The 130,017-nt window shown below is 42.5% G+C and overlaps 2 protein-coding genes across 6 annotated transcripts; both read left to right on the top strand.

Moving 5' to 3' along the window:
• The first annotated feature begins 12,542 nt into the window (after positions 1-12,542).
• Positions 12,543-39,253, top strand: pdia5.S (protein disulfide isomerase family A member 5 S homeolog). Its single transcript, XM_018238663.2, has 17 exons — positions 12,543-12,697; positions 18,483-18,609; positions 19,226-19,313; positions 19,545-19,628; positions 20,905-20,950; positions 21,276-21,368; positions 21,623-21,683; positions 24,805-24,872; positions 26,157-26,248; positions 27,074-27,145; positions 28,374-28,510; positions 29,340-29,407; positions 30,883-31,046; positions 31,300-31,430; positions 35,290-35,360; positions 36,516-36,650; positions 37,010-39,253. The coding sequence occupies exons 1-17, from the start codon at positions 12,596-12,598 to the stop codon at positions 37,088-37,090; spliced, it is 1,620 nt and encodes a 539-aa protein (XP_018094152.1). The 5' UTR covers positions 12,543-12,595; the 3' UTR covers positions 37,091-39,253.
• Positions 39,254-41,933: 2,680 nt separating this feature from the next.
• Positions 41,934-58,140, top strand: sec22a.S (SEC22 homolog A, vesicle trafficking protein S homeolog). 5 transcript variants are annotated; one of them, XM_018237524.2, is made up of 8 exons: positions 41,936-42,161; positions 44,432-44,537; positions 48,813-49,010; positions 51,746-51,909; positions 52,655-52,834; positions 53,972-54,090; positions 55,780-55,842; positions 57,709-58,139. In XM_018237524.2, the coding sequence occupies exons 3-8, from the start codon at positions 48,829-48,831 to the stop codon at positions 57,907-57,909; spliced, it is 909 nt and encodes a 302-aa protein (XP_018093013.1). In that variant the 5' UTR covers positions 41,936-42,161; positions 44,432-44,537; positions 48,813-48,828; the 3' UTR covers positions 57,910-58,139. The 5 variants fall into 5 exon arrangements, with proteins under 5 accessions (XP_018093009.1, XP_018093013.1, XP_018093012.1 ...); XM_018237523.2 differs by having other exon boundaries at positions 48,810-49,010; XM_018237520.2 differs by lacking the exon at positions 44,432-44,537 and having other exon boundaries at positions 41,934-42,161; positions 48,810-49,010; positions 52,655-52,828.
• Positions 58,141-130,017: the final 71,877 nt, after the last annotated feature.

Genomic DNA, 130,017 nt, shown 5'->3' with positions numbered 1-130,017 from the left:
TAAATACGACCCTGCATACACAGTCTTGTTTATTGTGCTCTGGGTGGGGATTGTTTATGCTTCTGTGTACTTGAAATATCAGGGCTTTTTTAAAATCTTTATCTAAAGCTGCTCTCTGCCACTACCTGGCATTGCAGATAAAGAGCCCATGGAGATGCTGTACTGCAGTTTTACCTGTGGATAGAATTCTGTGAGATACAGCCAAATTCTTTCCCCTCTGTGCTGTATTGAAAGGATTTATCTCACTGACCCTGACTAATCAGTATTAGATATTTAATGGCAGCACTAATTGGGCCGGATGCTAATTGCTCCCACATGCTCGTTGCTTTGCTATTAAATATAACCAGTTCCTCCTTTGATTTCTCGTGTCCATCTGGCTCCTTCACACAAGCATTTCTTGCTGCATTCAGCGCTTACTACTAGTGCCTTTGTGAGTACAAGCTCATTGAAAACAATAGAATGCTTTTCTTGCAAATGCGATTAAACTGACCACAGGGGAATGGAGCAAGAACCTCTTGTGTGTAAGAGCCCCAAGAAGGAATTTATTTTCACTTTATTCCCATGTTGCCAGGTTACTGTGTTCCATATGTCAAAGAATTCTGGGAATTGTAGTTTCACCTTGTTGGCCAGTGTGTAGCTGTACCTGCAAGAGAAAGCAGAGACAATTTATATCCCTACTGGATTTGTACAGAGAGAGTGTCACATACACACACACACACACACACACATATACTGTATATATTGTACTTATTCCCTTCCTAAAACCAGGTAACCTACAAGAGACAGCATATTATTTTATTATTACTGTAGAGAATGGTGAGAGCTCTGTACCTGGGTAAGGATCTGGGGGAGATTGGATTCTATTACCCAGGAGGTAACCATGGGTAAGAGAGCAGCCCACAAGCAGGAAGTACAGAGAATCAGAGCTCTGTCTCTGGGTGAGTACTAGGGGAGACTGAATTCATTACCTAGCCAAAAAAAAACAAATAAAATGTGGATTTTTATGAACCAGAGTCGGATCACGATCTCCAATATGTAAATAAGACAACTGCCAAGTAATTTGTACTCTCCTCCTTAGCAAGGAAATAAAACCTCCAGCAGCACTTCCATCACGGGGAAGAAAAATTATTTTAAATGTTATTTTTTTTACCATGTTTTACATATTCATGATCTCACTACACTTGGATGTTAAAGGAACAGTAAAACCAAAAAGTGAAAGTGTTTTAAAGTAATGAATGCATAATGTAGTGTTGCCCTGCTCTTGTACAGCTAGTGTGTTTACTTCAGAAATTCTACTATAGTTTATAATATGAACAAGCCATGCTCCATGGCTACACAGCAGTTTGTTTAAATTAACTAGACGTGTTTCTGAAATAAACACACCAGTTTTACCAGTGCAGGTTAGAAGTACATTATATCGTCCTTCCTTATTTTTCAAATATCAACAGCACCAGTCATGGATTCCTTTGCTTAAAACGCCTTTATTTAGACATGGGTTCAGACCCCAATACAGTTGGCCACTGTTCCTTTAAAAAATAAATTGTATTTGCTGCTGATGAACAGTGCTAAATCAGAACTCTGAGGCAGGAATTCAAATTTAAGTGTAGCTTAACAAGGATTCTACATCCAATGCTATTCTTGGCCCATTTTCCATAGTAGCCTTTGGCTTCTATGCTGCTCTCCTTCCAATGTTCAGATGGGGAATGCAGGACTTTAGGCTAACTCATTGGCTTGTTCAGGTTCCCACATTGCAGTTACTGCTATGGATTGTTTGTCCGAGCAAGAGCTCTTTCTAGTGGCCACAACAGAAAGTGCTGCAATCAACATGATGCCCTGGTCCATTGGTTCTAGCAGAATGGAGTCTGTAGGAACTATTCCAGCAGATAAATATTAATTGTATCAGGTTTTATTTCTCCTTTATGTCTGGAGACAGGGAATGACGTGTACACCCACATTCTGGGTCAATATTACATCCTACTCCTTTAATTAGTAAAATGATACAGGAAATGAAGTGCAGGGAAAATGGATTCCCCAGTCAGCTGGACAATTGCACTTGTTTAATGATTGTACAATATCTGAGCTCAAAAGGCACTGAGTTATTCTGACTTACTGCCCCTAAATTAGCTTAAAGGTAATCAAGGCCCCTGGGCAGAACTCTCACATATTCCTCTATTGAGATGAAAGTGTCTTCCAGGGCTGTTGCCATTTCTGTCCTGCACTAAAACCAGATAACTGATGGGAGCTTGAACCAAACTGCACCAATTTCTGCTTTCTTCTTCCACTCCGCCGCCCGAGGCAGCAGCAGTTGCTGCCGCCCCCCCCTCCCCCATACGCTTACCTTTTTGCGCCTGAGGGGGTCTGGGGGGGGTCCACCAGGGCAGCAGAGAGGGCCAGTGCACTAGCGCAGGGAGCCTAACTGCGCTCTCTGCGCTAGAAGAGCCGAATTTACGGTTTGAAAACGTGTATATTCAGCTCTTAAAGTACCAGGAGCGTTACTCAAGAGTTACTTGAGGTGGGCGACGCAGGGGCCTGAGAAAGCAGCAGAAGAGGTACATACCTGGTGCCGCTTTGCACCCTAGACACATGCTTCTTCTGCCTACCCCTAGTTCTGGCCCTGGCAGAGGTTGCTATTCGAACATTTTTCCCCAATATGCTCACCTTGAGGGGGGCGATATCAAGCTAATTTGATCGATCTGTCTCAGGGCCCCTCCTGTCGCAAAACCCATTCTGGGCCCCCCTCCAGTCTCCAGCAGGCCTGCCCCCTCCCTCACGTGTGCATACATTTCTTCTTTTGGCGACCGGGGCAGGAAAGGGGTTTTGGGTGCAGGAGTGGCAGATTTGGGCAAGGAGCAGGTCTGGACTGGCGGCCCAGTCCGACCCTGTGCAACATGGATTTCTGACTGAAGTTTGAACAGATATTGGTCAGATAGTCAGAAAGGCCTGTCGACTGGCATCACACAAGGACCAATAAAAGCTGCAAACTCCAGTAACGTAACTAGAGCACCCAGGTGCAGGCTGGATGAAATTTTGGAGGCGGATTCCCGTCAGCACAAGTATCCAGTGGCCCCTGAGGGGGTGCGGACCGGCTGCGAGACACCCCCGGTAGTTTCACCACTGGCTGACTATGTCCTTGAGGGACAAGTCAGCATCTTCATGACCTGTGTATGGCCACCTTTTCTATGTCTCTCTCCATTTCTCTTGTTTCCTTTAACTTGTTCTCTTTTTCTGCCCCACTCTCTCTCTCTCTCGCTGATCTCAACCAATAAATAAAGAGCCTGGTGAGACAGAGTAACTAATTCACTGATTTTAATTTGTTTCCAATTTCCTTACTTAGTGCAATTACCTGTAATCACCTTTTAACAACCCCCATTTAGTCCAGAGTAAAATTCACTATGATTCTCCACTAGAAACCCTGAGAATATCAGAACCTAATATTTTCTGTCTGTCAGAGGCTCCACTTCCAATAATATTAATACTGCAATGGGACTAATAAATTGCACATAAACTTCTAAAAATCAGAAGAGAATAAACCTCAGGGAATAGAAATTTGTTTTGGCTCAATTAATATGAAATAATTCCCCGCTGGAAACGCATGTTTATTTTATTTCCCTGTTCACTGAACATGCCTCTGTATTCACATCTTTATACATATGGGTAAGAGGCGGCCATATTGTTTCCCTTAGACCGTACAGAATGCAAGTATAGCTTATTGTATGCTAAGAACATTCCTTCACTGTATATCTAGGTGGAAGCTGCCATATTGCATGGAATAAACAGCCAGCACAGTTATCAAAGGGCATACTATTTTGAGGCTCCTGCTTGACAGCCCTCTTTCACCCCTTATAATAGGATTTACAATGACAGTAGAAACACTGCACCATTTTGCCAGGCTGTTGATTGGTTTCTGGGCCGGAGAGTAGAAACCTGAGGCCTCAATCACTTCTAATAAATAAAGAGAGAATCTCAGAGAAAACATCTCAGAGACTGCAGTGGCAATTGGATGGGGCTGATTCAGGATGGAAGGAGTTAAAGGTGGGCTATTTCTTATTTTTGCCAGTAGGAAATTGTAAGTGAAGAAACACTTCAACTTCTATAAATAACCCCCCAAAGAATCCACAGTACATGCTAGTTGATTAGCCACAATACAAACATACAGAGGTTGGGAGGTTAAGCTTAGGGATCGTCATAAATGATCAAAACACCACAAGTCAAATAATATCTGCCATAGAAGCTGATACAGCAAGACTGATTAATAATCAGAATATACAGACTGCAACTGGGTCTGTGGATACAAATCTACACAGTTGTTACAGGGAAACAAACAAAGCTGCCCGAGATCTGGGAACTAAGGTGGGGGGCTTTGTTCAGGTTCCCCCTGTATGATCATTTCCCTGCAGAGCAGTTAGGGACTGTTTCCTAAATGCAGCTGTCAGAGCAAGTAAAACAACGGTGGAATTTCACTGCATACAGTCAGGGTTCCTATAAAAACGGTACATATTTTTTAATTAAAGTATATTGGAGATAGGTTTATTTTTCATTAAAGAAAGTAAAAAAGGAATTTTATTTTTTTGGCTTTACATCCCCTTTAAGAGTGTCTGCCCGAGACTGAGCCCCTATGGAGATGCACTTGTACATAAAAAAGAGCATATAGTTGGGCAAGATAAAGATAGTATGGCAACAAAGAGACAATAGGACAAGATGGAAACAACAGGTCAACATAGAGACATTGAGGTGAGACAGAGAAAGTTGGGCAAAATGGAGAGCGTGGCGCACATTGATGGCAGTGGAGCAAGATGGAAATAGTAGGGCAGTAGGTCACATTAATGAACAGGACATAGTAGGGCAAGATAGAGAAAATAGAGAGAACATTTCAGGGAGAAAACAGAGTAAGATGTAGAGAGCAAGAAAGAGTCAGTAGAGTAAAATTAAGGCAGTAGAGCAAGATGTAGAGAGCAAGCAGAAGACAGTAGAGCAAGATGGAGACAGTAGCTGAGACAGTTCAGCAAAAAGGTATAGGCAATGGGAGGAAGATGGAAACAGAGCACATTAAATCTTTGCCCCCTGCCCCCTCAGTCTGTAAGCATTAGGGGCCATAAGGTTAGAGTTAAGGCCAATTTTGTATACACTACAATTTCAGAGCAGTGTCATTGTTTATTGGTCTCAGCTTTTTGTCTCTCTGGGTTTTGCCACATTTTAATTGCAGTCCCCAGTTTCTGACCCCTGACCTTGTCATGTGTGGTAACTTCCTTTGGAGTTTAAACCCCCTTCCTGTTCAGTTACAGCGGGTACAGTCTGAGCACACTACTGGCAGTTCACTGTATTAGGAATAAATGCATTAATACTTTTAATACTTTCACAAATCAATGCATTTATTTCTCTTTTCTTCCAGTCTTTTTGGATTTTTAGAACAGATAATTGGGCACAATCACTGGTCCTGGGGTACATCACTTTTTATTATTGCTTTACTGGCAGGAGAAATAAGTGTTAAAGGGAAACTATAATAGATTATAGTTTTGTCTCTTGCCCACCCCAAATACCTTATGCAAACATATCGCTAGGGCTGTAAATTAAATTAAATCAAATGGTTTCAAAACTAATGGATTTTGCTAAAAAGTATACAATATTTTGTGGATGTTAGTGCACCTTTAATAAGAGAACATCATCCTTTATGGAAATATTTCCCTGCCGGTCCCTGACACAGGGGTTTCCAACACTTCCCATCACACAGGCTGTGAGTGGCCGGAAGGCTGTACCATGAATAGGAACCATATGCTGAGCGCCACAAGCCCTTTATCCCATTGGCTAGGTGAGAGACTAACCTGTGAGGCACTAGTGACACCTAGTGGCTATTTTGTGTACTATATGGCACATTTCCCTTTAACATTGGATGAAGATGCTCCTAATATGGGGGTATACATTATTATTATCATCATTATTGTTACATTTTCCATTAAACAGATTATTGTTGAATTATGTGCAACACACTGTGAATATTCTGTAGCACTGCCAGGGCAACATAAAGAGAGATGTAGAAATCTCTAGAAACAATAGCACTCTAATTAAAAAAGCTTACAGCCAGTTACTCATAATCCAATACATGAGGCTGCAAAGCATTTTAGTGAATAGTTAAGTATACTCTGATGTTGCTAAGGGGATGGGGCAGAGCAGATCAAGTATGCACCTTGAATTACTTCTAGCTGGGGGCAGAAGCACAGGCACTTTAACATGGCAGGTGAGGTGGGCAGAATGATAAATTTGTCCCAAAACCATCCACAACCTGCAAAAGAACAAACTGTTCATCCAATACATATACTGCATATAGTACATGCAGAACGTATGGTACATGCAGCACAATGCATACGGAACATACAGTACATACACTACATACAGTACACACATGGCATACTGTACATAAGACACATTCACTATATACAGTACATAAGGCACATATAGTACATACTGTATATAAAGTTCATACAGAACATACTGTACATAAAGTATATACAGAGTATATAGTACATACAAAACATACCATACATAAACTACATACAGATCATGCAGTACATTCAGGGTATGGTAATAAAGGGAAAGACTGATTTATCTGATGGTGCAAATCTCCACCAGACTCTGGCAAGTCACTAGTATTTATAGACCCACTCCCGGCCCGGACATCTCTGATGATGGGGTGGGCAAAGCAGTTGCGTGTCTAAAAATACAGGTTGCTCGATGCAGAACTGTGGGCATTGTAATTTTGCACATGGAGTGATCAGAAGAAAAAATTCAGCCCCAAATTGTCCACCACCTGCAAAGTATATATGGTACATCCAGTATATAAACTACATATAATATATACAGCATGTAGGAACTTACAGTACATAAAGTACAGACACCACATATGGTGCATAGAGTACACACATTCCATACAGTACATAAGGCACATTCACTACATACAGAACATACCATACATAAAGTACAAATACTACATGCAGTACATACAGGGTATGATGATAAAGTAACAGATTGATTTACCTGATTATGCAAATCTCTATCAAACCCTGAAAGGGGTGGTTCACCTTTAAGTTAACTTTTAGTATGTTTTAGTATGTATGGCCAATTCTAAGCAATTTTTCAATTGCTCTTCATTATCTATTTTTTATAGTTTTTTAATGATTTGCCTTCTTCTTCTGACTCTTTCCAGCTTTCAAATGGGGGGCACTGACCCCATCTAAAAACAAATGCTCTGTAAGGCCACAAGTGTATTGTTATTGGTACTTTTTATTACTCATCTTTCTACCCAGTCCCTCTTCTATTCATATTAAAGTCTCTTATTCAAATCAATGCATGGTTGCTAGGGTAATTTGGACCCTTGCATCCGGATTGCTGAAATTGCAAGCTTGAGAGCTGGTAAATATAAAGCTAAATAACTCAAAAAACACAGAAAACCAATTGCAAATTCTGCTGATTTGTTTTTGCAGTGGGTGTCTGTAATGAATAGTATACAAGGTATATATTTTTTTGTTGCTTCCTTAATTTCATAGTTCTGAAAGTTCCTCTGAAAGCAAAGAATCAATCCATGGGCTGACAGTTCGAGGCACATTTATCAAGGATCGAATTTCGAATTAATGTGAGTTTTTTTTTAACTCCCTTAAATTCAATTTAATTGGAAATTCGATTGGGGGAAATTTATTTAAAAAATCAAATTGTTAAAATCTGACAAATTTTATTTAACCTGAAAACAAATCAAATTTGATTTCAAATATACAAAACTCGATTTGAGTTTTTTCTCTGAAAGGAAGGCTACGAACATTCAAAGCCATCACTCCTCTGCTCCTCACTACATTTCTTCTCTTGTCTCACTATACATTCCTGGTCATCTTCTCCTTCACCTTCTCTTCACACCATCCACATCCACTGCCACCTCTTGTCTCAAACACTTCTATCTTGCTGCTCCGTACCTCTGGAAATCCATCCCTGAATTCCTCCGTAAGAAATCCTCTCTTAATCTCTTCAAGAAAAAAGAGTCTACCTTTTGGACCACTAGAACATTAGCCTAGTCCTGTCCTTACTGACTATGCCTTACCTTGTGCACTTTTTTATCTCCAATTTGTACCTGTATGTTTGCCTCCCATCCACTTAGACTGTAAGCTCTACGGAACAGGGACCTCCTTCCCACTATGTCTCTTTCTACATAGCACTTAAGCGCTTTGTCCTATGATTCTGTATATATTTATTATATGATTTGTCTCCCCATGTATACTTTTATATATATTCTACTTTTATGCACTGTACAGTGCTGTGGCTCATTAACAGCGCTTTACAAAAAAAGTTATACATACATACATACAAATAAACATCACCAAATTGATCTATGGACATCCCCCATTGATTTATACTGTAATTCGACAGGTTTTAGGTGGTGAATAATCTAATCTGAATTCTTAAAGGGCCAGAGTATGATAAATCTCGAAAATCTGTTTTTTTTAAAAAAAAACTTGAATTGAGCTTGGATAATTCCCTAATCGAATTTGACAGTTTTGACCATTAAAAAAATCGAAAATTCAATTTTCAATTCGACCCTTAATAAATCTGCTCCTTCATAAATAGTACACAGTGGTAAACAGTGCAAAAAGTGGAACAATATGGCAACTCCACAGAGAACAAGTGCTGTCCTGCAAGCACTGTATATTGATTGTATTATTAGTACAAAGCCAGCTTTAGGAAAATGTCCTTAGTTAGAATCTGTGTGGGAGAATGGAGAACATACACGAGAAACAGTGGCCCCACAACTGGGGCCCTCCCAGCATGGTTTGGAGTTGCAGTTTCCTTTGCTCCACAGGCTGGATATATCATTAGATGCTTAATTATAAGAAAGATGATGCAATAAAAATATGAAAAGAATTAATCAGACTCTACTCCCCCCAGGCTCAGTGAGGGGTACAATAAATATCCTCTAAATTAATCAGTTCACAAGAAAAAAAATTAGTCTTTGGGATTATTAAATAATATTAACGCTTTCGCTTCTGATATTAGCGGTGAGAAAAATTATAACAATAAATCCAGGGGCCAAACCTTTTGGATACGTCTACCTGCGCTGCCAGCGAATATTTTGTTGGATGCAAACCTTTTGTTAAGCCTGTGTCCCTTTGTGTGGTCTGTACCCGCTACCTGTCAGCATGTGGTTTGTTCTCTGCATGTGCTGGGGCAGTAGCTGGAGACAGTAGATGGAGGGCAGGAGCTGGGGACAGTAAATGTTGGGAAGGAGCTTGGGATAGAAGATGGAGGGCAGCAAGGACAGATTGATGCACAGGCTACCCTAAGCTATAGCCTAAGGCGCCAGTGGGATCAGGGGCCAATCTAGCTTTTTTCCCCAATTATTATTTCTGTTTTCTTTTAATAATTATTTTTATTTGTGCTGTTTGGTCTAGACGGACACACCTGATGGGAAAAGAAGGCAGGCAAGGTCCACTGGTGTGTGCCAAATCCGACAAGGCGTAGAGAGCTTGGGTGCATGAGTGCCTGGATCTGCATGTATCTGGACCCAGCAGTAGCCCAGAAGGGGGGCCTATGTGGGTGTAGCCTTGGGGCCCCACATGTCAATAATCTGTCACTAGAGGGCAGTAGCTAGGAGCTGCAGGTTGGACGTGACTATTCATGCAATATATGTGTGGGACCTGTTACACAGAATGCTCGGGACCTGGGGTTTTCTGGATAACATATCTTTCTGTAATTTGGATCTTCAAACCTTAATTCTACTAGAAAATTCTACTAGAAAATCATTTAAACATTAAATAAACCCAATAAGCTGGTTTTACTTCCAATAAGGATTAATTCTATCTTAGTTGGGATCAAGTACAAGTCACTGCTTTATTATTACAGAGAAAAAGGAAATAATTTTTAAAAATTTGGATTATTTGATTATAATGGTGTCTATGTTCAGTTCTTTAATTATTCTCAATTAAATGGGTTGTTCACCTTTAAATTAACTTTTAGTATGATGTAGAGAGTGATATTCTGAGACAATTTGCAATCGGTTTTTATTTTTTATTATTTGTGGTTCTTGAGTTATTTGGCTTTTTATTCAGCAGATCTCCAGTTTGCTAGGGTCCAAATTACCCTAGCAACCATGCACTGATTTGAATAAGAGACTGGACTATGAGTAAGAGAGGCCTGAATAGAAAGATGAGTAATAAAAAGTAGCAAAACCAATACATGTGTAGTCTTATGAACTGTTTGTTTTTAGGTGGGGTCAGTGACCCCCATTTGAAAGCTGGAAAGTGTCAGAAGAAGACAGGGCCGGAACTAGGGGTAGGCAGAAGAGGCACGTGCCTAGGACGCAAAGGCAGAGGGGCGCAAAGCACGTACCTCTTCTGAGCCCTTCCCCTAGTGTCCTTAAGCTGCGGGTGCAGCTTAGTTGTTTTTTAATGCGTGTGCGCCCTTCCACACATGCGCACTGGCTGGCATGCATGCGCACTGGCATGTGCACTTGTGCGGCTTTGCCGCTTCCGCTCATCTGCGCATGTGTCGATCAATGAGGGGCGATGTAGTCGGCCGGGTTGTCTAGGGCGCCCAGCCAAATTGGCCCGGCACTGGAAGAAGAAGGCAAATAATTAAGAAAAACTAAATAAAAAAAATAAAAAAAGCTTAGCATTAGCCATTCTGTAACATACTAATTCACCTGTTTAAAGGCCAGACATATCAACTCACTTACACAGTCATCCTGATTTAGCCCTCTCTCACGGTCACGGTTCATTGTACCAGTGTCAGAATTTGCACCCAGATTTTTACTTACCCACTGCCAGGAAGCAGTGAAAATGTAGTCTCCTAAAATGAAATCCCATGAAACATACAGCAAAGGAATCCCAAACCGCCCAAATGTCCCCTTTTTAGAGGGAAAGTCCCTCTTTTGACAGCTCAACCTACAGTCCCTCATTTGAACTCAAAAGTCCCGTTTCTCTCTGCACTGAACAGACAGAAAAAGAAACAACATTTCTAACTTAATTGGCTTTTCAACAGCCACAGCAGCTGATAAGATAATTTTGTAACAATTTCAAGACAAGCAAATAAGTAATTGTAACAATATAAGATAACAGGTCCTTTGGGACATGTTAGACTTACAGCTTAAAGGGCAATTCACCTTCATTTGCAAAACTGTAATAACTGAAAAAAAACACAGAAATATGTTCAAACTTTCATAACCTGCCAAATTTTGTAAAATGAACATGGTAATTAGGGGGTGTGACCACAAAAAATGGGCGTGGTCCCAAAAAATTATGCGCACCAACTTTTTTGTCCATCTTTTTTAGGGATGCACCGAATCCAGGATTCTGTTCGGGATTCGGCCAGGATTCTGCCTTTTTCAGCAGGATTCGGATTTGCCCGAATCCTTCTGCCTGGCTGAACCGAATTCTAATTTGCATATGCAAATTAGGGGCGGGATGGAAATCGCATAACTTTTTGTCACAAAACAAGGAATTAAAAAATGTTTTCCCCTTCTCATCCCTAATTGCATATGCCAATTAGGATTCGGATCGGTATTTGGCCGAATCTTTCAAGAAGGATTTGGGGGTTCGGCCGAATCCAAAATAGTGAATTCAGTGCATCCCTACTCTTTTTTTTATTTCCAAAATGTTGGGAGGTATGGAATCATGGTCGGGGGCGGGAACCAGGGGCAATCTGTGGGCTGCTGCCGCCTGAGGCAGCAACCACGATTCCGCCCCCTCTCCTGCTCCGCGCTTAAAAGTTTAGCGCCGGAGCAGGTCAAAAGGTGCGGCATCGCTAGTGTAATGAGCGCATACTGCGCTTTCTGCACTAGCAGAGCCGAATTTCCGGTTTAAAAACCAGAAATTCGGCTCTTAAAGTTACAGGAGGCGGCTTTTTGCCGCCCCTTGTAACTGGCCGTTCCCTGCCGCCTGAGGCAAGGTGCTCACCATCCCTCATGGCAGGAACGGCCCTGGCGAGATCCTGGGGGAAATGGGGCAGGTTTGGCAGAATGGGGTTGGCGCCAGGCCCTGACTGGCAATCTGTGGGTTCTGGCAAATGCCAGAGGGGCTGCTGTATGGTTCCATAGAAAGTTACCATTTAGTGGGCTGGTCAGGGGCTGTTTGGTCCTCTGCCTACTTGGAATGGCAGGGCCTATTTTGACTCCCAGTTCAGGCCTGGTTGGCACCTTGAATTTCCAGAGGGCAATGCCCTAACAGGCAGGTCGGCGTTAGAATTCATAACCTGAAAGTCACAGAACAAATCGTGTACACTGAAAAGAGGGATAAAAATGAAGAGCAGTTGCAAATGACTTTAGGTTACCACTGTCTGTATCACACACTCACACTCAGTTAACTGAATCCTGTTTAATAGCAGTAGCCTGGGAGAATAAAGACGAATCAGCTGGGCACATGGATGGTCTTGTCTATAGCAGGTAAGTAGTTTCATAGGAGAAGCTCTTTATAGAAAGATGCGCGGGGGCTGGTACTTCTCATAGCAATGTGCTATTATGGGATGGGGTTTCTCATGCTGTTACCAGAGAAGCAGGTTTTATTCAGTTTAGTGTTAGAAGTTCCGGCGCGAGCTAAGAAGACTACATTTCCCAGCAAGCCGCACGATGGGTCCCAGTGCGCAGGCGCAGACAGACGTGGCAGCCGAAGAGATGGTTCCTGCCGGGCGCTTCTGGGGAAGGAAGATGCTGCTTTCGCTGTTGCTGCTGGTGAGTATATAGGGGCCCAGGGACGAGGGTATCCCAAACTTCCTGCAACTTGTATAGCCAGGACGTGTCATAATACCTTTGCCACCTCTGTTTACTTACCCTTTCCAACTTACATTCTGCTACCCGGTGCCCCTTGAGCTGCCCCAGGTTCCCTCTCCATCTCCTTATACACAGTATTGGGCTCCACCCTATAAAGTAAGCTATCTACCCTAAGCTATCCACCCCTTACTATACTAGTTTTGCCCCCCATACCTTCAACCCAACTGAGCAGGACATACAGACTATCCCAATTTAAACTGATTAGCAGGGGTGTATGTCTCTACTCCTTCTGGAGCATTGGCCAAAAATCAATGTATATTCCAAAAAACTCTTATTCCATTAAACCAAAGTCATTCACAGTTGTCTAATCCCAGGCAGGCCCCCATTTAATGTAATTTAATGTAATCAAGCAAAAAAAAACAGCGGGATAGACTTCCTGCTAGTTGAAAAAGGAGCCCAGATTATATAAAAATTAGAAGCTCCAAGAATGGGCTGAGCCTATGAGTAAATTCTTATCCTTTGCATGAAACTCGTTAGGTTTCAATATGTCCTAATAAAGATTTTCTACTTTTTATATCATCTGGGCTCCTTTTTCAACAGTAAGTCATCTGTCATCTTTTTCAAGTCTATCCCACTTATATTTGCTCTGAAATGTACCCCTGCCCAGTCCAACAACGTGTCCCTGCTGCAAACAACGTAACCTCTTAACCAAACGTACCCACTCCTGTCAGACTGTACCTGGGGCCCCATGTTTCTGCCCCATAGACTTATTGGGGTGCCATGTGTCTCCTTTCAGGGCTCAGAAGCTTCTCTTATTGTTATAAATTGTGGCCCCAACATTTTGCATGATTCTGTTAGTGCCCCTTGTGCTATAGTTATACCCGCCCCCTGTTGGGTAACTGTGGCCGTCACTGATTTTTACCCACTGAGTGTGGCCCTTTGTGTTATGCTTGATCTGTACACACAGTCATCACCTCCTTTTAGCATTACTCCCTATCAAGGGAAGGCTGAAATCAATTGGCAGCTCTCTTCTTCAACACACCTTGTGCCAGTCATGGCTCTTTGGCTGTGGGCACAGGGGTTCATTTCATTGGTTGGTTTCCATGCTGGTTCTGTGGCTGGAAAGATTTTCAGTCCACCAGAATCAAGGGGAAAGTTGAATGTTTCCATTCCTGTTTGATCAGTTGGATAGGTGAGTTGGTTCTTTGTTGGTCGGTGCATTCATAGGTTGGCCATGTGTACCTGTGAGTGCAGAGTTGCAGTAACTGTCATTTTGCTTTTTGAGTGCTAGTGATAGTACCCCTAGCAACCAAAAACTGTGTGCATTTGGGATTGGGGGGCTTGGGGTCTATCATATTTTAATTAATAATTTCTGGTTTCTTTTGTTTCCTATATAAACCTGACACTCAGACTGCTGCTTGGTTGCTAGCGTTTGTGCACCCAGCAACCATACAGTTGCCGTTTGCAGCTTCCCGTTGAATGGCTGTTGCTCTTTAGACTGTGTATATCCTTATTGGCTTACAATGCACTTGGGTTTATGTGTAGAAATAAGTCAAATCAACTGGACTTGCTGTGTTTTTTTCCTTGTAGACGTTTCACCATTCATCCTACTGGCTTTCTCCAGTTGATTTGACTTATTTCTACAGATATACCATGACCTGGATGAATGAGCATCTTCACAAACACATGGGTTTAGTGTTACACTTAATGCCCCAAAATTGATCTTTAAACCGCTCTGCCCAAAGAGCTTGCGGCTGCTAGAGATGAGTTTTGAGCCAGTGGTGTCGCCTGTAGGAAGGAAATCCTGTTTCCTGTCCAGTGTTACCAGGCAACTGTGTGTATGAAGTCTAATCTCTATTGCCCACCCCTCGATATTAATAACCAACCAATCTCCAGCCCCCCCCCCCACTGATCACAGCATAAGGAAATTATATGATATGGCCAACCTGTTGTTAGACTGCAACTCCCAGAAACTTCTGAAATCCTTTGTCTGCTTTAATCGATTATATTTATTGGATAAGTTTGGTCTGATGCTGCATAGCAGGGCTGTCCAACTGGCAGCTCGTGGCCCCCCACATGAAAGTCCGCCTGCTGTGATTCCTTTCTTTGTGTAAAATTTAAAAGGTATCAAAACTGAGATTAACTGGCCCCTGCATTATTTACTCCTCAATTTCAGACATCAAGCTCCTGCATTGTTCGCACCTGTAACACCTCTAAAACCCTGTACTGTTCACACATCAGACCCACATTGTTCACCTGTTCACACATTAAACTGCTGGAGGGGCTCGAGCATTGTGTCACTGTATGTAGCACAGTATGAACTGTCTATCTTAGAGTCCTGATAGGTTTCCCCGTCTCTTGCTATATTCTGTCTTCCCTATGCTCCCTGTGTGTGCCATACTCTGCCTTCCCTATGCTCCCTGTGTGTGCCATATTCTGTCTGCCCTATGCCCTCTGTGTGTGCGCCATACTCTGCCTGCCCTATGCTCCCTGTGTGTGCCATATCTGCCCTATGCTCCCTATGTTTCCCATATCTGCCCTATGCTTCCTGTGTATGCCATACTCTGCCTGCCTTATGCTACCTGTGTGTGCTATACTCTGCCTTCCCTATGCTCCCTGTGTGTGCCATATCTGCCCTATGCTCCCTGTGTGCCATACTCTGCTTGCCATACTCTACTCTGTGGAAATCGAGCCTGGTAGGGTTTGTTCCAGGGACGTAACTACTAGGGGTGTAGGAGGAGCGATCACGCCTGGTCCCAGACCTCCCTTGGGGCCCACCGGATGCTCGCGCTGATGAGAAAGCGCACAGAAAACTGCTTCTGGAGGTGGGTGGGGGGGCACCAACCAATTGTTTTGTTTTTTTGGTGCGTTACCACCATTAATGGGGACATGGTCTTAAAAAGTTCTTGAGATAACATGGATGTGGTTTAAAGGAAAATTCAACCCTGTAATAAAAAAAACCCTTTTTTATTACAGTGTTGAATCCTCCTTTAAATGGGGGCATAGCCAACACTGGCTTCCATTATTGCCCCTCCATGACGTAGGCCTGTAAAAAAATCCTTGGTGCCACAGAAGTTGGATAGCACTGCTCGATAGTGATGAGATGGGGATATAATCACATTAAAGGGATATGGCCATTAGAGGCTCAGACTACTTTTAGGCCTATGACATTCTGTCAGATCTGCAGTGTTGCAAAACTACACCCATGGGGAGGGGGTTAATCAGAGGCAGAGCAACAAGAACTTGCCCCCTCCCCCCAACACTTTATCCATCCCTGTTCATTCTCTGGGAGGTTTATTGCCATAAATCTGGGTTAGGCCCAGTAATGCACTGGGATATTACCCAGCTCCTCTGCTGCCCCCTCCCTTGTCAGCCTGCTGCCTGCAGCTTCTCTCTAGAAATATCAGCAGCCATAAATCTTACTGTGCTTTCCAGTGATTTCTCTTAACACTTTAATTGCTGGTCTGTGGAAATACAAGTTTGAGTGCCAATTTAAACCCCAGAGGTGGCCATTGGCTAAAAAGTGTCTCCTGCTAAAAATACAACAGACACCTGGAGAGTGATAGGTGGAAAGTCAGGACTTGTGACGTAAATTACACAGATGTAAGCCTTTACCCTGGTTATTCGGTAAGGCATTCTGGGAGTTGTAGTCCTGCAAAAGGCGGAGCTCAGCCTAGTGTAAATAGGGGATGTTGGTAAATGAGGCTGTCAAGGACCCCCCCCCCTCATTTTTTCAGCTGGCATGGATAGTGTGGGTTCTAGTGTGACAAACTGACCAGTTGCATTAGTGGTTACAGTGGCTGAATGTGTAGGGGGAACAGAGCTACTGTACACAGTAAATGAAACTGTGGCTACACACATGTTGGGAAAGTCTTTGTGGCTTTATTTCATTGGTCACCGTGTAAACAGCGTCAGGGTTGGTGGAATTAGCCAATGATTTGCATGCACAGTAAGAGCTGATTTCATTTCTCATACATGAAGAAGACACTAACAGTCTGTTCCTATTCAGTCCCTTAGAAATGTCACCCCAACTCCTTGCTCCTCTTATCGTGCTGAGAGCTTTCAATTAACTCCCAGACCCTTTACCTGCAACTCCCAGCACCCTTGAAAGGCAATGACCCACTGCAAATTCTCTTCTGCACCAAAATGCAATTTTATATACTCCTGCTATCCCTGCCTTTTATTGGAAGTATCCTGCCCTCATGTCATTGGTCTCAACATTAGCCCTATGTCTCTAGTTCTCTTTAAAGGGGTAGTACTCCTTCATTTACATATTATGCGGTTTGTTGCAGATTGCAGATGGGACTAAGCAGTTGATCCTTATATAATTGCAACTGAACGCTGTATCTTGTTGGCCCTGACTAATCAGACCTTTGAAACAATGTAGAAGCATTCAGCTGGCCTCCAGTTGGACTCAGAGCTATAAAGAAGGAGGATCATAGGGGTGCAGGTTGCTGCTACTTTGTTTTAGTCATAGACCATTCATAATTAATGGACATTAGGATGTCTCTTAAATTTACTTTTTCTTTCATTATGCAGGATTTTTTTATTTGACTTTGCATTTCCTTTAACCTTTCCACTGTGACTAACTCTATGCAAACGGGTGGGAGAGCAAATATTGCTTTGGGGGTTTAACTTGAAACAGGATGTGTGACGCTTACCGCTCGGAGCTGAACAAACTGGTGCATCAGGATTAGGCCAGAGTTCCTGGGTAACATGTGGCCCCTGGGGTTGAACTGTAATATTAATGGAAACTATTTCCCAAAATCATTAAGCCATGCAGCGGTTCCCCTTAGGGTGAAAATTCATGCTCCTTGTGTGCACAACAAAGCACAGAAACATTTGTGAAATTTTTTCAGACATGTGTGTCAACATTCCTGTGTGGTATAACCCTTAATTTGCTGATTTTGGCTACCTTGTTCCAGGAGTTAAACCCAGTGTGAATGAGGAATGAATGCATATTGGGGGGTTGCTAGTAGTTGTATTTTCTTTAAAATAAACTGTGTGGATGGAGTTCCCCTTTAACAATGGCATATAAGATCCCACTATTCAGTTGTTCTTTTTTCCTACTCAGTGGGGCCCAAGTTATTGTCTTTGTTTAGACATTCAGAGTTTCCATGCAAGCGTCAGATTCTCCGCATGGAGCGACAGTCTTGTAATTTCCAATAAATAGTTTTTTTTTAATCCTAAATGTGTTACTCAGATTGGATTTTCCCTCAGTGTGTGCCATGTAGGTACAGCTGCAGTACCTGTAGGCTGGGATACTCTGGATGTAGCTATATGGAGTACAGCTTTTCATGACACAGGAATTAGTCTCACTGTGGGCTTTACTGTAAGCACCAGATGCAGTTTTAATGGAGCACCCACTGGACCAATCTAGCCAATCAGCAGCTGACTTTATTCCCACTGCACCCCTAGAGGGAAGCGGATCACTGATTGCTCATCCCCTGAGTTTTCTCTTTTCCTCCCTAATCAGCTCAGTGTTGCATTGTGATTTTGTTTCTTTCAGGCAAAGACAATGATTTAAAATAAAGGGGACGTTTACCCTAAAATTAATCTTTAGTCTTTGCACACATAAGTAATGCAAGTAATGGCTAACCTCCCTGACTTTTTTCTAGGAAGAGTGATAGAATGTATGGTGTTGCAGATAGGAGGGTGATGGTATGGCAATAGGGTGACAGTACATGAAGGAATACTACACTACCAGTATCCATCACCTGAACGTCTTTTCATTCCTCCCTTTCAGATCATCTGCCCGTCCAGCTTTTTATCCATCAAGGTTTCTCCTCTTATTGAAAGAATCAGTGACCATAAAGACTTCAAGAAGCTTTTGCGTACAAGGAACAATGTTTTGGTTTTATACTCAAAGTCAGGTGAGTGGGGAAACAGGGTCTGGCGTTTTAGTGGAGGGAACTGTCCCCTTCCTCTGTTTAATTGTGATGGATTTGAGGGTCGTCAGTTTCTAATTATACTTCAAGTATTTTCTGAATGTGTTAATATTCTAGGAACAGCAGAAGAGCTTGCAGCTCCTAACACATCACCTTTACAGAGATTTGGGGGACATGAATAGGTTTTGGGGTGTTGGCAATGAGTAATTACTCCTAGCAAGGGAATAAATAGGCTTAGGATGAGAAGACATGGGGCTTGCTGTATGTGAGGCACAGGTGCTGGTGTTTTCCCCCGAAATTCATTATTTTCTGTTCTGAAACATAAACAGACTGAAAGTGAGAATTGGTAGTTTCTTTTCCAACTTTATATTTCAGTACTACCAGGTGTGACTCAAGTTGGTGCATCAGCAGCCTGAGTGTGTCAGCAATCATTAGTGCAACATGGTAGGGAAGAGTGAATTTGAAGAGTGACTCAAAAAGTGTCTAGAACTGTATTTATAAAGAGCTGGTGATTATGGGAGATTGATAGCTGGGCCACAGAGGGCTGAGGTGGGACACAGAGCATCATCTAATGGGATTTCAATCTGATTTACATTTGTAGCCTCAGTGGCAGAACAGCAGCTCAAACTCCTGTCCAACATTGCTCAGGATGTTAAAGGAAGGGCAACTTTATCATGGATCGACTGTGGGTAAGTGACCATGCAAACCCAGTGATAATACCAGCAATATTATTCAAGGGCTCCCCTACTACAGATAATGGGGGGGGGGGGCGGGGTGAGCTTCATTCTAAGAAATGTATTTCCTAATTTTATAGCTGTGCAGTGTAGTGTCTCTGTCCTCTGTATTGCTCTGGTTGCTTTGCTTACATCGGTCTGTTTGGTGTGCCTGTGTCTCTGTAATCCTGTGTGATCTCCTTATAGTGATGGAGAAAGCAGAAAGCTGTGCAAGAAGGTGAAGGTGGATCCCAGCAAGAAGCCCAACGGGCTGGAGCTGCTTCATTACAAGTGAGTGACTGACCCCATGACTATTAGCGATCTCAAAAAGCACACACTTTGACAGCAGATTTACCTCTTCCCAGGTGTCTAGCTGCGGAATAGCACCCACTTGCCCCATTGTTAGACTAGCCCTAGTGCAGTCCGGCTAATGCTTTGTTATCTCTAGAGTCATAAACTGGTATATTTATATCCCTACAAAGTTTATTCTAAGATGAAATTTCTCTTTAAATATGTTTCTGTTATACAGTGGTGTTTGAAAGTTTGTGAACCCTTTAAAATCTTCTATATTTTATATGATTGTGACCTAAAACATCATCTGATTTTTTGAAGAAAACCTAGTTGAACTAACGAAACAAAAATTATTATATTTGGTCATGATCCTATAACATTTGTGCATGTGGCAAAAGTAAGTGACTACTTAGGATTATCATATAATTTTAAGGTGAAAGCACCTCTTTTTCTTAATCAGTTGTGAGTGGGAGACCCTGTTTTATTTAATGAACTGGGACCCAGCAAGGATTGGCACAAAATCCAACATGGGAAACTCCTGTGACAACTTGAAGGCCTGAACCATTACTACTGTAGAGATGCTGAACCTTTAGGCTGGTTCAGTACATAAAATATGGCAGTTCTAGCCAATTCAACTTTAAAGAAGAATAAAGTGAATGTTCTGTAATGGCCGAGATAAAGTCCTGAACTTAATCTGAAATGTTGTGGAAAGACAGAGAACGAGCAGTTTATGTGAGGAATCCCACCAATATTCAGGAGCTGAAGCTGTTCTGTATGGAGGAATGGGCTAAATGTTATCCAAGTCGATGTGTAGGACTGATCAATAGTTACTGCAAGCTTTTAGTTAGTTATTGTTGCAGAAGGCGATCTCACTAAATACTGAGCAAAAGTGAGTAAGTAGCGGTTCACTTCATTTTGCCACACGCAGAAATGTTATTGGATAATAACCAAATATAATGTTTTTTCTTTCATTTTTTTAACTAGGTTTTCTTCATCTTCTTTTAGAACTTGTTTAAGATGCAGATGATGTTTTACGTCACATTCATAACAATATAGAAAATTTTAAAGGACAAACTTTCAAGCGCTGCTGTAATTATCAATAGTCAGATGGAGCCAACTTGTCCCATGTCAGATCCGTGCCCAGTCAGGGTTGGGCTGTCAAATTTCCCACTTTTGTGGCAGTGTACACAGGGACGGCCCATTCAGCCCTCCCCTTATCTTCAATTGCAATCTAATTGACAATCCGTATATATTCTCATTTGATCTCTGTTTGTAGGGATGGAACCTTCCATACAGAATATAACAGGCCAAACACATATAAGGTAATTATCAGGTTCATGCAAACTAACTGAGGGCACATATACAGGTGGGTACCCTGCAAGATGGAGGGTGGGTGGATCGGAGCTTATTCAAGTTCTGATGTTGTGGAGGGTTGGGTTGGGACTCATCTTGTTATTATGGCATATGATCCATTGGAACAATGCTTCTTAAATTTGTGTCCCAGTTGTTGCTGGACTGCAACTCCCAGCATATTCAAACATAATCAGTTTTAGAAACAGAGCTGTAGTTCAGCTTCACTTATATAATGTCAATAACTGGCCACTCCTCCTAATTTCAATCTCACTTTCTTTTTGTGCCACAATTTAGTCACTCGTGGCTTTCTTGAGAGATCCAGAAGGGGCCCCATTGTGGGAAGAGAATCCTGAAGCAAAAGATGTTGTACATATTGATAATGAGAAGGTAAGTCATTTGTGTATTAAACTTTATCTGAATTAGACTAGACTTGCAGAACATTATCTGGATGGAATGGTAGTGAGCGTCCTCCAGAGATATCCAACCCAGATTGATGCTGCTCTTTCTGAACTGCCATTTCCAGCAACCCCTAAGAGCCCTTGAAACCTTAGATCTTTGTTCGGTTAGATTTCTATCCCACCCAGTTACATTAATCTCTATGTATAATCTATTTATTATTCTAAGATGATTTGTTATTACAGGAATTACGGAAGCTTCTGAAGAAGGAAGATCGCCCACTGCTAATGATGTTTTACGCGCCATGTGAGTTCCTTCACTTTTGTTTGGTCATTCATGTGGGATGTGCAGGATATTGGGGTTAGGATTTTATGTACTTAGAGGAATTCTGTCATTCAGTTGGGGTCTGTGGGACATCGCTGTTATGAGTCGTTGAGCGTTCAGAGGTGCAACGATATTGGGGGAGCTGAAAGCCATAGAATGAGTTAGAAACCCCAAACAGGGAACAGCTGTAAGTTTAAGGGCATCTTGTACTGTACTAAAGACCTGATGCAGTTGTTGAGTGTGATGCTATGCCAGGTAAGGCTATGGTCCTGAATATGACGTCTCTATCTATATTTAGCTACTAAGCACAAAAGCTATGGGCAGAGAGCACTGCTGGCTTTAGATATAGCTAAAGTGGTTGATACAGTTGAACGTCAGCCCCATCTATTTCAATTTTTACTCATCAAAGTCCTCCATAATAACCAATGGTACCAAACAATTCTCATTTAAACGGGGCACAAGGCAGGAGTGTCCCATATCCCTGCTTTTATTTGCGCTTACCATAGAGCCATTTGCCCAAGCAACTCTCTGGGTTAGTGGGATGGTGTTTAAAGGGGAGGGGTCAGGGAGAAACGCATACAATTGTATGCAGATGACACCCTAATATATTTGGGTGACCAAGGTCCTCCCCCACAATGCTTGGTAGACAGGACTACTAGATTTTACTAGATGACGACTACTAGACTCAACTCTCAGGACTGGTAACAAGTTCAGCCAAATCAGTGATTTTAATTGTAGACACTCCACCTATTTGCTGAACGCCTGAATCTTTCATTTCCAGTTGTAGATCGATATACTTACCTGGAAGCGGTGGTCTAATTGCCTATATCCACATTTTATAACTTAACACACAATGTGCTGTTGTGCTGCACTGGTATAACTGGGGTGTTTGCTTTAGATACTCTACTATAGTTTATATAAACAAGCTGCTGTGTAGCCAAGAGGGCAGCCATTTAATCCTGAAAAAAATTGAAATTTCACAGGATACACAACATATAACAACTAAACTCTGTAGTCTTATCTGTTCTCAACTGTGTACCCTGTGCTTGAATGGCTGTCCCATGGCTACACAGCAGCTTGTTTATATAAACTATAGTAGAGTTTCTGAAGAAAACAAGCCAGGTTTACCAATTAAAACACTTTAATTTTTGGTGTTACTGTTCCTGTTACTGTTAAATGTTCTTCCACTCTCAGCAGCTGTTGTTGCCAAGATGAAAACTTGGGAGGTTATATTGCTAAGTTTGATGGCCAGAATACAGCTAGTAAGGATGACTTCTTCCTAAATAGACATACTGTATGTTCTTTTACAATCTTTCCTGTTAATAAAGAAAGCATTCTTCACTAAATTAGATACAACCTTTAGACAGTTGATCTGGGCCAGTTCCTGTCCCCATTTGAGTTTAATATCCTTGACTAGAGGTTAAGTTCAGGGAGGGGTTGCTTTCCTCAATATAGTCTTATGGTATCTTGCTATTCCATCACCTGGCTTCTTGGGTGGAAGAAGAGAGAAACCAAATATTATATCAACTACATAAAATTATCATAGGTGGTAACAACACCCCTCTCAAACGGTTATTTATAAGAAACCTCAAGCATTTGTGTATGATTCGTTTATAATACACAAAAGGCATGAATATCTTGTAAATTATATCCTTATAAACAGTGACTAGTGATGTCATCAGTTATTAACGGTGAGTAGTGATGTAATTTTTGTCACATGACTCACTAAAACTTGTGTATTATAATAAAAAAAGTACCCCTTGTTGGAAAATATGAGGATATTAGAAGTAACCTCGGAGTTCCATGACCTGTATAAAAGCACTCCGCCTTCGGCCTTATGCTTTTATATGGTTATGGGACCCTCGGTGACTTATAATATCCTTATATTTTACACTAGGGGGTACTTCATTCACTATATATTCCTTATGCGATTAGTCTGGTAAAAAAAACTGTACAGGTTTTGCAATATACTGGCATACCCCATCAAACTTGTGGAAAAACTTTTGCTTCCCCAGTGTAGCCCGACAAGGTCATAATCCTATGTTAAACGGTGCGGCTATGTATGGCCAGGGGCCTCTTTTGATAGACTTTACTCAATACAAACATTTCACTTACCTGCACATCAATGGTTATAATATTCTCAGATCAAAAGGAGCCCAACTAAACAGAATAGCAAACAAGCTATTCAAGTTGCCTAATACTCTCTAATTGATTGACAGTGTGAAAAATAAAAAATGAAAGTGATGAAAATATAATCTACTGGTAAAACTGGTGTGTTTGCTTCAGTAACTTTACTACAAATTATATAAACAAGCTGCAATATAGTTATGGGAGTAGCCATTCAAAGCTAAAAAAAAAGGATAAAAGGACACATGGCATATAATAGATAAGCTTTGTAGTATACAATGGGATTCAGAAGGAATCCGTTATCTACTGTGTATCCGGTGCTTGAAAGACTGCCCCCATGGTTATACATCATCTTGATTATATAAGCAATACTAGAGTTTCTGAAGCAAACACAGCAGTTTTACCAGCACAGGGCAACAGGACATTATATTTTTATTACTTTAGGACATTTTAATTTTTTGGTGTTACTGTATCCCTCTGTCATTAACTGTAATCATTGTTGGTGAACTTCTTTTGTTCCTTCTTTCTTCGTATGTGACAATTGTCCTTGGTGATACTGTTAGGGTGGTGGCACATGGGGAGATTAGTCGCCCTCAGTAGCGAAGATTTGCCACCACCCTTATAAGCAATTGTCATACAATGTATGCATTAAACTGACTTTAATAAAACTGCCTAAATTAACAACAAAGACCTGATACAGACAGCCCCGTTCGGCTCCCAGAGCTGTGGCTGTAAAAAGAGCTTCATTATATTAATACCCCATTTATCATGCCATCCACTGCCCCCAAGTGTTCCATGTGGAAGCATTATACTGGTTGCAGACAATTTATTGATGTTTTACTTAACAAACCTGACGTGCTGTTTGTTTATTCTTGTAATTTTTTTTCTCTTGGGTCACTGCTCATTGTCTCTCTTTTTTTTCTCCTCCACTCCATGCTATTGCCCTTCCTTCACCCCTCCCCATTTCTCCTCGCAGGGTGTGGTGTTTGCAAGCGACTGATGCCATCGTACCAGCAGGCTGCCACCAATCTGAAGGGCTCTTATGTGAGTTATTTAAGGAGATGAGAAATGTTATCTGTTTTATACAGCAGGAATGTGAATGCCGTTGGAAACCGTTCAAATGGGTCTCTCTGATGCTATAAATTTCCTTTTATGGAAGCTTTTATGTTGCTTTCTACAGATGTGGGTAGGAAGGATATCAAAACCAGAGATCTAAAAGGATCACTAATAAGGTGTGGGGCATGTACAGATCCAGCTGTATAACCATATACTAATTAAAGGACAAATGAACCTGTACGTAGATGCACTACAACTCCCATCATTCTTATCTAAGTGAAGTTTAGCTTTACATTTGCCCTTTATTCTTGTCTGTAGTACTGTAGTCTAAGACAATATGACAGGACTCTATTAGCAGTCTGACCTTTTCCATAAAGCAGTTTCTGTGTGTCGCCCACTAAGGAAGTAATTTGCCCCAGAGTTATTTCAGGGGGAACAGGAGACCAGTAACAGCAAAGAATAACACTTGTTTCAATACAGTAATATGTGTTTGTGCACAAACACCCACCCACTCGGTCTAATTATAATAGCAGAACAGACACGTTTCATAACAGAATATAAATAATATTTTTATGATTGTGTTAAGAAGGAAGTCCCTGTTTTGTCACAATACAAATGGCCTAGAAAATCACTAGCATATCACCATATCAAAAATCACCAGCATATACGCGGCTCACTCCGTGCCACAGGTTGGATCACACGCCCACCTGACACATACATTCAATGCAGAAAAAAATGGTTAATGTTGGTTCCATCCACTTTTGTGATTGTATTTAAAAGGTAAATAAGAACTGTGTTTTTCAGTATACATTCTGGTGCTCCATTAACCATTTTTTCTGAATCTAAATGGGCCTATCTGCTCTCTATAATATGCAAGGTAGTTCATTTCAAGCATTTATTAGTGCAAAGTATTCACCGCAAACAGCATCAAAAGCATTATTTCAGATTGATGCATTTCGAGCAATTCGTCTTTTCATCACAGGACATCAAATAAGTTTATAACATACTAAACAATAACCACGTAACAAATTGTAACCTTTGCCTTCATTTAACTGTTCAGCCTTTAAAACATTTAAAGTGATTTTACCAAGATTGTGCTCTTGGCGCAGCTTTTTATTGGTGTATAAGCAGAATTAAAGGTGATTACAGATCTTCTGACAGTTAGTAAACTCTGAACCTGTCTGATGGAGGGGCAAAGAAAGGCCCTAAAAGCCCATTATCCCCAGGGGGTCTCCGCACTTAATATAGCTACTTGCTGATATTTTTTGACAGGTGCTTGCAGGGATGAATATTCACCCCCCGGAGTTCGACCGGCTGAAGGAAGAGTACAATGTGAAGGGTTACCCAACCGTACTTTATTTCGAGTAAGTCTCAGCAATTCTGGGGAACCCCAAAATACAGGCATTTCTGTCACTGTGATAGTTTCACCACATCATCTCTAAATGATTTGATAGTTGAGGCATTTCAGCTCATGTTATTATTTTTTTTTTTTTTTTATGAAAAAAGTGTATGAGCCTGTAGTCATTACCATTCTTGGAATAAACTGGACTAGACTTTCTCATTAAAACATAATAACACTTTATATCTGTGCCTGGAAACAACGTTGAACATTAAACTTATTAATGCAGAAGAAATGTAATTTGGTTACGTTTGAAAAAACTTTTTCCTAACCTTGGTCCCCCACTGTTTCTGGATTACAGCTCACAGCAATGTGATGCATAAGCCCATGAATAAAATGATAGGGAAATGAGGGTAATACAAATGGGGATCTGTAGCAAAAAGCTGAACTTCACTTTTGTTGAGGACAGCATCTTTCATTTCAGTTTGTAGTGGCTCCACAGGGACACAGAGCAGTTATACATCTGACCCACTAACAATGATATATCCTGGTGGAGCAGCCATACAGACACTGTCTCCATGACTGAGCTTTTCAAGTCCAATCCCAGGGATATAGGGGCTGACAGGCTGGCACTGTGATTCTGCACTTTTCTAATGTCAGAGTTTATAGCGCTACATTGTGACACTTCACTTGTTACTCCATAAATGTTAGGGGGAAGACATCCATTTTGGGGGAAAAATATATATTCAAAATTCCCCATGATTGTGTTCTTCCCCCAGATACTGCACTGCTGTGTTGCTATTTTTCCGTTTGTCAGAAATACAATAACATTTTTGTTTTATTCTATCAGGAAAGGGAAGTATATGTTTAACTTTGAGAAGTACGGAGCATCTGCTAATGACATCGCCGATTGGCTGAAAAAGTGAGTCCCGGGCAACTGCTGTGTTTTTGTATACATACACTATGCCATATTTAGGCTCTTTTCTGACAGCAGCTTACCTTATAGTACATACTACCCAAAATGTACAACCCCTTCCTCTGACACCTTTTATGCTTTACTATACTCACTATATTGCAGTTACTGTTGAGCTGGCAGCCTTCTGTTGGGTATGGACCTTTGCGACATATGATTGGTTCAGACAAACACTGGGGAGATACCACCAGACTGAGATGCTTGGGCACTTATTACATTGGTACTCAGGGCTGGGTTAATTCCCGCATATTACAGTGCAATGATTAGGATTACAGCAGTGCCCTGGTGATGTGCCACAGGGAGTTAATACCTTCTTGGAGCTCCCTAGACTCCATGCCCTCTACAGCAGACTGCTCTGCTCAGGGGAGGGTGAAAATGATCCCACTGTTTTCTGTACACAACACCCCTTTAATCCCCCATCTGGCTAGAGGGGTGGATAAGTCTCTGCTAATCCCTTGCCTAAAACAAATTGTATTTTATACGCTCATACAAAGTGCTTTTTATTCTTCTAAACAGCTCCAATGCTGAAGAGTCGTGTCTCATGGTTTAGGTTATTGTGCACTTGGAAAAATCTTCTACCATGTGTCTGGTGTATAGTATTGCCTCTAAACCAGCGCCTGCTACCCCCACCCCATATCATTTATTTTGAAGCCCAGCATTAGGTAACAATACACTGTACTAGTGCTTCAGCCTTCCGAAACCCAATCTTTGCAGTCTCACTTAGAAATGAGTATAAGAGCCCAAGCGCTCCTTGATCTGGCCAGTTCTTTTCATTGGTCACTGGAGTGTCTGCTCAGGGAGAGGTTCATACTTAGGTTTTCTCTGCACATGAGGAATTGCTAGCATTTCCCATAGCTGCCTCTCACCCCTAGTGATGCCACAGACTGACAAAGGGAGTCTGAGTGTTTCCTGTGTATTTAGAGTCTGTATTCCAGCCAGCTCTATCATATGTGCCTGTACACCTTGTCTCCCAAAAAGCCAATTGACCCACCCCCTTACTGTACTATTGCAGGTATTTTGCTTTCTCATAACCGGTAGGTACTCAAAGTATTGCAGTTAAATGTATAGTTATCCTTTAACATATAAATAAATTTACCAGTGGATAATAATGCCATTGTTCTCATATACAGAGACTAAGGATAGGATACTAAGCTTTATCATTGTTCTCTAATTTCAGTCCTCAACCCCCAATCCCAGAGGCCCCTGAGGTGGCATGGGCGGAGCAGGACAACGCAGTTTACCACCTGACAGATGCAGATTTCGACCAGTTTGTGACAGAACACCCCTCTGTGCTTGTCATGTTCTATGCTCCATGTGAGTGCTCTGTGTTGGGTTGGTTGTTGGCACACAGTCGTGTTACAGATTTATGGATACCTATAATAATCCTGGTTTTATCTGCACCAATGTAACTACCTCTGTATGTACCTGATGAACAGTATTTGTCACCACTACTATTAACTACAGTATCTTCTCTTCTGACCCTTCTTCATAGGTCAGCTAATGGACTGGCCTCAATTATATGGTGTCAGTAGTCAGAAATTCCAGCGCAGTGAATAGCAAGAGACAGACAATGCTGCTTTCAACAGAAATGACCAAACACAAGTTTATAGATAATCAATTGCAGTACCAGGACTCACCATTATCAGCCAAAGGCCAGTGTTTCTTTTAGGGCTGCAGTAGAAGTGCACAGCCAGTGCTGCAGATAAGAGACATTTTACATGAATTCACTATTGCATAAAGCATCTCTTGTTCTAATCAGAAGGGGGGCCCAATAAGATCTATGGTTTCTCTGACATATGGCTACCCCCCCCTCCCCACCAGACTGATTGGAAGGAGCTTTAGGGAGAGATCTCTCTGTAAGGGGAAGTGACAGGTTCAGGTAATTGCCACAGAGAGCATGGTGTGACCTACAGGCACCTGTCACTTGCACTCAGACATGTCTCTAGCAATTATGCTTGCTCTTTATGCTTACTGAACAGATAACTTCTATGTGCCCTCATGTTGGGCCACTGACAACTAAGGGTAACTAAGCCACCTACTGCTCTTGTACTGGAAATGGTAATGAACCAATTAATATCCTTGCTGTCCCATCTTCGTGGCACCCCCATCTATATTCTCACTCTTTTTATCTTTCTTTTCACAGGGTGCGGCCACTGTAAGAATATGAAACCCGACTATGAGAAGGCCGCAGAGAAACTGCACGCTGAAAGTGTAAGAACACGAATTTCATTACCCTAGAACTCCTGTGTCCCTAACACACCCTCTAGGGTGCTTTCTGCCGTTAACTCTAGCCATTAATTCATTAGTTGGTGGTAGGGTTGACACCTTTTCTGGGAAAAAATACCGGCCTTCCTATATATTTATCTTTTTTTCCTAATAACATTGGGAACAGCCCTCATTTTTACCTGCCAGGCCGGTAAAATACCGGCCAGGTGGCAACCCTAGTTGGTGGGAGTAGAACACTTTTGTTACCGGAACGGGGGGGGGGGGGACAGGGAGCCTGTAACTGAAGCAGTGGTGGGACTAGAAGTTATGGGTGGAGCAGGTAGTCTAATTCAAGCAGTGGGTGGGGCTATAGCCATCTGATGGCAGCTTACAGGGGCAGGGAGCCTGTAACTTGAGCAGTGAGTGGGTCTCAGACACTGATGGAGCTTTTACGTCTAGCTGCTTAACCTTGGGAAATAGAGCAGACTTGGAACAGAACATACAGAGAATCAAAGCTCTGTATTTAGGTGGGATTCTATTAATTACATTGGGTGAGACTCCCGCCTGGCCAAGGGAAAGACAGATGGGTACATATGCAAACAGGACTTTTGTATCAGAGAGCTGCACTTTGTTTAATGAACATGTCTGATGGAGCTGCAGGGAGTTGAGTGCCTGCTATGACTGTCCTGCTTATCACTTCCACTGGGAACAGCTCTCGCTGCCATTGGTTACCAACATAACTAGTTACAATTCAGCATTACGAGGGATTAGACATTTATTAAATAATCTGAGGCTTAGAATAATAATATTCCATGGGGGGCTGGGCTAATGAAACAGAGAATGACACCCCCCTCTTGAGGATCCTTAAGGAGTTCTGACAGAGTGCAAACTGATTGGCAATTCATGGGCGCTGCCAACTCCGGGCTGCTGGGAGTATTACAGGAATAGCCTGAGTGCCTTGTATATTGTAGCAAGAAGTGTTTACCATTAGGGTTAATTAAACTTGTCATATTTAGTCAAAACAGATAAATATCCATGTTTATTGGAAAAATAATGGAACATTTTATCTGCTTCTTTATTCTCTTTCCAACTCAGCACTTGCTGATATATCTGCACCCATAAATCATGTCAACCATGCAGTTTTTTAACAGGAACGCGCCTGTTTCGTTAAACCTTTTACTCCCTGTGTAAAACTTTAGGGGCCTATTGATATGGTTGTTTGTGGTTACTGGGAATCCCAGAAGGCAGCTGTGAGATTTCAAAATATCTGAAATTGGCCAACAGAATTCACAGTTCGCTATCAGGGAGGCATATGTAGGAGGCCCCACTGCACTTGGGGGACCAGAAATATGAAACTCTTAGTTCCCCACCTCCCTGTAGTGCTCCCCAGTACTGCCTCCCAGCATGGAACAAGTATAACTGCAAAATGCAGCATTGATTATAAGCGGTACAATGATCTGGCACTCTCTTCTCTCTCTTAGGGGGTTGGTGTATTGGCGGCAGTAGATGCTACAGTGCACAGAGCCGTTTCAGAGAGATTCCATGTCACTGGATTTCCCACAGTGAAGTATTTTGAGAACGGTGAGGAAAAATATACGGTACCTCACCTGAGAACGGAGCAAAAAATTGTGGAGTGGATGCACAAGTACGTGGTACCAACTCTCAGCTTGTTACAGCAGGACACATTTGGTACCAACTCTCAGCTTGTTACAGTAGGACACACTTTTACTTGCTCAAGATAGCTTGTCTCTCTGTCTCTTACTATGCTAGTTCTAACTACATGTACCACTGAAGCTTTGTCTTGGTAGTCTCTGATTCCCATAGTGCATGGCATGGTCTGCTGCGGTTCATTTTCTGTATTATGTGAAATTGAATATGTTTGTTTGTTCTCTCCACAGCCCAGAGGCACCACCCCCACCAGAGCCTTCCTGGGATGAAAAACCTTCCAGCGTTCTCCACCTTGTGGGGGAAGAGTTCCGTGAAGCCCTGAAGAAGAAGAAGCATTCACTGGTCATGTTCTATGCTCCTTGTGAGTACTCCCTTTCTGGATGTCTTTCTCCACTTATCCCTCAGGAAAGGTCTCTGTACCTAATCCTCAGAAACATTCTCCTTACCTAAGTCCTCTGGACTCTTCTAAACCTGGTTCTTAGCAACTCTGTCTTTCACTCAGTTCTTAGGAACTTTAAGCTTCAGCTAGTACTCATTCATCTTCATGCCCACTTGACCGGAATGCCCTCTCAAGGGACATATTAAAGTAGCCAAAAAGCCTACTTACAGTCAATATCTATTTAGTCCTCAGAGGAAGTACCTAAATATTTCTCACTTATTTTGTATTGTACATCAATAATTTCCCTGAACCCTACAATGCTTAGAATGATTCTTGGAGCCGAGCAGTCCTATTGGCACTAAAACCCCAATCACTCCGTTCTTTAGGCACTAAATTGTCCAGTGGCCTATAGGTTACATAATACTGCCGAGGCACTTAGAGATGGCATGCTGCCTGCCTAATTAGTCCATAATTCACATGATTTAACACCATTATGTAACAGAGTCAGGCCCATATGCCTGCAAGACAGTAAAGGGTGAGTCAAAAGATCTTTTATCCTATATTTATATAGCACCACCATATTCTGCAGCGTCCATAGATTATCCATCATTTCCATTAGCTCTGCTCCAATGGAGCATACAATTTAAGGTCCACGTCACATTCCCATCAGACCCTGCCCCAGTGAGCTTTCAATCTAATGTCCACATCACATTCCCATATGTCTCTGCCCCAATGGAGCTCCGTGTTCTTTTATAAAGCGACTTCATGCTTCTATTGAATGAAGACCCTTGCGATTTACTGTTGTGTATAACTATATAAAGGCCCCTATCTGTGGTTCTGGCTGTTCCTAATTACAGAGCAAAGTACAGAGAAACACTTTCCTCTTAACTGGTCAAGTATTTGCAGATGTTCCGGCTATGTGGGTATCATTGCTGCTGGGGGTTTAGAGCTGTTATTTGCTGACACAGAGAAACTGAATATTCTATTGTAAAGGAGCCAGCCACTTGGCCCCCACATGCTTCTCTGTGTGCTCCCCAATAAGAACCCTGAGACATTCTGTTCATAATTTTAAGGCCAAGATCCTGTCTTTTCTCATTCTCTTTGTTTTTTCCTAGCTCCTGTCATTTCTGCTGCCAGCCTTGCTCACAAATTCAACACCCCCATGCTTGCCCCCTCTCTGTGCCACATCCAACTTCAGAGCTGCAAATCTTTTGTAAACTTGCTCTTTCTTTCTTCCTTCCTGAGCAACTCCCCTAATTGCTACAATTGCTGCACCATTCAATGCACTCGGTCCCTGCCAATGTGGGTCCAATTAACACTTTCCTTTCCAAGTGAAGGGCAGTGGCTGATAACAAAATATTTATGAGCTTTTTTGAGTTTCTATTCTTTATATGCAAATTGCCATTAGGGGTCCCTGATCCTCAGTATAAAATTCCTGGGCGCATAAATGTGCTCAGAATCAATGATACATGTATTTGCATGGCACGGGTAAAAGGCACCTCCTAAATGGTTAACTTCATGTCGGGGTTAACTGCACTTGGCCGCAGATAACAGAACAAATGGAATATCAAGATCAGAGGCTGCACATCTGCCGCAGGCTGTATGAGAAGCAGATTACCAGCTGCTCCACAAAGCATAAAGAAATCACAAGTACAGGGGCGTCTGGAACAGGCTGCTGAGATTACCCTGCGGCCCCCACCACCTCCCCACGCGTGGTACCGATGTCTAGGCTGCAGTTGGCTTTTATTTAATCATGTTTTTCCAACTCCTAAACTGAATTGCAATGGAATTAACCACAGGAAGGGGGAGGAGCTTCAATACATATATATTGTACCCTTTGAAGGGTGTAGGATGTCATGATTGGCTCAGGGGTTGCTGAAATATGGATTAACGGGTATTTTTATGGTATATTTAAGGGTATGACTTACAATTTTTCACCTATGAGTAATTTCCCAGCAGTGAGCACCAACCATTTGTTTCTTTTGGTGTGTTACCACCATTAATGTGGACATGGTCTTAAAAGTTCAAAACATGGGTGTGGTTTAAAAGGGGGTGTGGTCAACACTGGCTTCCATTATCGGCCCTCCACCATGTAACATAGAAAATTTCTGGCCCTCAGTACCACAGAAGTTGAACATCAATGTCTTACAGTACTGACCAATTGGTTGACAAACTAATAACAAAAGAGTGGCCATGTGTGGGTAGCTTTGTATTGTGGTGTTTATCTGGGCCAACAGCCTGTATGACCAGAACCACAATAAGCGAGAAGGAGCTGTGCCGGGTTATATTTTTATTAGGAATGCGCCAAATCCACTATTTGGGATTCGGCCAAATCCTTTGTGAAAGAGTAGGCCGAATACGGAACTGAATCCGAACCCTAATTTGCATATGCAAATTAGGTATGGGAAAGGAAAAAGTGGGAAAACATTTTTTACTTGTTTTGCGAGGAAAGGTCACATGCTTTCTCTACTCACCCTAGGCACAAGGATTCAGCCGAATCCAAATCCTGCTGAATCCCGAAACTAATCCTGGATTCGGTGCATCCCTATTTTTTATAATGTACCGTATATACTCGAGTATAAGCCGAGTTTTTCAGCCCCCAAAATATGCTGAAAAACTCTACCTCGGCTTATACTCGGGTCAAGCGCAAAAACAGTCGCCGGCGCCCAAGAATAGTCGCCGGCGCCCAAGAATAGTCGCCGGCGCCCAAGAATAGTCGCCGGCGCCCAAGAATAGTCGCCGCGCCCAAGAATAGTCGCCGCGCCTAAGAATAGTCGCTGGCATCCAAGAATAGTCGCCAGCGTCCAAGAATAGTCTCCAAGAATATTCGGCGGCGTCCAAGAATGGTCACCGGCATCCAAAAACGAGACGCCGGCACCTCCAATGGGAGCAGAAACCCTCAATTTTTTGATTGAAACTTACCAGAAGCTGCTGCATTTCTCACCCTCGGCTTATACTTGAGTCAATAAGCTTTCCCAGTTTTTGGAGGTCAAATTAGGTACCTCGGTTTATACTCGAGTATATACGGTATATATGGCTTTTTTACATGTGGCGCAGGCTGCATGGTGACATATTGAAATGCTTTGTTATGCATCATAGACTCACAGAGCGCTAGTCTCATTAATCTTTCCCACTGTCTGCAGTTGACTGGCAAGAGTCCATTTAACCAACCAAAAATAAAGGTTTCACCCTGGACTGGGTAACAAATGGGCATACTAATTGAGTTGTGAGCAGATAACCCTGTAACATGCAGCTTTACCCCTTCCATGTTACTGCTCTCCTCTCCATTTCTCTGCCTGCTCCCTTACATCCTTTTCATTCTTCTCTCTCCTTCATGCTCCCTTTTCTCTTCCCTTCTATATTTTTGATATGTTCTCCATTTGTCTATAGCTCTTAACACTTTGTATGAAAGGAGAAACCCTTTCCACACCTAAAGGGGACCTACTTTTGTTTAAAATAAATGGGCACCCTCTACTTAAGACATAGCAGACAAACTAATTTAAACATTTAGTTATATAATCATGAAATACTCTAGTATAGAATATAATATATAGACATGCAGGGAATGGAATTCCCACCGACAATGCAGCAGGTTCCATAAAATGGCACAGCTTCTTTGTGGGGTAAAGTTTTTCTAAGTCTTCCCCAGATCACCTTTTCCATATGTAGAACAAATTGTATGGTGTCTTGTTAAAAGAAGTATAAGTAGTAGCTGGAGAGCCACATTCTCAGCTTCCCGCCATAATTGTAGAAATCATTGTTGATTGATTGTGCATGATAGAATAGGTGCTTCTTCTGTTGTCCGTTCAAGTTACTGACATTTCTTTTATTGTCTTCACAGGGTGCCCCCACTGTAAGAGTTCGGTCCCAGACTTCACAACAGCTGCTGATACCTTTAAGGATGATAGAAAGGTAGGTGAAATCGTTGATGCTTAAACTGCAGTTTCTTCTGCCTGTTGGCTGAATCCAACACCCACATTATTTGGCCAATAAGACAACCTTACGGTTGATATTATATGAACAGTGACCCAAAAAAATGTGTGTTTTAAAGGACTGAAAATATAACGTATTGTTGAGTCACACTGGTACAACTGGTGTGCTTGCTTCTGAAACTCTACTTTAGTTTATATAAACAAGCTGCTGTGTGTCCATGGGGGCAGCCATTCAAGGCTGTAAAAGGAGAAAAGGCACAGGATACACAGCAGATAACAGATAAGCACTGTAGTATCCAATGGGAGTCTTCAGACCTTACCTGCTATCTACTGTGTATCCTGTGCTTGAATGGCTGACCCCCTGACTACACAGCAGCTTGTTTATATAAACCATAGTAGTGTTTCTAAAGCAAACTCACCGGTTTTAGGGCAGAGACACACGTTCAGATACGGGGAGATTAGTTGCCCGGGGACAAATCTACTCTTCTTCGGGGCAACTAATCTTCCCGAACTGCCTCCCCTGCCTTCCCACCGGCTAGAATGTAACTCTCCAGCAGGATGGCACTCAGAGTGCTTCGTTTTCTGAAGTTGCCTCACAAGGAAACTTTGGGCACCTTCGGAAAATAAAGTCACTTCTGCCTTTATACATTACATTTTTGGCTAACTAACTATATTGAAATTTTTTTTATTTTGCACAGCTTATCTATTTACCCAGTTTTTATTTTTATACTGAACAATTCCTTTAATGCAGTTTTTAGAACTTAGATGCTCTCATGGGAAATTAGCTCCCATTTGCTGGCCAACTCTGTATATCCCATATACAGGATTTCCATTAGAGCCGGATATTTTGTATAAGTAATCTGTAATACATACGGTGAGAACACCCCCCCCCCCACACACACACAAAATTTCAATGATTGTATTTAGAAAGTGTCTTATTTCATCTAGAAGAAGTTTATGCTAAATATTAATTTTTGCAATAGATTCACCTAAATAACATCAACAGTAAAATACATTTTATAAGAGAACGATACAGAATATCTCCTGAATATTGAGTATTGGGCTATGCCCAGCATCTCTGTGACTTCGGCAGTGCAGCCTGTTGACACATATATTCATTTATTTCATTTTGCAGATTGCATATGGCGCTGTAGACTGCACAAAAGAGAAGAACCAGGGGGTGTGTAAGCAGGAGGGGGTGGAAGGATTCCCTACCTTCAACTACTACAACTATGGAAAATTCTCTGAGAAATACAATGGGGAACGAACAGTAAGTCTGTGCTCATCATTGGGGTGGTAGTGTCAAGAATTCCTGGCACCACTGACGTTTGGTTACTATTTGATAGAATGTATGCGTGATAGAGATTCCTTACAGTTACCTTTCAGCTTTGTGCCTTTATATGGTCACATAACCCCTCAGTGACTTCACATTATCCATTATAGTACATGAGTGATACTCAGAGTTCCCTGCATAATAGCCTGCAGCCTTGTGCCTTTATATGATCACATGACCTCTCAGTGACTTCTAATATTACAGTAGGGGGAACACTGTTTACTATATAATTTACAGTATGGGGTACATTACAGCAGTGCGAGTTATATTTTCTTGTGTTCATTTTGTCTCATCAGGAATCAGGATTTGTTGGTTTTATAAAAACACTACGTGAGAGAGACCAGGTTAAACTTGGCAAGAAAAAGGATGAATTGTAACACTGGCCATCATGGCTGCACCCACTGCTTACTGTTAAATGTCTCCCGGCTTCCAGGTCCTGGAGACTGAACTGGTTTCCTGCTAGCAGAACAGGTCTGACTTCCCCTAAGCTCTCGCAGGGAATAGTGTACAAATCAGAGAAATTAAAGAAAAGTTGAAGAGGAACCAAACCACTGTTTTATAGAGTGTTCCCATACTGATTTTGCGGGAAGACAGATTATCCGCAATTCCATGTGTGCAACCTATTCCTGTACTGTAATCCTTATTTTGGTGGCATCTAAAGGTTTCCAGCAAGGGTAAGGAGTGACATTTTTGTTGGAGGTTTATCATCTGGAAGGGACAAATGTTTGTGTATTGAATGTGGGGTGTTTGGGGTTCACTGCCCTTTCACTGATGCCAATATGATATGACAATATGCATAATCCATTCCTTGCCTCTTCTGCTTCCTGAAGGGTCTCCACCAAGCTCCCCCCCCTCCCTGGGAAGGATGGGGCATTTGCAGCCAAAACCTGTATAAATTTATCAAGCTTCTTATTGGCAAAGTAACCCAGTTAAGCTCCTTTCCTCTCATACCACTGAATGTTATGTTTGAATGGGCACTGCTTTGGCCACAGAATGACAACCATCTGATTATAATGCATTATTGGATAGTTATTTTGTCAGCTTGCAAGGCAGCCCATAAACAATGAAAAAAGGGGTACAAATGATTGAAATATTGATCCTTAGATTCAACCACTAAGCCATCGTTTTTTATTTTCTTGCATCCTTAAAAGGGGAACAATCACAAAAATTAATATTTAATATAAGCTTCATCATACTGAAAATTCAAAATAGTAACTTTCTAAATATAATCAATTAAAACTTGTGTACTGCTTCTGAAATAATCTTCCCACTAGCCCTCTTTCAGCATCTGTTTCTCTTCATTCTGTCTTAATGTAGTCGTCGGGTGTAAGATTTTGATTGACAGATCCAATATATCTTTCAGTGGGGACTCCTTTTCCTAACGGATATGTTAAAGCTCACTTAAATAACTCATTCCTCCAGGATTTCTGTACATTTCTAGAGAGTGACCACTAATACAATGGGATGGGAGAAACTTGGCCGACCGGGTTTGCCTAGGGTCCCCAGCCTGCCTGGCCCAGCACTGCCTGCATGAAGAAAGAATGAAGAACAGCAGATGCTGAGAGGGGGAGAGAGAGAGAGGTACCTACATTATTAAAAACAGGTCATAATTTTTAATTCATTCTATTTAGAAATGTTTTTATTCAGTATGATGAAAAGTATATTAAAGGAATTGTTCAGTATAAAAATAAAAACTGGGTAAAATAAAAAATGTTTTCAATATAGTTAGTTAGTCAAAAATGTAACGTAGAAAGACTTGAGTGACTGGATCTCTAACATAATAGCCAGAACACTACTTACAGCTTTTTTGGTTTCCATTGATTGGTTACCAGGCAGTTAACAAGTGACTTGAGGGGGGGGGCAAATGGGCCTGTTGCTTTTGAATCTGAGCTGCATGCTCAATTGCAAACTCACTTACCATTTATGTCCCATGTGGCCCCCCTTCAAGTCACTGACTAACTAAGAGAGCTGAAAAGCAGGACGTGGTACTCTGTTCTGTTAAAAAAGACATCCACTCACTCCAGCCTTTATAGATTATTCTTTTGGCTAACTACCCATATTAGAAACATTTATATTATTTTGCACAGCCTATCTATTTTCCCCGTTTTTATCTTTACACTGAACTGTTCCTTTAAATTTAAATTTTCTCTTTTAAAATAGAAGTAACGCCTTTCTTTAATCATGGAGCTTCTGCCCAGGCCCCTATCCCTCTCCTCAAGCACAACAAACAGGCATCACAGAATGGACCTGCTTCTAAAAAGCATAAGTGGAAAGGCTGATCCACACAGTGGGGTTGGGGGTCATCAGGTCTGGATACCTCAATTCCTGTCCATGGTGGAGGAATGTGTGCCCTTAAAGCAAGGAACGTGCTGACTTAGTGCTTGTGTTGCAGTGATCCCGAAAAAGGAAGTGATCCCAATTACCTTTCTGTTCAATTACAGGGAAGCGGGCGATTCTGGGATTTGTGGTTAGGGAGAAGTGTTTACTTCTCCTTTAAGGTCAATGATCCATGGTGCTTCTTGTCGCCCACAATTTGTTGATGCTACAAAAAGCCAGAAAATACCATGCCATTGACATTACTGACAAATGTCTCTGCTAAAACACTCAAGTTGCGTAGCACCGTGTAATATTGCCCTAATTGTGATCTGTGACAAGGAAAAATTCTATTCATGTTGTAGCTTCTGGGAACATACCAGCTATTACACATTCCCTGAAAATTTATATTTGGGGCACATTTGCCAAATCAATATCACAAGCATTGCTATTTGTAGTTTAATATGGACACTGATTTGGCAAAAGGGGTTAAAATACTTTAATAATACAGGACTCCCAATGGGAAAAGGCCATTTATTGAGCACAGTAATGGGAGTAGCAGTTTAAGGGTTAAACTGATCCCCATGTTAAAGCATAGGGCACAGGTTGGGGTAATTCCATTTCATTTTAACAGCCAATAATTCAACTTTCCAAAAACTGATTTCTCTTGTGGTGGGGGGCGCTGTGGGATGTGTGGGTGGTACCAAAAAGCTCAGGGAAAAAATTAAATGACATTTGCAAATTGTCTCAGAGAAAACCAATGTGACTCGCCTTTCTGGACGCTGTTTACATGTCGGTGGCAGAGTGTTTGGGCCAATGAAGTGCAGGGAACTAAAAGCCAAAAAGCAAGATGATCTATTTTTTTCTCCATTTTTTTTTAATTGGGACGTCTAGGGAATGAAAGCGTTTGTGTTGTGATTCACAGCGATGATTTGGGGGATATATTACAATGTTTCATACTGTATAAAGGCAAAGGCACCATATTTTTGATACGTAGTAACTAGAGATTTAGAGAAACCTGTTTATATTCCCTTTAATCCAAGACTCTGCCTTGAGCACTGTGCCTCACGTGCCGAAGAAGATTTTTTTTTGCCTTATTTCAGTTTTTTTCTCTGTTTTAGGTTATATAAAATTGGTTCACACCTTGTGTTTTGATTGTATGTCACTCACAATCTGGGTTAAGTCATCTGTGATTCTTCATCTCAAAATAAAACATTAATATTCCTGTATGTTGTTTTTCCTTCCGTTGTCTCCTTTCTGTGCAATAAAATGAGGGGGAGGTTTATCTATTTGTTTTAATCCCATCATTATGTTTCCATTATTATGGATTCTTGTATGCTGTGTCAGGGTCGCTCCTGCCATAAGACAAGGTAACAACCTTGTCTCGGGTAGCAGCGAGTAACCATTTACTAGTGGAGACAAAAAGCCAATTAAAACATTCATATCCATTAGCTGAACTTAGAGACAAAGCATACTATATACAATGTAACAGTCACAGTACTAGGCTGATTAATTCAGATTCATATTACATGGGAGCATAGAAATAACAAGAATAGCAAGATAATCACAGTGCTAATTTCATTGATAGCACCCCCAAAATTTAAAGCAAATTAATAATAATCCTTTGGCTGGATGTGCCCTAGATCCCACGGCAGGATAAATACAGTGTTGAGTTTGTACCTCTGTGATAGGTCTCCCCAAATATTTCAGCAGAGCCTAGAAAAAGATTATCAGAGATGGAAACTTTTATTGATCAAGCACAGAATACAGAAGCATTTGGTAGCTCAGAGAGATCTCTCTCTTGCTGCCCTTTACAATGTCTTTTATTACTTAGCCTACCATAGCAAACTTAAATATCTGAATTTAGGGATTCGGTTCGGGATTCGGCCTTTTTCAGCAGGATTCGGCCAAATCCTTCTGCCCGGCCGAACCGAATCCTAATTTGCATATGCAAATAAGGGGCGGGAGGGAAATTGCATGACTTCTTGTCACAAAACAAGGAAGTAAAAAATGTTTTCCCTTTTCCACACTTAATTTGCATATGCAAATTCGGATTTGGTTCGGTATTTGGCTGAATCTTTTGCGACAGGTTCGGCCCAGGCCTGGACTGGCAATCTGTCGGTTCTGGCAAAGGCCAGAGGGGCTGCTATAAGGTCCCATAGAAAGTCAGTATTAATGGGCTGATGGAGGCTGTTTGGGCCTATGTGGGCTGATTGGGCCTCTGTGTACCTGAAATGCCAGAGCCTATTTTAATTCTCAGTCTGGGCCTGGTTCTGCCGAATCCAAAATAGTGGATTCGGTGCATCCCTATCTTAATTTCATTGGTTAATATGTTCTCAGATTCCTGGTGAGCCCACCCCAGTCTGAAAATGCTGAACCGAATCCGAATTTGCATATGCAAATAAGGGGTGGGAGGGAAATTGCATGACTTTTTGTCACAAAACAAGGAAGTAAAAAAATGTTTTCCCCTTCACACCCTTAATTTGCATATGCAAATTCGGATTCGGTATTTGGCCGAAATCTTTTGCGACAGGTTAGACTACGGCCGAATACAAAATAGTGGATTCGGTGCATCCCTATCTTAATTTCATTGGTTAATATGTTCTCAGATTCCTTGTGAGCCCACCCCAGTTTGAAAATGTATAATACCCCAGAACAATAGGTTAAAATGTGCATCACCCCAAAGAATTTAGTGAAATATTGAGTTGAAATAGGGAGAGTTGAAGAAAAAGGTGCAATAGCAATATAGAACAGATGAATGAGCCACTGCCAGAAAGTAAAACCCTGGGACAGGCAGAAATAAACAGTATCAGCCACGTGACATAGCAGGTAAGGGAAAAGGGCGGTGCTGGCGTGTGACATAATGGGCGGGGCATTCAAGAGGCAGGCAAGGTAGAGGGCGGGGTTGAATTGGGTCACTGTTAATATTTTTGTTAGTCTGCGGGCTCCCGGGATACACCGCCCTTCGGTTTCCATGGCAGCCTGAAAAGCATGGCTTCCTGCGCTGTGGTTCCAGGATGCAGCGCGACGGCCACGTCACGGAGGCGGACCGGGGCCTGTGGGATAGAGACAATTGAGAGCCCGATTTCTTAACCAGAGGGGCAAGAGCCTCGGGATACGAAGAACAGAGCGACTGTAAGTGGAGGGACATGTCTGTTATCTCGTACTTTGGACATTTGTGGCGGCTGTGATCGTATGTGAGGCTCTGCGTAGCGTGTTTGTGTTGGAATATGTGTGTGTGTGTGGGTAGGGCATATAAGGGTAGGGATAACCCTAAAAACGGGAGCCAATTATATAGGGGTGTGTGTGTAAATATATAGATATAGATATATATATTCTATTTGTTTTTATTAGGAATATGGTTGTTTGGGTATAAATGCTTATTGTGTGTATATGTCTGGGGGTGTATAGTTGTAGGAATGTGTGTGTGTGTGTGTGTGTGTGTAGGGCACACTTGGGACTCTTGAGTATAATATCAATAGAAAGACAATGTGATGATCTGCAAATCTATTAAACCCTATGCTTCATTGCAAATACTACATAGATTATCAAATGCTTAAACGGACAAATGTTTTTGTTTTGGAAAATTTGTGTAAAAAATTGTAATTTTGTTTGAAAACGATGCATGTAAATCCTTTGGGCTAATGATTAGAAGGACCATGGGGCTTGTTATCTGTGGACATTGCAAAAGTCAGCAGCATATGTGAAGGTAGGGAGGTGCATTAGTGCACATGGCATGGCTTGCACACTTGGGAAGGCATTATTATTATTATTATATACCATATATACATGGTTTGGAGCAACATAAAGTGGTTTGTGATCCCTTTCAAATTGTGTGACCTAAAACATCTGATTTTCAAACAAGTCCTCTAAAAATATTATATTTGGTCGTGTATGTATTAAAAAAATAATAATTTTTGCGTATGTCAAAAGTAAGTGATTCCTTAGAATTATCATATCATTTGAAGGTTGAAATCCAAGGCTGGTGTTCAGTCAATGGGATGACAGGTGTGAGCGAGATACCCTGTTTTATTTAAAGAACGGGGAAACAGCAAAGCCTGATCACATATACAACACATTTGTGAATGTAATCACAAAAAAAGGTGTTGTCTGAGGACTTCAGAAAAAGTGTTTGATGCCCATAAAAATGGAAAAGGTTACAAGACTATCTCTAAAGAGCTCAGACTCCACCAATCAACAGTCAGATAGATTGTGTACATATGGAGGCATATCAAGACTGTTGTTACCCTACCCAGAAGTGGTTGACCATCAAAGATAACTCCTACTGCAAGGCGTCTAATACAATGGAACCCAGGGTAACATCTAAGCAACTGAAGTCCTGTCTCACATTGGTGAATGTTGATGTTCATGAGTCCATCAAGAAAACACTGAACAGCAGAGGTGTGTATGGCAGGGTAGCAAGGAGATAGCCACTGCTTTCCCCCAAAATTTGCTAAAAATGATGTGGATAAACCAGAAGGATACTGGAACATTTAGTGGGCAGTTGAAGCCAAAATAGAATGTTTTGGCTTAAATGAACAGTGTTACATTTGGAGAAAGGGGTAAAAAAAAAGCTGCATTCCAGCATCTGTGAAACATGGCGGTGGGAGTACTCTGCTTGGGCTTGTTATGTTGCATCTGGGCGTGGACAGCTTGCCGTCATTGATGGAACAATGATTTCTGAACTATACCTGAGAATTCTAAAGGAAAATGTCAAAACATCTGTCCGTGAACTGAATCTCAAGAGATAGTGTTCAAGCAAGACAACAATTCTAAACACATAACTTGTTCTACCAAAGAATGGTTAAAAAAGAATAAAGTGAATGTTCTGAAATAGCCAAGTCAAAGTCCTGACCTTAAGCCAATTTAAAATTTTGTGGAAAGACTTAAAGCAAGCGGTTCATGTGAGGAAACCCACCAACATCCAACTTAGAGCTGTTCTGTATAATGGAATGGGCTAAAATGTATCCAAGTCGATGTGCAGGATGGAGCAATTGTTGCCGCAACCTTTAGTTGCAGTTATTGTTGAACAAGGGGGTCATACTGACCGGAAGTAAGAAAATACCAATTCACTTACTTTTGCCACACGCAGAAATGTTATTGGGTCTTTTTTTCAGTAAATACATGACTATATTATAATTGGTGTTTAATTTGTTTACCTAGGTTTTATGCATCTACTTTTAGGACTTGTTTGAAAATCAGTTGGTTTTAGGTCAAATTCATTTAAAATTTTAGACGTTTCCAAAGATTTATCAAGTGACATCAAATTTCAAATGCTCAGATATTTTTCATCAATACCATTTTTCAGTTTCAGCATTTGATATATTGTCTTTGTACTATTTTCAATTAAATATAGGGGTTAAAAGAATTGCAAAAAATCAGATTCTCTTCTTTATATTTTACAGACTTGTACAGGGGTGTACATATGCCCTGGGAGAATTTCAAAGATATTAGACATTTTTGGAACATATGAGTGATCCTGGAAAACACCATTGTTGTATTTGTGATCAGGTGAAGTGATTTCTCATCACAGAATTATGTGTCCTTTAGTATCATAAGTAAAAAACACACACAACCATTGTTCTGATGCAAAGTTTCCTTATCCTTTAATCAGTGTAAAATGAGGGATTCTGTCAGGGAAACAAAGAAAGATATTAGACAAAAATGATATATTTTTATATTTTTCATTGTGCAAACAAAAAGCTACACAAAACTTGTACTAAAGATCAAGCTTTTCTGAAACAAAGTGCAGCAGCTGTTTCACATGCACAGAAAGGAAATACAAGTGTATGGGCTGTTGCATCGTAGAAAAAAAACATTGCACCATTGACACACAACTGCAACAAAATATGAGATGAGACCAAAATTGAATTCTATGGTAACAACAATAAGCACTGTGGTTGGAGAGAAACCATTGAGGCCTATGGAGCGAAGCACCCCATCCCTAATGTGATACATAGAGGTGGATGTTTGCTGTTTTGTGGGGGGTGTATATATGGACAGCGGAGGAGGCCAGCACAAATACCTGCTTTTCACTTTTCCTTAAAGCGACACGGACACGTTCCTATAAAAATCATAGGAACGTGTCGGTATCAAGTAAATGCTGCACCCGAAATAGTTCCCCACAAAGCCCCCCGCGAACTTCTGTGCAGCCAAACCGGTGGACACTACTAACAGATCTTCCGCATTGCTTCAGTGACGCTGGGCTGGGGACGGAGCGATCCTTCCATAGGCTGAATTCCTGTTTTCATTCGTAATCAGACTATGGAAGGATCGTGCAGTCCCCAGCCCAGCTTCATTGAAACGGTACAGGAGATCATTTAGCAGTGTCGGCAGGTCGGGTGAATGCAGGTTTGCGTTCAGGCCAGTCATTGTGTTCTTTGGCAAATTGTAACCTCTTCAGCAAGCGGGGCTTCTTGCCGATAGCTTGGCTATACATAGGCGTCTTCAAATTGTAACATTATAGGTACCTTTAGATCTTCTTTGATCTTCCTAGAGCTGATTATTAGCTCTTTGAGTCTTTGCCATTCTGGCTATTCTTCTATTCATTTGAATGGTAGTTTCATTTGAGGTAATTTTAGCTGAGCAGCCTATAATTTTCTGCACTTCTTTATATGTTTTACCTTCTCCAATCAACTTTTTAATCAGAATACGCACTTCTTCTGAACAATGTCTGTAATGACCCATTTTAATCAGATTTTCATAGAGAAATACACTATAATCAGCATGCATGATATTTGCTGCCTTCCTTCCCTTAAATAAGGGCCGTAGTTATCACCTGTTTTTCACATAATGAATGACCTCACTAATTTACACAGTTGTTATTTTGGAACAAGCTATTATTATTTTGAACACTGCTATTATTTGGAAGAAGCCTCAATTAATGATTCAATTACACAGAATCAGCAGAATGCATGTCATGACTATTGGGCCTGTTGGTTTCTATTACTCTACTACAGGCATGTCCGAAGTCCGGCCTGCGGGCCATTTGCGGTCCATTTTCAAATTTACACCTGCCCTAGCGTAGCCATAGCAGTAATATTTGGGCACATTAGTGAAATGATCTACCACTTGGTCTATACTGCTGCCTGTGTGCTGAAGGTGTTGGCAATAGACACATACTGGCACGTAGTGATGCACTGCCCTTGCATACTTCTTTAGGGTTGAAGGTGCAATAGATGTACTGACGGTACAGTAAACTAAAGACGTATGCTAGAGCGGTGCGTGACTACATGCCAGTACGTGTGCCAGTACGTGTCTATTGCAAACACCTTCAGGACACAGGCAACAGCCCAAATATAACTGCTACGGCTACGCGATTCCTTGTTTAAATGAGGCACGGAGAATAAGGCCAAACAGACTCTACTTCCTAAACGCCGTGTACGCGTCCATCTCCAGGAGTGAATGATCCTGATCGCAAGCTAGCTACCTCAGAATGAATGTCAGGCTGAATGTTCGGCTCCCACACATTTTCACCTCACCAAATCTGGCCCTCGTTTAGACAACCCTGCTCAGGGTCGGACTGGCACTTGCGTGTTTGCCGGACGGAAGGCCCTGATGCAGCAGCCCTCAGGGTCCGGAGGTGGGGCCCTGAGACAGTAGCCCTCCCGGTCCGGAGGTGGGGCCCTGAGACAGAGTGCTATTAATGTAGCCCTGCCTGGCTCTAATTGGGCCTACCAAAAGGCCTGTGGTATTATATTGAAAATGTTACTGCAACCAACTCCACCTGAACAGTGGAGTTCGAGCAGTCCATGAACAAGAATTATAGAAATGACTTTTTAAGGCCTGTTCTTCTCTATCGAGGGGGTCATCATGACGCCTTACCTGTCTTCTCTACCTTTTAAGTTGAATGGGAAATGCTGGTGGTGAGAGGCACTTTTCAAGAATGGGTGTTTCTTATTCTTTTAAACAAAAAACACTGATGGAGAGGAATTTTGATTGTCACCATTCTCCATGAGCATCTGAATATGTATGAGATAGAGAAAGGAAAAGGAAGTTCCGCAAACAATACTGCTTTTAAATTCGGAAAACTTTATTCATCCATGTTAAAATACACGCAGTATGGTTTTGCTTAACACGTTTCGGGTGCAGCCACCCTTAAACATAAGCATGCGCCCAAAACGCTTTCCCCCAGTAACCATTTATGCTGCACTGCAATATTATTAATCTCTTAATGTCCCTGACATTTAAAGGGGCTGTTCCCCTTCCAAACACTTTTTTTTTCAGTTGAGTTGTTTTTAGATTGTTTACCATAAACATACTTGTTACAATTGCTTTCCATCTTTTACTTCTTACAGTTTACCAAAATTTAAGCTTAAAGTTTAATGGTTCATGTCTCTTGTGTTTCAGTCTGGCAGCTCAGTTCAGTGATGTGCAGGTTGGGTTTTTACCGACCCACACCTGCCCTCCCTCCACCCGCCCAAGCCCCAACTTCCGGGTTCCTTTTATAGACCCACATCGCCCTAAAGATGATGTCACAAAAGGGGCGGGGCGAGCAGGCGCGCATCTTTAAAAGTTCAACCCAGAAGTCGGAAGCCAGCATTTGTAAGGTCGCGGGCGGAGAGACCAGTCAGAAGAGCTCAACCCCGCCACGACCCGGAAAGGGGGGGGGTATTGGGCCAGCCCACACATCTCTACAAGGCAGGCCTGGACTGGTAGTCTGTAGTTTCTGGCAAATGCCAGAGGGACTGCTATAAGGTTCCATAGAAAGTCAGTATTTAGTGGGCTGGTGGGGGCTGTTTGAGCCTCTGTGTACCTGAAATATAAAGGCCTATTTTAATTCTCAGTCCAGACCTGCTACCAGGAGCATCTGAACAGTTATAATTTGCTACATTTAGTCACTACATTTAGTTGCTACATTTCTCGGCAGTATTGGTAGAATATTAGCAACTTATGCTAACAGTTGCCTTTAATGAAACTCAGGAATTCTGCGCCGCAGGGCTAAAGATAACCAATGTATCAACCCCCCACCCCTAGAGCTGGTCTAGAAGTTGCAAAATTAAACTTTACACTTCAATATTGGAAAAATGTTCACCAATAGAAAGTAATTGGGAAAAAGTGTTTATTTCTGAAACCAACTGAACTGAAAAAAGTGTATGAAGGTGAACAACCCCTTTAATGGCTTTCATGAGGGGCAGTTGACATTCTTCCCACACGTGAGATTTTTCTGATGGTCTCACCAAGGGCAAATTGTACAGCATCATTTTGTGGTTACCGTTTTGTTTTCTGCCGTCTGCGCTGTCTTTCCGAATGGCTTTTTATTTTATTATTTTCTGCAAATGGTTTGTGTGAGTGTGCAATAGGGGTGTCTTTATGGCCATAATAATAGGGATATAGATGCATATGCAAGTCCTCCATTAGCCTATGAGTAAAGGTGGCCATACAGGGGCAGATAAAGCTGCCGATATCGGTCGTTTAGACCAATTATCTGCCCGTGTATAGTGGCTTCCGACGGGTCTTCCCGATCGATATCTGGCCACGATATCGATCGAGAAGGTTTGATTTTAACCCAACCGACCCATCTGAGCCCCTTGGCGTATCGTAATCCGATCGGTCGACCATATGGCCGAACATTGGGATTATCCCTGATCTAGCCCTGCCGTTAGTGGCATATCGGGGAAAGATCTGCTTGTTTGGTGATGTTGCCAAACGAGCGGATATTTGAGTCTATGGCCAGCTTACGACATCATATATTTGGAGGGTGAGAATAGATACAAAGGAACATTTGCATGAATATTTTATATAGCAATTTACAGAGTCATTTACTGAATCAATCTGTTACAGCAGCTCACCATTCCTGGAGATGTCTGTCATACTTTTCGCTTCGGTGGTCCGTGTAAGAGACGGACTCCCACTCTCAGCCTCAACCGACCATGAACAGAACATGTCTGTACAAGAGACAAAGAAGTACCTTAAAGTGGTTTCCAAAAAGCTGGAGCAACTCCCCGATAGGTGCACGCTGAAGAGAGGGCCACACAATGTTCAGTAAGTAACCAGAGTGCTACCTCACAGCAGCACATGTAATAAGGTTTACGGTACTCTTCGTGGGCAAGGGGACAGGGTCTGAGTGTGTAAAAAAGCAAATGTTGAACCCTAGCAACCAATCAGGCTTTTTAAATTTCTTGCTAAACTAGTCCAGTCGAATCTTACTGCTGATGTGTTACATATGCTTTAAATCAATATATTGTCTTTTTCTGACTACAAAAAGTGGAGCTCAAAGTCCAAAACAATAAACAGAAGCATTAGAGGAAAGAGTTTGCTTTAACGTCTCAAAAAATGCTTGGAAAATCAGTCACTAAAGCTCCCCATAGACGCGACGATTCTTCTTGCCGAACGACCGATTTTAGGGAAGTCCGACCAATCCTTTAAAATTATCGTGCGGTTAGTGGGAACGATCGTACATCTTACGATTTTTCGTCCAACATCTGTCAGGAAATTGATCGGCCAGGTCAAAAAATCTTTGTCGGTCCCAGTACAATCTATCTATGTTTGCAGGGCCAAGCAGGCAGCTCCCCTTTGTTTTCCTGGCAAATTGGTCTTTTTAGTTGATGGTCAATTCATACGATCGTTCCGAGAAGATCGTGGTCTCACGATCAGGATCTGATCTTTTAAAAATCTCAACATCTATGGCCAGCTTTAGTTACATCTTTGGGCATGACCATGCATTTTTATTAAGGCTCTGTTGTTGACAAAGCCTGCTGCTCATGATCCAACAGGCTACTAATTGGTCTCCCTTGCTGTGAGTGCCCTGCCAACTCTGTAGTATGGGTCCCCATGATTAAATATGGCGAACATCACTGTTCATTGGCTGTTCATCCTTCTTGTGCCATTCATACTTACTCCTTGACTTAGTCATCTATAATCTATCCTGTTACCCCTCATTCACCCTCATAGTAGGATCCAGCTACTGCCAGTATATGTTATATGCTGAGAATGTACATTTGTTTCTTTAGAGCCTGCTTATTGCTGACCATTCTGTCTTCCTTAAAAGAATGCTGTCATGGGAAAACATGTTTCTTTCAAAATGCATCAGTTAATAGTTCTGCTCCAGCAGACTTTTGCATTGAAATCTGTTTTTCAAAAGAGCAAACAGACATTTTGAAATCTGACATGGGGCTAGACATATTGTGAGTTTTCCAGGAGCCCCCAGTCATGTGACTTCTGCCCTGAAAAACTTCAGTCAATCTTTACTGCTGTACTGCAAATTGGAGTGATATCATCCCCCCCCCTTCCCAGCAGCCTAACAACGGATAGCGGCTCCCTAACACAAGAGAACAGCTGCCTGGTAGATCTAAGAACAGTACTCAATAGTAAAATTCAGGTCCCACATTGACTACATTGAGTATGAGAAGCAACTTGCCAGAAAGCAGTTCCATCCTAAAGTGTTGGCTCTTTCTGAAAGTACATGACCAGGCAAAATGACCTGATAATGTATTTATTGTAATATGTAAATAAGGAGTTGACTTTATGAAAAGACTTCCAATAACTGTTTTACAAGGGCACAATAACTTTTTATCTTTTTAAAAATCTTTAATAAAATGATCACAGCAATAAGCCAACCTTATGCTGCGTGTCACCCTTGAAGAACTGGAGATTGGCAGGTTCCCTTGATGAAGAGCAGATGGCGAATCTGACATTGTGTTTGGGCCATTTTCCCCTCGGCGACAATATCCTGGAATTATTAAATTTGTCATTGGAAAGGGTTCTGATGCAACAGTTTAAGGAGGAGGGCAGCTACATTTGTTATGATGTAGGTGGCAATAATCTGAGCATCTTTGTAACTAGTATTTATGTATACATAATATGTCTTTTCTTTCTCACTCCAATCTGAAAAATGCTCTCTTGTTGCTAGCGGCAGTGTTGACAGTAACCAGACAGCAGATTTCTGTTGCTATTGTATTTTTGTTTACTCCCTCTCCTGTGCATCTTTCAGGATATCCATATAATAACACTGCTGTTGTTGCTAGGGTGAGGTATTCTATCAACCACCTATGTATGTATGCATGTATTTACTAAGTTAACTGTAGTAGCTACCTATATTCTTGTCTATATAGTAGTATAGTAAGTTATTTTTAAGGTAAACTTCCCCTTTAAATTGTTGTCCTGGACCTATCCTTTATTATGATCTCCTGAGTTTACAGGAATTTATCTGAGAGCTATTATCTTTAGATATAATTTATCTGCATTCCGTCTGTCCTTTTCTAAAAAAAAAAAAATGTGGTAATCATATTAAATAGCCTGTTTGTGGATAATACACCAACAACCTCTCTCTGATTTGGAATTGTAGATTCTTTTTGTCTTTAAAAAATATTGATTTCATAATGAGTCCCCGCTGCTCTGAAACAGTAACTTCATTAGCGTCCCTTACTGGCTTTGCTCATTTAATGAAGATCAGCTTGTATTTGTCTAGGAGAAATTGGCATTTGAATGTATTTACTGCAGTACAAAATAATAATAATTGTGGCAATTAAAGACACTGGGTTTAGTGAGTAATATTTTGTGTATGTTTTAGTTTTTTGCTTTTTTAGCAGATCCAACTCAAAAAAATTTTTTTACTGTCATATTAACCAAATGCATACTTAGAGAAAAAGAGAGCAGCCCAGAAGCAGGACAGACATAGTATAGTAATAAAGTTGTCTTCCTGGGTTAGTAGAGGGTCTTTTAATGGGAACAATGAAGCCTTGCCGTACAATTTCTAATCTGCATATATTCTCTTGCAGTTTCATCAGCTCCCTTGGGGTCAGTTACATGATGCTCTGCTCAGAGAATTACCCCACCGTCTTGGCCTTTTGCTTCCTGGACGAGTTACAGAAGGAGTTTATAACCACCTATGAGATGTCCCAGATCAACACTGCCATCAGGCCTTACTCTTTCATTGAGTTTGGTAAGTGCCAAAACATTACATTGCTGCCATCAGTTCAGAGATCACTCCTATCGGTCCATTTCTTTTTCTGCAGCCCTGACAGCTATGTGTATGTATACAAAGCAGAGATGGATATATAGTGGCCACTAGTTGGTTCTGGCTTTGGTATTCTTAGTGCTATTTGTTAGATACAAATGTATCCGCTTCATAAAATACAATACAAATGCATCAGCTTAACACAAGCAGAGATATCTGAAACCCTACTGCCATTCCTATACATAGCGGAGGAGTGTATATCAGCAGGATTTAGGGAGGTAACAGATTGCCTGCTCCAGCTGCACAGGGTTCTGTTACAACCCTAATAAAGCAGGTGGCCACTTTAAATCCATGTTAGCAGCAGCTTCGCACTAAAGATAAAATGTTAATGTAATTTATGCCCTGTCTCTTGTCTCAGATGGATAGTCGTGTCGGCCCATTACATTACTGCTCTTTTTAAAGGTAACAGACTGCAGAGTAAGGGCAATAAATAAACCAGGGGATAACATGTGGCTACAAATTATCAAGGTTGCCCGCCGATAAGTACCCTAGCTGAGCCAACGGTAAATTTGTTTTTGTTCAGCGGAAAGATTGGGGTGCGATAAATCTCCCCTGGATAGCTCAGCGCTGTCAGGCCTCAGCAGAGATCATTTGGTCTGTGCTTTGTACACAGGGAATTGTTTCATTTCATGGTCGTAATTCCTGAAACCCATTTATTGTTCTTCATCAGATAATTTCATTCAGAAAACCAAGCAGAGATTTAATAACCCTCGGTCCCTTTCTACAAAGATGAACCTTGCTGACATGCAGACAGAGATCCGACTTAGACCCCCTTACCAGCTGTCATTGCAGGAGGCTGGCCTGGCAAATGGCCTTAACTACAGGAAGCACCCGGAATATAAGGGTATAGGCAAGTATATGTGGCTACGCACAATGTAAGCTCCTGGTATAATGTGAAACTTTGCCTTTCATGGGGCCAAACCATGCTGTTGCCACAGAGTTACAAAGCAGAGGGATGGAAGACTTATTTCATATTACATGCTGGATATTGTCAGGAAAGGAATTTAAAGGAGAAGGAAAGGATACAATTAAGTAAGCTTTATCAGAAATGTCTATATAAATAAACCAGTAAACCCTCAAAGTAATGCTTTTCTGAGTCCTCTGTCAAAAGAAACACAGCATTTTTTTGCGTCTATTGTGTACACATGGGCTTCTGTTTTCAACTTAAACCTCCAGGGCTAGGGCTTGAGCATGCTCCGTTTGCTCCTCTACCCCTCCCTGCTGTAATCTGAGCTATGAGCAAACAGGGAGACACTTGTGTCACATGAGTCACAGCAAGCTAATATGGCAGTTGCTGGAGCTTCTAGAGCTGTTTACTCAGGTATGGTAAAGCATTTTGCACAATAAATGTATTGGAAGAATAAGAATATTAGTCTTATATCTTTCACTTCAGTAGCTAATATTGGCAATAAACTGCTTTGGTATCTTTCCTTCTCCTTTAACACACATATATGTTCACCAATCCCTGCATGACCACCCCCCCCACTTAGTTTATTTCCCCACCCCCCTAACTGCTCTCTCCTATCATCCCTGTGTAATACACCTCCCATTACGGCTCTTATGGCTCATTAACTGTATTATTCCAGTCTCCCCCGTTCCCTGATACACACAAAGCAATTTCCCATGAGCAACTGAACCTTTTGTGGTCTGAGCTGTTGTTTCTTTGTGTTTTAGTCTTTCTCTTTTTTAGAGTTTTCAGTCAGTAGTAAAATGACTAGAAGGTGATGGGATAATGTAACCCCTACTGTAAATAAGGTAGGGAATTAATATTTTAGCTCACACTCCCAGCTCCTGAATAATCATGATATAATTACATGGTCCAGCACAGGAATTACATTAAAATGCCTTTATACTTCCGGCCATCAGCAGCACATCACATAGCCATCTTACAAGCATTCATTTATAGGACAAGCTACATATTTAATGAGTGGGATGTTTTGTGCATTAAATCCCCTTTGCTCTTTTCCCCCCCCTTCCCCAAACTCAGCTCCTCACCAGAGACTGGAGCCTCTGACATTGACTGGCATCATCTCTTTGCTACTTACCCTGCTGTGTGCCGGACTAAACCTAATCCGGGGATTTCACGCTATAGAAAGTCTGCTGCAGGTATGTGCTCAGTCCCTCCTGCCTGTGATATATTACATCAGCTAAATGCAGCGAGTTTCTATTCCATTTCCCTCTTGTCTCTTGTGTGTCACATCAGCTAAATGTACTGATATTTCCTTTGTGCATGAGCAGCTACAAGTGTCTGTCTGGGGCTCTCAGATATCCCTTAGGCAGTCTGTAACTCCCTGCTATTGATTTGTAACTGGCAGTCACAATGAGAATTTATCATTATCATGTATTTATAAAGCAGCATATGTCTCTCTCCATACAGTGTGTCCCACATAACTGTGGCACCCCCGGGCCAATGCCCTGAATTTGTCAGGAAAAGAGGCAATGGAGTAACCTTGCGAATAACTGCCTGTGATAATATTGCACATGGAATGTTGTAGAGGGACAAGACAGAGCTATTTTTGTTACACTGCTGCTATCTACAATGTAATCAAAAGAGAATTCTCCTTGAAATAAAAAACACAAAGATTAAGTGTCCTTAATTGAATTCCCGATATTCAAGCTTCTTTTCTTCGGTGCAGCTTCTCTGCCATACAGGCATGCTGTTTAAATGGCATTTTATGAGTTAATAAAGTTCATTGCTAAATCTTTTTAGAACCTTCTACACTGCCAATTTCAGGCATTGATTGGAGAAGGTGCTTCTGTCGTAAAGTGCCACAGTGCCCCCTATTGGTCAGGATAAAGGCATTACAGCAGCTATTGGCATTTTCAGTAATTCTGATTTTAGCTTTGATGTTACTCAGATCTCCCTTAGGATCGAAGTTATGAAATAAGTATGGGCATTGCCTGGGCTTATTGGCAACATTGGCAGTTGGATCCTGCTGCTGGTTCGGTATGGTAGAATTTGGGTTTAAATTGAAGTGAGATGTAATAACTGAATATACACAGTCCAAAAAACCCTCAAAAAATTGCATTCAGCTTCCTGATAGCTGACATGATTGCTAAACTATACCAGAGAAGGCAACCAATTGTGACAATTTCAAAAAGTGACGATCTGAATGGTTGCTGCTCTGGTGCTGTTTAGCAGCCATATTCATTAATCAGCCCCAGCAGATACAAATTCTCGTGTACCAGTCAGTGCTATCAGAGGTGACTGGCTGTTGGTATGATTTCAGGAAACCCGGCCAGGAAGACCCAAGTGGGAAAAATCTGTACGGGTTCTTCAGGGTCAAAGAAACGGGTTTAAGGGGCTGTTGCAAAAAATGCTTATTTACAGAATACTTGATTATGCTTCTCTTTAATTGTATTTGGTTTCTACAGTCAGTGATGCCCAGTAACCAAATAGATTGATTCTGAGGCTGAACATCTGTAACGTACTTATTCCCTTCTTTTCACGCCCTGTCCTGTTCATTTGCCAGTCTGTGACTTTAGCCAGTACCTGGTTGTTAGGATATATGAGACCATATAAACCAGATGAATGTTTAGGGTCTGGCCACACGGGCAGATTCGGGGAGATTAGTTGCCAGGCAACAAATCTCCTCTTTTTCACGGCGACTAACCTCCTCGATCTGCCTTCTGCCGGCTAAAATGTAAATCGCCTGGGGGCAGGCACATGAAGCGCCTCGATTTCCAGTCGCCTGAATTTTGAAATTTTGAGGGGCTTCTGGACGCAGTGGGTAACTAAAATAGCTAATCTTAATCACTGAATCACTGAAAATTCACTTTAACAATTTCTTGCAGAATGACGATGATTTCAGCTGCATTATTGCTTTCTTCCTGGGAACTGCAGCCTGTGTTTACCAGGTAAGTACAAGTAACTCTTCCAGCTCTGTAATTCTGACTCCCAAAGTCATCTTATACAATGTGGAGCAACAAATACTGTCATCATTATTAATATACAACATATTCTGCAGTGCTGTATAATAAATTGATGAATGCTTCGAACACACAGATTACATATAAAAGGTAAAATGGGCCCTGCCCAAAACCCTGCACCCATATAGCTGCACATTCCCCACACTAGCACTGTCCTGCAAACTTTGGGCTCACTTTCTCTTAATCATTATAAAATGATTGGAATGACTAATAAACTCTGCAGTTGGGTTACAGTATCTTTACAATTTTTATAGGTAGCATTAATGCCATGGTTACTTACACCTAACTGAGGTGTGTGTGTGTGTGTGTGTGTGTGTGTGTGTGTGTGTGTGTGTGTTGCTCTCTTGATTGCTTTGAACCTTGGCAATGATTGTACAGAAAATGAAGGATTGACTAATAGGTAGACACCACTACGTACAAGAGGAAGGTTATACTATTCAAGTTTTTCCCATATTGCTAGGATCAGGATGGCAGAAAGTTACTACCTTGTTTGCTATGATGGCTGTGGGCTGCACCTCTGCAAAGCCTAGAAGGCATACCTAATTCTCTGTACTTCCGTCTCCTAGGCTTTTCCTATAGTTAAGTAGAAACTTTAACCTGGGGGAAATTCAATATTCCTCCAGTACTTAACTAAGGTACAGCTCTCTGATTCTCTGTCCTTTCTACTGTATGAAGGAATCCGTTGTTAACTTTTATTTGCATTAAAGGCTTGGTAGTACGACTAGCAGTCCGTATTCACACAGCAAATGATGCTGATAGAATGGGTGAAAAAAAATTGTCGCCCATAAACTTCATTACATTTTGCCAAATTTTTGGCACAGCAAAATGGGTCAAATTCACCCATCACTACTGTTAAGAACAGCACCGCCAGATCATAGAACAGTTTATCAGTGTTGCACTGTTGATTTAAGTATTGCATCATTCATTGAACCCATATTTATGTGAGAAGATATTACTTAGGTCAGTGATAACTTGGTTGCTGCTCAATATATCTTCAGTCCGCCCTAAGCTCAGGCAGCTGACATCAGCCAAGTGCAGACTGCACATGTGTAGTGCCTCCGCAAGAAGAAAGATGGGAGCTGCTGTGGGCAAATGAAATTACTGTTCTTGTTGGTGAGGGCATCACAGCTATGGAATCACTTGTTTATATGGTGCCTGTAAATAAACCTAAAAGAAAGGGCACGCTCCCATCATGTAAAACTGTATCCACGCTTTTATTTATTTAAATAATGCTGTATTGCACTTACAATTTAGCAGAGACTAATCATTCATTAGAAAAGTTAATCAAATATGTTCTCAAAACATTTTGTCTAACTTTCTTTTTCTCAAGTATGGTGGAGCGCTGTATAGAGTAGGCTTTCGGATAAACTCTTTAGATCTGTTAAAATAGGCGGGAGAGGAAAATCAATATGAAAAAAATCATTCTCATTGGATGGATGTCATGTACATTTTCTCTCCCCCTTTCCCCCCTACCCCAGGACTTTATTAATGTGCATTATTTGTTTAGACACACAACTGCTTTAAATCGGTTAGCACCCTTTTATTCATATAAACATCTTTAATATTGTGCCTGTGGCTCATTGGATCAAAAATGATTACAATGGGCCCAATGGCAAGAGCTTGGGCTGTCAGGTGTTAATATGTGAGGGATCCTAATGGTTATTACCTGGAACTGCTCCTTTTTTGTGCCCACAGTTCAGTCTCATTGCATTTTGCTCACAGGGTGAGCCTGAATAACTGGAGTCAGCCTTATCATTATGGTGTTTGTGTAATTTTACCTCTTTTTACCTACAGTGCTATCTGTTTGCCTATAGTACAAGCTGGAGAAATGTCAAATCCTTCCTGGCATTTGGCCTGATCTGTCTCTGCAACATGTACCTTCACGAGTTGCGCACCCTCTGGCAGCTCTTCTTCCACGTGACAGTTGGAGCTTTTACTACGTTACAGATCCGACTGCGGCAGCCGCAGAGTAAGTCTCCTGATTATAATGTGTGACAAGACAGGTCAGAAACCCCAACTGGGACACTTAGTCACCCTGCTGCTCATCTGCCCATGTACCTAAACCTTGTGGGTTACTGCACATTCCTCCCACAGGCACACGTGAACCTATACAAGACCAGGGATTTTAATACAGTGTTTCTTTTCTTTGAGCAAGGACTTGCTTTGTGTTATTGCCTTTGTAAGGCAGGGATATTGTCTGTATAAATAAACACTGCCTCTGGGGACTGTCTGGTCTGCTTTATATTTTACTTCCATCTTTACTGCCTGTGTGCAAGTACTGGGCTTGATGTCTAATTTACAGAGAAGACCTTCTAACTGAAAATGGTATAGGGAATCTATACTCTGTATCTTTAAGTATTGGGCCAGACTGAATTCTCAAGGGGAGGTCTCTGTCTAAGCATGAGCATAAGAACAGGCCAGGAGCAAGTACCCAGAGACAGATCAGTGATTCTCTGTATACATTCCTGTTTCTGGGCTGCTCTCTTTCCCATAGTCAAACAGGGGCTTCCCCTTGGACAAATTAAGTCCGAGAATGAACAATCTGTATCTGGGTAAGTACTGGGGGTAACTGAATTGACTTAACAAATGGGAGGTCTCTGGCAATGAGAATGAGAGCAGCCCAGGAACAGGATGCACACAAAAATCACTGTTCTGTTCTTAAATAAATACTGGGGTGGGGGGGGGGCATTTGGATTCACATATCCAATGGGAAGTTCCTGTCTGGCCCCTGACAATCAAATGCTTGCATTCATTGTTTAACCAGCAGCTTGCTGAAAACAGCCAATTTCATGTAAAAGACCCTGAGAATCTAGGTCAGGATGAATAATATTTTCTGTATATTATTTCTGTTTAACACACCTATCATTCTTGTATTTACAGTTTTTAATATAGTGGTGTAACTATAGGGTGACAGGGTGCAAGGGGGTCACAGATGAACCAATGTTTAACTGTCATGGATTTCACATTTGGTGACCTAAAGAAAACATGGCTACTTAGGGCAAGTGAAGGGTTAATGCTGTTATCATGGAACAGCAGAACCAAAACTAAACGGGGTCTGTAGAAAGAGTCTAGAATAAATAAAGCTAATGGGCAGGGGAGCAGAGAAAATATTTGTTTCAGAAACAAGGGGGGCAGAGCATGCTCAAGGTCCATAAATGGATTGTCTATTGCACGAGGGGTTTTGGGGCTAGATTACCTTCTTGGTCAGCAGCAGCCTGTTGTGTAAATCTTACAGGAATTCCATTCAGTTCTCCACCACTCCATAACATCTTTTCTTCACACTGCCAGTTCAGCCTTCAAAGTTGGAATCTTCTCTAGCTCTGGATTGCTTGGTGGGAGGCTCAAAGTTCACTCCTTGGAAAAATATACCTAGTAAGTGGGGTCATGGGTCAAATTTGTGCATGGTGAGTGCCAGGCTGGGAGGATGAGGAGGAATAATGGGACAGATAGAAGAGAAGTGAGAAATTGGACCTGTAGGAATGAAAAGCACATAGGGCAACAGCAGGATTTTATATTTTTATATGCTATGGACAGGCTGGACACTCAGACATCATAGTCCAAAGTGTGTCCCTAGCACCCCAAGAGGAAAGGGGCCCAGTTATGATAGCAGTCATCCCCATGCTAATGCTCTGCTTGGCAAGGGTTGTCTAACCTGGGGACACTAGGGCTTTAATACTGATGCCTACTGGAAGAAGCTGCATGCCTGGTAACTCTATGCTATACCACCATGAGGTTGAAGATCCTGTGCATGTGCAGTTTTGTTAAGAATAGTAGCAATTCAACATCATTAATTGGTAGAAATTATATTTCTACATGGCAAATAATTTACTAGTAGATGTAGTAGAGTACACAGTTTGTCAGACGACCCCCAAACACTGAATTCAAGTCACAGTACAGTGTGAAGACAGTGAAACATGGTGGCACAAGCATCATGATATGGGATGTTTCACATACTATGTTGTTGGGTCTATTTATCACATACCAGGGATCATGGATCAGTTTCAATACATCAAAATACTTGACAACGACCCCAAACACACCAGTAAATAAACACACCAGAACAACAGGATTGACGTTATGGAGTGGCCAGCACAATCCCTGGAACTTAATCCAATAGAAAACTTGTGGGGTGACATCAAAAATGCTGTTTCTGAGAAAAAAACAAGAAATGCAGAAGAATTGTGGAATGTAACAGGTGCCAGAAGTTGGTCGACTCCATACAACACAGATGTGCAGCAGTTATAAGTTCCCCTTTGCGTTTTTTTTAAAAAACTATATACAATTTAAAATGAAAGAAACAGGACATTCTAATCACACCCCCAACCCACCAGACTATACCTCAGGCCACACAGTCTGGAGTAATGACCTCCTTCTATTCATCCTATTCTGCAATTACTTCCCAGACGCCATCTTGCCTTTCTATACACAATGTCCAAAAGCGATGATCTACTCGGCAAAATAAACGTTTGTGAAGCAATGTTATTTCCTGCAATAAAATCAGGAAAATAGTTCACATTCCCACTGGCTTTAATATTCTTTTGTGGCTTTTCTCCACACTGATTTCTGGAGAGCAGGGACAGTTCTCTTTTTATTGTGTTGTACAAGGTGCACGTTACCATTTGGCCACTAGGGAGCACTGTAGCACTTTGCCAGGATTAAAGCACACACTTTAGTGCAGACAAGTTCGATGGAACAGGTTTATTGGTTCTGCGTAACTGGAAATTGGTCACATTGAACTCCTTTTTGGCGCAAGGAACTCCTTCCTCTTGGTGTTAGGCTTCCAATCATAAGACAATATATGGAACAAATGGCCAAAATCTTTGTTAAAAGGATAATGGGATAATGCTGAAAATGATCATTCGTGAAATTTCGACATCCGCCCCATACAATTTTTTTAGATTAGTAAAATTTAGGAAAAACTTAATATTTAGAGAGCTCATTTATTTTATAATTATATATTTTATTGTAATGGGTTTAATTTATTAAAAGAGCTGAACTTGATTCCTGCACTACCCCCCCCTCCAGCAAGTCTGAGACTCTGTCTGAGAGAGAGGGTTAAACATGAGTAGTGAAGGTGACCTGTCACTTCCCTGACAAATGCAAATGAATTTGTCCTCAGCTGAACTGTTTGGGGTATCCGTTTTACATCAGGCCTCCGCCTCCGATTGTCCAACTCCTGCATTCTGTAGTCTCTGCTTATGCACACATAGCAACTGAGGGGCCTCACGCTCCAATGAGCAGCTCTCTTCTGCTCCATGCAAATGGTTATTGTACCACGCTCCCTTACTAGCCACTGGTACTAACATACAATAAGCTGTACCCTCATACTGTACTGTATAAAGGAAACAATATGGCAGCTCCTGCTATCAATAAATACAAATTGGGAAGAAGTCCTGTTGTACAAAGTAGTTCTCCCATGACAAGCCAAGATTTAAGATTAAAAAGTAATCATCTACATTAACCCCTTATCGCAGTAGCTAGATCATATCCAAGCATAGCCAGCTGTACTGTTTTTTTGTTGAATCTGTACCTGTTGAGGATGCTGGGATTTGTCCACAGCTAGAATTCTGGGAATTTTGCAAGTATAATGATTGTCAGATCTGTAAAACAAGACAATGACAAATTTGGTCCTGGCAGACAGTGACCATTTGTCCCCATATTATGCTGAACCCAGTCAAGCACTTGGCCCGGCGTCAGCTTCATACATCAGTGGTGTTCCTGTCTTCACCCTGTTCCTTATGAAAGGGGCCATCACCAATAAACATGATAGAGCAAGCTCAGGTCAGCTTGGCCAACATTATTCACCTGTCTGGAGCAGCAGACAAAAGGCACATCAAAGGGTCCCAGAGGAACCTAGAGTGGTGGGGGCTACAGGAATCTGGGCTACGGTGGCCTCATGTTCCCACACTAGTGTCCCACTCTCATACAGAGTTCATGACTGACCAGTGGTGCCAGATTCATGTCTTGACATTAGAGCATATGGCCATGTCAATGGCCTCCCAGTCCTGTCTCATCTGGTGATCCTCAACCTCATTCTGGCCTGGCGACCTCTCAGTCCTCCCAGCCCTCTCGTGTGTGATCCCCCCAGTCCTATCTCACCTTGCAATCCCTTCCGTTCTGCAAACCAGCATTCACCCCAAATCCTATCTTTACTGCCTTTTGTATTTTTGTATTAGGGTCCAAGGGGACACCCCTACGGTTAGGGGACAATTGCTAAGGCAAGGTTTGGTGCCAGTGTGGCAAGTAGGGTTGCAACCTGGCTACTATTTTACTGGCCTGGCCGGTAAAAATGATGGTTGATCCCAATGTTATTAATAGGGAAAAAAGATAAATATTTAGGAAGGCCGGTATTTTTTTTCAGAAAAGGTGGTAACAGTATTAGCAAGCCAAGAGTGGCACTGCTATTCCTGCAGACTGTTTTGGGGCCACTAACTTCTAAACATGGACAGTGGTGTAACTAGATATTACTTGGCCCCACAGCAAATCATTTTTCAGTCCCCTAAAATGTCTAAAGGGTAACTTGTTTTACTAATATTTATTGAAATTGTTTATAAATTAGGGCTTTATGGGGCCCCTATATGTCCTGGGATCCCCTGCAGTCGCAGGGTCTGCTTCCTCTATAGTTATGAACATGGACATATTTATTGATATTCCCTAAAGTTTACATGAATAGGGGCCCTTCTCATGGTAGTTTGTCTGTGTGGAATCTGATTGAAGCGTTGGCACCAGAGAAACACAGCGGCGGGGAAAGGGTTAAAGTGCCAGAGATTTTTCTATGTAACAATTTCCCCCAAACAGCTGAGAGTGAATGAAGACAAACCTGTGCGTAAATGGATGACTTTGAAGGCAGAGACTGTTGGTGCTCCTGGGATGAGCTTTGATATCTGCCTCAGCTTCTGCCTCCAGTAACACAGGGAATAATCGGGGTGTTGAAAGATTTAACAGTAACAATTTGAAGTCATCATACGTTGCGCCTCGTTAATTCCCGAGAGGCAAACACAACTTACAATAGGAAAAAGGAATATCAAAGTGAGAGCAGAAAGAAAGGGCTGAGGCAAAGGTATTGTGCCCTCAGAAATACATTTGCCTCTCATACCAACGTTTGTTTGTTTGTTGGAAGCAATTGGAAAGCCCAATTATTTAACAACTTTATCAAAGGTTTGATGTGAAATTAGGCGTCATATGGGCATAATGGTGAATACAGAGGAAACAGCGCTGGGTTTCCCACAAGAGCTCCAATTATCTCTAGTCATCCTGCCGCCTCATACGATTTCACCAGCACTGTTACTTATCAGCAGCAAGTAGGGCCCGTCCAGTCCCACGGAGAAAGTTCTGCTGAAAAAAAGACCTTTTTGGACAGGTCACTTGTTCACATGATACATCTCACCTGCTAGACACATCAGTCTTTCACTCTGAACCTCCTCCTAGAACCCACTCACTGGAGGGCCCACTCTCATAGCATTGCCATGCCCACAGAGAAATGCAAAAGAAAAGGCAAATGAGAGTTGTCCTTGGATAGGGCTCGCTAATCTGGTGCCCATGTGTAAATCTCCTGGTACTTTGGCCGGCCAGTCTGACGGGACCCCAAAAAAATATTATCCTTTATTTTAGTTAAAGGAACAGTAACCCCAAAAAAAAGTTTTTTAAAGTAATGAAAATATCATGTACCGTTGCCCTGCACTGGTAAAACTGACTTGTTTGCTTCAGAAACACTACTATAGTTCATATAAACAAGCTGCTGTGTAGCAATGGTGGAAATTGAAAAAAGACTGTATGGCACAGGTTAAATAGTGGATAACAGATAACAGAGTTCTACAGAGCTTATCTGCTGTGTAACCTGAGCCTTTTCTAATTTGAATAATTGCCTGATTGCTACACAGCAGCTTATTTATATAAACAATATTATTTATATAAACAATGTTTCTGAGGCAAACCCAGCTGTTTTTTTCTAGTGCAGAACAACATTGCATTCATTTTGTATTACTTTAAAACACTTTCAGTTTTTGATGTTACAGTTCCGTTAAGGGGAAAAGAAGCAACACTGTGTCAGACATGTGCTACATTAAGGCATTAGAAATGTGGAATATCAGCACTTTGGAGTAATTAAAGTTCAGCAATAAATAATTATTAGGGAGCAGGAACCTCCTTCGAAATAAGTCTCTATTCTGCCTAATCAGGCATCCTTCCCTTCAAAAAATAGTCCTGCTGAGAAAGTAACCTATACATAGCTACAAAGTGAGGTGAATCTGGCACCATCACCTCCCCCAGGGCACCTTGATATTTTTGAGTTCCCTAAATTATTCAGAGCTGGTAAAACAGGATATTGTTAGAAGGAACCTCCCCCCACAGCCTCTCACTGTCTCCTACACAATAGCTGCATAGATAAAGGGGTTGTCACATCCCCCCAGCAGACTTGACACTGGTAGCAGATAAGCTTTCCTCCATTCCCAAAAAATAGCACCTGGGCCAGTTTTAGGGTAAGGTCACACGGGGAGATTAAGTCTCATGAGGCATCTTTGGGCGACTTCGGAAAACGAAGCCGCGATAGCCATGCCGCTGGCGATTTTTCATTGTAGCAGGCGGAAGGCAAGGGAAAGCAGTTTGGGGAGATAAGTCGCCCCAAAGAAGAGGCGATTAGTCGCCGGGCAACTAAATCTCCCCGAATCTCCCCGTATGACCTTACTGTTAAGCTAGGGCCTGGCGATGGAGAAAATTGCAGATTGCTGCCCCCCTTGTATTCTAAAAGCAGGGAGGATTTTGGCTCAAAATGCAAAATGTGTTTTGCATAAAACAATGCTTCAGGGTGCAGGCAGAGCATTAGTGGAGAAGCAGTGGTGGAGCGGATTTCCTAGCATAGGGCAGAGAAGGTGTCCGTTTGGCCACTGGGTAGGGCAAAATCATATTGTATCAAACAATTGGATATTTTGGGTCCAGCTGTTGTTGGACTGCAACTCCCAGCATTGCACAGTCCTGAGATAAGGCAGAGCAAAGATAATAAATATGGTATCCCTGGCAGGAGCTGAATGGGGAAATGTTTGGTTGCACCTGCGCAGCCTTATTGCTTAAGGTCACATTCCGCAGCACACAAACCGAGCTCTTTGCCTCAATCCCACGTACAATATGTTACATTCTTCCCTTTGTTCTGCTGGAAAATGAAGTCAAGTCCACGTCCAAGTATTAATGAGCTTCTGTAACCGAATCATCGCTGCTGCCATTGTGCAGCTCCCAACAATGGCAACTGGATATCGCTGACCCTCTCGACCCTGCGCATTCCTTTTCACTGTCCTCTTCGGCCTTTGGAACCCGGGGGCATCGCTCGGAGGGAGGGAAACAAAGTCAACTGTCCTCAGCTTAGGGCGAGCCGGGCTCATCAATATTCCATGGGGGGCATATTAAGTGGCCAGCTCCACAGGACAGAATCTAATGATGTTAAAGGGCAATTTGCTGCAGGTTCCCAGGGCAGATGCCGGTGCCTTTCTCACACTTGTTTAATGGGGACCTAATGATACTTTGTAGCTTCAACCATGAGAATTTGTCACGTCGTTAACATATCAGGCACCATCATTATCTCTCCTGGGGGCAGAGGTTACATTGGTCCTCCAGCTGCTGCTCACCCCCCCCCCATATTGCACCTATAGCCCAAATCCCACACTAGCAAATCAGACTGGGATATGACTGTTCTGTGGAGCTGGAGCAGTGCGGGCCTTCACCTTCATCTATTTATGCACTACAAGTCACAGAACCCTATATTAACCACTGGAAGTTGTAGATTAACATTAGCTCTTGTGCAAGAGATAGCACTTAACTTAAAGGAAAACTATACCCCCTGAACAATGTAGGTCTCTATAAAAATATATTGCATAAAACAGCTCATTTGTAAAAACCCTGCTTCATGTAAATAAACAATTTTCATAATAATATACTCTTACTCTTTTAGTAGTATGTGACATTGGGTAATCATAACTAGAACATTTAAAAAATAAGGGCCGCCCTCCTGGGATTCTAGGATTCACGGTGCACACAAACAAACCAAACAAACAATACATGTTAGATCACATGAGCCAATTAACAGACAGAGTTTTTTTCCTGTTAGGGTCTGACCACACGGGCAGATTTGGGGAGATTAGTCGCCAGGCGACAAATCTCTTCTTCGAGGTGACTGTCTCCCAAATCTGCCTTCCCCTGCCTTCTGCCGGCGAAAATGTAAATCGCCTGGGGGCAGGCACACAGAGCGATTTGTTTTCCGAAGTCGCCCGTAATTGCCTCACGAAGAAACTTTGGGCGACATCGGAAAAAGAAGCACTCCATGTGCCTGCCCCCAGGTGATTTTCATTTTAGCCAGCGGAAGGCAGATTGGGGAGATTAGTCGCCGCGAAGAAGAGGAGATTTGTCGCCTGGTGACTATTCTCCCCGAATCTGCCCATGTGGCCAGACCCTTACAGTGAGAGCTGGAGTATTTCTGGTTAGGTAATAGCAGGCAGCAAAGAAAATATAATAAAATAGGGGCGCAAGGGAAAACATGTAAAAGGGCAACATTTACTTAAATATATATTCCAGTTTGGTAAGACTGTTCATAGAAAATGGTCAAAGAAGATGCGTGGCATTGTGGGAATCGGAGTCTTGGGAGGAGGAGATCAGCCTGTCTGTCAAGCAGTGCAGGCAAAAAATTATAGATACTGTATACAATAATAATCAGAAATCATTAATAACATAGAATTAATATACAGTATATTGGGAAGCTACTTAGTGTTTTGATCCCCCCCCCCTTAATAAATTCTACTGCCAGTTGTGGGATGGTCTGATATATCCACATCTTGATGAAGGAAGGGTGTGGGACCCCCGAAATGTTGATACTGTTGATGACATAACAATAAAAAGAGGGGTTACTTTCCCAACTGCAGATAATTGTGTGTGTGTGGATCCTTGAACAAAAGTTGCTGATATATCCACTCACAGCAGGGCAAGATAGAGGCTTCAGGGTTTCACAGCTGAGATCCTGTTTATATATTTTGTATCACAATCTGTTCCTTGATACACTATATCTTGCTGCTCCCAGAATGCTTTGTGCTACCAGAGAGATGATAACTAAGTGGGGTGGAGGTTATCGCCCAGTTTGTGTTTGAACACTTTGTCCCTATATACCATTGTCCTGCGGAGATAGGACCCCCACCCCACATTTTCACCCCAAAAGGGCTGTTTGATGTACCAGATGCTGTGACCTCTAGATTAATTTAAAGATGATTATTCTGAGAGGGAGTGTGGGACATGGGTAGGGTTGCCACCTTTTCTAGAAAAAAATACCGGCCTTCCTATATATTTATCTTATATTTCCTATTAATAACATTGGGGTCAACCATCATTTTGACTGGCCAGGCATATACATGGGGCATATAGGGGCTACAGGCTAACTCTATAATGATTGCTGGTGCTTTGCTGGAGTGGTAGATGATGTCATGTGTGGCAAATATGACATCATGGACAGCTATTCAGTTTTATATTTGAATTTATAGTTTCCTTTCTATAAACTCTTCCTTATTTACCTTTCTACTCTGGCTGCCGGGGTCAGTGACCCTAGCAATCACATCCAATAAATTACCAAATTGGAGCTTCAGACACACACATAACAGAAAAGATCATTCGTAAATTATATTCAACCCTTTAAGTGCCAGCTTGTTGAATGCTATCAACACTACTTCCCATACCTCTTAATACAGCAATTAAGTACGTTGAGGACATAACCCACGCCTTTTGCCATGTCCCCAATATCTGAATATTAAATAGTGTTAGGAGGTGGTGTTGCCCCATTCCTGCAGCCTTTTTGCAATCTGCAGGACAAGGGGATTGGTTTGCAACGGCAGCAGGTTCTCAGTGCCAAACAAGCAATAAGAGGTACGTGGTGGGGAGGAGTTACGTGGTTCATGACCGGGACCTTAATAATGTTACCCCTATACTCAGCTGTGGCCCTTTGAGTAGTGAGGAGACACTTCTGCTGTCTTTCATGGAGAAAGGTGTCAATCAGAGGCTACACTGCTACCCACACCCAGCATTCCCCTTGCTTCCTAAAGGAAGATTCCTTATTCTGGCTTGTTAATTTCATAAATAAAAATGCTTTATTGAAAATTAACTTTATACTCTACATACAGATTATTTTATATCAAAGTAAACCAAAAATATATTTCAAATAATAAAACATGCTTGCATAGAAACACTGAATTTGAAGGAAGAAAAAAAACATTGGCCCCTTTAATCTGCCCATAAACCTCTTTCATGTTCACTGTAAATACCATCCATGATAGCTCCAGTTAGTGGAACCCCAGTCACCAGAAGGCAACACTTGTTCAATCCCATCATTTCACTCAGCACACAAAAAAAGGTTTCTGATTTTGTCTCATTAGCTGTCATAAATATCAACTTCATTCACTAAGCCAAGAAGTAGAAAGTAGATGCCACAGCTGTAATGTCTGGTGCCTCTGTTGTAGGCATCATCAAAATCCTCTGAATGGCACTGGAAACATAATGGTAGATTTGTGAAGATTCTCATTTTTTTTTAAATTTCCACTTACCCTGTCCATGAGCCATTGTATGAACTTCAAAAAACTGCTGATCGCCACCTTTTTTTTAGGACATTGTAACGCAGGGTATCCCGAACTCAGAACTAACTCCAAGTTCCTGTCTCGGCCCACTCTTCTGCCTTTAGCAGCCATCTTTGGGTTCGGGTGGAGCCCTCCGCTACTCAGATGTAGGGCCAGATTTACATAGTGGGCGCCCTTAGGCCCACTACCGTTCGTCGTCCCTACCCCTCCAGGGTAGGGTTGCCACCTTTTCTGGAACAAAATACCGGCCTTCCTGCATATTTCTCTTTTTCCCTATTAACAACATTGGAATCAACCAATTTTTTTACCGGCTTGGCCGGTAATATATCGGATAGGTGGCAACCCTACTCCAGGGGGACAGGAGCATTGGGGATTGTCGCACGGGACATTTAAAAAATGATTGTATCTCCAGCACATCCTCAGTGTTTTTGAACCAATGTGAGTGTGGTTGGGCAGCATGCCACCCCCCTAAAGTCCTGCCACCCTATGCCCGGGCCTAAGTGGCCTTTCCACAAAGACGGTCCTGTTCAGATGCCGCCAGGTCTTATTGTGGGAGAACCAAGGAGAGAATTCGGAGCAAGCAGGGAAACCAAGCATGAGTTTGTGGTATGGGAAACAAGAAACGTAGTCAAAAGCCAGGCTGGGTCCGAAAAAATCAGTCAATATGGTACAAATACGAAAAGTAGGACTAGTTTGGGTCACAGGCTGGGATCAAAACACATCAATATAACAGTACCAGGGAGAATTCAGAAGAATTGTCAAAAACAAGCAATAATCAGGACTGGCAGTAGACAGGATGAAAACCAGGGACAGACAGGACCAATAACAACTTGAAACACAGAAGATAGCACCCAGGAACTTAGAAAAGACCTTTTTACTTTGGGCAATGAACAACCGGACCTGAGCCCTTTAAAGTTTTGAATTTTGCGCCGATGCGCGATGATATCATGGGCATCGATGCACTAAACTTGGAAGCGGTGCCTGCGCCAAATTTAGAAGACAAGCACATGTCAACGGACCAGGACACCTTCGGCTGACACCCCCACTGGGTCACCAGGTACCTTTCTCACAGACATCTTGTACTGTCTGGTTGTCAGTGGGGACTGGAGTCAGAACAGTGGTATCTGTATTTTCAGTGTAGACACGGCCATTCCTAATACAGTGTTTTAACTGGGGAATTTCTTCATGGCCATCCTCACTGTTCCCTTGTGTGAGACCATCCACAAGCAACTTCTCCTTGCCTTATATCTATAATTGCAGGATATAATAGTACAACTTTCTCCACAGTAGAGTCTTCTTGTTGCACAATCTCCTGAATAGACTCTATTGGCTCCACAATACTCTGAACAGAAACTCTTGGTTCCAGGCCGACGCTGGATTGTGGTTCTGGTTGAATTTTTCTAAATTCCCCCCAGATTAGAGATCTAGAGACTTCAGAAGAAGTGCCGAGTATATAAGCACGAAACGCGTTAGTTCTCATCTACTGCTGTACTTTTGATATTAATAAAGTCAAATTAGATATTATCACGACTCCTCAGCATTAACCATTTATCTCCCTACAAAGATCATCATAGGGCGGTACTGCAATCTCCTTTCTCTATTGATAATAACACCTCCCTTAATTCTTTATCTTCTGTTGCTTGAGATACCTGGGGAGTGTCAGTGGATTCAGGGGACCTTACAATTTTGAGCAACCTTTAGATCACTCTGTGATTGACTACTACAGCTGTTGTCATATACTGGGCACATGCAGTTGGGAAGTTTATACAGTTGGCCCCCTTATGTGCCCAAATCTGATTAATTCATTTGCTCTGATCCAGGTCCTGGTTCATTCATGCAATCTCACCAACTGCAACTATGCACTCATCCAATCAGCCTTCACACATGCTGGCATAGTATCATGGTATCTCAAACTAAATAGAGCTAGAGGGGAATATATGCAACTCCCAGCATCCCCTGCAACATGAGGAAAGGTAGATGGGTGATTGGGGGAAAAGGAGAAGCAAACTGAACGTAACAGAATGTTGGTTTCACCTCAGGGGACCCCTAGGAAAAGGTTGGAACTGGAAAAGATTCACCCAAGGAGCTGTAGTCCCCAGCAGAGAAGGGTGACAGGACCATCCGCCTCCTCTGCACACTGGGCTCATTTATTTTGGGCTATTCATGCCCACGCAGCGCTGCAATTTCATGCCTACCAACGCACTGACTGAAGAATAGATGTATCCCGGCTGTGTGGGGCTGAATCCAGCAGGCACAGTGCCAGCCTATCAGTGGCAAAACACATCCTACAGTAGCCATCTGTCAGTGGCGTTTATCAGCCCCGGCCTTCCTACTCCTGTGCCTGATCTCTCATCCCTTTCATTAGTCACACAGCTGACTAATAGAGTCCAAGGTTAGTATCCCCTCCCTCCATAGAAATGGTAGCCCTCGCTTCCAACTCACCTCTGCTGTACTGTATCTCCCAGAGGGCCAGGATTTATAGCAAAACAGTCATCTATTTTACCTTACTCTATATGCAATGGGGTCAGTATGTATAGTACTTAACTTACTCTATAGGCGGGGGGGTCAGTATGTATAGTACTTACCTTACTCTGTAGGCAGGGGGTCAGTATGTATAGTACTTACCTTACTCTGTAGGCAGGGGGTCAGTATGTATAGTACTTACCTTACTCTGTAGTTAGGGGAGTCAGTATGTATAGTACTTAACTTACTCTGTAGGCAGGGGGTCAATATGTATAGTACTTGCATTACTCTGTAGTTAGGGGAGTCAGTATCTGTAGTACATACCTAACTCTATGGGCAGGGTATCAGTGTCTATGGGACATACCATTACTCTGTAGTTAGGGGAGTCAGTATCTGTAGTACATACCTAACTCTATGGGCAGGGTATCAGTGTCTATGGGACATACCTCACTTTATAGGTGGGAGGTCAGTATCTATAGTACAAGGGGGGTGATAGAGAGATACTCTGATATGACCCAAAGTGACTCCCCAGAATGGCCGGATCCCTAATCTCCTGTGTTTACTATGACTCCCTAGAGACGGATTAGCAGCCGTGTTGTCTCTCTGAGCCAAGGGAACAGTGAGGTGTCGGGGGGTAACGGCTGTTTTGTAGCCCAGGGATTGGTTTTCTCCTTGTAAATAAAATCCAAACTGAGTCAAAACACACTTCACAGCCAAAAAAGACTGTTCTTTTTAGGAAGAAGACACAATAGTGATAGGGTGGGAACCCAGATTTGTGGATCACAGGAGACTAACCACTGCACTTGTTACAGATCCTTAAATGTTATGGCACCCAGGGTATATTCTCCGCTGTTAGAGAGGTGCCTGTGTAGTCTGTCAATCTAGATACCCCGTCACTAGCAACAGGAAGATTCCGTTTAACTAAACAACAGGCTACCATCCTATATACAGCCTATATTGTTCCAGGAGTTGTAGAGAATACAAACAGTTTAGATATAACTTTATAACCATTGAAACATTTTATTGAATGTACTGTATATTGGAACGTTACATTTATTTCATGAAGGCAACATTGTATTAAATTCCTTTTAATCCTTCTGAGTTTCATATTCAGTATTAATATTGTGTGTTGTGAATTTATTCCTATAGTCATGCTTGTTTGCTTAGGATAGGCCCCTCTAAAACTACAAGTTACTATTCCTACCACTTGCTACTTAACTGGACCCTCCCATTATTTTGTGCCAGTTTCTGGCAGGCACACTATATCCACCAATTGTGCCCATTTCTGGTGGGTTATACAGGGGTCCCTTTGGGGTTCCTCAGCATTTTTATCCTGAACAATCATTATGCAATTTCTTTGTAGGGCATGGGGCAAATTCCCTAACCTGCAAAAATACGGCAGCGACGGCTTCGCACACATCACTACACTTCGCCGGGTGAAAAGTTGCTCAGACAACGCTAATTTACTAAAATGCGAAGTTGCGTCCAGGGCACCAAACGCTGGCGATTTACTAGCTAGCATTAGGTTTGCAATCAAAGCAAAGATGTGCTAGAGTTCAATTATGCCTAGCGCAACTTCTTTAGAGATCTTTGCTCAGGCTAATTTGCATACAGCGGGCTACCACTATGAAAAAAGGAAAAGACGCCAGCGTTTTTTGGGACTTAGAAAAGTTTCCACTAAAAATTGAGCTATGTACTATGCAGTCCATTGCACTTCACCTGGTCTGAGCTGGCAAAGGCAAGTCTGGTGAAAGAGGCAACGTTCAGTAAAATCCGCATCTTAGCAATTTGCGGAGTTACTTCCATTCGCCAGAATGAAAGTTCGTCTGGCATTAGCATGCGAAACAACTGTGCCCATTAGTAAATCGCGAAGTGACTGAATGACGTAACGCTAACGAAAAGGTCAATTCGCCCTTTAGCAAATCTGCCCCCATGAATACTGATGCATTCATTAAATCTCACTAGTGCAGTAACCCATAGAAACCAATCACAGATGTCCTATCATTCGCTAGATTGCAGTGGACTGATCAAAGCTTATTGCCTATTGGTTGTTAGAGACTATATGGGCTTGCTTAAATGTATGTGCCCCCCATAAATGCTTGTTGGCACCAGCAGAGCCGCCATCAAAGGGGTATTTCATTCAGGGGGCCCTAAGATGCAAAAACACTATTTGTGGGTCAATAAAGGAGCAGGGCTTGCCCCCATCTGGGGGGGGGGGGCAGCCAGCCAGTGGGCTAATAACTGTGGTGAATAGCAAAGAGGTAACAATACCGCAGAGAGACAGGAACCAATTCCATAATTTAACGTGGCCATATACTATAGGATCCGCTCGTTTGGCAAGGTCGACAAACGAGCGGATCTTGACCCGATATGCCCACGAAAGGCTGGGCAACATCGGGTGAATCTGAATGTTCGGCCCTGGGGCCGAACGATCGGGTTACGATACTACAAATGGGTTCCGACAGGTCGCAGGACAATGCGGTCCTGTATCGTGCAAAAACTTGACCGATCGATATCTGGCCGATTTTTGGCCTGATATCGATCGGTTGGTCCCGTCGGGAGCCCACACACATGAGCAGATAAGATGCTGAATCGGTCTAAAGAACCGATATCGGCATCTTTAATCTGCCAGTGTATTAAGTTTACTTCCAAGTTTTATCAGGGATTTATCAGTTAGTGAACTACATTCCCCACATCATACTGATAAATAAAGATTGTTGGAGGATTCTGGGACCTGTAGTTTAACATTGACTTATTTTGCTCTGGGCCCTGGGATGACCTGTCTAGATGGGGAGAGTGGAAGGAGAGATTCTCCATGGATCAGATTAGTGACAGGACCTGGTGCAGCACCTGATAGGCCTAATTAAAGCTGCACAGTCTAGACACCAAGATCCTTGCAAGTGTCCATATCCAGCAGGAGCAGAGCTCGCAAGGTGAAGGATTCCTAATCCCTTAATGCAGGTCAGTGGGTGAAGCCACATTATGTAACCCTGTGCCACGCAGGGACATGCAAATAAGAATAGCCCTTAAATCTGAAGTAAATAAATGCTGACAGTGTCTCCTGGGGGGTAGGAAATAATTGAAATTCAACTTTATGTATAAATTTAAAGTGTCCCAGAAGTACAATAAGGGTAAGTAGTCACTCGGGACTTATTTGTACATTCAGTACCAATTCCCCTGCTTCTTGTCATTTATATCTCTGGGGTGGAGCAGACATACTGGACACATTTGTATTGGTTTCACTAGGAACATTCCCTGGCTGCTCCCAGCACTTTGGACTTGGCCTATTCCTACTCTTGGGCTGCTCTCTTCCCATTTTGTATATAGGAGTTTACTGACAAATAGGCTTTTTAGGGCAGTTTTACTTTTGTGTTGAACTCTGTGGGGCAAGGGTAGCAACAATAAGATAATGATAACTTTTACCACTAGATGGAGCGCTGGATTCATTAAATTGTAAGGCAGTGCTGTCCCTGACTGGTGTAGGTCAGTCCACTGGAATAACCTCCAACTGATCTCTCTGTCAGGATGAAGCCTCACCTTCAGCAAGTACAGACCAGGTGCCAATGATACAGGCAAACAGAACTCAGAGAGGCTGGATTCACTTTACTAGGGGGAGGTTCCTGCCTGACCATAGGGAATAGAGCAGCCCAGGAACAGGAAGTTACATAGTAAGTTAGTTTTAAAAAAGACACTTGTCCATCAAGTTCAACTTTTTAATTTTTTTTTAACCTGCCTAGCTGCTAGTTGATCCAGAGATCAAAGAATCTAAAATATGCACCTGAGGATGTTCTGGTGTTATACTAGATTTACTAACCCAGGTGGAAGTTACTACTTGGCCCTATTAATAACATTGGGATCAGCCATCATTTTACCCGGCCAGGCCGGTAAGATACCAGCCAGGTGGCAACTCTATTCACTTACCCAAGGGAAAGTTCCTGCCTGACCTTTGGAAAAGAGCAGTCTAGGAGCAGCAAGTATGGAAAATCAGGGTTCTGTGCCAGGGTAAGTACTGTGGGGACATTTGATTCACTTATCCAGGGGGGAGGTTCATTCTGACCATGGGAAAGAGTGCAACCCAGGAACACGGTGTTTAAAAAATCTATTTGCTGTACCTAGGTTAGCATTTAGTGGTAGCTTTGTTTACACATGGTGGATTTGTTTTCTGTGGTGGAGAACCTATGTATTATTCATTAGTTACCTTACTATACACAGCCGACTCTATACTGTAGCTGCTATTTGTTTTTCCCACAGAGGGAGCCGCTGCTCTGTTGTTTGTGTTTGACTCTAGCCTTTCTACTAATAGAGTAACAAAATGGAAAATACATGATGGTTCCTCCTGGAGAAAAGGCTGATGGCTATTGGTTACATGGGCAAGAAACACCCCAGAGGAATAACTCCCCTTTCTTTATTCACTCTCACATGCCCAACTGTGATTGGCTGAAGCAAGAAGGAGGCAGGACAGAGCCTGCGGAACATTCTAAGAGTATACATTGATTATGTACTGCTTTTTTGGGGTGAGGCTTAAAAGCGGCAACCAATGAAAATGATTTATTTGGTTCTGAAAAAGATATTCCCAAAAAAGAAAGTGCTTTCCTTCCCATTACGGATGCCAAGTGCTCCCTTGTGCCCTAATTATCTGTGCCCCCTATCAGACACTCCGGCCTTCAGTCCGACACGTCCCTTGTCTGGAGAACAAAGACACCCACTTGTTCCTGTCCCCTTATCACTGAGAGGGGCCACAGAGCCTGTCAGTTTATTTCTGGACACGTTCAATGCCAAGGAGGCTCTGATGGCATGGTCCCTTTCTAAGCTGAAGGGGGGAAGAGAATAATTGTTTGGGGGAGATTTTCCTGCCAAGCCGAGAGCTTGAATTAATTAATCTATTCTTAGCCTGAAACTGAAATGGCCATTGTGACGGCAGGGAATGTGACCGGACCCCCACCGGGCTCTTCCACAACTCAATCTCTCACCGGGAAAATATCCATTTATTTCCACTTTTCTCTTCATTTCGATATTAACAACAAAACCATTCAGCCAGAAACAGTAAAGGTGAAATAGTCCTTATGTATTTATCAAGGCTGACTTAGGAGGGGGGTCTAGTATCAGAAAAAACAGATAAAGATACAAAAGCTCTCATATTTATTTAGCTGCATTTGTGTTACCAATGAGAGCCTCTATGGCTGTTTTGGTACCTGGATCTGGAACTGAGTGTAATGTTTCCAATAGAGGAGGGCTCCATCCTCTCTCTCTCTCTCCATAGAAACCCTAACACTGTTTGTACTTCCCCCGTAGACCCTTCTTATTTACATTATATCAGTGGGAACTGCCATGCTTGTTCTGATTGGGTGACATCATTTGCAGTGCCCCCAGGTGCCTAATTAAAATGATGGATATGGAACCATCTTTCAGACCTAGTTTTGTCAGTAACAGAATTTATTGAGATTGTATTGAAGGCTAAATCCCAAGCAATCAGATCTGTTGCTGATTCATACACACACAGGAGGCTTGAATGGATCAACCAATTACCATACCCAATGGCTGGATAAATTGCATATGTACAGTACCAATGTGCTTGGTCAACAAAAACCAAAACATTCCAAACCAGGATCCAATCCAGGAGAGCAGTCAATACCCCTCCATCTCTGATCTGTTTGACTGCACACTAATATTATTGGAGATATTATTTCTCTGCCAATTTGCTTAAAACCACCTATGCCCCACCTCTCATGCGCTCCTTTACTCTGTGTCCTAGGAGGGCACTACTTTTTCATATTTATTACTGACGTTTATTTGTCTGTTTTCTACTGATCTAAATGAACATAAAGAGGGACATATATGTGTGGGCATTGGGGATTAATCTGCAAGGCGCGGCGCTTCCCCTTACACAGAGTATTTATTTCTCCTCTTTCTTTCCCCTCTTCACACGTTCTCACCCCTCTTTGTGTTCAGCAAGCCAGAGATGCCTGTGAATGCGCCTGACAAAGCACGTTATATGCTGGACCCCGCGCCTCTCGTTTGCTCGCTGTGTGCTCATTCAGTCGGAGGCTTGAGATCGGGGTTGTTTGAGGACAGCTGAAAGCCAATAGCCTCTCTCCCTGATGGATGTTCTGTAAAGTCATTTATTTTGCTCTTTAGGTTAGTCACTCGGGCCTCAGACAAAGGAGCCCTGGCACCTTGTCAAATATTAACAGACTCTCATTGTCATGCACTTTTATCTATAGGTTTCATGTGCGTGACGCTGCAACTCCCCAAAAGTGTTCTAGTATAGCAGGCAGGACCACCATCAGAAATCGCAGGGCCCCATACGACAAAATTTCCTGGGCCCCCTGGGCTACGCCCACCACAAGCCCCACCTACAGGTCCGCCATCCCCACCACACAGTAAAAAAACAAAAAAAACATTTGTGGCCAGGGCCCCCACATTAAAAAATATTGGTGGCTAGGACCCCACATGGGAAAAAAAAATTGGTGGCCAAAATTGGTAGACAGCCCCCCCCCACATTATAAGAAAATTGGTGGCCAGGGCCCCTTAAACGTCCATGCCTTCCCGAAGTCAGCAGCTCTCAGAAAGATGGGGGGCCCGCCTAATCAAGTAAGTGTGGTGTGCCCGGGCCCCCCTTACCCTCGGGGCCCCCTACAACTCTCCCCCCTGTCCCCCCCTGATGGCTGCCCTGATAGCAGGGATATGCTATTTTCTCCACCGCACCCCTTATAAATAAATGCTCCTTCTTCTTTTGTAGCACCATTGTATTGGAATAAAGATGCTCCATCTCCCCGACCAGCTCCCCCCATAACATTCCCACAGCTTAGTCGATTCAGCCACAGGGCCCTCTTGGCATTCATCAGATCTTCAATCATTAAGGTCTGTGGCTTTAAGGGACAAATCACAGTCCATTTCATATTCTCCATAGAATCATCTGGTGACACCGTAAATAAGGAAACATATTGAAGCCAATATTCAATGGATTGGAGCTGCCGATCTGGCACTGATAAAGACTAGTGTCCATGAAACTAACTCCTGTGTATCAGTAGGGATAATATATCTCCCCAGTAAGTGGATAGCTCACTCTGCCTATAGCAGTGATCTCCAACCAGTGACTCATGAGCAACATGTTGCTCACCAACCCCTTGGATGTTTTTCCCAGTGGCCTCAAAGCAGGAACTTATTTTGAAATTCTTTACTTGGAGGCAAGTTTTGGTTGCATAAAAACCAGGTATACTGCCAACAGAGCCTCCATTAGACTGCCTGTTCACATAGCCATAGCCAAAAGAGTTGGGGAGCAACTACTAAATAGCCAATCACAGCCCATTATTGGCACTCACAGGAGCTTTTTCATGCTTGTGTTGCTCTCCAACTCATTTTACAATTGAATGTGGCTCACGGGTAAAAAAAAGGTTGGAGACCCCTGGCCTATAGTATAGAATGAGGACATAGCTCATTGTGCCCATAGTATGGTACAAGGGTATAGATCATTTTGCTCATAGTATCATTGTCCCCATAGTACAGTACAAGGGCATATACTGTTGCGGCAATATTATGGTTTGAGGGCACAGCTCATTGTGCCTATTGTATGAGCATATAGCTCATTGAGCCCATAGTATAGTATAAAGGCATCGCTCATTGTGCCCAAAGTATGATATGGCTGCATAGTTCATTGTGCCAATAGTATGATATAAGGGCATCGCTCATTGTGCCCATAGTATGATATAAGGGCATCGCTCATTGTGCCCAAAGTATGATCTAAGGGCATCAGTCCTTGTGCCCATAGTATGATATGAGGGCATAGCTCATGTCTTTTGGGCTTGCTTCAACGTTACTGGGTTATGGATGGAGGTATAGAACTACGTGGAGCAGTGCCTGCTCATGTCAAATGTTAATTAGCAGAGGCTTGTCTCCTGGGGTGAGTGGGGCACATATCCCGGGAGAACCTACCACCACATTCTCCTGAGGATAATACTCTTATTCTAGGAAGCCAATAATACTTATCTGTAGATTACCTACTTCCCCTAGTTAAATGATTCCCACTCGTACAAGTTCATTGGTTACTCAAACTAGTTGGATAAGGTAGGTACCCTAAATTTGTTTTGGGATACTTGCCCCATGGCACCCCACTTCTCTTTTCCAATCTTTCTGCTTCCCTTTTGTCTTGCTGTTTTAAATGTACTTGTTTCATATGTTTACTTTACATTTTTTAAAAATTGATCACCCGTTCATTGCCAGCAGACAAATAAAGTAGCTAAAGTATGATCACATCAGGTCGGAGAGTGTAGACCTACACACTTGCTCTGAGTGTCGCTGGCTGTGTTTGGGGTTGTATTCCTGAAGTCTCTGCTAATAAATAAATGGGGTCCGGTCATCGCGCTATAAAATCCGTCTGCCTGCAGACCACACGCCACTGTAAAAAGTCTCCTTACAAGCCGGCGATGCAGAGGGACCACCACAAAGTGCCTATAAATTTCACCATCGACACATAATAAAAAAACTGGCACCAGCAGAGACAGCCCAGGTCATTGTCTGCTACATGGCGCTCAGTGTTGTTACTCAAGGAGAAAGTGTTAACGTGCGTTGTAAAACCCCTTTACATCATTAATGGAGTCCTCGTTACACACGCTCACACACAGAAGTGTATTAGTCCTTGCCGCTCAGGGACCTTCAACACCTTCTGTTTCTGTAATAGACAAAAAGCATAAAAATTATGATTAACTGTTGCACCAGAAATGTAACTGGCCAAGCACCTTAACGCCTGCCGACCCATTCACTATTTTCCTTTGCAAAACTACATTTTGGACTATGACACTCTTAGAAAATTAGTCCTATGGAGAATATATTGTGTCCAATGGTTATCAAATTTGGAACTGAAATCTTGTATGACTTCAAAAATCAATAAGTTCTTCAGCTTCTCATAAGAAGTACTGGGTTCCCCCTGGGTCAGAGGTCTAGTATTGGTTCCATTGGAAGGATCTGTTGGAAGAATAGAAGTAAGAAATAGGCCATGAAACAGAAATGTAGAAACATTGAACCAATCAGTATGATTCCACAGTGTACTCCGCACCAGGTGTCTAGATTAATACAAAGAACACATGGAGTCCATACAGTTCTGTGTTGACCCGCAGGTTGGATTCTTGGCAAAATACAGAGACATACAGAGAGAGAACTGTAATTTAGAGAAGAGGACTATCCCCTTTAACACAGTTTGAAGTTTCACTTAAATGCCTGATCCTGTAACATTTCACTTTTTTTGGATTATTTTCCATCAAACGTGATCCTGGAAAATATGGAAATCACTTACCCCGCACCTCCATCAGTGAGAAACTGGTTTCTTGTTTAATGAAAGTAATTCTTATTAGCAACTTTATTCATTGCTAATTCTTTCTGGGTTTATAGTTATGTGTAACTGTCATTGCTACTGTAAATTCTTACTATCTGTCTGGCTGTATTAATTCTCTGACTCCTGAAATAATGTGAACCAGCTGACCTCTAACTGAATTGGCTTCTGCTACATTGTTTCAAGAGTCAGACCCATAGACAAAAGCAATTACAGAAAATAGCAATTACACTTACACATAACCATAAACCCAGTGATAATGGTCCATGGGTCTCTGTAAACTGCTTATTCTTGTTACACCACCATGATCTTAACTTGCCTCACCGCAAGCACCTTATTCAAGTTACTGTGGGTTAATAAACCATCTGTTTAATTAAGAACTCTTTAAGGGCAGAGACACTCGGGGAGATTAGTTGCCCGGCGACAAATCGCATCTTCTTCGGGCGACTAATCTCCCCGAATTGCCTTCCCGCTGGCTAGAATGTGAATCGGCGACGGGGTGGCACTCGGAGTGCTTAGTTTTACAAAGTCGCTCAAAGTTTCCTCTTGGGTCAACTTCGGGCGACTTATCCAAAAATAATCCAAAAAAAGTGAAATGTTACAGGATCTGGAATTTAAGTGTGTTAAAGGGAGATTAGTCACCCGAAGATGAGGCGACTAAATCTCCCCGAATCTCCATGTGTGTCTCTGCCTTTAGAGTTACAGTTCAGTAGCCTCAAACTTTTTCCTTAACACTCTGAGAGAATCAGCAGCAGCCAGTAGCTGTGCTAAAAGAAGAGAGGTAATTTGCCGCCCCCATATACCCTTTTCATAATATTCTCTTTAGTTGCCTTTGATCAAACCAAATACTTTTAATGGTCTCTCCATAGTTTACTTTTTAGAGGGAAACCCCACCAAGAAATGTTTTTGCCTATTGAAAGTACTTCAAGCACCATCATATTATCCATTTATTTTTCAATAAAGTAGGAAGAAGCAGGAAAATGAAGGATTGTCTCAGCAGGGATAGTTTCCAAACTATGGCCCCTACACCTATGAAAGTGTTGCCTGCAGAGTTTCAACTCCACGCTAGTGAGATACTTTGTAAGTAGTCGTGGGCGAATTTATTTGCCAGGCGAGAATTTGCAGCAAATTCGCCCGTTTTGCCGCCAGAATAAATTTGGGAATGTGCCAACGTCAACGTTTTTTAGACGCTGGTGCCGATTTAGATGCCGGCGATGATAAACGGATACCCCATAAACTTTGACGCCGGCGCCCATTTTGATGCAGACGAATTGTCGCTGGCGTCAAAATCGATGTTTCAAGAATTTTTCACCAGTTTCGCGATCTTTGCGAAATTCAATGCGAAGCATAATGGGACAAATTCGCCCATCATTATTTGTAAACTGCTCAGTCTCATTATCTCCCAGGGGTGCTCAATCACAGAGCTGCCTACTAGGGCTGAGCAAACTTTTTTTGCGATTCGCATTGAAAAAAATGCCCATAGACTCTAATGGATAGTAAAAAAACAAGAACATAGTTGCACAGTTTGAAAAATAGTTGAGAAAAAAACATCCATTAACTTCAATGACTTTGGCAAATTGTTTGCTATTTCAAATTTGCCCATCACTACTGCCTTCCACCACCTTTACCTCATTGACAGGATTTAAAGGATCAGTAACATCAATCTTTATAATTAAAAAATTCGTTAGTGTAGAACAAAAAAAACCACAAAGACATATTAAACTTTTAAATCAGTAAGTCTTTATTAAGAAATAACTTACCAAAACTCCGCTTGCGCTCCTCTTCAGAGAAGGCGACATGGCGGCGCTCGATTTCTCCTCCCTGGCTATCTCCTATAAGGAAAGCAGGGAGGAGAAATCAAGAGCCGCATGATGGATTGCCGGATCTCCTTTTCTGAAGAGGAGTGCAAGCGGAGTTTCGGTAAGTTATTTCTTAATTAAGACTTAGTGATTTAAAAGTTTAATATGTCTTTGTGGTTTTTTTTCGTTCTACACTAACAAATCTTTTTATAAAAAAAATTGATGTTACTAGTACTTTAAACTCCTTGACTTAACTTAGGTTGTTGGTCACCTTAGGTCACCTTACAAAGGCTACATGCTTGTTACTGGCTCCTTATGCTACAGGCTTACAGCACATTAACCTTTGGTACTTAGTGGAGACCAAGTATGAGGTGTGTGCACCAATTATTACCTAGTAACTGTACTTGTTACCCCTGGGCCAATTAGAAGACCTCCCTCCTGTAGGGCATAGTCTACAGACCTGGGATTTCCTGAGCAGTAGAAGAGATAAACCCTTTGAATCTCCCTTTGAAAGTTGCCATTCTACCATTTTTAGTGGGATCCCATGCAAAGGTGGGTTTCTTGTTTAGTATTGGGAATGCTGTGCCCCCCAACTAGTTGTAACTCCCCTCATCTGAAGTTCCTCTATGGGAGCTATCTGCCAGAGCTACTATCTCCCCCAGTCTTAGTTTAGCTTGCAAGATGTATTCCACCGGTTCTACATCTTAGTGACTATCATCACCACCATCACCAAGGGGAATATTACTACAGATTTAAAACAGGTTCATTGGATTCTACATGTCTGAGGGTTCCTTTCCCCCAAGAGAGAGTCCAGCCTATGCCTATGATGGGGTGGTGGTGGGCAGGTTTTGGTAATTATTCTTCTGGTATGTTTCCCCAGGTAGGTATAGGGCAATGGCATGCTGACAGGGCACCTGCCCTCCCCCCGGCAAACATTTCTTTGAAGGGGAACAGCACTGCAAACCCCTCAATGGTGAGTTTTTGCTCCTTTGCGTAGGCGCACAGACATTTTATACTGCACATACACGGGCCTGCTCTCCTGTTCGAGTGTGTGCCGCCCATTACACGGACAGCGCACACTAATTCTTGGATTGGTTAGTATTGTTGCTATAGAGGAAGCTGCACCCCCTGCGACCATGGGGTCTGCCTCCTCTCTATAATTACACCACTGGGCAATGGCACACGGGATGTTTTGCAGGTGACCAAATGTCCCCTGTTTCCTTCCCACCAGCTAAATTGCAATTTGCCAGTGAGGATATATGTGGCACAAAATTGCCTGAAGTTTCCCCACAAGAAAACTTCAAGCTATGGCTAAAGTAGCTGCACTGCATTTGTTTCCCTACGAGCGATTTGCATTTTAGCCAGTGGGAAGGAAACAAGGAACATTTTGCAGCCCGCAATAAATCTTGTCTACCAAGGGCAACAAAACGTCCTGTGTGCCATTGCACTTAATGTGATTGGTTGCTGACATGCTGAATGACAAGCTGCCATACTATATCTTTATATTCCAACTGTCACCCATGTATCTCGCTTATAGTGGGATATTTGTTTTATTTGGGTGGCAATTAATTGCCCACGTGAAAAGGACCACTAAGAAGGGCTTTGGCTGCTCTGGAGCTGGGAACCAGTGATGATTATTGGAACAGAATGGCTTTGTTTGGCTCTTTGGAGGCAGAGTTTGGAAATAAAAGGAGCAAAAGTGACCGACGAGGCAGAAAAAAACTAATTTGCAGCCACAAATGAAGCAAATCGGTGCTGAAATTACTGCTGAGAAATACCAGGCTGAATGTGAAGTCCAAATTTAGGAAATTAAATGGTAACAACTTATTTTCATGGATTTGGCTCATGGATGTAAAGACTAGCTATGTACGGGGGGGGGATATTGATTACTTTATTTCACTAATTAACTTATCTCTTTCTCAGGGTTTCTCTGATATTTATTGGGGGGCAGGGATAATAAATAATAATGAGAGACTGCTTATTTCCCTTCGGCAGGAGGAATATCTTACAGTTCATAAAAGTCAGTTCCTATTTATTTCCTGCTGCAAAATAATCGCTCTGCGAGCCCAGACATACAGCAGGAGCTTTGGTGGTATCAGGGGTGAATTGTAAAGGTGGCCATACACAGGGAGATCCGCTTGTTTGCCGATGTCGCCAAACGAGTGGATCTCTCCCAGATATGCCCACATTGAGGTGGGCGAAATCGGGCTGATCCGATCGTGGACCCAAGGGCCCAATGATCAGATCAGAATGGAGGCAATATGGACAGTCAGATCGCGGGACCACATCAACGAACAGATTTTTTACCCTGCCCAATCTGCATCTGGCTATCTGACTTTCAGCCAGATATTGATAGGGGACGCCAGTCGATTGGCCCCACACACAAGCCAATAAGTCTCTAGACCGAGCAGGCAGGTAACAGTGATGTCTTTAATCTACCAAGTTGATTTCAGTGCCAGTCAGTCAATAGTTGTAAACGTGTAACTGCAGAACAGTTTGCAGCAGGAAAATGTTGTAATGGAGGAGCATGAGAAACTTCTGGTGCAACCACGCCTGGATTTTTGGAAAGGCCACAAAGGCTCAGGCCTAGGGTGGCAGAATTTTAGGGGGTTGGCAAGCTGCCCAACAAAGCCCCCATTGGATTGGAAGCACTGGGGATTCGAATGAGATACAATAGTTTTTAAAATTTCCTGTGCACTAATACCCAGTACTCTGGACCCGATGCTGAAAATTTGCCCATGTACACAAAGGAAGGGGAGCGATGAACGTCAGTGGGCCTAGGGGTGCCTGCTATCTAAATACAGCCCTGGGTGCAGCCCACTGCCATTTATGCCTTTCCTGGGTTGGACGTTACCACAACCATTACCTGCATTGGCCTCCAGACCAAATCAGCAGCTTATCTGCCAATGAATTCGGCAGGTTTGAAATCCTGTCAGTACCAACGTGGGGTTGGTACTTTGATGTTGGTGACATGGGTCTCATGTCCGCCTGTTATTTCAAGCTCTCTGCTGGACTACAGCCTTTCATAAACTGTTTGATCAAGAAGGCATCTAGCCCACCTTTAATTCCAGCCCGTAAAACTTTGCCCCCTCACTATACACACTGTCCCACAATCTCAGACCTTTTTCCTGACACCATCTTGCCTTGCTTTCTGTTTAACATATGGGGGGGTAAGATCATTGGGAACAAAGATTTAAAGAGGAGACCATTCAAAAGGCAGAGCAGGATACTGATGATGTCATGTAATGCATGTATTTGGATTTGGGGTGAGAATAGGTTGATTTGAGAGAAGAGGCCACACATGAAGGTATGTTTTGTTTTGGGAGGATTATTGTGAAATAACTTACTGTTTGATGATTGAGCTTTGCATGGAAACCATCAGATGTTGTCCTATGCTATCTTCGCTAAGCTTACTGTGTACCCAGAACATTCCTTTTCTGTATAGTGGTAATAGTACATATTGGTGGAGATGCCATATTGTGTCCCTTTGACAGTACAGTATAAGGGTATAGCTTATTGTGTGCCTGTGTATATTTGTATATAAGTTACAACTGTTTGTGATATGTACAGAAATAAGGATACTTCTCTGCTGGTTGCTCTTTAAATGCAAGAGAGAAGAGGAGAAGGAAAAAGACAATGGAAGAGAAAAGGGGAAAGAAGAAGAGAATTGAGAAAGAAGTATCTATGGGTTGAGGTGGAAAAAATAAGAGCAAGGTAAAGAGAAGAGGAAAGGAGAGAAGGAGGAAAATGGATAAGAAACAAACAAAATAAGGGGGAGAGGAGAAGAGACAAAAGAAGAGGGAAAAGAAAATGGTAATTGAATGGAGAATAAGGAATAAAAGAGGAAAAGACTGACAGGAAGGGTGAAGATAAAACAGGAAGAAGAGGTGCATCAACAGAAGAAGAAATGAGCAAGCTAGGAAAGCGGAATAGTAAAGAAGAGAGAGACAAGAGCAGGAAGTAACAAATAGGGAAGAGAGGCCAAAGCACGTGGAACAGGGATCCCCAACCTTTTGAACCTGTGAGCAACATTCAGAAGTGAAAGAGGTTGGAGAGCAACACTAGCATGAAAAATGTTCTTGGGGTGCCAAATAAGTGCTGTGATTGGCCATTTGGTGAGCCCTATGTGGATTGTCAACCTACATTGAGGCTCTGTTTGGCAGTACACCTGGTTTTATACAACCAAAACTTGCCTCCAAGCCTGGAATTCAAAAATAAGCTCCTGCTTTGAGGCCACTGGGAGCAACATCCAAGGCGTTGGAGAGCAACATGTTGTTCACAAGCTACTGGTTGGGGATCACTGATGTGGAGGGATAGTAAGGAAGTTGGCAACAGCAGAAACTCAGTGTTTCAGGTCAATGTGCTACACCTTTCCCAGAGGGCTCCGGGCTACCTGGGGATCAGGCATGTTGCCCCATGGGTGACTCATAGCCATGGCATTGGATAGTGAGTAACAGAATCCCTTGTTGCGCAGTTCCTCATTCTCCAGAGATATTGTCCCAGTGATCTTGGTATTTTGTTTTATTTTGCTAACAAAGAATCACAACAATGATGTATTGATATTAAAGGGCATATTCCTGCGACATTCAATATACAACATTTCATCTCCAGAATTGAATAGAATTCCTTCCTATTGTTTCACTGAGATGCCAAACACACCCGAGTGTAATCACCTTCCTTTGTACTAAACAAATGTATCAAGTGTAATTAGTCCCGGCATTCTATCAACAGATTCATCAGCCACATATTGTTCCATTTCATAGGGTGTCCTCCTGCTGCACAGCGTCCTAATCCATCCCACGTCCAACTCACCATTGTAATTATACAGACAGAATGTTCTGCCTCACAATAACCTGTACCCTTCTCCTTCTTCTCTGCATTAAACTGACTACTGAGCCCCAATGCTCATATAACATGGGGGTTACACTGTCATAGTGTCTCACTGTTTGGTACTGTGGCTGGGGAAACATGGGGGTATATCTGTGCCTATATATTATATATTATATAGTTACATTATGTGCATATATCATATGGGGGTTACACTGTGACAGTGGTTGGGACTGGGGAAAGATGGGGGTATATCTGTGCCTATATATTATATAGTTACATTTGTGCATATATGACATGGGGGGAGGTTTTCATAATTGAGCCGGTTACTAGAATACACACATGGGGTTTGGTGTGGAGGTACCTTAAACTTTAATTCACCATGTGCTGATACCTCATATGATGCACAAAGATTTAAATGCCCCAGTCCAAGGCAGAGATCTATAGACCTCGGTATAGAAGTCCCTTTGTATGGGCACAATACAGAGTGCTACATTGTATGCACTTCCGACAACAAACTCATTAAATCAGAGCTATTTTTGGGGTAAAACACATTAAAAACACAACATCTATTTACTCACTGGCCAGTCCATTGAGGCTGCTAATCAGAGTGGAAAACGGCAGTGTTTGTTTGAGTCGCTTGCTTGCCACCGGACAGCGGGTACTAATTCAGGCCATGGAATTGTCCTTGTGGGTACTGTGACAACCTTGTGTGACTCGACTCTGCCCTCTGACCCCGCCGTGAATAGATCTCCAAAATCTGTGCTGTTCCCTTCCCCATTCCACATACACACAGCTCATCTTCTTTGAGAAGAGACACTTTGTATCCTCCCTGTTTCCCATGGGCAGTCAGTGGCCCATTGCTGGGAGCCTGGTTGAGTGAATCATTGTACAACTGAAACTCACAACTAATTGAATGTGGCAGGAGGTGGAACCCATGGTTCCGTGAAACTGAGTCTCTTAATGAAAGGCCGCCGGTGGACTGGTCCCCATTTAAAGCCACATATGGACACACGTTTGGAGTATGTGTTTCTGTCAATCCACTTGTGTGTCTTTACACATGTATGTTATTGTCACTGATAAGGAAAGTGCAAATAATGAGGCGGCGGCTCTATCATCATGTAAAGATGCTTTCCAGCACTAATTATTTATGCCCTGGTAACTATCACACTCCTGCATGCTGTTAATGAAAGGACTGTGTAAATTAAGTGGCATATTTTACTCTATAGTGAGCCAGTGCTATTCTCTATAACAAGATGGCATGGCAATGATAGCATTATAGCACCATGTAGATTGTAAGCTCATGGGAACTCAACCTTCTCCTTCAGCCTGTTCTGCAACCCTGTAGTGAATGGGGATTCTTTAACAATAAGATGAATGAACTGTGTCTCATATAGAGAGGTAAGTTGTAGACTTCCAGCCCGCCCCCCTACATACTCCCTGGTCCCCCACTGACTTCTTTGTCTCTCCAATAACAGTTAATCCATTTAGACTATTTCAGGGCGAGTGAATATTCATTGCAGAAATAATCCAAGTAATAAAAGGATTCAGAGTCGGCATTTCTTTGTTAAATGGATTACCCCATTCTTGATCCTGATCTAAAGGTGGCCATACACACACAGATCCTATCGGACGAATTGAGGATTCGTACGATTTTCGGATTGTGTGTGGCGTGTGCCGACATCTTTCGTCCGGCGGAGATCGGTCATTTGGTCGATCGGTCAGGTTTGATTTTGACCTGACCGATCCCGCCGGAGCCCATGGCACATCGTAATCGAATCGCTCGGCCATACGAACCCCCGATATAGCCACGCCTGTTAATGGCATATCAGGGAAAGATCCGCTCGTTTGGCGATGTTGCCAAACGAGCGGATCTTTGCGTCTATGGCCACCTCCAGAGATATTTTCAAATTAAACATTATTAAAATCCCACCTGAGACCCCCAATAACAATGAGTCTCACTGCCAGGGCAGTAAACCCGCCTTCATACCCGCTTCATCCCATTCCATTACAAAACTGGTTCCTTTACAGTAGTAAATTAACTTAGACAATGGCACATTACTAATACACTAGCTCACTAACCAATTGGTTAGTGTAATGGAACTGTCATAGGGCTCAACCAACCTCCAGCCAATCAGAGCATTATAATCAGTAGCGTAACTACTGGGGAGCTACGGGTATGATTGCACCTGACCCCGCCCCCCCTCAGGGATCGCAGTAAAGAAAATGTAAGGAAAATGTGTGTCTGGAGAAAGGGGGTGTTGCATATCACCCGGGTCTGGAAGATCATAGTTATGTTACTGATTAGAATTGTCACAGGGCATGACCACAGGCCCAGATTTGAGGAAAGGCCACCAAAGCTGCATAACAACACCCACATTGGTTTAGAAACACTGTGGATGCGCAGGAGATTAAATTGTTTTTAAATTACCCGTACACCGATTCCATTGCTCCAGTTCAGACGATGAAAACATGTGCGAATAAAAGGGATGAGACAGGGGCAACAAATGTCAGCGGGCCTAGGGGTGCCCACTATGTAATTTCAGCCCTGCATGACCGGGGAACAATCGGGGAATTATAACACTCACATGACTATACCAACCTATAGCTAATCAGAGCATTGGCATCAACATGTAGCCAATCAGGGCATCAGAACACAGGGAATTGACCCTTAAAGGAACAGTTCCATGTAAAAAATAAAAACTAGGTAAATAGATAGGCTGTGCAAAATAAAAAATGTTTCTAATATATATAGTTAGGAAAAAATGTAATGTATAAAGGCTGGAGTGACTGGATGTTTCACATAACAGAACACAACACAACTTCTTGCTTTTCAGCTCTCTAACTCTCAGTTAGTCAGTGACTTGAAGGGGGCCCACATGGGACATAACTGTTCAGTGAGTTTGCAATTGATCCTCAACATGCAGATTCAAAAGCAAACAGATGTGACCCATGTGTCCCCCCCCCTCAAGTCACTGATTGGCTACTGCCTGGTAACCAATCAGTGGAAACCAAGAGAGCTGCAAGCAGGAAGTAGTGTTCTGTCTATTATATTAGACATCCAGTCACTCCAGTCTTTATATATTACATATTTGGCTAACTAACTAAATTAGAAACATTTTCTATTTTGCACAACCTATCTATTTACCCAGTTTTTATTTTTATAGTGAACAATACCTTTAAGTGCCAGGACTAGACTAATGTTCTAGTTCTCCAAAAGGTCGAATGTTTTTTTTTTTTACAGAGGAATAGGGATGTCGCGGTCTGTTCGCCCGCGAACTAATTCGCGAGAACATTGACTGTTCACGTCCGCCGAATGTTCGCGAACGTCGCGCGACGTTCGCCAATTTGGGTTCGCCTTAGCTGGCGCTTATTTTTGACCTCTCACCCCAGACCAGCAGATACATGGCAGCCAATCAGGAAGCTCTCCCTCCTGGACCACCCCCACACCCCCTGGACCACTCCCCTTCCATATATAAACTGAAGCCCTGCAGTGTTTTTTCATTCTGCCTGTGTGTGCTTGGAAGAGCTAGTGTAGGGAGAGAGCTGTTTAGTGATTTGAGGGACAGTTGATAGTAACTTTGCTGGCTAGTAATCTATTTGATACTGCTCTGTATTGTAGGGACAGAACTCTGCAGGGATTTGATGGACATTTTAGGTTAGTTAGCTTTGCTGGCTAGTAATCTACCTTCTACTGCAGTGCTCTGTATGTAGCTGCTGTGGGCACTGCTGCTGATCTCTCATCTGCTGACTGCTGCCTGTAACCCAATACTCCTTGTAAGGACTGCTTTTATTTTCTTTTTTGTTTTTTTTACTTTGCTACTGTAAGAGCCCAGTGCTATTAGTCTAGCTGTGTTGGGGAGTGGGACTGGTGTGCTGCTCCTCCTAGTAGTTCACCACTACCAGCACCAACCAGAGTCAAAATTGTTACAAAGTATCTTATTTGCACCTGTTAGCTGTTCTGAGCTCTCTGCCAAAAGCTAATTAAGTTAGAAACTGTTTTTTTTCTGGCTGTTCAGTTCAGAGAAAAGAGGGACTGGTGTGCTGCTCCTCCTAGTAGTTCACCACCACCAGCACCAACCAGAGTCAAAATTGTTACAAAGTATCTTATTTGCACCTGTTAGCTGTTCTGAGCTCTCTGCCAAAAGCTAATTAAGTTAGAAACAGTTTTTTTTCTGGCTGTTCAGTGCAGAGAAAAGAGGGACTTTCCAGTACAAAAGAGGGACAGGGGGTTGAGTGGTCAAAAGAGGGACAGTTGGGAGGTATGCAAGTGCCACCTAGCTGTGTGAGCTTTTTCACATTCTGTCTAAATAACAATAATAATTCTGTGTCCGTAAACATCACCTGAGTGATGTTTTTACAGCAGCAATAATATATTCCGTATCCACTACTGTATACGTTGCCCTTGCAGGCATTGTTTGCCTAGTCTTTAACCAAGTGCCACCTAGCTGTGTGAACTTTTTCACATTCCGTGTCCAGAAACATCACCTGAGTGGCGTAGTGTGATTTCTGCCCTTTACAGCACAAAACGCAGCGCTGTGTCAACAATGTATTTTTCAGATACATTTTTGCCCTTGATCCCCCTCTGGCATGCCACTGTCCAGGTCGTTGCACCCTTTAAACAACTTTAAAATCATTTTTCTGGCCAGAAATGTCTTTTTTAGCTTTTAAAATTCGCCTTCCCATTGAAGTCTATGGGGTTCGCGACGTTCGCATTTTTGACGCAAGTTCGCGAATATGTTCGCGAACATTTTTTCCGCCGTTCGCTACATCCCTACAGAGGAATTCAGGGTTGGAGTTCCAGAGGGAAGGAGCAGCAAGATAGAAAGGTTTAAGATGAAAGGTGGCAGTAGATGTGGATGGCGTGAAGAGAAGGTGGCTCTGAGAGGAGCGGTAAGGTTGCAACCTCACACCTTTAAAACCAAACGCATATGGAATCTACAGCCTGCATGGCTAATTAGCAATTCATTTAAATGCATGCTGCAGAATGAACTGATTTATAGGCAGCTATGCATCATGTATCCAAATGAATTGCTAATTTGCCATGCAGACTGTGGATCCCATATGTGTTTGGTTCTAAAGGGGTGAGGTGGCAACGTAGAAGACGGCCAGGAACGTACAGTGAGACAATAGAAGAAATGTAGTGAGAAGCAGAGGAGTGAGAGGCTTTGAATGTTATCAGATGGATTTTATATGCTATCCTTTGCAGCCATACTAAACCTCATACTTGTGGTTGAACAGGTTCCCTCTTAGGAGAGAGCATGAGAGTCCTAGTTGCAGAGTTTCAGACTGATTGCTGGGAAAAGAGGTGGGAGTCAGGGAGACCAATTAGTAGGAGATTATAAAAGTTACAGAGAAGGAATGATCAGAAAATTAGGAGGAAAATCCAGATGCAGATGGGTTACCAAGTGAATGTAGAGTTTGCATTAGAACAGAATGGTCAACAGTATCAAAAGCAGAAGATAAATTCAGAAAAATGAGAATAGAGTAATGTCCTTTGGCCTTGGCAGTCCAGAGATCGGTTTGCAACTTTACACAAGGCAGTCTCAGCAGAGTGTGCAGGTCCAAAACCAGACTGCATAGGGTGCAGCAGATTATTGGTGAAGAGAAAGTTAGTAATACAAGAAAAGACAAGATGTTTGAGAAGTTTAGAGGCTAGTAGTAAGAGAGACACAGAGCGGTAGTTAGACAAACAGGATGGGCCCAGGGCTTGGCACAGGCCTATTTGAATAACGAGGAGAAAGTGCGAGAGATGAAAATACAATATGAGTAAGTGCTGAAGTAGGGCAGGGACATGCTGTTTTAGTAGTGGTGAGGGCATGAGATTAAGCAAGCAAGTTGTAGGTGGAAAGGACAGGAGAACATCTGAGACTTCAGACTCTGTTGTAAGATTAAAAGAGCTGAATAGGGAAAGAGGAGATTTAGGAAGAGTGAGAATGTTGGGATCTGCAGGGTAGGAAAATTGTTTGTGGAAAGAATCTACTTTGCTTATAAAGAAGTCAGCAAAGTCCTGGGGTATATGTTTAGATGTCAGCAAATATGTAAAGCAAGCATTGTATTTATTATTAGCCTGGGATAGGGCAGCATTAAGGCAGGCCATAAGAAATTTGTAGTAGAGGAAGTTGGCTTTGTAAGTGATTTTCTCAATGTACAGTATGTTCTTGTACAGGAGAGCAGAAAACAGCCAACAAATCCATCATCATCTCCCTGTTGGGTGGGAACTGCACGATTGCTACGCCTAAGGATGATAAAAATAGGGAAATTGATAAATATATGGGGACATCCCCCACCCCTTGTCTGCCATTTCTATTTAATATCCTGTCAGGCAGATTGTATGTCAAGTGAGGTCAGACCCTGGAGCCCAGAGAATCTCATTGAAAGTAAAAATGTGACACTTAAAAGTGTGACCAGCCCATAACCTTTGCCAATCCATGTAAGGAGTATGAAAATGGTGCTTTCTATTCCCCTGGAGATAAAAGGGGAGAGAAGTGATGGGCACTAAATCGGGTAATTCAGCCGCATTTGTGTAATGCGATTGCTGTTTTAAATAGTCTTTAACCCTTTCACCCAAGGGCTCCTTGTTGGAAGGGTCCTTTTCACTTCTCCCTCTAGTGAAGATAATCCTGTTTCATGGTGACAGGTGAAACAACACTGGGCTTTGTGCAGGCCATACTGGGGATGCGGCTGGACCCCACTATCCATTTGGAATCTTTAGCAATGGCTTGATACAAGGGATGAACGATATTGAATTTTCATTTCACAGTTCGAGGAACTCCAGCTTTTCCCTGCCCACAGATAATATTCCCTAACAGGATTTGCACACTCGCCGGCAGCACCAGTAAGTAAGTTGTCACACTCAGCAAATCCCATCCTTTCATCCCAAAGTGATTCCATTGGCGTTCCACAGACGCCCTCATCTGGATCTTCTCAATGTTACTCTTCATTAGGGTTCATGGAACTTGAATATTTAGGGTGCATTTATTATATATATATATACCTACCTACTGTATGTTCTCCCTGGAATGAGTCCAGGTTGCATAAAGCGAAATCAGTCTAGCATATGCCTACATACATCTGTGTCCATCACCAGCTCCACCTCTTACCCGGACATGGTGGAGATGGTGTACAGAGATACTGTAAGTTGCTAGTGCTCCAGAATCAAACTAATGCAAAAAATGCAGGCTGAGAGCAGCATAGTCAGCACTCTGTGTGCCTTCGAGACGCTCATTGCCTGACCAAAGAGATACCATAAAACTATGGCAGCATAGGTATTCCCTGCATATTTATATATGAGTATGCACCCCTAGTACATTATACAGTGAGATGCAGGGGATGCTGGAATCTCTAGCACATTATACAGTGTGAGGCAGGGGATGCTGGCATCCCAAGCATGTCAGTATATATATATATATATATATATATATATATATATATATATATATATATATATATATATATATATAAAATTCATATGGGGACAAAGGGAGATGTCTGCATACAGAGATAGTATCTCATTATCATTATTCCAGGGTTATAAAACAACAGCAACTGCGTAAAGAGTTGTAAAGCTGAGTATTAAAATGATCATTAATCGAATTGAATAAACAAAACAGAGTGCTTGTAGGTGCTTAATGGGCGAAGGTTATTATGGGATTCATTTGCTTTGGCAGGTATGAGGAACATTGCAGCTAAACAGAAATACTGGAGGATTTCTCAGCACAATAGGACAATGGGTCTTGGAGTGGCTCCGGCTATTCATTCTCTCACCTACAAACAATTCCCAGGCCTTTCTGTGCACAGGGTGATTGGCGTGGGGCAAAAGCATTTCACTTTGTGAGTGGCAGTTGGCAAGTGGCACCGGGATGAGGCTAATTGATGCCATGCAGAGATTCCCAATGGAGAAAGTATTGTTATTTGGCGATGATGGATGCCAGAGAAGATTCTCTATAGAATATCCATATCACTTAAAGGGACCAACACACTGTCAAATGTCTCGGCAGAAATATTAGCCAGGTCCCTCCATTTGTAAAATATCTTATTTACTATTGTCCTTTATTTATTTATATAGCACCAACTGATTATGTCAGGAGCAGCACAATCAGCAAAGCAGAGTTTCCATTGGCTGGGCTGCTGGGGCACGGCTACCAGTACCCTGATTTGACCATATTTGAACTGTGCATCACCTACAGGAAAGTGTCAGAAGCCGTGATGGAGGCAGATTTGGTGGCAACACAGCGTCTGAGCTCTTGCTGTTCCATCTTTATCTGCTAATATCCTCTTAGCCTAATTCTGACTCAGTAATTAGAGCTGGGCAGTTAGTAAACATCAATGACCATGGCACATGGATCTTAGGTTAACCCTTCTTGCTGGTCAAGTACAAGAAACTCGTATAAAAACTGTATTCTGATTGATTCTATGGAGCCTGGGCAATCGTTAAAGAGAAGTTCATTTGTTCTATGGATGTGAGTAGCACAGTGTAATGTAGATCTCAGTAGCACAATATGTGGACCGGAGTGAGTTCCTGTAGTATCAATAGCACCGTTTTGGGAATGAGTGGGTTAATTTGTTATAGGGCTCTCAGTTACACAGTGAAAAGCATGACAGGGTTAATTTGTCATATAGAGATTAGTAGCACAGTACAAGGACAGAGAGGGTTGATTTTATATAGAGTGCTCCGTAGAGACAACATGTGCTGGAGAGGGTTAGTTTATTAAAAAAATATGATAAGCAGCCCAATGCAAGGATTAGAGAGGGTTAATGTAAAATAGGGCCAGCAACACCCCAGATAGCCAAATAAGATAAACAGTTAATGAGTCAGGTTATTGTTATGACTGAGTTCTTTTCCCATCCTGCACTGGGTGAGTACTGCCCTGGGGGTATTATCACTGCTATTGTCCCATTTGCTCTCTCATAAATATAAATATATATATACAGGTATATATATATATATATATATATATATAGCAACCTGAGGAAGGGGTTGGTCCCCGAAAGCTTGTGCTTCTAATACTTCTGCATTAAATGTGATAAAGGCATTGCCAGGCTGGGAAGAGTGTGCTCTTCTTCCCTACTTTGAACCTTTTAATAAATCCACTCACTTATATGTTATATTAGAAGTGGAAGTGCTCTTTATTGTTATGTATTGTTACTTGTGAAACCCTTTTTTTTCTTTAATCATTCCTGAATGGGTTAATATTTAAGCCTAAATGCAAGGGGTTCCTGAGCTTGAGCTTCCTAAACCCAAGCTCCATCATCCCCATCAAATTATATCATTTTGATTTTCATCAATAAAATGAAATCTGGTAATTAGCTGACAGCTGGACGGTCTGATCTGCAATCTGCTAACGAATTGGTATTAGTAGCCATAATAAAGCTGATTAATGGGCAGATTAGAACCCCACTAACCAGGGAGCGGCAGATGGTCTGGGAACCTGTGTCAGTCTGTACACAGATGCTTAATGGTTTAGTGTCCTGATCTCCCTCTCTTTCCAGTTGTGCACCAGTATGTGTTACACTGCATCACCTTCCCTGTGTGCTGGAATGTACTGGCCACCCTGTCCCACTGTTAGCACCCATGGGTGCAGCTGTGGGGTGCAAGGACCTGTTCTTTCTCTATGCATACAGCACTACTTTCATTCAGTAGGACTATATCCATAAGGGTCAGGTTGGGGGAGGTATATAGGTGGTCCCAATCCCATCCCTTACTGGTTCCGTAACTTGCTCATGACACACAAGTTAGGGAGTGCAGGTGAGTGCAGGGTGCCGTATACTTACTGCCTACCCTATGGCAACCAGCATTGCTGCAATCCGCACCTGTACCACTGCAAGAACCCAGATGCAACACCCTGGACGCAAGATTCCAGAAGCAAGTGCTTATCGAATGAGCAATGAAAAAGAACAGAATCCGCCCAAGCATGGGCTCTGTAGGAGATGAGATCATTGTGCATAGAATGGCAATGCTCCATCTGGCACCAGAGCAAATTCGTTGCATCTATGCCTCAGGCATCAACCTGTTCTCCGGAATTCCTGGACCCTGTCCCGCCGGTGTGTGTTGCTGAGAACAGGTGTCACCTGATCTGTGCGGCTTTTGGTGCTGAGAAAAAAGTCAGCAAACAATACAAAGGAGATTAGGGACTCCTGGAAGTACTTGAAACAGATTTTGTGCATCCCCACCCCTAAAAAAAGCTGTAGGGAATGTGGCAAAAAAGTGCATTTCACATTTGTTGTACTACTATTCGCACCTGCTTTGCATTTGATCTTTCTCTGTCTTTCGAACAGTTGCTTTATAGTGGCGCCTAAAAGCAGCCCCTTGGGATGGGAATCTCCCCGGCTGGTTTCCACTGAATGGGGCATCAAGGGAATTTCCATTCAAACGAAAAATTCGCCCATGTAAAGACGCACGTGTAAAACGTACTCACCCCTATTGTTTGCCTCCTCTTGGGTTACAGATGCTCCCAGAGCTACGCCGGGCTATTATCAACTTTAAAAACATTCAGGTGAATACCTGCCCCTCCCAGCCCGCCTGCCTGCAAACCCCCTTTCAACACGTTTAGTAAATTTGTGCAATATTTACCCCACTGCACCCCACATAGCTTTACTTTATGGGAAGTGGCTGTGACAGTGCAAAGGTGTGTATAAGGTAAGATGAATAGGATAGTGTGCACCCCCTGATGACTGCCCTGCTGCACATTGCAGAGTCTCTTCAGTATTTATGTTCATTCCTGGCCCAGTGAGCTTACAATCTAATTCTCTATCATTCATCCAAGGTTCAGAAAGGGGCACATCTGTCCTTTCTGCAATGTGAGGTATCTGACCTGATACTACTTCAACTCCCATGCACACTTGTTATGCACTCAGATACAGCAAGAGGATGCAGTGTACATACAGTGCCATTAGCTACCAGCTGTATAATGAGATATATATTAAAACAATTGGCTGAGAATAATTTTTTCTCTATGTGAATAAAGAATTTGGTGTTTAAAGCCCAAGCGAAGCGTAAATCCTATTCTATTCAGGCCAAGATAGCAAGTTACAAGATACAATAACAACAGATCCCTCACCTGGCACATTAATAAACATTACAAATACAGTTTCCATGTTACATAATCGAGAAGAAAATGCAGATTCTTTCTATTTCAGCCCCGTTTGCATAGGAAACAGTTTTTTCATTATTGTGAAAAATCACTGGCGTTAATCTGCCGATCACTTGTAATTGAGCCCCTGTTCTTTGTGCTCCAGGTAATTCCTTGTGTAATATAATCCCTATAATTCTGCCTTGTAACAATGCTCTGTGATGTGTTGCCATGTAACTCCCCTGCACCCAGCCTGGAGAGGTGCAACTCACTTCTACTGTGTGTGCCTCTAATTGCCATCTGTACATATCAGGGATCTGTAGGATATGCTCGCTGCTCAGGGGAATAACATAACCATTGTAAGCAACAGTCCTGCACTGCTTTACAACTGAGATTCTAGATATATGTATTACAGAAACATTCTGTCAAAGTGGCAAAAATCCTATCTGATGCCAGCAGGAGAAGGCAGCATCAGGAGTCCCAGGGAAGCCAGTGAGGAAGACCAAAGGAGGAATGTCAGCAGCCATGCTGGAGGAACAGAAAGGAGCTTTAAGTGGAGGAGGCAATGCCAAGCAAAGGGAGTTCCCTGTGTGTGTGAGAGAGAAGGGGTAAAGGAGGAAAGCAGCAGAAATGAGTGGACATTTAATGAAAGTGAAACAAGAGGAATGTGAAGCTGAATGTAAAAAGACAGATAATAATTGTAAAGACAGAAATAATGAGCAGAGTTGTGAGATCACAGTGCTACTGAAAGACACCAGACCCAGAATCTAAATCCCACACATAGAAAAGCTGCACCTGCTGATTCACAAACAGTTTATAGCCCATGTTGTGGATTTGATGTGGCTTGTTCCCAGTCTAGTAAAGTTTCCACTGGCTGCTCCCAGTTCCCCTGTGCTATTGACATGGAGTCTGAAGCTGGTGCCAAATCAGGGAAATCACAGAGCTGTGTGTCTGTCGGCCATACTGCTTCTTAGGAGACTTAAGCTGATGTCAGTGAGACTACTGCAACTCCCACACTAGCAGGAAGCCATGTTGATACTTTTTTGGCAGCCATATTACTACACCCAGTTTAGTGGTTGACCCAGGGCCGCCATCAGGGGTGCACTGGGGGTACTGCTGTACCGGGCCCGGGCCTGAAGGGGAGGCCGGCTGTGATGCACTTTTCCAAATTGCCAGGCCCCCCTTGACAGCGCCAAAGCCCTGCCATCTCTCCTGAAGTCCCGAACAGCCGAAATTGAAGCCCTGAAGCAACAAAAAGACCCAAAGTCACGAAAACAGCCGAAATTGAAGTCCTGAAGCGGTGCACTGACCACTAATTTTTTTTACAAAAATTTCATGGGGGGCCCTGGCGCCACCGTGTTATAAGGGGGCCCTGACCATCAATAGCTTTTTATAAATTGTGTGTGGGGGGGGTTACCTTTTTTAGCGCTGATGTCTGTGTGGTCTTCTAACTGTGGTGTGTAGTAGGCGGGATCTGGGGTGAGGCTTGGGACCAGGGACCCCGAAAATTTGGTTGTACGAGGCCCAGTATGGTGCGGTATCTGGGATTGAAAAGTATGTATTAAAGGGACAGTGCACTGATTAATACTAATCAGCTAGTTAAACTTAATGCAGTACCAACAGTTCTCTTAGTGGACATTCCTGAACCCAGAGAACTTCCGGACTTTTATTTTGCTTTGGGTACTACGTGCTTTATGATCTGGCGATCCTTGTGAGTAGAAAATAGTTTGTTTTATGGTGATTTTTAACATTTATTAAAGCAATATTATTCTATATTTTGCTTTATATCTTCATTATACTACTTGGTGGATGACTGGAGAAAACTTATAAGGTGAAGAACGAACATTACTATATGCATCAAAAATCCAAGAAATCTTGTGAGTATATACCCGAAAGGGGGAATCTTGAAGAATATCACACTGGTGGATCTTCTGCAATATAGCTCTCCAGGCACCACTTTTAAACACTCTGTGGCTCTAGGGGCTTAATTGCTTATCTTAATTGAGACAATACTACTCTTCCTTTTGCATTCTATTTCAGATTTCCTGTGTCGTTTTAACCTGGTGTGAACGGTGATATTCAAGGAAGCAGCCCCCCCCCTTTTTGTCAATAGTGCAGTGGCGCGGTATTGGTATAAATTAATTATACCTCTTTCTATCTAAAAACTTGTATGATTTAACCAGAAGATTCTGATAAGATGATAACTCTGGGTGATAAAGGTCCAATTCCCTCAGGTATTCAGTTTAAAAGATTTGGCAGCCTAGAGGGAGGTACTAAAAGAAAAGGGGGAGAAGGAGGCATAGAAAATAATATCTAATCATGGCTTTCCTACCTCTCAGGATAATCTTATTCAATGTCAAAAGTATGAAAACACCCCAGTCTATGTTTCCAATCTACTAATTTAGTGTCGGACTGGCCCACCGGGATACCAGGAAAACTCCCGATGGGCCCAGGTGTCAGTGAGACCATCTACTCGCCCAACTATTTGCCTTGTACGCCTGTAAAACAGCAGTTGCCCCATTTCTATATAAGAATAAAGAGAAGAAATGGAGGTAGAGACTGATGATAATATTTGAGGAAAAGTGATTAGAGAGTGGGCCTGTGACCAAAGGTTTTCTGGTGGGCCGCAGGCATCCCAGTCCGACACTCTACTAATCCTGCAAACATCTTTTTATCCAATAGATAAGGCTCAACACCACTGCAGCATAATTTTACACATTGGAGGAGTTTGCTCATCAGCACCTTGGTGGATGCCTACTATTTTGTTTGTATCCTTGAGTTTTATTTAATTTGCTTTGGGTGGGGGTTGGGGTTTAGGAGGGTGGTTCATTGCAAATGTACATAACCAAACTGTACTGGACTGGGCATGAAGTGTATTTTGGGTTGGGGTGGGATGGAGCCAATAAGGCCAGAAGAAGAACTTTGATATTTGGTTTTCTTCTGAAGGGTGGATTTGCAAGAGAATAGCTTACTGTGTGGTGGGTCACATTGTATATACAGATATGGACTCTCCTAAGGACTTTGCTTCTTGATTAGCAATCTTATGTTAGTTTTTGTTTGACTGATGTGTATGTTTATATCTCAATAGTTTTAATTTTATTAATAAAGAAAAAATCCTGTTTTTGTAAGCAGTAGGCTGGCCCTGTTTTATGGCTGAGATTCTAGCTGAGATCTTTATAACAGAGCATTCTGTCAAAATGGCACAGATCCTAATTGATATCCATTGTAGGCTGCAGTTCTATTCTGGAAGATTTTCTGCATTAACAGGATTAATCAGCAGAGTAACTGCACAAAGAAATCAGTGGCAACAGTTCCATACCAGTTTTACACTTGTACATTTTTTGAAAATGGAATATATTTGATATAGAGAACCAATGAAGTGCAATTGGCACAATACCTTATATGCTTGTAGCTTCCTTGTATTCCATTTCTCTGATTGTTGTTGATATATTTGTTAAAGAACACTGCCCAACACCAATTAGAAATGAATAAAAAGTGAAACATTTAAGGTAAAATTTTGGGATGAATGTATCACCTGAAGGGGTTACATGAGAGGAAACAGGTGCTGCGTGGGAGATTGCTGTTGGTTCATGGAAAATCCCACAAGCTGTAAATGCTCCGCACAAGACATGTTTGTTAGCGCTGCACGTTGCATGTACAAATGCCCTTTGGCAGTTCCGATGACAGCGACTTGATTCATATGGATTCATCTTCTAATATTCCCAAGTGATGGGTCAGGCGCTTCTGCTGTCTCTGTCCTGTGCCTCTTGTTACTATAGGCTTTGCAGATATTCAATATAAAATATGGGAAAATAAATGGTATAAGTAAATTATACAGAGAAGGAATGTCCTGGGCACACAATAAGCTATAGCCTCATATTGTACTGTGAGAAACAATACGGCACCTTCACCCCATATGTATAAATACAAATATATAGAAAAGGAATGCTCTGGGCACACAATAAGCTATAGCCTAATATTGTACTGTGGGAAACAATACGGCACCTTCACCCCATATGTATAAATACAATTATATAGAAAAGGAATGCTCTGGGCACACAATAAGCTATAGCCTCATATTGTACTGTGGGAAACAATACGGCACCTTCACCCCATATGTATAAATACAATTATATAGAAAAGGAATGCTCTGGGCACACAATAAGCTATAGCCTCATATTGTACTGTGGGCAACAATACAGCACCTTCACCCCATATGTATAAATACAAATATATAGAAAACGAATGCTCTGGGCACACAATAAGCTATAGGCTCATATTGTACTGTGGGAAACAATACGGCACCTTCACCCCATACGTATAAATACAAATATATAGAAAAGGAATGCTCTGGGCACACAATCTCTCTATACTCTGGGTTACAGAAAAAAAAACTATCTCTATATACTCTGGGTTACAGAAAAAAAATAAACATACATGGTATGCATCATAGACATAGGCAGTAATGAAAATGCTATTTCCTCCAATAAATCAACCCAATAAATCCAATTTCCCCCCTATAATAAACCAAACTCTTTTCACTTCCTTATTGTACAGAAGGAAACTGTGAGCCCAATCTCATATTTACCATCTGTCCTGTCCAACTACAAAGGGAAGTTTGAGAACAAATTTAATGTTGTCTCCACCCAATTTTTCTAACTTTGGACTACAGTCATATAGTAAAAAAACGGTACAAATTTCTGGGACCCTGGATTTAGTAGTGTCAGAATAGCAACAATTTAAATTCCCCACTGAAAGTCAATGAGTGATATCTGATTGACGGTTGTGGCTCTGCCCACTTTCTCTATTTTTGAACTGCAGTCCCCTAGTGACCAACTGTCAAAAGTTTGGCAACCTTGGAGTAAATAGTATGAGAATGCCAGCATTTTAAATTTAAACCAATGGAATTTAATAGGGGAAATCTGACTGGCTGTTGGTGGCACTTCCCACTTCCTAATCTTGAATATTAGTAACCCAATGACAAACTGTACAATGATTGGGAACCCTGATGTAAATAACATGGGAATGCCAGAATTTTAAATCAAAACCAATGAAATTCAATTTGTGAAATCTGTTTGGCTGTTGTTGGCTTCACCCACTTTTCTAATCTTGAATATTAGTAACCCAGTAACAAACTGTACAATGATTGGCAATCCTGGTGTAAGTAATATGGGGATTCTAGAATTTTAAATGAATACAATGAAACTCAAGGGGTGAAATCTGATTGGCCATTGGTGGTTCCACCCACTTTTCCTAACCTGAGTCCATAGTAAACCAGTGACAAACTGCAAAGATTGGGGACCCTGGTATTAAATGTGTGAAAATGGTAGAAGTTTATATTAGAGATGCACCAAATCCAGGATTCAATTCGGTATTTTGCCAGGATTCGGTCAAATGCTCATACCTGGCTGAACCGAATCCTCGTGTCATAAAACAAGGAAGTACAAAAAATGTTTTAGCTGCTCTCTGCGAATTAGGAGTTCAGATTCGGTTCGATATTCATCCCAATCTTTCGTGAAGGATTCGGGGGTTCGGCCAAATCCAAAATAGTAGATGCAGTGCATCCCTAGTTTATATTTCCCCATTGAAATCAATAAGTGAAATGGTCTGATTGGGTGTTTGTGGCTCTGCCCAGTTTTTCTAACCTTGAATCTGTAGTCATCCAGTGAGAAAATGTGCAAAGTTTGGGGACCCTGGCCTAAATAATGTGTGAATGACAGCATTTTAAATTTAAAAAAATAAAATTCAATGGGCGAAATTCTATTGGTTGTTGGTGGCACTGCCCACTTTTAATAACCTTGAACTGCAGTCCCCAGTGTCTAACTCTGCAGAGTGTGGGGCCCCTGCCATTAATGCTGTGAGAAAGGAAACAGTTTAAATATAAACCAATAAAATTTCATGTGTGAAATCTGATTGGCTGTTGGTGGCTCTGCCCACTTTTTCTAACCTTGAACTGTATTTACCCAGTGACTATTTCAGCAAGTTTGGGGACTATGGTGTTATTAATATTTAAAGAATGGCAGCAGTTTAAATTTAAAATAATGAAAGTCTATAGGTGAAATCTGTTTGTAGCTCCACCCACATTTTGGGCATTCAGGAAATATTGTCTTTTCATATGAGTTGACCCATGACTATGTGATTCAAGTTTTTGAGTGTGGTTTCAAAACATTGGCAGCAGTTTAAATTTTCCCATTATAATCAATGAGTGAAACTTGATTGGCTGTTGGTGGGTCCTCCCACTTTTTGTCATCCAACAAATGTCCCTGTTTGGGGGGTGCAGCTTCAAAGTTGTAAAAGTGCCAGCAGTTGGACAAATCCAAGATGTTTACAGTACCACCCCAAAGAGACGGAGGGATCCAGTGGCGTAACTAGATATTACTGGGCCCCACATTTTCAGGCCCCCAAAATGTTTAGAGGTTGACTTGTTTCTCCAATATTTATTGAAATTGTATATGAATTAGGGCCTCATGGGGCCCCTATACCTCCTGGGTCCCCCTGCAGCCGCAGGGTCTGCTTCCTCTATAGTTACGCCCCTGGAGGGATCGCTTAGAAAAGTACAAGCAAACTGCTGTGCTATAGGGTGAAGAAATGTTCTGAGTTTGGGTGTTGTACCCCTAAGGGTCAGGGCACATGTTCAGATTGGGGGAGATTAGTCACGCAGCAACAAATCTCCTCTTCTTCTGGGCGACTAATCTCCCCAAACTGCCTTCCGCTGGCTAGAATGTTAATCCCTTCATTTTCCAAAGTCGTCCAAAGTTTCCTTGTGAGGCGACTATTCTCCCTGAATCTGAGTGTGTGCCCTGACCCTAAAGATGTAGGAGGAGAAGCATTTAGAAAATGGTGGGAGCTGAGAGTGGGAATTGGGAGAATAAGCTGTAGTCCATGAACACAAAAACATAATTCTGTCTATAAGAGAATAAGGGGGTATATTTATTTATTCCCCTTTATTTCCTAGAATGATACCATTATATTACAGCAGGTCACAATTCAAGTGACTGGGACATGTTTAAAGGAAAACTATACCCCCCAAACAATGTAGGTCTCTATTAAAAGATACTGAGTAAAACAGCTCATGTGTAAAACCCTGCTTCATGTAAATGAACCATTATCATAATAATATACTTTTTTAGTAGTATGTGCCATTGGGTAATCATAAATAGAAAATTGCCATTTTAAAAAATAAGGGCCGCCCCCTGAGATCGTAAGATTCACTGTGCACACATACAAACCACATGTAAGGTCACATGAGCCAATTAACAGACAGAGTTCTGCCTTTTGCTTCCTCACTTCTTCCTGTTACAGTTAGTGTTGTAGTATTTCTGGTCAGGTGATCTCTGAGGCAGCACAGATAGAGTCATGAAATGGTGGTTCAAGGCAAGAGATGTAAAAGGGCAATATTTATGTAAATATATATTCCAGTTTGGTAAGATTCTTTAATATGTCATTCAATTTGATATAAACTATCTGTTGCTTAAGTATTCATTTTGGGGGTATAGTTTTCCTTTAAGTACACACTACACACACTGCATTGTATTTCCCCTGATGTTACACAGTGTATCACCATATCAATAGCAAAGTCATGGGATCATTCTTTATACAGCAGGAGTGCCCATACTTTACTAATGCGAGGTCTACTTTTAGTGATGTTGTCCCATTAAGATCTACATCATAATTGTTAGCATTCTGTTCCATGGAAAATATTATTTAAAGGGATACTGTCATGGGAAAAAAAAAAATTTCCAAAATGAATCAGTTAATAGTGCTGCTCCAGCAGAATTCTGCACTGAAATCCATTTCTCAAAAGAGCAAACAGATTTTTTTATACTCAATTTTGAAATCTGACATGGGGCTAGACATTTTGTCAATTACCCAGCTGCCCCAAGTCATGTGACTTGTGCTCTGATAAACATCAATCACTCTTTACTGCTGTACTACAAGTTGGAGTGATATCACCCCCTCCCTTTTCCCCCCCAGCGGCCAAACAAAAGAACAATGGGAAGGTAACCAGATAGCAGCTCCCTAACACAAGATAACAGCTGCCTGGTAGATCTAAGAACAACACTCAATAGTAAAAACCCATGTCTCACTGAGACATATTCAGTTACATTGAGAAGGAAAAACAGCAGCCTGCCAGAAAGCATTTCTCTCCTAAAGTGCAGGCACAAGTCACATGACCAGGGGCTGCTCGGAAATTGACAAAATGTCTAGCCCCATGTCAGATTTCAAAATTGAATATAAAAAAATCTGTTTGCTCTTTTGAGAAATGGATTTCAGTGCAGAAGTCTGCTGGAGCAGCACTATTAACTGATTCATTTTGAAAAAAAATGTTTTTCCCATGACAGTATCCCTTTAAGTATTATATTGATTTATGAGAGAATTTATTTTGCCATATTTAACAGACAACTATTTCTTATGTAAGCTTACCATAATAAATATGTGAATGAAAAGCATGAAATAGAAGGGTAATATAGACAAGCTGTTTGTTGACAGTGTCTTGAGATCTACTGCTCACCGGCTAATCTCCTGGTAGATCCCGATCTACGTGTGGGGAACCCTGCTATAAAGCATGAAGAAGGTGACACAATGTGAGTTTTCTGTTGTTTGAGGAAACCTGAATTCTCAGGGGGAAGTGAATGTATAAGAAGCAGATACATTTGAAACAATGAGAAACCCATAAAAGATAAGACTCAGGAGAATATTCTCCCCGGTCATATGGTTTTTATGAAATAATGAAGCGCCAGTAGGACGATAGTGTGTGTATTTCTCTTGTTTTTCCCCCTGACCTGGGAATTAATTTCATAATGCTGGGACGGGGTGCAATGACAGGGACTGAGGCTCTACAAAACATTAACAAGCTTTTTGAAATGATTTTTAAGGGAACTATAACCTGTGACCTGTCAACATTAGGGCACGTTGGGTGTGAGCATTTAAACACTGAATATTTGTGCCAATTCAATGACAAAATGAAAACCTTAATCCACAATTAAAATTCTAAAGATGATTACATATAAAAACACTGATCATGTTTCCTTAGGGCTGATTTGTAGCACCTTTCTGTGACATGGGGATGGGCCTGCTCCTACCCAGACACAATGTACCTGCAGGATCCTAAGCCAAAAAGCAAGTCTCAAAGCCTTTGTCCCCGCTAATGAAATCCAGTGCATAGGAGAAGATGAGACAGGCAGTGGCAGAAGACAGGGCGATGGAACAGAGGTCACAGCCTGGTGGGGAAAGGAGAATGGAATTGCAGAGCCATTGATCAGTCAGACCCCTTATGGGGTCCAAACACAAGAAAGATTCCTTATCCCGCACAGCAGTGCAGCGTGTGAGTGACAGCCCATATGAATCGTCCCTCAAGTCATTAAACAGAGGCAAAAACCAGGATGTTTCTGGAGGCTGATCTTATGCTGCTCCTAATAAACATCCCCATGCTGTTTGGAGTCAGTGCAGTGTTTGTTAAAAGCTTCCCTGGGAAAAGGGCATTTATGAAGACAGTTATTAGCAGGGGGTGGAATAGAATGTTGGGTTCATTATCAGGGCTAATGACAAGCCACTACAGTAGATATTGCCTTGCCAAGGAGACTCTTTAAGGGACCACAGAAGATGCCCAGGGCAATTACAAGGAATCCTTTATTAGGAAAATCCCTGCACCTTTCTTAAAGAGAAATTAAAGTGCTTTAAAGTAATTAAAACATACTGTACTGTTTCCCTGCGCTGGTGCACTACATATTATATATAAACACTATAATATTATATATAAACAAGCTCATGTGTAGTAGCCATGGGGGCAGCCATTTAAGGCTCAGGTTAGATAGCAGCTAACAGATGCATTCTGCAGAATACCACTGTATTCTTTTAAAGAGCTTATCTCTCTTAACTATAGTAGCCTTTCTGAAGCAAACACATAACTGTTACCAATGCAGGACAACTGTTCATTATATGTTAATGACTTTAAAATGCTTTTATTTTTTGGTGTTACTTTTCCTTTAAGGGTCTGTGTAACTTTACATTTTATGTATTATTTCTAACAGAAATAATGGGGGTGAATGCAGAGTGCTTTCCCCAGTTTTTCTAAAGATATAAAGGGCTCAACTTGCAGTCCTGACAACAAATGAAATGTAACTGTGCTGGCAAAGCTCCAGCAGGAACAGCCTGTATGGACAGATACAATATTTATTTAAGCATAGGTATTTCCCTGTACATCACAGTCGCTCTTAGTCAGATCATACTGAGATGCTCCAATATATATATATATATATATATATATATATATATATATATATATATATATATATATATATATATATATATATATATATATATATTAGCAATAAATATATTTAGTGCAGTGAAAAAGCAATATATTTTATAGGACCTATGATGCAGCCCCCACTCCTCTCTTGGCTCTTTTCTTTCCCCATCCTATTATAAGAAGAATAGAAATATGGTGGCACTGTTCTGTTCTGCTCCTCCCCAGACTGGGCTACTTTGCTTACTTTACTTAATTAGGTTAAGCTGATTTACTAATTTTTAGCCACAGTCACATTTTTTCATGCACTTACCTGATAATTTTTTATTATAAGGTTACTTTCACTCCAGTCCAAACAGCACTCCATTATATACCTCTAACTGCCACACTGTGTTGTTTTATGTAAGAGTTTATGCTATTTTAATACTTAATGGTTTTTTTTTTGGCTTACATCACACACAGTTTACACAGCATTGTACAACTAGCGAGAAGGATTAATGAGGCAAACACAGCTGTGATCCCAGGGTCCCAGGTCAAACAGACTTTCTGGAGCCCTATGATTCATAATGTGTACAGATTAATGTTTTTTTCTGAACTAAGCTTAGGGCAGAGACACACGTGGACATTTGGGGAGATTTCGTCGCCCGAAGAAGAGGTGATTTGTCGCCGGGCGACTAATCTCCTTAAATCTCCACTTGTGTCTCTGCCCTTATACTGATTTACAGAGGTGTTTATCCCACTGCTTTTTTAGGCACCATCTCTCCCTACTATCCCACAGTCCCTTCCCAGAGACTATTATCCCCACTGTTACTATAGGCACAACCTCTCCCTACTATATCTGCTATCCCACAGCCACAGTCCCTTCCCAGAGACTATTATCCCACTGTTACTATAGGGACCATCTCTTCCTACTATACTTGCTATCCCACAGCCACAGTCCCTTCCCAGAGGCAGGGGTGGATTTACATAGTGGATGCCCCTAGGCCTGCTGTCATTTGTTGCCCCTGTACCCTCCCATTTATTCACGCAAATTTTGAAGAAATGGGGATTGGCACATGAGAAGTTAAAAAACTATCGTTTCTCCTCTGCATCCCTTGTGTTTCTGAACCAATGTGGGTATGGTTGGCAGCATGCCACCCCCTAAAATCCTGCCGTCCTAGGCCTGGGCCTTGGTGGCCTTTCCACAAATCCGGGCCTGCCCAGAGACTATTATCCCACTGTTACCATAGGCACAAACTCTCCCTACTATACCTGCTATCCAACAGTCATGGTATCTTCCCAGAGACTATTATCCCACTGTTACTATAGGCATCATCTCTCCCTACTATACCTGCTATCCCTGATCCAAATTGCCCCCATCCTTTCAGTTTAACGTTATTTGTGTATTTAATTGCCATTGAAAGCAATATCTGTGTGGCGCTTTCTATTGAAACAATGCAGCAGAATCCAGCTGCTAAACATGCCATTGTAAAAGTACACAAGAGCACTGTATTTTGCTACATTGTTCAAGAATCAGAAATGGCAGTGCAAAAAGAGGCAAATTGTGTTGAGTATCTTTTTGAGAGCCAAAGGTCTCCCTGGCAGTGTGGGACTATTGCTCCTTACTATATTTTCCCAGGGTAGGGCAGACAGTGGAATGGAATGCATCTTTAATCGCAGATAAGTAGCAATAGCAATGGAGGTGTATCCTGCGAGATGGAAGCACTGAGCCCTGAATATACAAAGATGCATGGAAATTACGCCAATGATGCGCCCGTCGGCCTCAGAGATCCCCTTTTCTTGCCTGAATTTCATGTGGAACAAAAACTCACAGGTTTTCCTTTCTGAGCATGTAATGCGCCTAATTCCCTTCTCTAATTAGCCAATTTCCCACCTCTTCAGCCCTGGCCCAGAGAAGCACTGGGTGGGGAGGCACAAGCATATTGTCTAATTCTCTCTCCCTACTGAGGGATACAACCAAATTCTCCCTGCTGAGGATTCGGAACGACACGCTCTAAAATGTGCCTTTGACAAAAGACAAAAAAATATTTCTCAAAAAAGCCAAGACCCCATTGATCCATGGAAAGTGTGGGAGGCGTGAGAAGGAGTTAATAGATAAAGAATTGCTCTGCCATTCAGATTCAACTCCTGACACAATAGAGAAGGTAAAAAAGGTTTGTAATATGTGGCCTAAATATCTGCTGCTGAGAGAGAATCTCACTTGGAACAGACACTGCCTTCTGGCACATTTGTTTTTTTTTGGTCAAGATGAGTAAATGCAGTTTCTATTTTGGCAGTTTCTTCATAATTATAATCTTTGGTTTCAAAAAACAGTTACTTGGTTTTATACTTAAAGTGTATATTTCCCATAATACTTTACAACATGAACAAAAATATTAGACAACCATTATTGAAGAAAGAGACGAGCAGACAGTAACCCTTCCAACACTTTCCACTTGTCTCTGTCCTTGTATATATTAGGTACCTATCTAGTGCAAAAACTCCCTATTATGTCGGTGAAATGAAAGCAGAGCAGGCAGTAAACCTTCCTTAATCACATTTTGCAAAGTTTTCAATAAAAAACTTAAAATCCTTATAAATTGAGTACCTATCTAATGCTGCCAATCACTATTTCTTTATGAGAAATAGAGTTTGGTAGCACCAGTCCTAACATTTAAACTGTAAAGGTCTCCATATGCAGCTGGCAGCTTATCGATCTGTTTATGGGACCAACCAATGGGTTTACCTGACCAACATATATCAGTATATATATCAATCTGGCAAGTTTGATCCTCCTGTCCATTGAGGACCACATTGGTAAGTTGGTGTGGTCCTTATTTACTGAGCCTGTTGGTTCTTCTGTGTGATTTGATTGTTGACCCTCAATCCAAAAATCAGATCAAGGGATTTGGCCCAGTGAGTGGGTGGCAACACAGGAGTAAAATATTCAGCAAAAATATCAGAACATTTTACATTGTAAAAACAGTATATTGACAGTATATCATAATCTACTGTTCCCTTTCAAGAAAAATTGGTGTGAACCCCAATTCCATGTTGCATAGAAAGTATTGACAGGGTCAGACTGGGCCGGCGGGATGCCGGGAAAAAACCTGGTAGGCCCCAGCCTTTGTGGGCCCCACGGACCCAAATCCGAGATCTTCAGTCGACTTCCTGCCGCGACTGCATGAAAGTGTGTGCCTGCGCACAAGTGCACACCCTCAATGGGGCAGTGCCAGCTGGGGGCAGTGAACACACGCGCGACAGCGACTCACTGTATTCAAAATGTTCTAGAAAACCACAGGTAAAATAGACAAGCAGGTACTTATAGGGGTATGCAGGGCACAAATATGCACTCACCCAAAATCTCACCCTAACTGGTCTTCAGGCTGGGCTCCTTCAGCTCATAACAAGGTTACAGATATATAGAAACATTGGGGTGTCACCTTGTTATAGTTCCAGGGGTACCCAGGACACAAGTAAAAATTCACCCCAAATCTTACACTAACTGGCCTTCAGGCTGCCCCCCTCCTTAACTCATAACAAGGTTACAGATATATAGAAACATTGGGGTCAGGCCCAGATCTGTGGCAAGGCCACAAAGACCCAGGTCTAAGACGGCAGAATAATAGGGGCGGCATGCCGCCGAGCCACTTACCGGGGAGTGACGCTCCCCAGCGCTACGGTGCAGGTGCGCATGGGAAATGCTGGCGAGTGTTACGCCTGCGCGGCCTTTGGGCGCCCACCCACTAAATGATTGGGGTGAAATAATTCCAGGGTACCCAGGGCACAAAAATACACTCACCCAAAGTGGCTTTCAGATTTAGGCAGATTTGGCTTGGGTGGGATTTTGGAAGCAAGTTACGCTACCAATCCCCCCCCCCCTTTTAAACCTTTCTAACCCAAATCTTGGAGGGTCTTGGAGATTGAAGAAGTGGGAATTATATTTACATTATTGCTACCCCCAGTGCTAAATAAAGTACTTAGCAGTGTAGCAATGAATTCTAGGAAAAGCCCCATGTGGCATGCCCTGTGTCTCAAGGCTCCCAGATAAGAGGTCCAATACCTGTAATTATCGAGTAATTTGAAGACAATGTTTCCAAACTCCCAGCCTGACACAATGCCACATATGATGCAATACTGGCAAACCATGAGTGCGTTATCATATAATAGCCAAACAAACGGACGTGAACACTGAGTTTGGTGCCAAAGCTGAGGGTTCAGTAAGAGCGAAGGCGTGGTGCACAAAGCGACAAACACAACGAGGCTTTATTCTGGGATTTTATTTTTCATAATAGTTTCTTTAGTTGAGTTTCCTGGTAGGATTAATGAAAACACAGCACGAAAATCCCACATCAATGAGATTGGAGAAAACGCCGTGCATTGTACGCTGCAAAGGGAAAACAAAAACAAATGCGTAGATTCCTTGCAACTGCCTCTTAACCAGGGACCATGTGTCTATACAGTGTTTATAGGAATACACAAAAGAAGTCTATCTAGACGAGTGCTGTCCAACTTTTGTGGTACTGAGGACTGGAGCTTTTCAGAATTGCGTTGGGGAGGGCCAATAGAAGCCAGTGTTGACCACGACTGTTTTTTAAACCACACCCACTTTTAGCTGCACCATTGTTATCACAAGAACTGTTAAGACCATATCCACCTTAATTTTGGTAGCACACCAAAAAATCAAATAGTTGGTGCTCACTGCAGGGATATCATCATCACTCATATGTTAAAAAAAGTTTATTATGTCATATACAGTACATAATAAAACACCTTCCAGATGCTAAAAGACACCCAGAGCAAACCCCAACCCGGCTCACCATCCAAAAGCAGCGTAGGGCAGGCAGAGTATGGAAGTATGGCACATACAGGCAGAGTAGGGCGCACACAGGCAGAGTAGGGCACACAAAGCCATAGTAGGGCACGCACAGGCAGAGTAGGGCACACACAGGCAGAGTATGGGAGTATGGCACACACAGACAGAGTAGGGTGCACACAGACAGTGTAGGGCATACACAGGCAGAGTAGTGCACACTTAGGTAGAGTATGGCACACACAGGCAGAGTAGGGCACACACAGGAAGAGTAGGGCACACAAAGGCAGAGTAGGGCACATACATGCAGAGACGGGTACGCACAGGCAGAGTAGGGTGCACAAAGGCAGAGTAGGGTGCACAAATGCAGAGTATAGCATACGCAGGCAGAGTAGGGCACATGCAGGCAGAGTAGGGCACACACAGACAGAGTAGGGCACATGCAGGCAGAGTAAGGCACACACAGACAGAGTAGGGCACACACAGGCAGAGTAGGGCACACACAGGCAGAGTAGGGCACACACAGGCAGAGTAGGGCACACACAGGCAGAGTAGGGCACACAAAGGCAGAGTAGGGCACATACATGCAGAGACGGGTACACACAGGCAGAGTAGGGTGCACAAAGGCAGAGTAGGGTGCACAAATGCAGAGTAGAGCATACACAGGCAGAGTAGAGCACACACAGGCATAATATGGGAGTATGGCACACGCAGACAGAGTAGGGCGCACACAGGCAGAGTAGGGCGCACACAGGCAGAGTAGGGCACATGCAGGCAGAGTAGGGCAAATGCAGGTGGACAGAGTAGGGCGCACTCAGGCAGAGTAAGGCACACACAGGCAGAGTAGGGCGCACACAGGCAAAGTATGGCACATGCAGGCAGAGTAAGGCACACGCAGGCAAAGTAGGGCACACATGAAGAGTAGGGCACACACAGGCAGAGTAGGGCACATGCAGGCAGAGTAGGGCAAATGCAGGCAGAGTAGGGCACACGCAGGCAAAGTAGGGCACACACAGGCAGAGTAGGGCGCACGCAGGCAGAGTATTGTAAGCAGAGTACAAAGGTCGCATAGGGAGGCAGAGTACAGTGGTGTGAACAGGTGAATGAAGTCACTTACAGTCTGAGGGTAAACAATTTAGGGTCTTGTGGGTGTGAACAGTGCAGGGGTTTACAGTCTGAGTCTGGGGTGTGAACAATGCAGGGGCCAGTGAATCTCAGTACTGATACCTTTTAAAGCGTACACAAGGCAAACAGTCACAGCAGCATAGACAGGGTTGGCTTTTGTGTTTGGAAAAGTTAACAAAGTTTTTGTTTGTAAAACCCAGTTAAACCTGCAATATGTGGTGCGGCTGACCTGCACCGCACATTTCTTTAACATAAAATACAAGGTAGAATAAGGAATGAGATAACTTGATATGGTGGGCAACTAGCAGAATAAATACAATCACAACTTGTTATTTAATCCAAAGCCACCTTGATGTATAATGCCATCAGAAACCATGGAGATATAAATGCAGTGCCAGCTTCTATTTATAATACCTCCCAAGGTCCAGTTACCATAGACCATGTTTCATGTATAATAGCCCCAGCTCTGAATGCACATGGAACCCGACTTGATTACTTTTTTTTACCACATCCCAGACGTGCCAGTATAGTTACTAAAAATAATGGATAGTCAGCATATTAACCCCAGACATGCCATTATAACCACTTACTAAAATGGATAACAGGCATATTAATCATAGATGTGCCAGTATTATTGCTTAATAAAATGGATAATGAGCATATTAATACCAGATGTGTCGGTATAATCACTGTGCAAATGGCCAATAAGCATTCCATTAACCCCAGACATGCCAGTAAGATAACTGCAAAACTGGCCATCGAGCACTCCATTAATTCTATGTTCCCACAATGCTTAGTTTTCTCCCTCTTCCTCTCTCTGTTTCCTGCACCTGTAGGCAAAATCCAAGATGGTCATGCACACCATTTTTTTGCATGCAGGAAGCAGAGAGCAGGCAGTGAGGAACCGAGGAGGATCCAAGCAATGCAGGATATTCAAATTAAATCGGGATAGTGGCATTTGCTCTCAAAAATTGGCACTGTCCCATGAAAATTATTTCACAGTCCACTGGATTTTTGCCCTTTACTTGCATGTGACCTATAATCATTCCTATAAGATGTTCCTTAATGAACAGCCCACAGAGCCCATGACTAAGTGTCCTGAGTGGGTGCGAAACGCATAGGGCGGATGGAGATGCAAAATATTCCTTTTTTAACTTTTTACAAATAAAATATATTTTTTTAAACTAATTTTCTCTGGTCCTATGGATACCATTTCTGTACCACTCCCTAAAGCTGGGGGTCTGGGGCTGGTGCACGTGGACCACATTTACTCTTTGGTGAGTCATTTACAATTTATTCTGGGGCACCTTGTTTCTCCTAATATTTGTAACATTATAGATTGGGACCCACAGATTTTTGGCAGTTAATCTGTAACTGACAGTTAGTGAGGTTAAAGCAAACACATGTTAATATGCAGTTAAAGAGATAAGAGAGTTATTTCTTAAAACCCCCCACTGTTCTGCAGTTATGAACGCATAAATTATACAGATTAGGTCACTAAGTAAACATACGATTCCACCCCACCCCCACCCCCGAATAAGATCCCATTTCTAAACTGGGCATTTCACCTTGCTCCATTACATCATATATATATATATATATATATATATATATATATATATATATATATATATATATATATATATATATATATATATATATATATATATATATATATATATATATATATATATAAACTTGTATATTGTCCTTTGCTAGTTCTTTTTAGTTGGTTACAGGAACCTCTAACAAATCTTCTTTATATGGAGACTAATCTATTAATCTGACATGTATTTTCCTTTAACTATAGAGGGTATATGAGTTGCCATATGGTTATTAGTCAGTGCAGTATGAGGGTATGTACAGTGAAGCGAACAATGTCATTTTTGGCTTATGGGGAATGCTGGGTCTTGTAGTTCACAATGGTCGGAGAGCTGCAGAACTGCCATTCCTTCTCAGCGAGAGAATTACTGTGTCTCCTGGGAGTAATTTAATTTTGCCCAAACATTCTGCCCCCCTGGGCGTTGAATAAGCTGATGTGGAGAAGACTTGCTGTTCTGAATGAAGGCTCCTGGGACGTATTTATGCCAAACTTTACAAGCGCAGGGGAGTGGGGAGAGAATTATTTTTACTGCTGGTGTAACCAGCTCTGAGAGCTACGCCTTTATAGTTTTATTGACTGAGCTATAATAAAATCCCTGTCTCAGGCCCTGCAGATTATTTTACAAGCCAATAATCAGGTGCCTAGGTCTAACACTTTATGTACTAACTCTGCTGCCAATTCCCTCTTCTGGTTGGAGGCTCCAGAGTGCAAGGGATTAATATCACAGACTTTCCAGGATTGGTAAAACAATAAAAAACAGATATTTGGGGTGGAATCCTGATGGGCTGAATGGCACAGGCACAACTGCACAATGACATGGGTACAATGGCACTGGCACAATAACACGGGTATAATTGCACGGGCACATTGACATAGGTAATATCACATGGACTCAGTGGCATGGATATAATGGCAAATACACAATGCCCCCCCCCAAACAGGCATAAAGGCACGGATATAATGACACATGCGCAATGGCAAACACAAAATGCAAGGTGAAAAAAAACCCATCTAAACCCAGGCAATAAGGACCCTTATCTCAATTTGGAAGAGCTTATGAGCAGAGATCACCTGGTACCGCCAATGTGTGCCATGAGTAGAGTGGGTTGGAAGCCAATAAAGTCATAGTACCTCAGGTCTTGTTCCCCTGCAATAGAAGACATTTAGTGACCTCCCCATAGGAGGTATGTGCCAGCCCCTCCTCTGATGCTCCAATCAAAGTATATCCAAAAGATATGTGACCAGTGAATAAAGCCATAAATAGTAGGAAATGAAAAGACACTGTGCCTACACAGTATGCCAGATATGATTTGAACAGGATTGGTAGGGCAATACCAAAATCGCTGTTACAGGTCCAAAAATAGAAACAAAGTCAACATGATTGTTTTGCAATGCTAGCAAAATCATAACCAAACTTTTATTCAGATGATTGCATAGACCACAAGCATGCCAGTAAGATGACTTCAGAAAATAGATTGAGAGCAGTGCAATAACCCCAGACATGCCAGTGAGATAACTGCAGAAAATAGATTCAAAGCATTGCATTAACCCTCTCTCCCAGATGAGAGCATGAATTTAAGCCAGGGCTTGATTCAGAGCATTGCATGAACCCCAGATGTTCCCGTGAGATAATTGCATGAATTGCAAGAACCTGCATGCCAGTGAGATGAGTGAGACTTCAGAAAATAGATGCAAAGCATAACATTGATCCCAGACATGCCCCTAAGATCATTGCAGAAAATGAATTCAAAGCATTGTATTAACTCCAGACATGCCAGTGGGATCACTTCAGAACATCAATTTAAAACATTGCATTTTCACCAGACATGCCACTGAAAAAAATGATTCAGAGTATTGCATTAACCCCAGATATGCCAGTGAGATAATTGCAGAAAATATATTCATAGCATTTTATTAACCCCAGCCATGCCAAGTAGATTATTGAAGAAAACTGCCTCCGCAGGCCTCTGTTATTGGACTTGTTACCCGGTAATGACATTTTATGTGTATTTCCCCAGCCTGGCTCTCCACAACAAGGTGGGCTCTCCACAGGCAAGGAAAGCCACAAAAGGAGACAGGTTCAAACCAGCACAACTTGACCCTGTAAATACAGTTCAATGAAATAATTTCTGATGCCTCAGAAACAGAGCACCCGTGGGTGTGGGCCCCTTGCCCTTGGTATAGCCCTGATAGCCGCACAGTATTGCATGATTTGAGGAATCTCTTGAGATTAAGGGTCAGTCCACATGAGCAGATTCGGGGAGATTAGTCGCCCCAGCGACAAATCGCCTCTTCTTTGGGGCAACAATCTCCCCTCACAAGGAAACTTCGGGCGACTTTGGAAAACGAAGCGCCGCGTGTGCATTGCCACAGGCGATTTTCATTTTAGCTGGCGGAGGGCAGGGGGAAGACAGTTCGGGGAGATTGAAGAAGAAGAGGCAATTTGTTGCTGGGGCGACTAATCTCCCCGAAACTGCTCGTTTGAACTGACCCCTAAATACTGTACTGGCAGATACATGAGATAGCTTTAAGGAAAAGCCAGATATCAACTCTTGCAAAGCTGATCCAGGGACTGGTTTCCCCTTTGGAGTCACAAACCTTGTAATCTAACCTCCCCAGAAATCCCCTTATTTACTCCCCCTCCCCCATGCCTGTGAACTGACAGTGATAAATGTGTTAATTCAAAATATTCAACAATGTTTAAAGGGCGAAATAACTGAATATGGATCAGGCTCTTTCAATTTCCTAAATCCCTTTAATATTCAATGTAAATAATAGAGACAGAGTTGCTCCCCCGGAGAGCTGTCGGTGGCCAGAAGACACCATTTGCCAGTTTTTCTGAAGGAATGTGGTTTAATAACGTTTATCTGCTCTGTGCAGCGCAGGTTATTAGAGAGGTTGCGAGCGAGGGACAAAGCATTGACTGATATTGATATGAGCATCAGGGCCCGTGACAATAGATCTTTTATCAGAATATTATCCCATTTGTGATAAAGGAGAATTTTACAGGATTAATTTAAATTCCTTACATAAAGCAGAGCGTTCCTCGGGTTAAATCAGATAAAGGGACGTGCTTTTATCAGATTAAAGGCAACATTATGCAATTACATTCTTATCTATACGGCATAAGTCTTCTGGAGTCCTGGTCTTATTTCCCCTTCTTAGAGGAGGGTAATTCCTGATTAGGATCGGCTCCTTGCCGTGCAATAAGCTCTTATTATTGGATCGGCCTCATAAATTGATAAGTTCCTTGCCCTGTGTGCAACAGCTGCCATGCTGGGTGGGAAGCGACCTTCATATCAATACCGAGGTGGGACAGAGCAAAGAGGAATTCTCATAGCACCCCTATGCCCAAACACTGATAGCACATATGCAACTTACTGTGCCCAGAACATTCCTTCTCTGTATATTTGTATTTATACATATTGGAGAGAGCTGCCATGTTGTTCTATTTAGACCATTGTGGGGTTATAGCACATAGGTACTACACAATTCCTGCCCATATTTAACCTTGTGTGTCTATATATTTTTGGTGATGTATCATGGGATGGAGGAAGAGGTTTGCAAATCATGCTACAAGGCATACAAGTCTATTGTTCAGCACTATCTCTGGATTTCCTGGAAGAGACTTTACCAGCATCTTTAGCGTGTAAGCTCTTGTGACTCTCTGATCTTTCTGTTTCCTTCTACAACCCTCGAACCTTCTGGGCCAAACAAAAAGTCAGGTATCAGGTCTGAAAAGGAAAACGTACCTGTCCCTGTACATTTTAGCATTGACTGCAACCATTCTGAATCTATTTTCTGAAGTGATCTCAGCAGGCTGGAACTAGGGGTAGGCAGAAAGGGCACCTGCTTATGGCACAACAATAGTGGGATTTATTTTCTCCTGCTACCACTTGTCACCTCACGCTCACCCCACATTGTCGCTGTGCATGCACATGCATGTTCACGTGCACACGGGGGGACGGGGCATGTGGCCAGCCATGTTTCCAGGGGTTCATTCAGTGTCGGACTGGCCCACCGGGATACCTGGAAAAGTCCCGGTGGGCCAAGGTGTAAGTAGGGCCTTATGCTGCTAGACATTTAGCATATTTCATGGCCATTCCCTATTTCAATGATAATACAGAAGCTAAATAGATGGAATAATAGACTATAGTATGTAAAGAAAAGAGACTAGGAGAATAGAGGTTGAGTGAGGAGAGGAATAATAATAGTACTAATCAGAAACGGAACTAGAGGGGGGCGGGCCCTGGCGCAGGATGCGCAGCCGAGCCCCCGCCCCCCTCTGTACACCCGGAACTGGCCCTGGAATATGCGCCGCAAAGCGGCCCGCGGACTGCCGGGGGGCCCTGAGGGGGTGTGGGCCCTGGCCCGCTCACACCCCCTGCTCCCCCGGTAGTTCCGCCCCTGGTACTAATAGTACTAATAGTGGGCCCCTGGTCTAAGATTAACTGGTGGGCCCCTAGTCAAAGGTTTTTGGGTGGGCCCCTGATGTCCCAGTCCGACACTGTGTTCATTCAATCCTCTGCAGTGACCTTGCCAGCATGTCTGGGGTCATTTCAATGCTCTAAATCAATTTTCTGTACTGGCCTTACTTGCATCTCTATGGATATATATATATATATATATATATATATATATATATATATATATATATATATATATATATATATATATATATATATATATATATATATATATACAGTATATAGTTCAGGACACACATTAGGGCCTTTATAGAGGTTCTTGATATAGGCCCTAAAGTGGGCCGAAACGTTGGCTACGCATGTTTGAATAAAGAAGTTTGAATGCGGGTCCTTCTGAACTAATCTAAGAAATGAAGACTGGTTTGAAAAAGGGCACACAGGCCCGAATGTCGTGTACTGGTGGTCGGTACTGGTGGTCCGGCAAATAACCAAATAACCACAGCATTGATATGCTTAAAGAGTGCTCTCCTCATTCCTTTATTATTGGAAGACTGGTTTAAGTATGGACACTAGGTATTTTTAGCCTTCTGTAAGGTAATTGGCTATTGTCTTGGACCTTCTGAATTCAGCTCTGTCTGTTAGGAGCCACATGGCCTTTTATATCTCGCTGGGAAAGTGCCCCTCACAGGGACTGGGTGAGACTTTACAATAGACTCCATAAAATCTGAATCCAATCCATGTTAATCCATCATAAGGCATCTGTCAGAAATATCAGATGAGTGTTATTTGCATGAAACCCCTCCATTCGGGGGTCCTTTAACCAGAGCTTGTAATGACCTGAATAGGTGCTTGGCTGGTGACTTGCCCTATGAAATTAATGGTGACACATTAATGGGTGGGGCGGCCAAGGGGGCAGCAGGACTGGACAAAGGTTACAGGGACTCACCAGTGATCGCTGATCCCTTGTGTTACTGAATTAGTCTCACGCTGTCATGTTTGGGACTAGAAGGACATTGTATCTTTATCCATCTACAGCAGCGCCAGCTCACACAATTCTTTCATCTGATTAGTTCGGACATGTCTGGCAGAAGCACAGCAGATGTACTTAATAGGGAATAGCATCCCCCTTTAAAATGATTTCATCTATCACTCCCAACAGAACAACTTCCCATGTTCTGCTGATGTATTGCACAAACAAGCAGTGTCAGACTGGCCCACCGAGATACCAGGAAAACTCCAGGTGGGCCCAGGTGTCAGTTGACCCTCATGCTGCTAAATATTTGGCCTACTTCATGGCCATTCCCTATTTATATGAGAACAAAGAGGCTAAATAGATGGAAAATAGAGTATAGTATGTACAGAAAAGAGACTAGGAGAATAGAGGTTGAGTGAGGAGAGAAAGAAAAATAGTACTAAGAGTGGGCCCCTGGTCAAAGGTTTTTGGGTGGGCCCCTGGTGTCCCAGTCCAACACTGAAAGTTGTTCTCACCACTAATTTTTGAAACCATTAAGCGGAGGTTCAATGAGGCAGTGACCACAAAATTCACATAGACAAATACAAGAGGTCCTCTGCACTCAACCCATTATCAATATATTTAAGACATTGAGACATTTTGTGTCTTTAGCTTCTAAAAAATGCCTTACCCTTTAAACAAAACAGGGATTGTTTGTCCATATATGGCAATATATTTAAGCTGGACAACTACGTCAGTCATTCCTGGTCTGGCCAGTCCTACACTCAACTTGCATCTGATTCATTAAGAATTCTAATGCTTCATTATACATTTTACACAGGGGCTAAGTTTTACCTGCAACTTACTTGATGCTTTCAAGGTTAAAACTCCCAAACATGGTTGCCCTTTTATTGACCACTAGAGATGTCGCGAACTGTTCGCCGGCGAACTTGTTCGCGCGAACATCGGGTGTTCGCGCTCGCCGGAAGTTCGCGAACGTCGCGCGACGTTCGCCATTTTGGGTTCGCCATTGTTGGCGCTTTTTTTTGCCCTCTCACCCCAGACCAGCAGGTACATGGCAGCCAATCAGGAAGCTCTCCCCTGGACCACTCCCCTTCCCTATAAAAACCGAAGCCCTGCAGCGTTTTTTCACTCTGCCTGTGTGTGCTGAAGAGATAGTGTAGGGAGAGAGCTGCTGCCTGTTAGTGATTTCAGGGACAGTTGAAAGTTTGCTGGCTAGTAATCGTTTTGATACTGCTCTGTTATTGGAGGGACAGAAGTCTGCAGGGGTTTGAGGGACATTTAAGCTTAGGTAGCTTTGCTGGCTAGTAATCTACCTTCTACTGCAGTGCTCTGTATGTAGCTGCAGTGGGCAGCTGTCCTGCTTCTGATCTCATCTGCTGACTGCTGCAATAACAGTAGTCCTTGTAAGGACTGCTTTTATTTATTTTTTTGTTGTTTTACTACTACTACTACTACTACTACTATAAGAGCCCAGTGCTATTAGTCTAGCAGTGTTGGGGAGTGGGACTGGTGTGCTAATCTGCTGCTCCTAGTAGTTCAGCAGCACCAACTTTAATTTTTTTTTTTTAATATTCATTTTTTTTTTATTTTACTTTTTTTTATTTTACTACCGCTGTAGTAGTGTATAAGTTGACCTTTTAGGCATTATTTGCCCTGTAGGCATTATTTGCACACTGTTTTCTTCAACCCGCCATCGAGCTGTGTGACCTTGTTCACATTCTGTCTAAATATCCATAATATTACCGTCTCCAGAAAAAACACCGGAGTCACTTTTTTCAAGCAGCCATAATATATTTTACGTAATCCGTATCCACCGCTGTAGTAGTGTATACGTTGGCCTTGTAGGCATTATTTGCACACTGTTTTCTTCAACCCGCCATCGAGCTGTGTGACCTTGTTCCCATTCTGTCTAAATATCCATAATATTACCGTCTCCAGAAAAAACACCGGAGTCACTTTTTTCAAGCAGCATTCATATATTTTACGTAATCCGTATCCACCGCTGTAGTAGTGTATACGTTGGCCTTGTAGGCATTATTTGCACACTGTTTTCTTCAACCCGCCATCGAGCTGTGTGACCTTGTTCCCATTCTGTCTAAATATCCATAATATTACCGTCTCCAGAAAAAACACCGGAGTCACTTTTTTCAAGCAGCATTCATATATTTTACGTAATCCGTATCCACCGCTGTAGTAGTGTATACGTTGGCCTTGTAGGCATTATTTGCACACTGTTTTCTTCAACCCGCCATCGAGCTGTGTGACCTTGTTCCCATTCTGTCTAAATATCCATAATATTACCGTCTCCAGAAAAAACACCGGAGTCACTTTTTTCAAGCAGCATTCATATATTTTACGTAATCCGTATCCACCGCTGTAGTAGTGTATACGTTGGCCTTGTAGGCATTATTTGCACAGTGTTTTCTTCAACCCGCCATCGAGCTGTGTGAGCTTGTTCACATTTTGTCTAAATATTGATAATATTATCGTCTCTAGAAAAACCACTTGAGTTACTTTTTTTCAAGCAGCATTCATATATTTTACGTAATCCGTATCCACCGCTGTAGTAGTGTATACGTTGACCTTGTAGGCATTATTTGCACACTGTTTTCTTCAACCCGCCATCGAGCTGTGTGAGCTTGTTCACATTTTGTCTAAATATTGATAATATTATCGTCTCTAGAAAAACCACTTGAGTTACTTTTTTTCAAGCAGCATTCATATATTTTACGTAATCCGTATCCACCGCTGTAGTAGTGTATACGTTGACCTTGTAGGCATTATTTGCACACTGTTTTCTTCAACCCGCCATCGAGCTGTGTGAGCTTGTTCACATTTTGTCTAAATATTGATAATATTATCGTCTCTAGAAAAACCACTTGAGTTACTTTTTTTCAAGCAGCATTCATATATTTTACGTAATCCGTATCCACCGCTGTAGTAGTGTATACGTTGACCTTGTAGGCATTATTTGCACACTGTTTTCTTCAACCCGCCATCGAGCTGTGTGAGCTTGTTCACATTTTGTCTAAATATTGATAATATTATCGTCTCTAGAAAAACCACTTGAGTTACTTTTTTTCAAGCAGCATTCATATATTTTACGTAATCCGTATCCACCGCTGTAGTAGTGTATACGTTGACCTTGTAGGCATTATTTGCACAGTGTTTTCTTCAACCCGCCATCGAGCTGTGTGAGCTTGTTCACATTTTGTCTAAATATTGATAATATTATCGTCTCTAGAAAAACCACTTGAGTTACTTTTTTTCAAGCAGCATTCATATATTTTACGTAATCCGTATCCACCGCTGTAGTAGTGTATACGTTGACCTTGTAGGCATTATTTACACACTGTTTTCTTCAACCCGCCATCGAGCTGTGTGAGCTTGTTCACATTTTGTCTAAATATTGATAATATTATCGTCTCTAGAAAAACCACTTGAGTTACTTTTTTTCAAGCAGCATTCATATATTTTACGTAATCCGTATCCACCGCTGTAGTAGTGTATACGTTGACCTTGTAGGCATTATTTGCACACTGTTTTCTTCAACCCGCCATCGAGCTGTGTGACCTTGTTCACATTTTGTCTAAATATTGATAATATTATCGTCTCTAGAAAAACCACTTGAGTTACTTTTTTTCAAGCAGCATTCATATATTTTACGTAATCCGTATCCACCGCTGTAGTAGTGTATACGTTGACTTTGTAGGCATTATTTGCACAGTGTTTTCTTCAACCCGCCATCTAGCTGTGTGTATTATCGTTTCCAGAAAAACCAACTGAGTTTTTGTTGTTGTTGTTGTTTTTTTAAAAATAATGCCAGGCAAAGGCAGGCCGCCACGCAGAGGCCGTGCTAGGGGCCGTGCTGCTATGCAATCCTGTGGCCCTAGCAAATTTCCCAGTTTTAAAAAGCCAATGACCCTGAACTCCCAAAATGCTGAAGAGGTAGTTGACTGGCTTACACAGCACACCCCATCCTCTACCGTTTCTAACTTTACCACAACATCCTCCTCATCCTCCACTGCTATGGCCACCCCACGTAACACTTCCTCCACCACCGGTGCCCCTTCTTCACTGGGGTCAGAGGAGTTATTTTCCAATGAGTTTCTTGAACTGAGTAATGCGCAACCATTATTGCCAGAAGAAGATGAAGGAGATGAGGACCTTACACCAGATTTAATTCTGGCAGAGAACACGATAGAGATGGACATAATGAGTGATGAGGAGGAGGTCCCCGCTGCTGCTTCCTTCTGTGATGTGTCAGAAGAAATTGATGCATCTGAGGAGAATGATGATGAGGAGATTGATGTTTTGTGGGTGCCTAGTAGAAGAGAGCAAGAGGAGGGTAGTTCAGATGGAGAGACGGAGAGTCAGAGAGGCAGTAGGAGAATAAGACTTAGAAGAAGCAGGGAGGACAGCCCGCAGGGATCAGCAGGGCAACAACATGTATCGGCACCTGTGTTCAGCCGGCCAACGCACCCGCCATTGCCGCCAATACCGCCAACTCCGCCAACTTCTACTGTTACCGCCAGATCGCACACTTCCAAAAAGTCAGCAGTGTGGGATTTTTTTAATGTGTGTGCCTCTGACAAAAGCATTGTAATTTGCAATGAGTGCAGTCAGAAACTGAGCCTTGGTAAGCCCAACAGCCACATAGGTACAACTTCTATGCGAAGGCACATGAGCGGCAAGCACAAAGCACTTTGGGAGCAACACCTCAAAGGCAACAGGCAAACTAAAAGCCACACTCCTTCTGGTCCAGCATCTTACTGCTCTACCTCTGCTCTCCTTGACCCGTCTGAACCACCCTCCACTCCGCCTTCCACCTTGACCACCTGTTCCCATTCCCAGTCATCTGCCACCAGCCAAGTTTCTGTGAAGGCCATGTTTGAGCGTAAGAAGCCAATGTCTGACTGTCACCCCCTTGCCCGGCGTCTGACAGCTGGCTTGTCTGCACTCTTAGCCCGCCAGCTTTTACCATACCAGCTGGTGGACTCTGAGGCCTTCCGCAAATTTGTAGCAATTGGGACACCGCAGTGGAAGGTACCCAGCCGCAATTTTTTTTCTAAAAAGGGAATACCACACCTGTACCAACATGTGCAGAGCCAAGTTACCGCATCTCTGTCACTTAGTGTTGGGCCAAAGGTCCATATGACTACTGACGCATGGTCCTCCAAGCATGGTCAGGGCAGGTATGTCACCTACACTGCCCACTGGGTGAACTTGGTAATGGCTGGGAAGCAGGGAATGGGTAGCTCAACAACAACAGTGGAGTTGGTGTCACCGCCACGGATTGCACGCGGTTCTGCCACCACCTCTACTCCTCCATCGCTCTCTACCTCGTCTTCTTCTTCTTCTTACTCTGCTGCTGGGTCCTCCTTCTCCTCCTCCACACCTGTGCACCCCCAGCTCCCCCTAGGCTATTCGACGTGCCAGGTACGCCGTTGTCACGCTGTCTTGGGGATGACGTGCCTGGAAAGCAAAAACCATACCGGATCTGTACTCCTGTCATCTCTGCAGTCACAGGCCGATCGGTGGCTGACCCCACACCAACTGCAGATCGGAAAAGTGGTGTGTGACAATGGAAGCAATCTGTTGGCAGCGTTGAGACTAGGCAATTTAACACATGTGCCCTGCATGGCACATGTGTTAAATTTAATAGTCCAACGTTTTGTCTCCAAGTACCCAGGATTCCAGGACGTTCTCACCCAGTCCAGAAAGGTGTCGGCCCATTTCAGACGTTCCTACACAGCCATGGCACGCCTTGCTGACATTCAGCAGCGCTACAACATGCCAGTCAGGCGTTTGATTTCTGACAGCCAGACTCGCTGGAATTCAACGCTCCTTATGTTGGAACGTCTGCTGCAACAACAAAGGGCCGTCAACGAGTACCTTTTTGAACTGGGTGGTAGGACTGGATCTGCACAGCTGGGGATTTTTTTCCCCGTTACTGGGTGCTTATGCGCGATGCCTGCAGGCTCATGCGACCTTTTGAAGAGGTGACAAATATGGTCAGTCGCACCGAAGGCACCATCAGCGACCTAATACCCTTCGCTTTCTTCCTGGAGCGTGCCGTGCGACGAGTGACAGATGAGGCTGTAGACCAGCGTGACGAGGAGCTGGAAGCGCACGATTTCTGGTCGGAATCACCAGAACGAACCCAGGCACCTGCTGCAACGCAGGGAGAGGTGCCAGAAGTGGAGTCAGAGGAGGAAGGTGGCTTTGTGGAGGAGGAGGAGGAGGACCAACAGGAGCAGGCTTCCCAGGGGCTAGTGGTGACCTTTTGGGGACCCCTGGTCTTGTACGTGGCTGGGGGAGGAGACCGTGGATGATGCAGTCCTTGATAATGAGGAAGCGGAGATGGATAGCTCTGCATCCAACCTTGTGAGAATGGGGTCTTTCATGCTGTCATGCCTGTTGAAGGACCCCCGTATCAAGAGGCTTAAGGAGAAGGACCTGTACTGGGTCGCAACGCTACTAGACCCTCGGTACAAGCATAAAGTGTCAGAAATGTTACCAACATACCACAAGTCCGAAAAGATGCGGCATTTACAAACCAGCCTGCAAAACATGTTGTACAATGCTTTTAAGGGTGATGTCACTTCAGGAACTCATCAACATTCCAGGGGCAGAGGTGCCAGTAATCCTGCCACGAGCACACCTGCAAGGACAAAGCCCTTTGGCCAGTCTGTAACGTCAGACATGCAAATGTTTTTCTGTCCAAGGCAGCGCCACAACCCTTCTGGATCCACCCTCAAAGAACGCCTCGACCGGCAGGTAGCGGACTACCTGGCATTAACTGCAGATATCGACACTCTGAGGAGCGATGAACCCCTGGACTACTGGGTGCGCAGGCTTGATCTGTGGCCAGAGCTGTCACAATTTGCCATGAACCTCTTGTCTTGCCCAGCCTCAAGTGTGCTCTCAGAAAGGACCTTCAGTGCAGCAGGAGGGATTGTAACTGAGAAGAGAACTCGCCTAGGTCACAAAAGTGTCGATTACCTGACCTTTATTAAAATGAATGAGGGGTGGATCTCGGAGGGTTACTGCACGCCGGAAGACTTGTTCTGACTTCTATGCAGCTGTCCTTCTCTTCAAGCCTCATGACTCCACACACAGCTGTCCTTTAGCGTCCTCCTCCTCCCTCCGCCACCGTTACAAACTAGGTGCAAACCCTACTGGTTTAATTTTTTCTGGCCTCTGTGCTTCAGTGGCTGCAACCAAAAAAACTGGGCAAACAATGTCTACAAGGTCAACGTATGGCAAAAAATGACTATTTTCAGCATTTATATGGCATATTTTTTCTGGCAACTGTGCTTCAGTGGCTGCGTCCCAAAAAATGCATATTTTCTGCATTTATATGGCATAATTTTTCTGGCAACTGTGCTTCAGTGGCTGCGACCAAAAAAATGCATATTTTCTGCATTTATATGGCATAATTTTTCTGGCCTCTGTGCTTCAGTGGCTGCAACCAAAAAAATTTATATTTCAGCATTTATATGGCATAATTTTTCTGGCCTCTGTGCTTCAGTGGCTGCAACCAAAAAAATTTATATTTTCAGCATTTATATGGCATAATTTTTCTGGCAACTGTGCTTCAGTGGCTGCGACCAAAAAAATTACTATTTTCAGCATTTATATGGCATATTTTTTCTGGCCTCTGTGCTTCAGTGGCTGCGGCCAAAAAAACTGGGCAAACAATGCCTACAAGGTCAACGACGTTGACCTTGTAGGCATTGTTTGCCCAGTTTTTTTGGCCGCAGCCACTGAAGCACAGAGGCCAGAAAAAATATGCCATATAAATGCTGAAAATAGTAATTTTTTGCCATACGTTGACTCAACGTATATGGCAAAAAATGACTATTTTCAGCATTTATATGGCATATTTTTTCTGGCAACTGTGCTTCAGTGGCTGCGACCAAAAAAATGCATATTTTCTGCATTTATATGGCATAATTTTTCTGGCCTCTGTGCTTCAGTGGCTGCAACCAAAAAAATTTATATTTTCAGCATTTATATGGCATAATTATTCTGGCAACTGTGCTTCAGTGGCTGCGACCAAAAAAATGCATATTTTCTGCATTTATATGGCATAATTTTTCTGGCCTCTGTGCTTCAGTGGCTGCAACCAAAAAAATTTATATTTTCAGCATTTATATGGCATAATTTTTCTGGCAACTGTGCTTCAGTGGCTGCGTCCAAAAAAACTGGGCAAACAATGTCTACAAGGTCAACGTATGGCGAAAAATTACTATTTTCAGCATTTATATGGCATATTTTTTCTGGCAACTGTGCTTCAGTGGCTGCGTCCAAAAAAACTGGGCAAACAATGCCTACAAGGTCAACGTATGGCAGTTGTTTAAAGAGAACAGTAGATTACTAGCCAGCAAAGCTACCTAAGCTAAAATGTCCCTCAAATCCCTGCAGACTTCTGTCCCTCCAATTACAGAGCAGTATCAAGCAGATTACTAGCCAGCAAGCTTACTATCATCTGTCCCTGAAATCACTAACAGCTCTCCCCCTACACTATCTCTTCCAAGCACACACAGGCAGATTTTTCAGATACATTTTTGCCCTTGATCCCCCTCTGGCATGCCACTGTCCAGGTCGTTGCACCCTTTAAACAACTTTAAAATCATTTTTCTGGCCAGAAATGTCTTTTCTAGATGTTAAAGTTCGCCTTCCCATTGAAGTCTATGGGGTTCGCGAACCGTTCGCGAACCGCTCGCATTTTTGCGCAAGTTCGCGAATATGTTCGCGAACTTTTTTTCCGACGTTCGCTACATCCCTATTGACCACCACTGGGATCACCTGACTATAGCTGGAAAGAGTGGGAGCTAAAACATGGA

This window comes from Xenopus laevis, chromosome 9_10S, assembly GCF_017654675.1.
Source record: "Xenopus laevis strain J_2021 chromosome 9_10S, Xenopus_laevis_v10.1, whole genome shotgun sequence".
NCBI lineage: Eukaryota > Metazoa > Chordata > Amphibia > Anura > Pipidae > Xenopus > Xenopus laevis.
The sequence above is the reverse complement of the archived record's forward strand: the minus strand, read 5'-3'. Positions and strand labels throughout refer to the sequence as shown.

Bases quoted from the DNA above. Each gene is read 5' to 3' on its own strand.
- pdia5.S (XM_018238663.2), top strand. From the start codon at position 12,596: ATGGGTCCCAGTGCGCAGGCGCAGACAGACGTGGCAGCCGAAGAGATG. The intron at 18,610-19,225 runs GTGAGTGGGGAA...TTACATTTGTAG, and splicing joins GGTTTTATACTCAAAGTCAG to CCTCAGTGGCAGAACAGCAG. The intron at 27,146-28,373 runs GTGAGTCCCGGG...CTCTAATTTCAG, and splicing joins ATCGCCGATTGGCTGAAAAA to TCCTCAACCCCCAATCCCAG.
- sec22a.S (NM_001093412.1), top strand. From the start codon at position 48,829: ATGTCTGTCATACTTTTCGCTTCGGTGGTCCGTGTAAGAGACGGACTC. The intron at 49,011-51,745 runs GTAAGTAACCAG...ATTCTCTTGCAG, and splicing joins AGAGGGCCACACAATGTTCA to TTTCATCAGCTCCCTTGGGG. The intron at 52,835-53,971 runs GCAAGTATATGT...CCCCAAACTCAG, and splicing joins CCCGGAATATAAGGGTATAG to CTCCTCACCAGAGACTGGAG.